General features: G+C 36.1%; 5 protein-coding genes and 3 non-coding genes across 10 annotated transcripts; 2 read left to right on the top strand and 6 right to left on the bottom strand.

The window, feature by feature from the left end:
* Positions 1-580: 580 nt before the first annotated feature.
* On the bottom strand, positions 581-2,523 carry triap1 (TP53 regulated inhibitor of apoptosis 1). The gene is made up of 2 exons (XM_028465129.1): positions 2,295-2,523; positions 581-950 (listed from the first exon to the last, which is right to left on the bottom strand). Exons 1-2 carry the CDS (start codon positions 2,379-2,381, stop codon positions 813-815), a joined length of 225 nt encoding a protein of 74 aa, XP_028320930.1. The 5' UTR covers positions 2,382-2,523; the 3' UTR covers positions 581-812.
* Positions 2,524-10,106: 7,583 nt separating this feature from the next.
* LOC114474546 (uncharacterized) lies at positions 10,107-30,747 on the top strand. The gene is made up of 10 exons (XM_028464938.1): positions 10,107-10,155; positions 13,114-13,182; positions 15,332-15,429; positions 15,756-15,960; positions 23,643-23,675; positions 23,781-23,896; positions 24,270-24,381; positions 25,830-26,031; positions 26,097-26,414; positions 29,594-30,747. The coding sequence occupies exons 1-10, from the start codon at positions 10,107-10,109 to the stop codon at positions 29,718-29,720; spliced, it is 1,329 nt and encodes a 442-aa protein (XP_028320739.1). The 3' UTR covers positions 29,721-30,747.
* Positions 30,748-38,351: 7,604 nt separating this feature from the next.
* On the bottom strand, positions 38,352-61,648 carry LOC114474848 (uncharacterized). Of its 3 annotated transcripts, none has more exons than XM_028465409.1 (11): positions 61,557-61,648; positions 60,210-60,369; positions 56,106-56,191; positions 55,652-55,752; positions 54,752-54,959; positions 54,041-54,073; positions 52,621-52,736; positions 43,443-43,554; positions 42,579-42,780; positions 40,663-40,974; positions 38,352-39,122 (listed from the first exon to the last, which is right to left on the bottom strand). In XM_028465409.1, exons 2-11 carry the CDS (start codon positions 60,317-60,319, stop codon positions 38,984-38,986), a joined length of 1,419 nt encoding a protein of 472 aa, XP_028321210.1. In that variant the 5' UTR covers positions 60,320-60,369; positions 61,557-61,648; the 3' UTR covers positions 38,352-38,983. The 3 variants fall into 3 exon arrangements, with proteins under 3 accessions (XP_028321210.1, XP_028321211.1, XP_028321212.1); XM_028465410.1 differs by having other exon boundaries at positions 60,323-60,369; positions 61,557-61,611; XM_028465411.1 differs by lacking the exon at positions 60,210-60,369 and having other exon boundaries at positions 61,557-61,632.
* A 23,857-nt stretch (positions 61,649-85,505) lies between these two features.
* Positions 85,506-89,881, top strand: kctd14 (potassium channel tetramerization domain containing 14). The gene is made up of 4 exons (XM_028464727.1): positions 85,506-85,628; positions 86,837-87,061; positions 87,309-87,443; positions 88,764-89,881. The coding sequence occupies exons 1-4, from the start codon at positions 85,578-85,580 to the stop codon at positions 89,073-89,075; spliced, it is 723 nt and encodes a 240-aa protein (XP_028320528.1). The 5' UTR covers positions 85,506-85,577; the 3' UTR covers positions 89,076-89,881.
* An 844-nt stretch (positions 89,882-90,725) lies between these two features.
* rps3 (ribosomal protein S3) lies at positions 90,726-100,052 on the bottom strand. The gene is made up of 7 exons (XM_028464725.1): positions 99,954-100,052; positions 98,386-98,516; positions 98,214-98,307; positions 95,738-95,832; positions 93,912-94,099; positions 92,862-93,065; positions 90,726-90,793 (listed from the first exon to the last, which is right to left on the bottom strand). The coding sequence occupies exons 1-6, from the start codon at positions 99,981-99,983 to the stop codon at positions 92,866-92,868; spliced, it is 738 nt and encodes a 245-aa protein (XP_028320526.1). The 5' UTR covers positions 99,984-100,052; the 3' UTR covers positions 90,726-90,793; positions 92,862-92,865.
* LOC114475101 (small nucleolar RNA SNORD15) lies at positions 90,868-91,012 on the bottom strand. The gene has a single exon (XR_003675432.1). It is a non-coding gene; the product is annotated as a small nucleolar RNA SNORD15 (small nucleolar RNA).
* On the bottom strand, positions 94,214-94,358 carry LOC114475099 (small nucleolar RNA SNORD15). The gene has a single exon (XR_003675430.1). It is a non-coding gene; the product is annotated as a small nucleolar RNA SNORD15 (small nucleolar RNA).
* Positions 95,924-96,072, bottom strand: LOC114475100 (small nucleolar RNA SNORD15). The gene has a single exon (XR_003675431.1). It is a non-coding gene; the product is annotated as a small nucleolar RNA SNORD15 (small nucleolar RNA).
* Positions 100,053-108,751: the final 8,699 nt, after the last annotated feature.

The raw sequence follows: 108,751 nt of genomic DNA, 5'->3' as shown, positions 1-108,751 counted from the left end.
TGTTCTGTCGTGGAACATCAGTTTCCGTACAGACTGTGTGTGTGTGTGTTTGCCTCTGTATGGAGGACATTAACACTTTCTGTAAGTTTCAAACTTTCATTTCTATCATTCAAATACTCACCAACCGTTTTAGTCAAACTCGTATTTTTATTAAAATAAATTTAAATGTGTGGCAAAATGTATTTTTTTTCACTTAAAGAAAATGTATTTTAACAATGTTTAACGTTTACATTTGTGAGCAGAAGTTTTATATTAATTTACTTGTATTCTTAATTTCTAAGTTAAAAGATTTCTTTTTCATAAATCAGTTCTTTTTTTTTTATCTTTTTCTGTTTTATTTTGAATATATTGTATGAATATTTATGTATACAAAACTCAGATATTTCTTTTTGAATTATATATATATTTAAAATAAATAAGTGGGCTCCTTAATTTCCATTCTTTTACAACATGTTCTAATTTTATAAAACTAAATATTTTTAGTTTTAAAAAAATTAAAATCAAAATAAACTATTACATTTAAATGGCACTTATTTAACATTTTTTTTTTTTTTTAATCATTACAACAAGCCACCCCGCATTTTATTTTTTATATTTTATTGTGTAATATTCCCTGAAAATAGAAGTAGTTTTTATTCCATAAATAAATTAACCCAAACTTTAATCCTTTTTATTAATGATTAGAAAACTTGAGGAAAACCAAACGTTAACATTGATCGTATAGAGATCAAAGTGTATATGCCACAGAAAGAGGCGTGTCCAGTCATGCAGGAAGTCTGTGCCTCTCTTTCAGAATAAGAGCATGCCGTGTGTCAGCTGGGTCGTTCTTTGTTGGGCTCCATGAGAGTCGACTCCGTCCACAGGATATCTTTGTCTCTGATGGCTTTCTGTACGCAAGCGCTGGTACGACTTAAAGCTGTCAGTGGCAACGGGTCCTCACTGCGGTCACCCTGAGACACACACACACACACACACACACAGCTTTAAACTAAATATAGACACCAATAAGTTTTTAAAAAACAAATGCATTACAATTAATTTGTCCCCATTTTGTTTTTTTAAGCAGTTTTTTTTTTTTTCTTGTTTGTGACGTTTCGTGTGTTTGTCTTTTTACACGTTGGGTAAATGTGTGTTGAATGCTGACAATCACTTCCTAAGGCAGCGGTTTTCAACCTTGGGGTCGCAGGACACTGGGAAGGCGTCGCCAGACGCCGTCAAGAAACCTTTTTTTTTTTTAACAATTTCAGCCCATTTTTGCTAATTTTATTTATTTTTTTACCTTTTTCTGTAACTACACCAAACTTGCCATATTTTAATCTATTTTAAAAAAACTTAGAGCGTTTATTGGAGATTTTAGATGCAGTTTGATAAAATCCGATAATCGTTCCTGGCTAATATCGGATCAATATCAGATCGGGACACCTCTAATATTTCATGCTCATTATGCCAGTTTAAACTAATTGTTCCAATATTGACACTTTAAACATTTTTACCATTTTCTGTCTGTTTTTTTCACTCTAATTTGTAACTTTTAACTAATTTTTGTGGTTTTTAAAATCCCATTTCACCACCTTTTACACCATTTTTGGTCACTTTTAACTCATTTTATTTGTGATTAAAACCAGGATTTCCATCTTTAAGATGACTATAATAATAATAATTAACGCTTGTAAATAATAACACTTCCTTTTTTCTTATACAGTTTAAGTTACACATCATCCTATTGCATTATTTCAGCAATACTAGATTATTGTGTGTGTGAAATCACATTTTACAAGATAATAAAATACACATTTATTAAATATTTTAAAAGAAATCTCAACTCTAAGAAATTATGTGGTGCTGAATGTAAAACATGTCACTGTTTTCATAGCCAAAATATTTTGAACATTTAGCTAATTTTCCTGTCATTTGAGACAAAATTCATGTAACACAGCATGTTATATATCACTGTTAATGTGTACACATGACAAATCTAATTGTTAAATGTAAATCTAAATGTCATATCTTAAAATTTGGTTTTACACCTGGCGACCGATTTAGGTTTATCATTTAACATGTACATTTAGATTAACATTTTAATTAATTAGATTTTACATTTAGATTCAGATTTATTTTGTGTACACATTTAAGAATATATAGAAAATACTGTTTACATAAATTTCTGTCAAAGAAAAATAAGTTAAATGTTCAAAATGTCAGCTATGAAACAGTGAGTTTTTACATTTGTTACTACATAAAAACATCTTATTTGTAAGTGATTTAAATGTAAGAATCGGATCTTTTCCACCGACCTTTAGGAAATGCTCCGCGAACCAGCGGTTGAAGCACTGGTCGTACTCCCGCTTCAGCTCCGTGCACGTTTCCCCCACACTGTTCATGTCCCACCGGCACAAGAAGGATTAAGACACGGAGAAGGAGAGAGAGAAGAACCGGAGGAAAAACACCGAGATATCACAAGAAACGGAGCCAAAAACACGAAGAAGTCTCCTGCTCTGAAGCACTTCCGGAAGCGATGAGCGTGATTGGCTGTTTCGGGAACGTAAGAGGAAACGTCACTAAACGTCATCACGTCACACCAAAGATGGTGTATTTAGTGATGGCTTACTCATTCAGTCTGTCAGGGACAAGAAATAAATACAAATATTAAAAGTACATAAATAAAACTTAGACAAATCAAACTAAATAATGTTAATAAATTAAATTTTACAATAATAATATAGAATTATTTATTATTTTCTTCTTTCAAGGATTCAGGTGCTTTGTTCACATTCCAACAAAAGAATGACTGGGATGTGCAGAAAAATAAATGTTACTGAACTAAAAAAATATAAAAGTTATAATCATATAACGTAACTCATGTGAAATACGAATTACTTCATTGTATCTTTACTTTTAAAACTAGTCATTGAAATGATTATCAGCTATTATTTCTCTTTACTGACCTCTAGTGGATGTTTAGGCAAAGTGACAATTACTTCTTTATTTGTTTTTTTTTTTTTTAGGGAAAGTTTTGGGATTAAATATACAAAGATTATGAAGATCAAATGAAAAAAATAATATTTTATTTGTTAGTAGATCTTAAAACCTATTTAATAACACATGTATTTTAATATAAAGTAAACTTTTGGCTTCACACTTATTTTCTTGTTGCTCTATTTTCATCTGCATGATTAATGAGGGTCTTTTATTCCTATTTTTCCAACCTTCCTATGTTCTTTTATATTTATGATGAGGTATATTTGTCATTAGAGCTGGACTGGGACAAGAAAAAGAATATATATATACAAATAAATAGCAGAAAAACACACATGACCAAAAAAAGTGACCTAAAAAATACAACAGTAAAAAATGACAAAAAAAAAAAAAAAAAAAAAAAACAAAAAAAAAACAAAAAAAAAAAAAAACAATAACAAAATGACAACCAAAAATGTACAATTTTTTTAGAAAAATACACAAATATCTGAAAAATTCACATTCCTAGAAAAAAAAGAAGGCAAATAAAAAATACACAAAATGGCAGATTATTATACAAATAACAGTGCAAATACACAAACTTACGTCAGAGACACACTATACAACAAAATAAAACAAAAATGAACACTATATATGTAAATGGCAGAAAAAACATGCATTACCACAACACAAATACTCCAAAACTACACACATACACAACAGAAACACACACAATGAGACAAATGTATATTAAAAAAAATCTGATGCTCTGATTGGTCTATGAATGTTTTTTAATCATGTGATCCAGGGATCAGACTATAACATTGCTGTGATAAAAGCTGTCGTCTGTGTTCTGGGACATGAACCTAAAGTCTCTCATTTCAACAGAAACGTTATAAACTCAAACATTGTCAAGAATCGTCTCACGATCACAACTTTTCTACAGTTAAAAAGTTTGTGGAACCTCAAGTTTTATTAGCAAATATTAGTTTAAACGTCGTCTCTAATTGACATGTCTCCACCTCTGAACACTAACATTGCTACTCTGACCTCCTCCTCAAACTGTTTGTGGTTCTCGTCTCTAGATAATCCTCTGTTCTTCTGTAGGCCGAGGTGGAAGCAATGGTCAACATATGAGATTAAAGTCCAAATGTTGAAACCACCAATGGGACAGAGCTGCCACGCAAGGCACTAGTCGACCCTGGGAACAACACTATGAAACATAGACAGGGATCGAACCCCCAACCCCCAATTAAAGTCAAAATGTTGAGATTAAAGTTGAAAATACAAGAATAAAGTCAAAATTTTGCAAATAAAGTTGAAATATAATGTCAAGATTAAAGTTGAAATTTTACAAATAAATTTGAAATATAATGTTGAGATGAAGGTGGAGAAGAAAAATCGAAATGTTGAGAATAAAGTGGAAACGTCTAGATTAAAGTCAAAATTCGGCCCTCTTCAGCTTCCGTAGATTTGACTTTATTAGCAAACATTCGACTTTTATCACAATATCGTATTTTTAAACTTTGATTTTTCTCTCGTCTTTTCGACTTTTTTCTCTATTTGCCAGAGATGAATATCTTGAAGATTAGACTTTATGATGCTCATATCTTCTATATGTATAGCTCTATATTCTGTTCTACACTCTCTTGAACCAAGACTGAACACACTCACCTTTGCTCCTCGTGCATTTGCACTAACCTGCAACAGGTGTGTCTGTGTTTGCAGAGCAGCGTGTGTGTGTGTGGTGTGTGAAAGAAAAACTACAAATGAAAGAAAATAATCATAATAATAATAATAAAATCAGATTAAATTATGGAGGAAGTTTCACAAATTTGACAGAAAAAAAAACCAAACACACACGTGCACGCGCACTCTGTCACATAAACTGAGGGAAGTACAGTCAAACCTTTGCTGAAAAAACGACTTAAATAAACATCAGTTTACATTTTACAGCCTGGGATTAAATAATTTATACTGGGAACATGTTGGACACTTTCATGGTTCATGAAGGTGGAATAACATCAAAATAAAGTCAAATATAGTAATTGTGCAGTTTTTGGTTTATTTTAGGCATTTTGTTCTTTTAAGATTGAAACATTCCACGATTAATACCTTCTTATACTCTTAACAGTAAATATAAGTTATTAAAATATACACAATCAAGTTAATGTTATACTGTTTGAATCCTTTTTAATCAACTTATTTTAGGTTTTTTATAGCTGTAAACTCATTTCACACATTATTATATTATTATAACAGATTATTTTACTCTGAAAGTATTTACTGCCTCAGTCATATATATATATATATATATATATATATATATATATATATCTATATATATATATATATATATATATATATATATATATATTATGTATTTCTCTTTTACTGTTCTCTTCTTCTTCCTCTTACTCTCCGAGCCGTGCACGCGCCAACAACCGCCCCACGCAGGTGAGCGTGTCCGTAATTCCTGTGGATTCTGAAGCTCGATGTTTTTTTCTCACAGAGAAAGGTAAGAACGTTTATTCATCTTTTCATTTCTTCAGTTTGTGTTTCTTTAGATCTGACACATTATTTAGTTTATGATGACGTTTATGGAATGTATGAATATAAACAATAATGGAGAAAACCACTTTTAAATCTGTTTAAATCAAAGCGTTAAATTTACTCTTTTCCACAAAATGAATCTTTGAACAAATGAATCAAATCAAAGCTGAAATTATCTCAGAAATTTCATTTTTCTTTAGAGAAAGAAACAATCCAGTTACTTTTAATATTCACTAAAGTTCATTTTTACGAGTTTTTAATGTCCTAAAAAAACGTGTTGAAAAACATTTAAATGTTAAAATAAACACATTTATTATATTTTACATTAATCACACCCGTGTGGTAATTTTGGTCGGTTTTGTTTTATTAAAATTAAGAAACATTATTAGTAATGAGTGGAAAAAAGGGTAAATAAATAATAAAAGAATGATTAATGACAACAGCGACTAATCTGCTTTTATATAATGTGATTGTGTTACTATTTATGCAAACATTTTGTGTGTGTATAATTAAATTGAGAATAACGACCAATCAGATTATTAACACGTAATTTTGTGTATTTTTGTTGTCATTTTGCTTTTTTGGAGACATTTATGTCAAGCTTTGGTGTTGTTTTGTATATTTTTCCATTTTTTTTTAAAAAAAAATCTATATTACTTGTATTCTTATGTTGTTTTTGCAATTTTTACATAGTTGCTGTTTTGTGTATTTTCTTTCTGTGGCCCCGCCCACAATACCTGAGGCAAATCTAAATCCTACAAATGGACATGATTTATATTTAGATCTTTATCACCACTGAAACAGTCTCAAAGCGCTTTACATATCAGCTCATTCACCAGTGGGACAGGACTGACATACAAGGCACTAGTCGACCACTGGGAGCAACTTAGGGTTCAGTGTCTTGCCCAAGGACACTTCGACACATAGTCAGCTACTGGGATCGAATCCCCAACCTCTCGATCAGAAGACGACCCACTACCACCTGAGCCACGGTCGCCACAAATATTCTAACATCTGCCATAATTATAAATAAATCACTTAATACCAAAATGTATGCCATAATGTTATTTATTATATTATTGATCTATCAACCAATAGGAGAACAGTTCAGCCCAACATTTCACTGTGCGTGTTGTAGTGAGTGCATAAATAAAAAAATAAATAACGAAAAATCACAATGAATGAAATAAATACATAATTAAATAAAATAAATACATGATTAATACATAGTATTTATTTTATGCTGCTTCCAGGACTTTTTAAAATTCCATTAAAGATCATATCAAATACTACAGGTTATTTTCTTTAAAGGTTTTTGTAGAGCAGCCAGGATAGGAATCAGTTTTTAAACTATAGAGTCTGGTACAAACATCTGTTTTTATAACTTAATGTATTTGTTGAAATGAGAAGAAAAAAAAAAATGTAATTATGATCCAAGTCGTAGACGAGTAGAGGAGCTAAAGTCTGTGTTTACTAGGGTTGGGGTCAATTATCAATACATCATTTTATTTATCAATTACTAATAATTATTAAATTCAACTTTATTTATATCGCGCAACTTACAACAATAGTCATCTTGAAGCGATATGAAAATCTAAAATTCATAAGAAGAGAGAAAAAAACCCAAAAAATCTAATTGTAATTGAAATTATTTTTATTTTATTGCTGTATGAAGTTCAAATAATTGACTTTGTAATTGTCACTGAAATTCTATAAAAACTGTCAATTACAATTTAAACGTAAACGTGTAGAACCATGTTACAGTTGTTACACATATTTAATAATCATTACATTATGATTTATATCAGGTTTACCACTCCGTTTTTACTATCAGTAAATTGATCCGGATCTCATCTGAAATTTAATGGAAGCTTTTGTGGTCTAAGGCCGTGGTTCCCAAACTGGGGTACAAACTTTTTTTTTTCATCCATCATATTATTTTATGGCACAACTCTTTAAAATATACCAATAGGTGAAGTTCAAATTGTAAAAAGAGCAAAAAATCTGACATTAATGAATAAAATGTTGGACGAGACACAGGAAAGAGTTTAGACGAGTCTTCACACACAAATAAATAATGTATAACATTAAGTGGTACATGAGATAAGAAATAAAGGTAAATGAGGCAGAAGTAATAATAATAATAATCATAATTAAAAGAAACAATGTTAATAGTGAGAACTCTTTACAGCATTTCTATCCAAAGAATGTTTGTTTATTGTGTGTTTGACATTTTTATGATTGTGGAACTATTCCTGTGATGGACACGTTTCTTTATTTTCCCTTAAATCTAGTTTGTTTGCTTTATTTGTGCTTAGCGTGGGGGAGGGGCTTCCCAGTGTGTTTCAGTCTTTGAATAAGAAGTGATTGATTATTGATCAGAACATTGTTCACAACTTGTTGAGCGTGTGTTCGCTTGTTGTAAAGGTGTGATGTTTCTTTAGATCACACATAGGCAACTGGGAGCCTGGGGGCCACATTCGGCCCTCGGTCTAATTTTATGCAGCCCCCAAAGTAAATGTACAAAATAAAAGAAAAATACACAAAAAAAGAGCAAGAATACATAAAAAAAAACACTGCAAATACTCCAAAAACACACAAAACGACTACAAAAATGAACAAAACAACAACAGTAATACACAAGATAAATACCAAAAATTATTCAGAAAAATATACAAAATGACAACAAAAGGACACCAAAAGACAAGAAAAACACAAAAAATAACAACAAAGCAAAACAACAACACAAATACACAAAATTACTCCAAAAAATAAAATTACTCACAAATACACAAGATAAAAGTTAACTACTTCTGCTTTAGATTGATAAGAAACATCTGGTACGACTTTCATAATCAAACCCTGAGTGAGAAACGGAGCAAAGAACCAATCAAACTGCTCCCTATGGCTAACATGTAGGCTAATAATGCTAATTATTGTTACAAATCTGGCCTGAAATGGTTTTAATGTCCTTATTAGTATCTATATTGTTATTTTTTTTAAAAAATGGGACTGCTTTACAGTTTTAGAGCCTGTGTTCCTTCATCTTGAAATCAAATGATTGATGATGTCACAAGGCCTGATGTCATTCATCATGATTTTTAGATCATTTTAGCAACTTTTTACATCATATTGTCAACTTTTTACATATTGTCAACTTTTTACATCATTTTAGCAACTTTTTACATCATTTAGCAACTTTTTACATAATTTTAGCAGCTTTTTAGATCATTTAGCAATTTTTTAGATCAAATTAGGAGCTTTTTACATCAATTTAGTAGCTTTTTAGATCATTTAGCAGTTATTTTACATCATTTTGGCAGCTTTTTACATCATATTAGCAACTTTTTAGATCATTTAGCAACTTTTTACATCATTTTAGCAGCTTTTTACATTAATTTAGAAGTTTTTACATCAATTAGCAGCTTTTTACATCATTTAGTAGCTTTTTAGATCATTTTAGCAGATTTTTACATCAATTTTACAGCTTTTTACACCATTTAGCAGCTTTTTGGATTATTTTGTAGCTTTTTCAGTCAAAATAACAATTTGTGCTGTTTTTGGTTGCTCTAAAAAAAAAACTGTAAAAGTTAAAGATGTCGATGTAAACCCCTTTTGTTTAACGAAAGAGGATAAAAACAATTAATACCCAAAAAAAATCTGTAACCACGGGAGGCAACCATTCCAACTTTGAAGTTTGGTAGTAGACAATGAAGCAGAGAAGAAGAGCTCTCCTAAGGGACCTTTACTCTCTCAAAAACAAACAAAACAACAATAAACACACAAAAATACAAAGATTGACAGAGTGACAAGACCACAACACAAAATGACTCCAAAAACACACAAGCGCAGGGAAGAAGAGCTCTCCTGAGGGGCCTTTACTTTCCCTTAAACAGTGCGCTGACACGCTCTGGTGGCTAAAGTTAACATCAGCCATTAGAGTGCCATCCGTCATCAAAAAGTTGTTCTGAGGTTTCCGTGGATACAGCTGATGGTAACGGAGTGGAAAGGAAAAGTAAAAGTGCTGAAAATGATCAATCGAATCTGTGCTACAAAACAAACTCGCGTACGGAAGCGGATTAATGCCAAAATTGATGGTGAAAATAATTTTGGCCAAATGAAGATTCAAGTTGAAGTTTCGAAAATAAACTCAAAATATAATATTGTGATTGATCATGACGTAGTATTGTCAGTTCATTTTCAAAATTCCAACTTTAAAATTTAAACAGTTTAGCAGCTCTTCTATTAAAATAGAATAAAAACACAGAGAAGATATTTAAGTCATAGAATGTGATTAGTGTTAATCCATGAATTTCCATTTTATTAACCTGAAATTCACATAAAATAAATGTGATTAAAGGCCCTCATGCTTTTGTATGTTTTCCAGTTTACACAAGTTCTAATTACACATAATAAACATATTAGTCCCTGCAGGGATTGTTGAGCGTTTAAATCACTGTGTGTGTGTGTGTGTGTTACTCTTGAATGAGTGTTTGCTCTCACAGTGTCTTTTGTTCCTGGTGCAGTTCACACAGTAAATATGATGGCCGTCAGTGGGCGGAGTCTAAACTGGCGGCACTCTGCTGAGGAGGCCGAAAATGGTTGATGTACGTCAGCTGCGCCATGGTCCTCTCTCTGATGCTGATCGTACAGATGCACAGGTCAGTCAGTACATCCATCCATCCATCCATCCATCCATTCATCCATCCATCCATCCATCCATCCATCCATTCATCCATCCATCCATCCATCCATCCATCCATCCATTCATCCATCCATCCATCCATCCATCCATTCATCCATCCATAAACACAAAACACACTTACAGATTATTTATCCATCATGAGTTTGGTTTAAAACAGAAATGTGATTTTTCTGATGGGAAGGGCCAAATTATCACATTCATGTCATGGTTTAGAATGAGGACCAATCAGAAAACAACAAAGGATTTGAGTGTTTTTTGTTGTTTTTTTGTATGTTTTTCTCAATTTTGATGGTTTTGTGCATATTTGTTGTATACATTTATGTCATTTTTCTGTTTTTTGTGTGTTTTTGTTGTCATTTTGCATAGTTTTGTCATTCTGTATAGTTTTGTTGTTTGGTTTTTATATATGTATATATTTATCCTTTATCTGTTATATTTAGCATTATTATTGTTTCTGGTTTGTTTTTTTTGTTCTTTTTGTTTTCTGTTCTTTGCACCAACTGCCAAGTTAAATTCCTTGTACTGTTTTTAAACTGTACTTGGTGAATAACCATTCTGATTCTGGTGTGTTTTTTGTCACAGTTATGTATATTTTCATTAATTCATTTGTAGTCATGTTGAGTGTTTTTGTCCTTTTGCATATTTTTCTGTAATTTTGTACGTTTTTTGGAGTCATTTGGTGTTTTTTTGTTTCTTTTGCCATTTTGTGTATTTTGGAGTAATCTTGCTCATTAACTTTGGGGCCACGCTAAATTAGGCTGAGGGCCGTATGTGGCTCCTGGACCGGCAGTCGTCTATGTCTGGTTTAAAAGCTCTCGGCTCGTTGCTGCGATCTGTCACATTAGACAGAGATAAGGTGTCCCATCTTATCTTTATGAGCTGAGTAGAAACCTTCCAGTTTGGATCAATGGTCAAACACAGCTGGTTTGGACCACAAAGCTGGATAAATACATCCTTATATCTCTGTTGGCTTCACTTAAAGAGGAACTCAACACCCATGGGGTATGCTGACCTGTCACTAGAGAGAATTAAAAAAAATACCTTTATTATGGGCGGAGCTCCTGGAGCAGATGACCAACGTCGTAGTGCAGACACAAAAACAACTCCAACAAAACACAAAGCAAGAAAAACAACAGCAAACACACAAATGTATAATGATTGACAGTAAAAAGCCACAAGACGACACAAAATGACTCCAAAAGGACAATAAAAATGTACAAAATGAAATACACACGTACTCAGTGAACAGTAGAGGTTGTTAAAGATGTAATCTTTAATCTTTACAGTCAACTTGTTTTAAACAGGACCGTTTGACGGCTTAGATTTCTGCAAATGTTGGTCATTTAGGGCCTATGCTACAAATCTAGACTGCATTCATCTCTGTTAGCTGGCTTTAACTAACCAAACATTCCTTTTCAGATATATGGTGGACTCTGAACATTGATCAAAACACGCTGATTTAAACCATGTGATTTCACCCTTGCACGTATGTGCTCACATGAAAGGGGTGGAGATTGCAGTGTCTGACCAATCAATGGAGAGATCAGCAGAGCCTCTTCACAGGAGGAACAGTTTATGATCTTAAATATAATAAATATAAATTCATGATGACAGGGAAGAGCAACAGTAGTGCAGGAGGCGGAGCTTTTATACTTCTATAATTCATAATTCAGACCAAAAACATCACTGGTGCTGCAGTAGAAGCAGAACGTTATTAATGCAGGAATTGATGAGTGTTAATGTTTATATTTGTGAGATCATAAACGGAGAATAAATGGACATTCTGATAAGTTTCTCTTTTCTTTAGAACGTGTTACTGTGGCTGTGATCCTATGTTCATACAGATCTACATCATAAGGTTAAATATATTTATATTTTATATTATCTACAGGACTGAGGCTCTCAGCATTACCTCAGATTACATGAATGAATGAATGAATTTATAGGTGTGAAGCGCCCGATGCACACAGGTGTTATCAAGCTGACTTGTTTTATTTGATCAGTTCATCAGATATAGACATTATTTTTCTTATATGAAGTCATCGGTAATTAAATGAATGTATCTTTCTCCTGTCAGCGTCTTTTTTTATCGTCTATGGTCAGCGTCGCATTTGATCTACACAGTGACGTGATCACATCACCTTTCATTGGACAGCTTGTTTTCTAAGAGATCTGATTGGTCAGGAGGCGGGACTTTATTACTAGCTAACATTTAAACTAGAGAAAAACTTGGTCAGGACCAGGTTAGCTGTGAAAGACTAGTTGCCATAGTGATTCAGCTTCAGCTGGTTTTGTAGTCCTACACACACGGATTAAATCCTGGAAGTTAGCACGATAAGAGGCCATCTAGATTCGTAGCTTACCCCCTTTAGGTTTTAGTAGCTTTTTAGTGTAGTTTTGTTGTCAGTTTTGTGTTGTTTTGGGGTTATTTTATGCGTTTATGGAGTTGTTTGTGTATTGTCTTGTTATTTTTGTCAGTTATTTTTGTGTGTTTACACACAGCATAGACAGAGAGCTGCATAGGGGAGTAGTAGTGGTCTAGTTGTTAAGGATGCTGGGCTTGTAATTGGAGGGTTGCCAGGTACAAATCTCACCCAGTCCATGGCAGTGAGATGTTGAGCAAGTCCCTGTGTCTGCCCACTGCTCCTCAGGGATGGTCAAATGCAGAGAATACATTTGTGTATGTGTACAAACTACATGCCAATAAACAAAAGGCGAAAGCCTCAATTTAATCTTTAATCTTAATACGGGCCCCCAGGCCACCAGTTTGGGTCAGCCACTGATTGGCTAACAGAGCAACGTGCTAACGCTGAGTTGAATAGACTTTGATCTGTTTTGTTTGTTTCCAACAAAAAAAAACATAATAATAATAATGAAAGTCTTTCTTTTTAAATCTGCAGACCTGACAGATATTTTTCTCTTTGCCGTGGTACTACGGAGGAAACCAGGATTGTACCACAGACAAACTGGTGAGTTTATGGTTACTGGGAGCTGCTAACTGGTAATAAGGGGAGCTTTATTTATTGTGTGTGACGGTAGTTAAACTTAACACCTTTGTAAAGTTGGACAGTTGCACTACTCCAATCTAAAAACTCCTACCCACAATTCCGTGGTTATAAAGTCTAGTATTCAAAACAAACAAATATAAAGTGGTTTGTTGTTCATCATATTAACACTTTAACAGTTTTACTGAAGTGAAACCAACACAGGATCGACAACAGCAGCCTGACGCTAGCACCCGTTACCACAGCAACCAGCTACGCTAACAGAAGTCGGTCTGTAGTTACAATGGTCACACTTTGAACCATGATGTGTGTCGTATGCAATGGGTTGTGATTGATTGTTTAACTAAAAGAAAAAAAACAATAAATACACACTGGGTAAGATAAGACACGACCGTTTTAATTGTCGTTGCACAATCAAAGAAATCAAAAATTGCCGTTTTTGGACATGCTAACCCAACCTGAAAACGCAGCTTCTACAGTGTCTGTTTTTCCTGTTGTTTAATTTTTTTTTTTACATTCCCGTCGTATTTCCTCTGTAGTCAAAAAAAAAAAAAAAAAGGAAACAACGCCATCCACTGTAGAGATGTAACAGGAGGAAAACATTGGTTTCTAATGGATTACCACAGCAACTGGCAATGCTAATGCGAGTCGCTCACCAGTTACAATGGTAGGGCGACCATATTTTGATTTCCACAACGAGGACATTTGGGCCGACCTCCTCATACTCAAAGTACTCCACGTTTTTTTAAATCTATCTTGTAACGACAAAACACAATATCATAAAAACAATGGTAACCATAAACCACAACACCAGCTGGGATCTCAAAGTGTGTCCCAGCACCGCAGGAAATGTTGTGGACCGCGTGTTTCCAACCACAGATAGAGCTGTAACTGTTACTGCAGCTAGTTAGCAGAGGCTAAGCTAGTTAGCTGAGGCTAAGCTAGTTAGCAGAGGTTAAGCTTGTTAGCTGCTGGTCTGACTGTCCCTCACTTTGCCGCCATGATGAATTCATGTTGGGTGTGGGATACATATGTATGTGTTGTTACGGCCCAGCCTAGGAGAACTGGACCGTAAGATGAAGGTGTTGCCACCTTTCCTGGTCTCAAGCAGACACATCAACAAAACTAAGTTTACAATTATTTATTCCCAATTTTCTATAACACAAAAGAGAATTAACTAAAGGAGTGAGCTGTGGGCCAAAATAAACACAATCAAAATACGTCCGCTCAAAAGTCTCTCACACTCGTCCCACACTCCTGACTGTTGTCTGCTCCAATGGTTGAGACCAGTGAAGCGTGACACGGTGCGCCTCTCTCTGCCCCGCCGCGCCGTCAGGCAGCGTTATCTCCTCCCCTTTGACTGGTCGGCCTGTGGAGGTTTGACCAATCAGGAAGAGACCCGTCACTCCATCCCCTCCTCCGCAGGTGGAATGAATCCCGGATGATAGGCTGACAAGACACACCCACCAAAGCACACACACACAGCATAGACAGACACACTCACATATACGACCTCAGTCGTAACAGTGTATATACGTATATATGCATATGTGTGTATCCATAAAATGAAGAGTCCGTCCTTAAGACTGCTCTACTGTAAAGTGTCTTGAGATACCATTGGTTATGATTTGGTGCTATACAAATAAAGATTGATTGATTGATTGACTTTGATTTATCGCCTTCAAATGTTCCTGTGAGGATTCAGACTTTAGTTTACCATTCACCATTATCCCAGTGTTAGTGTAACCATAGTTTGACTTTGAAAAAAGAGGACAGTTGGGTCGACCTCGGCTAACTCAAAGTACTCAATGTACCCTGTAACGGCAAAATACAATATAGTATATAAATAAGTTATTGTTAATGTCAATAAGGTTTAAAATGTATTTATCTCTCTATAATAAAGACTCAAAAAAATTACTCAAAACCAATTCTAATTTTTATACATTTTACCAATCTGTCATTGAAGAATCTAATGTATACCTTCTTAAAATCTCTTAATCATTGAAACCATGAGAAACCGGGTAAATCCGGGCGTATTGTCACCCTACACAGTGTCTTGTCTTGCCAAAGGACTCGTTGGTAGCCTAACAGGTGATAGTTTTCTCTTCTGAAGTTGATCAGGACCAGAAGTCGTCGTCTGTGGTGTCGGTGAACGGGTCGAAGACACTGCTGATATCTGCGTATTTGGAGCATCGCACTCATCAACAAGAGGTCAGCTCCACCAACGTTTGTCTGGTGCACGTGAGACAAGACACAACTTTACAATGACAATGCATAACACGGTGGTTGGCGCAGCCTGCTTCGAGGAACTGAGGTCTGCAGTAAAAACTAAACATATAGCAGCTGCTCAGGAGCTCATCTAAGACAGGACAATAAAGAAGAAGACAGGAGAAGATAAGACATGACAAGACAAGACATTATAATATGGTTCTCCCAGTTTGGGTGTCACTACCACCACAGGGACCACGTGGTTGTAGGAACTCTATATATATAAATATAAATCCTCACACTTTTTCTCGTCCTATGGCGGTGAGCAGGTCCGTGTCATCGCTGTGGCTCTGCGGAGTGAGAGAGTTTCCTATCGCTGCCTCTTCTGCTGCCAGCAGTCCATGCACCAGTCTGACGGCTACCAGGAAATACACAGTGATCACTTTGGATTCGCCTACGGAACAGCCGACATCATGTGTTCTGTTCCTTCTGCCTGCGTCGCACCCACACACATCGCTGTGAGCGCTACAGGAGGTAGGACAATACTGAAGATAGGTAGGCACTGTAGATAGGTCAGAGAATATCTAGGTAGGTAGGTGGGTCAATAGGTGGTAGCTAGTTAAAAGGATAAATAGGTAGGTATGATGACATGTAGGTGGGTACTGTTGTAGGGGTTTTGTTGAATGAGATGGAGTCCAGCTTTAGGGTTGCTAGTCAGGTGTCGACAGAGGGTTTATTATCTCAAAAGGTTTTGGGGAACAGACCGGTCTAGGATCTCAGAGGTTAATCAGCTTTCAGTGTGTGTGTCTCAGTGAATCTGCTGCTGTTCAGTACTCTCAGTGTTATGCATATTGCTGATAGCGGTAGTCAAAACAGAGCGGAGCCTCCTCAGGCAGAGACCTTGGTGTGTGCTATCAGTGCACTATGGTATCCAGCCTCAGGCTGACCAGGAGAGAGTTATATCAGTTCTGGATAGGTAGGCTGGTAGGTGGGTCAATAGGTGGGTAAGTAGGAAGGTCAGTAGTTCACTTTTTCTTTAAATTATTTCAGATTTCATATGTGAGTCCACGTCCAGTACACTTCAACTTCACTTTTTCTTGTGAGGTTGAGCTGTGTGACCAGTCATTCCACATGCACAACATTTTTCCTCTTTTGAAGCCACACTGTTTATTTTACCTTTGCAGCAATGACAACCTTAATGCCCTGCCCTTTGTTCTACCAGTCCTCCCTGTCTTACAAAACACCACTTCTGCCTTTACCTGAAAACCCTGCACATGATTACTGGCAGTCTCCATTACTCAGGCTAAAGAAAGGCCACCTTCAAATGTAAGATTCACCTCTGATAATAGTCTTCTCCAGATGCCGTCATCCTTTATTCCACATACGAGCCTGTGTCATTACGTTTGTGAAAGTAGCTGTTTCCATTACAGTTTTTCAGAAAATAAAGCAATATTTCTAAAGTTTGACAAAATATAATTTATCTTTGAAGATGTTTCCATTGAAGGTTGTTTCAGAGCCTGGTAACTATGGACGCTCCAAACCTCCTTAGAACACTCTGCATTCCTTTGTTGTTTCACGTCTACTGTGGCACCAATCATTTTTAATCTATTGCTAAGAAATGTCTGTCCACATGTACTGCGCCATGTTTTCTCAGAGAGAAGTGGTCATGTGGCCAGGTACATCACGTTCTGTGACCTGTAATTGTGCAAAAAATGTTTCCATTGAGCTTTAACCATACATTTCAATATGGAAATGTCTGAAAAAACCTCCTCATGAAAGAATACAAACTTTTCGAAATTCCAGTGTTCCCATTATTTTGCGCATTTCAAGGGTGACGGAAACACAGCTAGTGTCTCTCCATAATCACAATCTTGTGCCAGTTTCCCTAAGTCAGCCTTAGATTCTGAAGATCTTCTCATACTTGAATCAAATTTAAATCTCTGGATGATTTCATTTGGTTTGGGCTTAAAGTGGTTCTTCAATAAAGTTACTAACTGTGCAAAAGTCTGGTTTTTAATACCAAGGAGGTTTGTGCTCCCACACTATCTTCTTCAGTGATATCATGCTCCATTATTCCACTGTAGTCCTCCTAAACTTGCACTTTGTTTTTGTCCTTACGGATTAAGATAAAAACAAATGAAACAATAATGTTGCTTTTGACTACAACTTGGTGTTGAGATACTCTTCAGGTTCAGTCCAGTTTTTAACTTACAAATCCCAGTAAAGGTCAGTTCTGAGGTGACACCCTGCACACAATCTGTTTAAACTCCTCCCCTCCGGCAGACGCTACAGATGTACGCCAAAACTACCCGCCATAAAAACAGTTTCTTCCCCCAGGCTGTCATTCTGATCAACTCTAAACAGTCATAGAGTGTCAGACCTGTTTCTGTTACTGTGAAATAACCTGGAACTAAACATAACAACCCTGGAACAACCTGTCACTGCCAAATATTCATGGACATAATTTTTTCATTTAAATGTTCACCTGCACTACTCATCAATGCACTACTGCACTATTATCTTATTATTATTAATATTGTATTTTTATTTTATTTCATTATTATTATTATTATTATTATTATTATTATTATTATTATTATTATTATTATTATTATTACTATTATTATTATCTTGTTATTTTATTTAGTTTGCACATATTAGTCTAACTACTCTTATATTTATGTTTATACTTCTTTTTTTATTTATTTTTATTTATTTTATTTATTTTTCTTTATTCTAGTTGATTGTTATTATTTAATGTTACACTACCTGAGAGAGCACAGGTCACCAAAAGAAATTCCTCGTGTGTATTCATACACCTTGGCCAACAAAGTTGATTCTGATTCTGATTCTGATTCTGATTCTGATTCTGATTCTGATTCTGACTGAGCAGGCTTTGTAGTAGTGATGTTTTTGATTGAGAGCCGCTTTGTTTCTCTCTCTCTCTTTTTTTCTCTTCAAGCCACATTTAACATTGAGGGGTCATTTGATCTTTATACCTACAGTAAAAAGCCCACAGAAGGGTCATTTGACCTGAAGGTTTTTACCTAACACCTTCTCCTAAGCTGAGTGTGTGACATGAGAAATATACATATATATTTAATGTTTGCTTTTATTATAGTTTAGGAAAATAGTACAAAAGACAAGTAATAAAACAAAAATGTACAATTTAAAAAAAGGACGTATCATTAGGGTGTGTGTGTGTGTGTGTGTGTCATTTCAGCACTCACTCCCTCACTCAGCATTGGTCAGAACATACCTGGCACTGCCATGGTATGTTCTTTCTACATTTGCCACATGTGTATTTGTAGCAGTCAACACATTGTACAGAGGCTTAATTTTTCTTGCATCGATGGTTGACCTGACACTTATCCCTTTTCCCAGGACCAGGTGTGGGAGGTTATTTCTGAAGAAGTTGCTCCTTACATGCCTTCTTTGCACCCACATGAGAGTTAGCCAACTCTGTTACAAGCTCCAACAGGAAGTCTATCCGTCTCTCCTGCCTCCCGGTGCATGTTTGATAAAGTACATATGCATTCAGTGCTGCCATGTCAATCATGTTGTAGAACACTGCGACTGGCCATCGTCATGTTCCTGTGCGCACACTGTACTCCCACACCATCTGGTCCATCACATCTACGCCACACTTTGTGGTGTTGTATTGGGTGATGGTGTTTGGCTTCCTTTTGGTGGTGTCCTCAGTCTCAACCATGCTGTGCATGCTGCTGAGAACGTAGACTGTCTTCTTCCGTTTGGGCGCATACACTGTCAGCGTGGCACCAGTGGTTGAAAACACCTAATAAATAAGATAAATTGTTATTTTCACAGCACACACAATGACACAGGTGTTGATGAAAAAAAGACCTGCAACATACCTGAGTGGTGAATTCAATGCAGTCCGTTTGTCTAGTTGACAGAGGAATTTCCCTGCAAATCTTGTTAACTGTGCCAAGGATGGTGGTTTTTAGACTAAGCAGTGGTTGTGCAAGTGACAGCGATGTGAAGAAATTGTCGGTGGTGACAGTTCGGCCCTTGTTCATGAATGGTTCCATCAGCCTCATCACTACATTCTCTGACAGTCTCTCCCCACTAGGACGACTGGGGTCCTCGCCAAGATATGGGAGGATATTGCAGATGTACTTGGATTTCAAGTCGCAAGCCACCCAAAATTTGATCCTAAACATGTCAGGTTTTGTTGCAATGTACTGCAGGAAACAGCAGCGAGTCTTTGACGGGAAAAGCTGTTCATCAATGTGTCGACCAGGGTTGTAGGATGTGATGCAGTTGGTGACAAACAATCCCCACACATCGGAAATTGCAGCAAACTTATCGGTCTCCGCTCGCTCACTGCGCGTGATCATGTCTTCAAAGCGTAGGTGTCGCATGATGATGTCTTGGAAGCGGCTTCGGGACATAGTTGCAATGATCTGTGGGTTTCCCAGGTTTGCTGACCAGCTGAAATGAATTCTCATTTGAGGTCAAGCTATAAGCTATTTCTATAAATATGCAAATTCTGACCATTTCACACCTGACCCTACATGACAATGTGAGAAATGGTCAATCGAGTCCTCTGCTTGTTATACATGAACGATCCTCTCAAAACTCCCCTGTTTGTACGCCTCTTTTTGTGCCACAGTCAGACAATTGAGCAAATTGATCAAACAAGTGAAATCTGCATTACAGTTGATGATAATCATATCCAATGTGAGAAGCAATATTATAGCTAGAGCTCCTCTACTTCCTACTCTTGTATTTCTCTATTTACTTTTATTGTTGATAGTTTTTATTTTATTTACTTTTTTTAACAAAGTGTTTTTGAAATGTGCTTATAGATAAAATGTATTGTTATTATTGATAGTAAAGTGAGATTTTTGAGTGTGAAAAGCACAGTATGAGTTCTCACTTTGAAAAGGTAAATTTACAAGGTACACCATTCTCTAACCAGGTCCATGATTATTTTTATTAAGATATTATTTTACAAATTTGAAGGAAGTGCAGAAGACGGACAGGCCGATAAGTGAAACAGCACTGTTTAGCTGATTGATTTTTTAGCTTGTGTGCAGCATTAGCTTTAGCAGCTAACTCATCATTTCTACTTTGGAGACCTAATGCAGAAGTACTGAACCAGAGGGAGAGTGTGAAAAGGCTTGTAAGGTGTAAAAAATTCCTCTCCCCCTCCCCTGCTGAGTCCTCCAGCATTGCTTCATTTACAAATGAAAGGATGCTGATTGTCGGTGTCAGGTTGAGCTGAGGGTCTTTTGACCCATTGCCTTAGAGGGTGTCCTGAAAATCCGGGGACTTATAGTGTTAAATGTTCAATGTGTGTGTGTCGTGTCTGTCATAGCTGAGCAGAGGGGGGAGGGGCTATGGTTTCACATTAGTTTCAAAATCCACACGCGTGAAAACAACAACCGCGCGCATAAAACCAGTAGTTTAGTGAGCGGGTTATACCTCCATTTTTTTGGGGTTTGAATTTTTTTGCCTTACTATAGCCTTATCTCCGTTTTTTGCAGTTCGAAATTTTTTAACCTTTTTTATGCCATACTATAGGCTTACCTCCATTCTTTGGAGTTTGAAATTTCTTCGCCCTTTTTTACGCCTTACTGAAATTTTTTTTGCCATTTTTTATGCCTTACTATACGCCTTACCTCCATTCATCTTGGACCATGAGGTGTCCGTGAGTAATCAAAGTGCACCACCGTATGGGCCCCAATGAAAACTACAGGCAAAAAAAATATTTATTTTTTCTCACTTGTTTCCACATTCTGTCAAAGGTCAACACTACAAGAAGTGCAATCATTATGAGACAGCAACGCATTTTTTGTTAATGTAATAAAATAAATTAATTTATTTTATTGCTTAATTGTGACCATCACCAGCCCTCCCCAAGGAAGGGTAAGAAACATGTTATTATTAAGAAGCATATAAAAAGGGAGAGCAGTGTTACACCTAGGTGGAGGGGGAGGGGGAGGGTGAGGGGAGCAGGAAGGAGAGACTCGAGGCAGGAAATAGAAAAGGGGGGAAGAATAGATTATTTTACAGTGAGAGTGAAATGTGAAATTGTAGTAGAACATATTGTGCTTATTATGTTGTGTAATCAAGCCAGTCTGGTGACAAGTGTGAAGCTTAGCTATAATGGTGGTGGCTGTGGACAGGGGAATGAGTGAGTGGTAGTACCTAAAGCAGGTATTTGGGATCAACATGTCTAAAGTTAAGCCCAGTGCCAGTTTTATCCCACATCCCAAGGCGTGCCAGTGCATCGCAGACCAGTGTATGTGCAAAAACCGCTACTGCCAACCCAGGAGCCGCCCCGGGCCCGCAGATGCTGCCACGCCAGCAGAAAGAGTGGGGGCCAAGGAGCGCCAGGCCACCCTCCCAAGGCCGAGCAGCCCCCAGATGCCCCCAAGATCCCAGGGCGAGAAGCAACCACCGCCCCCCACACACACATCCGAGAAAGCTCCAAAGAGCCGAGCACCCAGCGCATCCCGCCCCTTTTTTTTGCCTTACTATAGCCTAATCTCCATTTTTTGCCGTTCCAAAATTTTTAGCATTCTTTTATGTGTTCCCTCCATTTTTTTTGGTGTTTGAAAGTTTTCACATTGTTTTATGCCTTACTGTAGCCTTATCTCCGTTTTTTGGCGTTTGAAATAATTTCGCCCTTTTCTATGCCTTACTATAGCGTTATCTTCAATTTTTGGCATTTGCTGTCACAACTGGTTGATCAGCTAGTTTAGGTATAGAATTCAAAGAATCTACAGAAAAAGTCAGCAAACAAGGCAGAGGGAGACAAACCTGTTGGGGCGGTGGGGGTCTGCACTGCACAATCACTGTGAGCAAAATGCTGCTGAAAAGTGCACAACATGAGTCCTACAAACCAAACATGCCATCAGGAAAATAACTAGACCAATGGTTGAACTATGAATAAAACATCAATATGCACATGGAACAAGTCAGGAGTAATTAAAGCAGAACTAAGTAACTTTTTCACCTTAATAAATCCTTCTCGTAGTCCCTCTCGTAATACAAGTGTTCATGGGGTGATCGGGGGGTCTTTCATCCCCCGTTGTCTCTGGCCAGAAAACCGCACTTGCAACTTTCATTTAGCGATTGGTAAGTGATTAGAGTTAGTATTCGAGAGTGCTCTGTATATTTTTGAGAGTTGTTTTTTTTTTTTAATATATATGGCCAGTTCTGGAGGTTGTAAGGTAATTAGATCTACTGGAGTTTTTTTCCTTGATTGTCTTTGTTACTTGTAAGTACTGTAAAATGACTTTTATTTATATTGAATGTTTGGGTTAGATTGTTATATGTCCTGAGCTTATCATTTTCGAAGAGGTCTTGGAGATGAGTGATTCCACTTTCTTCCCATGTCTTCAGATAGAGCGGCGTTTTTCTGTTTCTAAAGTCAGGGTTGTGCCAGATTGGAGACAACATGCTAGTTTTAAATTGAACATTCGTAATGTCCAGAGCTTTCCACCACGCAGTCAGGGTGGAGGCAATCAGTGGGTTTTTAAAGCAGTTATGACGTTTGAGGGTCGCAGGGATAAAAGGGAGATCAGAGAGTTTAATAAACTGTTCTATTTCTAGCCAGGTGTTGTAGTATTCTTTTGGTTTTAGCCATTCTGTTAAACATAATATTTGGTTTACTAAGTAGTAATGCATGAAATTAGGGGCTTCTAAACCACCCTCGCTTTAATTTTTTTTAAGGGTTTTTATTCCTGGCAGTGACGTGCAGTCAGGGTAGGCAAGGTAGGCAGTGCCTACCTAAGGGTAAATTGATATTTTAATTATAATATAATTATAAATTATTTCTTTTTCAATTTCCGATAGACTACATTACCTATAAATTTGACAGTGTCAGTTTCAGAGGCCAAATGACTAAACATCGCTATTTCCTGGTACGGCAGAGATGCTGCACTGTCCGCTGTAAGGCAGGAGGAGGAGCCAGGAGGAGGCCACACTCTCTCCCAAAGGCACATTGCTGCTCTGCCTCTGTTCCCATAGCGTGTGTTTATGTTTGCGCATGCGCAGTCAGTTCCCCAAGATTATAACCATTTACGTCCAAAGGCAGCTCTCTACGCTGCCTTTGGACGTAACCGTGCTATGCTAAATGCTCCAGTCTGTGATCATTTTATAGTTGCAGTAGTTTCTTTGATTGATCAGTCAGTGAATCCGATTGTGACAACAAATCAATTTTTGTCACTTTTTCTTTGCAGAGCTCCCACAGACTGCAGATGGAGTTTGTTCAGGTAAGATTGATGAGCTATCCACACACAGCTCTCTGAATGTTTGGCTTTACGTAGACAAACACTGGTGGTGAGTTTAAGTTGACCATGAAGCTCTCTGCCTCTCAGAGAAACTCAAGCACTGGTTTGTGGAGGTGAAGAACCAAGAGAGGACGAGTCAAGCATTTCGCTACAACTTCACAGTGTGTCTGTCCACCATGTTTGACTTCACCAACGTGCTGCAGGTACATCAAAGCACATTCCTACACTGTAGCAAAACATTCATCCACTGAAACATCTCTGTGAAATCATCATTTGTACAGTAGCAGCATTTTATTAAAACTGAACACATTCAACACCTTCAGCTTCACTCATTGAAATAGAAAATCAGATGAAACTAAGAGCGAAGAGAGGGTAAGTGTGTAGTAATGTATAATAAGAGTTAGTTAGGTTATGTTCAAGGTGCTGTTAGTGATTATGTATGTACGGTTAATTAAGTTCAGGTACTTCTGTTTTGCTAACATACTAACATGCTATCATGCTTGCTTCAGTTCTTGAGATGATTAATCAATGATCAGCTTTTATATATTGATGAGATTCTTCCTTCTTTCGTTGCAGTTGGTTCAAAGTTTGGAAATGATGAAGTTACTCGGCGTGAATAGAGTCGCCGTCTACCAGACCAGCTGCAACACGGACACACAACGAGTGCTGGATTACTACACAGAGACAGGTGATCTAGTGTTCGTCCAATCAGCTTTCAGCTACTGTCCTTATTCAGCTGACTAAAATGACCAATTCTGACTACAAACAAAGGCTGGACGACTAAATCTGAGACTAAATGGCGTGAAATTTTAGTTCAGAACTAATGTACATAAAGTTAGAAATAATCATTAATCATTTTGTCTTATCAGTGACTAAATTAGGGGTGGGGCATGATGTTAAACAGGCCAATGAGAAGTAATCAGTGTGTGGGATTCATCTAGCAAAGTGGATGCTCTCACAAAATGTGCTCCAATGGTTTTGAATTACAATGAATGAGCCTGACGACGTACCTGATGGTCAGAGGAACACTGGGAGCTTAAGAGCCACATGTGGCTCGAGAGCCGCAGCTTTTAGCTGGAGGTTGGGATGTAACAATTCACTCAACTCCCGATACGATTCGCGATACGATTCTCTCATGATTTATTTTACAAAATAGGACTGTAGACAAATGATGACTGAAAAATACTGCACTATTTTCCTTTTATTTTTCATTATCAAAATAATCCCTTGAAAAACTATTCAAAACAATGCAATTGAACTAACAATAAATCTTGAATTAAATAAATAAAGGAATAATACAAATGAAGAAGTCTATTAATTTAAATTCTGATTCTATAGTAAACAATGCAAAACTGCATAATAGTTATTTTTCTATTTTAAAAGTGCAACTGAAAATGTGATTTGTGCCTTAACAATTGGACTTAAAAAAAAAAAAAAAAACAGTCATTGAACGTCAGATATTTGTTTGGACCAGCAGAGGGCGCTGGTAACCCAGTGGTCAGCTGGCATGCAGATTCTTGCAGTGAAGAAGAGAGGCTATGCTAGCAGACAGAGCTAATCAAAAAACGTGACTTTTACAGATATTCACGTAATATTACAATATATATAGTGCCCTCTGCTGTTTAAAAAAAGTACTGTGGTTCAATTTTCAAAGTATCAATGTCAACTGTGATACCTATGAATTGATTTTTAACTGTCTTACAATTAATCATTACATCCCGGTGATATATAATTACAGAACTCTCTGGTCAGTTCTTGGCAGACTGCCCTAAGCAGGCCAGATACCATTGTACACTGATAGGCTCTGCTCTGTTTTGACTACCGCTATCAGTAACATACATAAGATAAGATAATCCTTTATTCATCTTGCAAATGGAGAAATTTACATAATACTGAGAGCACTGAACAGCAGACAGCTCCACTGAGGCACACAACCTCAGGATTTCAGACCGCTCTGTTCCCCCAAACCCTTTGACATAATAAACCCTGTATCCACATCTGACAAGCAGCCCTAAAGCTGGACTCCGTCTCTATCATCAAAACCACCACAACAGGAGGGCTTGATGGAAAATACCACACAGATATTTTTTTGTTGTTGGTGAATGACTGATGGTTTCTCTGATTCTTTGTCCTCAGGTCTGGTGGAGGTGATTCACTGGTCACTGCCCAGATTTGTAAATGTGTCTCGCAGCTGGTTGCCCCAACATGGTCCAGGCGACCTGCACTACTTTGGTCAGCTTGCTGCGCTCAATGACTGCCTGTACCGATACATGTACCAGTCCACATACCTGGCAATGCAGGACATAGACGAGCTGATACTCCCTCAGTCCGTGGACAGGTGAGGAGGCCTCGCCCACACATGAACCTCACAGCATCAGGTGATCACTGTGTGTGTGTTTCCAGCTGGGTGGAGCTGCTGCCTACTCTAGAGAGGAAACACGGTGCCATCCACTGCTACAAGTTTAAATGTTACGTTTTTCCCACCGTGGCCTTGAATCCTCCGTCATCGTCTGGATCCCCACAAAGCCTGTGGACGAACACATCTGGTGTGAACATCTTGGAGCATCTCCACCATGAACCTCCCAATTCAGAGACCAAGTCCAACTACAAAATCATCCTGGACCCTCGAGCAGTGTTTTCCGTGACTGTCCACGGCACGCTGAAGCCCTGGGACCAATGTCACTGGGTGGATAAGAATGTTGCACGGATCTACCACACCAGGTAGGACAGATGTTTCAAACACTTTAGTTCAGGGAACAAACATGGAGCAGTTCGATCTGAAGTGGGACAAAGATTCTTGGCGGGAAAACGAGGATTAATCCCACCCAGCAAAATAAAGTTGAAAAGACATTTTTGCCTTACGTTTAAACGTCAATATCTGGGTGAAAGGTGAAAAGCCGTCTTTTTTCATATTGAGTGCATGGACTACTATGCACTCAATATGAATTTAGTTAGATAATTAATTAATTAAATAAAAGGGTTATATCTTACCTTTCCAAAATGTAACACGTAAGTGTGGGATCCTTTATAGTCAACTTGTACCAAGATCAGATATTATGGAATATATATGGTATTTTTGGTTCATTTTTGTGGGCTGTTAAGTTTGATGTTGTTACAATACAGTTTCTTCTTATTTTTTGGCTAATTTGGTCCAAATTAGCCCAAATAAAAGGGTTAAAATTGTTGCGCTACTTACCACAAATGAGGAGTCCTATTTCCAATTACTTTTTGTGGGCCACACTTAGACCAAATGTTCCAAATCTGGACAGAGTGGGACATTTCCAATAACTACATTTCTATGGCTATAATTGGGCTAAAATTGGACCAAGTTGGACAGTCCAATGGCCGCTAAATGTCAACAACTAAATAAGAGCTAAAGTTGGACTACGTTGGATGGTCCAATAATAACTGAATTTCAACTACTATATTGACGCTAAATTTGGATCTATTTTGACGGTCCAAACCCCCCCACCCCAATTTCCACAACTACATTTGGGTCAAACCGAGGCTAAGACAGACCGACCAGGTTTAGCCCAAAAAATAACATCGAAATGACATTGGGTGTTTAGTGGGACGTGTCCAGGTTTGTGCTAGTTTTTGATGAATGAGACGGAGTCCAGCTTTAGGGTTGCTGGTCAGATGCTGGCACAGGGTTTGAGATTCTAACCAGCCTTCAGTGTGTGTGAATCTGCTGCTGTTCAGTGCTCTCGGTGTTATATGTGTTGCTGATAGCGGTGCTCAAAACAGAGCAGAGCCTATCAGTTTACAATTGTATCTGGCCTGCTTAGGACAGTCTGACCAGAACTGACCAGGAGAGAGTTCTGTAATTACATATCACTAGTTTTTGTGTGTTTGGAGGAACTGAGATATCTATCTAATGTTATTTTCTCCTGTGGGACACGTTGGATGCTCTAAAGGACCGGATTCGATCCCCGGGCCTTGACTTTAACACGTGAGGAAGGGAGACATTTTTTTTTTAAAGCAGACTTACAGAGTTGATCCTGGTCAGATGTTAAACAACAGAACCCTTTACACTAATAAATCAATCCACTTTTTACGGTTTCTCACATTCTGATGTTTTGTTTTGTTTTAATTATTATTTTTTTCTTATTTAATGTTTCTGTTTTTATCTCTTTCACGGCCATAGAACTCTATCCTTTTGATGGTTTCTTGTTGACTTTAATGGTGGTATTTTTCAGCTGGTGTGTTTTCCCTATCTACAGTGCCTCGCGAAAGCATTCGCCCCCCTTGAACTTTTTGACCTTTTGCCACATTACAGCCTTCAAACATAAAGATATAAAACTGTAATTTTTTGTGGGACACAATCATGAAGTGAAAGGAAATTTATTGGATATTGCAAACATTTTTAACAAATAAAAAATCGAAACTTGGGCGTGCAAAATGATTGAGCCCCTTTACTTTCAGTGCAGCAAACTCTCTCCAAAAGTTCAGTGAGGACCTCTGAATGATCCAATGTTGACCTAAATGACTAATGATGATAAATAGAATCCACCTGTGTGTAGTCAAGTCTCCGTATAAAAGCACCTGCTCTGTGATGGTCTCAGAGGTCAGTTTAAAGCACAGAGAGCATCATGAAGACCAAGGAACACACCAGGCAGGTCCGAGATACTGTTGTGGAGAAGTTTAAAGTCGGATTTGGATACAAAAAGATTTCCCAAGCTTTAAACATCCCAAGGAGCACTGTGCAAGCGATAATATTGAAATGGAAGGAGTATCAGACCACTGCAAATCTACAAAGACCCGGCCGTCCCTCTAAACTTTCAGCTCATACAAGGAGAAACTGATCAGAGATGCTGCCAAGAGGCCCATGATCACTCTGGATGAACTGCAGAAATGTACAGCTGAGGTGGGAGACTCTGTCCACAGGACAACATTCAGTTGTATACTGCACAACTCTGGCCTTTATGGAAGAGTGGCAAGAAGAAAGTCATTTCTTAAAGATATCCATTAAAAGTGTCGTTTAAAGTTTGCCACAAGCCACCTGGGAGACACACCAAACATGTGGAAGAAGGTGCTCTGGTCGGACGAAACCAAAATCGAACTTTTTGGCAACAATGCAAAACGTTATGTTTGGCGTAAACGCAACACAGCTCATCACCCTGAACACACCATCCCCACTGTCAAACATGGTGGTGGCAGCATCATGGTTTGGGCTGCTTTTCTTCAGCAGGGACAGGGAAGATGGTTAAAATTGATGGGAAGATGGATGGAGGCAAATACAGGACCATTCTGGAAGAAAACCTGATGGAGTCTGAAAAAGACCTGAGATTGGGACGGAGATTTGTCTTCCAACAAGACAATGATCCAAAACATAAAGCTACATCTACAATGGAGTGGTTCACAAATAAACATATCCAGGTGTTAGAATGGCCAAGTCAAAGTCCAGACCTGAATCCAATCCAGAATCTGTGGAAACAACTGAAAACTTCTGTTCACAAACACTGTCCATCCAACGTCACTGAGCTACAGCTGTTTTGTAAGAAGGAATGGGCAAATATTACAGTCTCTCAATGTGCAAAACTGATAGAGACAAACCCCAAACGACTTACAGCAGTTATCACAGCAAAAGGTGGCGCTACAAAGTATTAACTTAAGGGGGCTGAATAATTTTGTACGCCCAATTTTTCAGTTTTTTATTTGTTAAAAATGTTTGAAATATCCAATAAATTTCGTTTCACTTCATGATTGTGTCCCACTTGTTGTTGATTCTTCACAAAAAATTACAGTTTTATATCTTCATGTTTAAAGCCTGAAATGTGGCAAAAGGTCAAAGTTCAAGGGGGCCGAATGCTTTCGCAAGGCACTGTATAATGTATGTCTATCATTCCATGTGTGGGAGGCAGGATGATGACTCCAATGCGGCTTCTCTTTCTTTACAGAGCTCCAAAACAAACCAACTTGACGAAAGAGCAGCTGGTTTATGACGACAGGCTGCTGAGCTACAGTGCTCGCCTCACACCGGCTGTCACTGCTGTCCTAAGACGGTCCAATCAGAAACACTGCTAAACCAAAGCCTGCCTTTAATCCTGTGTTTTTTTAACACTACACATTCGGGTGTACCTCATCAAACTGTATTTTTATCCTCAGTCGCTCCAAAGATGGATTGTATCAGATCCAAATGATGCACTTATTTTTTTTAGTTGTTTGTGCCTGCATTGTAATGGTCCTCCCTGTCACCAGATGGCAGAACAGGCTAAAACTATAGCATGAATGATTTATTTGTGGTTTTATGTCAATGAAAAATCAAATATCCACAGTACATATTCAGAATGTTTTTAATGTTTGATTACAAAGTAAATGAGTAAAAACCAATGGATTTCCACAAAGACTGATGGGGAACTACTAATGAAAATAACAGACATCAGGAAGTTCTTTCATTCAGGATGCACTTGATTTAGGGCTAATAATAATTGCGATTATTTAATTACAGAAAAATAACAAAAAAATTAGGCAGTTAATCATTTTTTTTTGTTATTTTAGTTTTAGTTTCTCATTTCACGAATTCCCGATATACCCAATATACTGACACACGGACCACAACACCTGAAACAGGAGAACCAAAGGAGAAGTCATTGCTGTGCTTCATGGATGAGACGCGTCTACATCCAGTCAGCCTATTTTTCCTCAGTTCGTGTACTATTTAAAAGGTTGAAACCCTGCTATTTAAAAATAATTAGAAATCTATGTTTTGAGTGAATTCTGATTTATTTAGTTTATTTCATTTTCTGTTTGTTTTTTTTTTTATTGTCAATGCTGTGTATTGTGACTGTTTATGTTCATAATTCAACCAGTGAATGGGAGGTTGTGGGGGACCTTATTGTGTAGAGAAGGGTGTGTTTCTGGTGGGCAGTATTTTGGGTGTTGCACATGCTGGACTCGTCCTTGTTAGTGACAGAGAAAAGAGCAGTGTTAAATAACGAATAAAGATTGGAGTTCTGTGCTTCACCTCCAACTCCCGTTCTTTGGCTCTACAGTATTGTGTTTTTAAACAATTAAAAACACCACAAAACAATCACATATTTACATGTCTATTAAAATATTTAACAAATATAGTATGGTTGGTTTACATTCAAATATCAATTCCCAGCAGCTCTGTCGTAAGGATTGCAAGTGAAGGAAGTTATGATGCACTGAATATATACAATATTACAAGAAAAGCCACATTCGGCCTTTGGTGGAGAGTTAAAAGCAAGGCCGAATAGTAGCGTGTGACGCAATGATGCAATCAAACAACGTATAACGCATACAGGCACATCCGCGTTAACGGAATCGCGGACGATTTTGAGAAAGTTTAAGTATTTGAAAAATAATAATACAAATAAATTAAAAATACAATTTTTATCCTTTTTTTATTTCCGTTTTAATTTTTTTTTTTTTTTTTTTTTTTTACAATTACTAGACATTATAGGCGACCCCATTTTTCATTCCAGGTGACCCCACATGGGATCCTGACCCTGAAGTTGAAAAAAAAAACTGCAATAACATAATGACTCCATATCAATTGCTTGTACAGTATTTTATAAATCTGTTCTACAATATTTTAGTTATTTAATGAATATTGTGTTTGTGACATTTTTGCTATAATTTAGGGGCGGCTGATAATTATTTAATTTTTTTGGGGGGTGAGGGAGGTATAACTAACACACACACAAAGCAAACGTGTACAAAGGTTAATAAAAGGTAAAGATAGAATAATTAGAATCATAGGGACCATCTCACCACCTACTTAAGACTTGGTGGCAGCAAAATTTAGTCTTCAGAATATTTTTTATTTTCAATTATTTTAATTTCTAATTAATATTTGACATGCAAAAGGAATGTTCCAGCATTTAAATGCACAATAGTGTACATAGTTTATTTCAAACTAAAATAATATATTGCCTAAAAAAAGATGTGTTTCAAAGTTCACCTTCTCTCCCTTTCCTTTCTTTATCTCTTTGCATTTATAGCCTGGTTTTTGAGGAAAAACATGGTTCTGTGTATCTGTGTATCTCCTGCTCCATTATTATTATTATTATTATTATTATTATTATTATTATTATTATTATATTTTATTTTTATTTTTATTTTTATTATATTGTTTTGTTATTTTTATTTTTATTTTTATTATTATTATCTTGTTATTTTATTTAGTTCTGCACATATTAGTGTTCTTCTCTGAGTATGTTACCATGGCAACATTGTCCGTGAACTAAACCTGGTCACTGACAGGTTTTATCAAAGAAACCCTGGGTTTCTACCTGGCTCCGCCCACCTGAACACTTTAATAAACCTTAACACTTTTCTCTGAAACACATTAGTGACATCACACACCACAGATGTGTTCACATCATTACTAATGTGTTGCTTTACGGTTTTGTTTTTTTTGGGGTTTTTTTGTGCAAACGGTAGTTTTCTTTCTAACATTGTAGATGTAGATCATTAAGTGAAACACACTGAGAGGTTGATCTACATTAAAACATCTACTGACGTCTGTAGTAAAGTTCACTGAATACAAACCTGTAGATAATATAAAGGAGGAGATGATCATTTAAATAAATCCACTTTTAAGGCTCGATTGTTGTTTTATATTGTTATACAGTTAAATCTGTAGATCATGTGTCTTTGAAGTTATGATGGCGCAGTGAATTGTGACCCTGCACTTTTAAGTAATGAGTTGTGAGTTCGAGTCCCGCTTCAGTTTTTTTTATGACATTTTTTAGGACGTTGAGATGACTTTGGCGACAATATTACATTAAAAAATCAATATAAATGATGCGATATCAAGCGACATTTACTGTGTTTATATCCAGTGTAACAGGAGGACTCTCTATGCAGACATCCTATGCTGCTGTCACGTCACTGAAGCAATAAAGTGATGAAGTGACCAAAAAATGTGACTAAGTACAGGTGATTTAAGCCACTATAGTCACTGAAGACTGAACACACCTTTAGAACAGGATCATATTCAAACAACGGCTTATTTCACCATCAGGGAGAATAAATCACTCTCTTCTGTTTGGTTGCCATGGCAGCTTGATTAAATCTCTGATCCATTGATGATGGCTTTTTGTCGCGCGTGCACGTCAGTAACCCAAGGTTTACATACTCAGGGTTTATTAACCCACTTCATACCAGCTGTAATGAATCAGATACACAGAGTTTACCATGGAGGGTATGTTGACCCAGAGTTTATGGATAGACTCAGAGTTTGTTAACCCTCCTTTATGGAACACCCCTCAGGTTACATCCACAGCTCAGCAGCAGCACATGTGGGTCGTACCATTTGCCCTGTTTAAAGGGGGTGGTAATAAGGCCTGATGCAGCAGGAATCATTGTTTTAGTGCAAAACTGTGATTAACAACCAGCTTATCAGCCACATTTTATGTAGGCTACTTAAGGGTTCAAGTTAATGATTAATATATGATTATGGTCCAGAGAAACATCAAATGCAGTTTTTATTTCATCAAGGGACATGAAACTCATGTTGCTGGCTGCCCCCCACACCGTGCGGGTCTGGTGCTATGGTATCCTAGGGGTAGCTTCAGCGCCTCCTAGCCCCTGCCTGGCTCTGCCCATGCTGCAGACAGAAGTCACTGAGGGAGGAGCCTACTTAAGGCATGGGCGTGACCTACTCAGCCCCTCCCTCTTCCTGGTAGGAGAAGACCACATGGACATAAAAGTTTGGAGAAGTGAGATATACCCACTTTACACCATGTTCTTTCTCTGTTTAGATACTTTACTGGTTATTAAACTTCCTGAAATCTTAGGAAACATGATAAATAGGTTAAAAAGTCACTACTGTTATTAACTTTATATTTAAGTGCCCATTGGAAATGTATATTCATATAGTGGGGGCTTAAGTAAAACTGTCAATTATGGCCAAATGAGTATGTGTTTGAAGGTTGGATGTACATAGAGGTGTAAATACTAGTTTTTTAAAGTAGTAAAATGGCATGTGCAATTTCCCTGGTTTAATTCTATGGGACATGTGCATGATAAAATGATAAAGTTTGCACCAATGCGGCGGTTTTGGTAGAATCTATAAAAAGATATATATATATATCCTACAAATAAAACTAATTACCAAAGGAGACAAGAGAATGCTCATCCACAATTTTTTGCGGCGACAACATTTAAAGGGACACGCACACCCGAGTGCTCACGGAAACTCACGATAAGTAACGAAGATCATCTAAGCTACCAATGCAATAACATGCCTTGAACAACTTTAAATAAATAATCTAAAACCCATATATTATTAGATGTAAGACATATTATTAGATTATAACTGACATAAACACACACTCTGTGGTTGAAGAAAAAGGGATCAGAGACATTTTTATCCACATTATGTTTTATTCAACTTAATTTCACCAGGGAGATGTTTGTTCCACACACACACACACACACACACACACACACACGAAGACCTTCCTTGATTTATTAGAAAAATATGCCTCAAATATTTACAAAATCGGGATGGTTACTCTGAAATCCCGTTAGCTACACTGCTAACTGTCAGCCACTAGTTTAACAGGAAAAATCCCATAGAAATGTGTGATGTGATGTTTTTCTTCTAGTGCACAATAATCCACGCTCCAACAGATGGTTGACAGAGATTCAGATTTAGAAAACTTCATTTGTCCCTGAGGGGCAATTCAGTTTCAGTTACATCCAAGAAACATGAAAGACAATAACATTTCACATGGGGGACACATACGGGAGTACTGGGGAGCAGGGGATGGATCTTTAGGGTGGGTAGTTCACAGGTCAGCCACAGTATGGCGCTGCCCTTACGGTGCGCCTCCTACTGCCATCCTCTGGGAGAGAGGATGGGTTGTCCATATATCTTCATATCTTTAAAAGAAAAACACGCTGACAAGCGGTATTTAGATCATTACCCTGTTTCACCAGTAGGTGTCAGTAACTAACAAAATAAGGTAGATACATTGGGGGAAAAAAACGTTTTCACCAGAAATAGAAAGAAATAAAGATGTATACCAGGAATGTCAAACTCATATTAGTTCAGGGGCCAAATGTGGAGCAGTTCGATCTCAAGTGGGCCACAGAGTTTATGCAGTAAAACAATTAATAATTTCAACAAAATTGTGCCATAGTTTGCACTTCTATGTATACATTAAATACAAAATATGTAAGAAATCGACAATATCCAAGCAATTAGTGACAGATATCAGTTTCAACAGGGTCTTTCACTTTAAAATTCCTAGATTTGTGACCAATTTCTATTTAATTAAGGGACATTTTGGAAAAATTAAGAGTTCCTTAAAAAAAATCGGACACTAAAAATGACAGCCATTGTGTTACATATAAGCATTGACAAAATTCTGAGAGCTGCAAATATTGTTGAGTTGCATTTACACAACGATTTATGTCATTTTTCTACTTTATCCTGCGGCCCAAATTGAATGCTCTAAAGCAGTGGTCCCCAACCTTTTTATCACCGCGGACCGGTCAACGCTTGGCAAATTTTACCGCGGCCCGGGGGGGGGGTTGGTGCGGCGCGTTAGTGCACCGCCCCTTTGAGAGTTACGTGAGTACGTTTTACATGCCTGCACAAATACAGATACACCACAAAAACTAATATAAAGTGCATAGAAATTTTTACTCACCATAATGCCAAATCAATGGGAGCCCTGCGCTTGTTTTTCTGCACAGAGACGGTCCCATCTGGGAGTGATGGGAGACAATGACACCCGAAGTGTGTTGCTTATATCTAGTCTACTCCGTTGTTTTGTTTTGGTTGCTGTCACTGCAGAAAACCCCGCTTCACACAGATAGGATGTCGGAAATGGCAACAGGGTTTTCAGTGTGGTGGTGGCGATATCAGGGTATTCTGCCATGACTTTAATCCAGAACACCGGCAGAGTTGTTGTCTCGAACATAATTTTAAAGCCGCCGTCATTTGCGATCTCCAGCAGTTGATCATCTTCTTGCACAGATATGCTAGATTCACCTGGTTTGTTGACAAATGGGTTGCGGATCCATTCCTTGCCACTTCGTGGGTCCTTTGTGGTTGGGAAGTAGTGCTCGAACTCCTTTAAAAGCAAAGACAGGTGATCGTGCACCAGCTGGGAGAATGAAGGCTCAGGCTCAGTCTCACCCAAAATCCCCGATAATGTTTGAAACATGTCCAATACGCCTCTGTTCACTTGCCGTCCCCACAAATCCAATTTGGCTTTAAATGCAGCTACTTTATCTGCCAACTTGAAGACAGTTGTCATTTTTCCTTGAAGTGACAGATTGAGTTCATTGAGCAGGTTGAATATATCGCACAGGTAAGCCAGTTTTGCGACCCATTCCTCGTCACTGAAATGTGCTGCTAGCGGTGACTTCTTTTCTGAGAGAAATCTTTGCAGCGGCTCTCGTAATTCAAAAACTCTGGCCAGCGATTTCCCTCTGGATAACCATCTATTTCTGTGTATAAGAGAAGGCATCTGTACTCTGCGTCCATCTCCTCACAAAGCTGCTCAAACAGGCGCGAGTTAAGGGCATGTGCTTTGACATGGTTAATAACTTTAACGACGTCAGTCAATACGCTGTTCAATTCCGGTGGCATTTTTCGGCTTGCCAGCATTTCCCTGTGAATGATACAATGCGTAGATTCACACTCAGGTGCAACCTCCTTAATCCGAGCAGTTAAACCAGACAGCTGTCCGGTCATGGCAGCAGCTCCGTCTGTGCATATGCCGATACAAAAGGACCATTTCATTTTTCCTGATATATAACCATCCAGCGACTTGAACAGTTCTGCGGCTGTGGTGTTGGTTGGCAACGATAGTGCACATAACATGTCCTCATGCACATCCTCCTGATAAAGATATCGCACATAAACAAGTAGTATTGCCTTGTTGTCAACATCTGTAGATTCATCAACCTGGAGGGCGTACCACGGTGATGTATTAATCCTCTCCAACAACTGTGTCTCAATGTCTTCGGCTATTTCCTCAATGCGCCGAGTCACGATACTAGCCGACAGAGGCACCTGTGCTATCTTTTTAACAGCGGCCTCCCCTAGAAGTTCACGGCAAATGTCTTTAGTGGAGGGCAAGATCAATTCTTCACCAATAGTGAATGGCTTTTTAGCCTTAGCAATACGGTTAGCCACTAAGTATGACGCTCTAAGTGCATTCGCATTTACTGATGTGGTGGCCCTCAGTAATTTCTTCTGTCCTTCGTGTTCCTGTTTTTTTCTTTCAAAATACTCCAGGGGCTTGTCTTTTAATCCAGGGTGCCTGGTCTCCAAGTGGCGAAGCAGTTTTGAAGGCTTCATTGCCTCATTAGCAAGCCGGTCGCCGCATATTATGCAGAGCGGGCTTGGAATATGGGAATCACCTGCCGCGATAAACCCATATTTTAAGTAGGTCTCCTGGTATTTTCTGGTAAAAGTTTTCTTTTTCTTTGAACTCGTAGGCTCTTCTTCTGTCTCTTCACTAGGCTTTTTCCCTTTTGCAAAAAAAATATCCAAAGACGTCTGTTTCTTACTCATTTTGCTAGCTTGTGGGTTAAAATTTGGCGCACAAGTGACCGGGATGCAAACGAGCGAATCCGGTCATTTTTCAAAATAAAAGTTTTTTCAAAATAAAAGATCGTTCATACTCTGATAATAAATAAAACGGAAATTATTAATTATTTCTTGTGCGGCCCGGTACCAATTGATCCACGGACCGGTACCGGTCCGCGGCCCGGGGGTTGGGGACCACTGCTCTAAAGGGCCAGATTTGGCCCCCAGTCCTTGAGTTTGACACATGTGGTGTATACAGAACCCATCTTTCTGTGACAGCTACATCAAAGAAAATAATAAATAAAATAACAATGAAATAAATATTTAAAATGTTAATGTTCTTCATAAGGAGAACAGGGATTAATCAGCAGTGAGAAAACTTGGCCAATGAACCCATTCAAACCATTCCCACATCAAACTGTGCCAGTGCTCACAGGGGTAACAGCTGTGCAGTATCTCAGAGATCATCTTCTGTGCTTTTAAAGCCATTCAAGGTTTTTGGTTCAGTCATTCATTTATATGGGGAGGTGATCTTGAAATACTAAAACTCAGCCACAGTCCAAGTCTCAGACGGCTTCCTTTCTTTGATCAAACCATAGACGTCATATATCTAGACCAGGGTTGGGGTCAATTATAATTGAAAATGTGTATTTGATAATTAATTACAGTTATTATGTAATTGTAACTGTAATTAAAAATATCTGTTGCTGTTGTAATCCTAATTGAATTGTAATTGAGTTCAGATAATTTACTTTGTAAATGTAATGGAAATTCTATAAAAACTGTTGACTACAATTTATTTAAAGGTGCACTCCCCAACTTTCAGATCCCTCTCTCCCCCTCCCTCCCCTCTGCTCTCTTGCCCTGCCTCCAAACTTTCCAAAGTCCCTCCCTCAGAGGAGCTAACAAGCTAACGTTAGCCAGACATCAACATCACAGTAATATAACATGCTCTGTTAAAAGCATATTACTGCAGCGCTTCTCTCTCTCTGTGCACACACCTCAGCAGCAGCAGCAACAACAACACAGTGTCACTTACAGCAGCCACACGGAGGATGCTGCGCACACACAAACAACACATGCACCGCAGAGTTCTAGTGTAACAATTACAAATCAAACATAATGTAAATCAAGCAGCAGTAAATACCTTTCAAGCAGAAAAGTCACCAATTCTATCTTCTACTCCTCCAGACCATACAACCCTTACATAGACAGCCTCACCACCCGTGGTATTCACTGAATTTACACATTGCCAAACACTTAGATTTTTTCTTCATATAGATATATGACATAGAATGTTTGGATTTTGTGGAAATGCCATTTTTGCAACGTAAGTGGGTATTAACTGATTTAAGTAGGACAGGCTGAATAGCTCACTGGTTTGGTTTAAAAACAATTGTTTTACATAATGATGTAAGTTTGAAATATTTTTCTTATTTCGAATTTTGAATGTTACATTATTTTCAGCTTCGTCTACCTTCGTCAGCAGGACAATGTGATAGAGTCTGCTAAATAATTGTGTTTTATAATTTCACTAAAGAAATTACACGATCTCTGCAATTAGAAATAGAAAAAGTGTGATGGGAAAAATTTTGGTATAAACCGGTTATAGACTAGGAGATCCAATATGTTGCATAATTAATATTGATTTCCTTTTGAGCCCCATGTGCACCAGCAGGGGGCTCAGGTTTCCACTTCCTGCTGCGATTCTGTTCCATGTGTGTGTGAAGGTGTGGTCATTAGATTCGTCTGGGTTTTTTTTTTTTTAGCGTGCGTCGTCTTTGGGTAGAAGTCCACTTTCCCTCAAAGCCGTGCTGACAGCCGGGACGAAGCGGGCGCTGTAGCTTAGCAGTCGGCCATCGTAGATCAGCTTATCTGGCGTCAGCTTTGGCTGTTTGGGAGCTCTGTGTGAGGGAAAAAGCAAAAGGCCACTAATAAGGATGTGACACGCCGTGTAAAGCAGATTCAGTATTGGACCCTGAACTAAAATGTTCCAGGAAGCTCAGTCTTGACTCCCCTGTAGGTGACCACCTTTGATTAGGTTGTTTAGTGTTACAAAGGCCAAAAAAACCTCTAGAATGAAAACAACCTTAAAAATCTTATAAAACAACTTGGACTTCATTCAGTTAAGGACCAAAGTTTAATCTTCTATTTTAAGTAGAATTTTAGAGACAAATGTTTTTTGTAAATTATAGCCTCTTTTATCCCAGAACAGCATTTTAGATCACTTCAATCCAGTTTGAGAGCAAAACCACAGTACAGAGACAGCTCTGCTGAAAGTCGTAAATGATGTGGTAGTTCTTTTTCTCTTAGACGTTATCGCAGCTTTAGACACAATTGACATTGAGAGTTTAATCAATCGACTTGAGAAATGGGCTGGACTCTCTGTGACCTTGTGCTAACGTGGTTTCGCTCTATTCTTTTTCACAAAAACTTCTATGTGCATCGCAGCATCATGACTTCACCCATGGCATCCCACAATGAAGTGTTCTTGGTCCCATTTAATTCTCCCTTTACATATTAACATCAACTTATATTTATATCTTTATAATACCTAGTGTAACAGTCACTTTTGAATGTATAACGCTGCAAGGTGGCGCCTCTTTTATTTTGGTATGGTTATTTGGTCACTCTTCTTCATTTACTTCCTCTCTTTTTACTTTAATGTCGTGGACATCGGCCGCGTGTACTCAGACCGATGTGCAATGTGATTGTTATGAGTGGTGAAGCTCCCATATTTCTAATATAGAATAAACAAGACTGTGTGGAAATCAAGAAGTCTTGCTCATTTTACTATCCAGCAGCACACGTCCACGGCAAGATACAACATCACCACACGTTACACTAGTTATATCTCTCTGTCTCCCCTGATGACGACCTTCTTTTTTTCTATTACTGCATGAGTCTACGACGTTAATGTAAGGATGAGCAAGAACTAAAAATGAAATGTTTGGATCAGGGGTTCTCAACCTTGGGGTTGCAAGACTTTGGGAGGGGGTCGCCAGATGCCTTCAAGAAACTAAGAATATTTTTTGAACAATTTGAGCCAATTTTTGATTATTTGAAACCCTTTTCCTTCTTATGGAACTGCAACAGAGGCTGTTTGGAGCAGATCAGAAGTTGTTCTTTCAACGCAAACACAGACAAACCAAGGAGATCAAATTATCACCTGTCCTCCACCCATTCAGACCCAGTACATCACTAAACTTGTGTGATAGCAGCCTGAAAAGACTGGGGGATTTGAGGGGCTGGGTTAACAGAGATGATACCTGATTGGATGAAGCGTCAACCCTCCATCATATTTAAAGCAGGTGAATTTATTCCCACAAATATATTTTGAAGACTTCTGCCAGCGAAAAGATCGACTGGTCGATGAACAACGAGAAAACTAGCCTGAACTAAAAGGTTTTTCAACATTTTGGTGGAAATTCGATCTTTGTCTACCTGGTGTGGTACAAGCGAGCGATTTTCCTGTCAATCCAGGTGCAGAGTCCTGCTGGGTTCAGTACGCCGTGCACAGTGGGCGTGGTCACGGCTCTAGGGTTAATGATGATCTTGAAGTTGGAGTAATGAGTCTCAGCGATGATCGGTTCATGGCGTAGGTGACGCAGGATGTTCACGCCAGTAACGTTGGTCCAGTGAGTGCCGTTAACCGGAGGAGGCAGAGCTACGTTGATGGGGAACACGTTGTTCTCAAACATGAAGCAATGGTTTGCGCCGTAATTCCTCTCCAGCAGCGGCAACAACTCCAACCAGCTGAAGACACATGGATATAAGAGTTAATGTCCAGAGTTTCACTGTGTGTTTGACCCAGTCAAGTGTCAGCGACCCTCACGAACGAGTCAAGACTTCTGGATAACTGAGGAGTTTTGTAGTTTTGATTCTGAATATTTCCTTCTATCCACTTTTCCTTAACCCCGTGACGTCATCCACTGGGTTAAGGAAAGTTGTGAGGAAACTAGGAGGAGTTAGGGAAAGGCCATCACGTTGTTTTGACAATCAGACGCACTTCCACTAGAAGACGTAATAATAATAATGTTCGTGACGTCTGGCGTGGTGAAAAAACTACAAATTTCCTAAAATGGACTAAAAGCTCATTTCTAAGACTTTCAGCTGTGCCTCTAACCGCTGATATAATCTCAAATATCAGGTATGAATGTAAATAAAAGGAAAAGAAACTACCAGGCTATGAGGAACAAAAGTGAAACTAAAGGAACGTCACACTCACTGACAGTGACGTGCAGTCAGGGTAGGCAGTGCCTACCCAAGGGTGAATTGATATTTGATTATTTGTTTTAATTATTAATTATTGTTATTATTATTAAGAATTTATTAAGGTGAAAAAGTTACTTAGTTCTGCTTTAAAAGGCAGATCGCTACGCTTCCTTTGGACGTAACAGCATGGCCGCTGTACGTTCTCTAGCTCAAAGAGGAATAACATTACAGGCAGAATGACATCACGAGAGACGATAAAGAAACTTCCTTTTGAGGAAAAATGACAGCTTTTAAAAGATGGAGACCAACACCTGAGCTACCAGACCTTCAGCAAAGGGAAGGTCAGAACATGTTTCGTACTTTTCACAGTGAATGGAACAAAAGTAAGGATTGGCTTTGTGGATGCTCCTCACTGAGGCTGTTCTGAGTTGTCATTTTCTCCATGTTTCTGTGTTTCCAACACAAACAACGAATGTGCTGCCGTGTCATGGGATATGTCTTGAAGGGAGAGTATGGAGGCTGTATTAAATAATTGTTTAAGTTTCTTTAATGGTGTTTTACAATCTTTATTTTGTAGATTAACACTTTCCAGCCAAAACATATGAAATTGTCATTGGTGTTGACATTGGTGTCTTGATTTGCTACGCCCTGCCTACCCAACCCTTTAGTGCTCATGGCATGTCACTGCTCACATGTACAACCACACAAAGCATTCCTAGGTGAATGAATTATGTTGAATAAAACATAATGTGGATAAAAATGTCTCTGATCCTTTTTTCTTGAACTACAGAGTGTCTGTTTTATGTCATGGTGAGTTTCCGTGAACCCTCTGCTGAGCGTGTCCTTTTAAATGTTGTGGCCGCCACCACTTAAACACTTCCAGGGTTAGGGTAAAGTGGATAGGAAAGGAGATAGGAGTTTGGAGAGAATATTCAGATTCACCCATGGAGAAAGCCAAGAGCAGTTCTGTCAGTGCGACCTCCAGTGGACAGGTTAGGAATCACAGCTACTTAGAACAGTTGCACATTTAGAGGATTTACTACAGATTTCAGTGCCCCCTGCTTTTAATACATTTTTAATATTTGTAAACCTTTGTAATTTCTTTAAATCAGGATAAAGAAAACCAGTAAAAGAGGCGGGGCTACCTGTCGACCGACTGTGGCAGGATGAGCTCGTCCAAGTCGTGCATAGCGATCCACTTGGACTTGTACATGTATCTGTAGAGGCAGTCATTGAGTGCCGGGATCTGACCAAAGTAGTGAATGTCCCCGGGGCCGTGTAATGGCAACCAACCCCGTGACACGTTCAGGAATTTAGACAGAGTCCAAGGAATCACCTCCACCAATCCTGAAACAGCATCGAGGAGTCAGTGAGTGGTGCTACAAGATAAATGTGCAGTACGATAAAAACGTATGTTAAAACGATAATGTGCATGTGCGTCCAAAATGTACATTGAAAATATGTGTTGATGAAAAAATACTATTATGACAAAAATTGTGTTATGAGAAGATCACGTGTAGCGACAGCTTGCTTAAGCAAAAATGCCGTTACCTAAAAAATGTGTTTACGTAAAAAAAAAGTTGCATTATTATTACGAAAATGTGATTTCTGAAAAACAAATTGTTAGGAGAAGATTGTGTGTAGCAACAAAAACATCCATTAAAACCAAATTAGTGCAATGATGCGTTCAAGGAAAAATTCTTCTTTAAGCAAAAATGCCATTATGTGAAAAATATGCAATTTGAGAAATGTGTTTGATGACATAAATGTGCATTTACGTAAAAAAAACAAGAAAAATAGTCTTTATAACAGAATAGTGTGATATGATAAACACAATCTACATTTAAACAAAAATGTGCATTAAGCTTCAATTCCATCAAGAGAAAAATGTGTATTTTGAGAAGTGTGTCCCAAATGGTCCACGGACCAGTACTGGTCCGCCTCCTGGAGAAAACCTTACACCGACACTGTAAAAACTTACACACGTGTAAACAATGATCATCCTTTACCTTTGTGTGTGTAGTAGTCCAGCACCAGCTGCATGTCAGCACTGCAGCTGCTTTTATAGATTACCACCCTGTTCACTCCCAACAACTGCAACATCTCCATAGTCTGCACAAACTGCAACACATACACATACACATACACCGTTTATACCACTATACACATTGATCAATTGATAATTAATTACAATTATGGCGTAATTATAAGTGTAATTGTAATTTAAAAAATCTCTTGCTGATGTAATCATCGCAATTAAATTAACACAAAACTGTGGAACTGTTACAGTTTTATATGTACCGTTCTACACATATGTAGGTACAATTACAATTGATATCTTTAATTAATAATTAAAATATGTTCCATATCAAGCTTTCCCACATTTTACAATTTGAAAAATATACACAATAAAGGCTCGGATGCCCACACCAAAAATATTAAAACCTATATTTTCATTGATTAGGAAGACTAACAAGGTAATCAATAAATAGGAAATAGCCCGTTAGCATTAGAGATGCTAACAGAAAGCTAACACAAGAGGATGGTTAACTTTTATTAGGTTATTTATTTCAGGCTCAGTAATTGCGATTAATTGTAATTGAACTTTAGTAATTGAGAACGTAATTGTAATTGACTTTCTGAGGATTAAACATTATTGTAATTGTAATTGGAAAAAAAAATGCTCACTGTTATTGTAATTGAATTGTAATTGAACATGGGTAATTTGAAAATGTAATTGTAACTGAAAAATGTAATTGACCCCAACCCTGATACACACACTACATTACCACTAAAACAATCATGTGATTAACGTTAACACCATTTTTTTTATTTGACACAAAAATGTGTCGCAACCACGGTTGATTTTGTCGACTGAAAATGTTTGTCATTGTTTTTGTTGACTTGGTTTTTTAAGTAACAATAACTGATGACTATGACTAAATTAAAAGAAAAATACTATATCAAATATATTCATGTTTTTGTCGACTAATAAAAATGAAGCTATAATTACGGCACATATGACGACATCCAATCAGATCTCATGTGATCATGTGGTTTTATTGATCATCTGTGTTTATAAACATTATTATCATCCAATATCAGGCTGATCAATGTACTGTAGATTAAATATTTAAAAATCTTATGCTTTATATTTTAGTTGACTAAAACCTCAATGTCAATTAGTTGAGTTTTTCTCAAATGGGGGTACATGTACCCCTAGTGGTACACAATGGCACTACAGGGGGTACTTGAAGAGCAAAAATGGAAAATTAACAAATGAAAGCATTAAAAAATGGGGTTTTATAATGTTTATTTTTAGTTGAAAATGACAATCATACTAAATAAAACACACAAGAGAGAAAAATATACTGAATAATAAAAACAACAGACAAACAACAGACAAACAACAACAAAATACCCAAAATTACACCCAAAATGATGATAGAAATCATCTTGATTAGAACATGAACTAAAAATACGAAGGTCAGCGTTGGTTCTACATCAGGAGGGAAATGACAGGAAATGATACAAACTAGAGAAATAAATCTATTCAGGAGGCACTAAATACTTTTTCATTCACTTATTAACTAAATGATATTATTTTAAATGTGTGTTATCACTTATTCATTCCATCATTATGATCTATAGTTGTTTTTTCCACAGAATTCTGAGTAAAATGTTGTAGTCGGATAAAGTGGGTACTTGGATTCAAAAGTGAGAAACAGGAGGACGAGAGCCAAAAAAGACTATTAAAAAAAACTCTTCCTCACCCACAGAGGGTGGTCTTTTTCCTTCAGGCTCAGGTCCTCTACCAGAGACGTGGGAGCTTGAGGGTTCTGCGCAGTATCTTTGCTGTTCCTAGCACTGCACTTTTCTGGACCGAGATGTCTGATGTATTTCCTGAGATCTGCTGGAGCCACTCCTCCAGTTTGGGGGATCAGTGACACCCTCCAGGCCTTCTCCAGCTCCTCTCTGAGCCCCTGCTTTTCCTGTCAGCATCTTGCACCCAGCAGTTATGTGCTGGATTGTCTCAGGGACCTCTTTGCACAGTCTACACCTGGGGTGGTAGATCTGAGCCTCTATTGCTCTGGTGCTCAAGGCCTGCTCCTGTGCAGCCATGATGAGTGTCTCTGTGCTGTCCTTCAGTCCAGCTCTGTCTAGCCTAGTGTTGTGTTGAAGATCACACTATCCGAGACCAAGACTTCCCGAGACCAGAATGCACCAAGACAAGACCAAGACTTTCGGGAGCTGAGACCGAGTCAAGACCAAGACCATAAACATCATTTTTTTCAATTTAAAAAGATCTATAAATAAATAAAATTATGACAAGGTTCAACAGTTAAATAACATCTCTCTTTAATTTTAGTTTATTTTAAATAGGGACTGTGCTGGAGGACGTGCTGACGTGGTGACGTATCGATCATTTCCTGTTTACGCTCTACAGCTGCTTGCAGCGCTCTACTACTGTGTTCTGCTAACTCTAATCAAACTTGTTGTCATTGATATTTTAGCCTTGAAAACACTTGTTTTAATTTTTTACCGTACAGTTAAACGTACGAAGGTTAAGTAAAAAGCAATCTCGCCTCTTATAGGCAGTACAATCTCCTTTAAACTTCCTTTTGTCCTTAGCTTAGCTTAGCTTAAATTTAGCACCTATGGCTTCTCTCTCCTCCCCTCCGCTCTCCTGCCCGGTGTGTCAGATGTTTAGTTACTCCTCGTCCTCCTTTAGGGACAATGGTAGTTGCATAAAGTGTAGCGTACTGTTAGATATGGAGGCGAGGATCAACAATCTGGAGAAGCGGTTCCGCACCCCTGATACCAAAACCGAAGCTAGCAAGCAGGACCTAGCCGGTGCGGACCGTGCTAGCTCTAGCTTAGCCTCCCCCCCGGCCAGCAATGAGTGGGTTACTGTCCGTGGTAAGCATAGTCGAAGGTCAAAAAGCCGCTCGGGACACCACCATGTTCACGTCTCAAACAGGTTCTCCCCCCTCTGTGAGGACAACACACTCACCGGGGAACAAACTCTGATAATTGGCGACTCCATAGTGAGAAACGTGAAGCTAGCGAAGTCAGCGGGCATCGTGAGGTGCATCCCAGGGGCCAGAGCGGGCGACATAGAATCAAATCTAAAGTTGCTGGCAAAGAGTAATCGTAAGTTTGATAGGATAGTCCTCCATGTCGGCACTAATGACTCCCGACGTCGCCAGTTGGAAGCAACCAAAGTGAACATTGAATCAGTTTGTGCTTATGCTAAAACAATGTCGGACTCCGTAATTTTCTCTGGTCCCTTACCAAATCTGACCAGTGATGACATGTATAGCCGCATGTCATCATTTAACCGCTGGCTATCGAGGTGGTGTCCAGAAAACGAGGTGGGCTTCATTGATAATTGGAGATCCTTCTGGGGAAAACCGAACCTGATAGGAAGAGATGGAATCCATCCTACTTTGGAGGGAGCATCTCTACTATCAGAAAACATGGCACATTTATGACATCTCATGAATGAGACCATGTTACAGAGGGGGAGTCCTCCACGCCCCTCTGCGCTTGCCTTAGGACAGTTTCCCTCCCATTGCTATCATGATAGCTGTGTTCATCGCCATGACAACTGTTGTGATGGTGATGAATATTATTTTATAGAGACGGTGTCTGTCCCCCGACCCATATTTCACAATGATTTTAGCATAAAATCAAATAAAAGAGCTATCAATTATAAAAATCTGAAAAAAATTAAAATCTCAAATCTAGAAACACCAAAACATAAAACCATTAGATGTGCTCTATTAAATATTAGATCACTGAGATCCAAATCTCTACTAGTAAATGACCTTATCTCAGAAAATAACTTTGATTTATTCTGTTTAACTGAAACATGGCTGTATCAAGATGAATATGTTAGTTTAAATGAAGCCACTCCTCCCAGTCATTTAAATACTCATATGCCACGAGACATAGGCCGTGGAGGTGGTGTAGCAGCTATTTATCATTCCTCTCTCCTAATCTATCCTAAACCAAAGGCCAGTTACACTTCCTTTGAAAGCCTGGTTCTAAATTTATCTCATACCAAATCAAAAACCTGCCAGCCAGTCTTATTTGTGATAATTTACCGTCCTCCAGGCCCTTATTCTGAATTTCTATCAGAATTCTCTGAGTTTATATCAAACTTAGTCCTCAGTTCTGATAAAATACTGATAGTAGGAGATTTTAATATCCATGTGGACAAAGATAGTGATAGCCTGAGCTCAGCCTTTATGTCCCTAATAGACTCAGTTGGCTTTTTTCAAACTATTAATGAAGCTACTCATCGTTTAAATCATACTCTTGATCTTGTTCTAACATATGGCCTTGATATTAATGAACTAAAAGTCTACCCTGAAAATCCTCTGCTATCAGATCACTTTTTAATATCTTTTAACATTATCCTAGAGGATCTCGCACTGTGCAATAAAATAGTTAGGAGTAGAAATCTGTCCAATAGTGCTGTGGCTAAATTTAAAGAGGCCATTCCTGCTGCCTTAAACTCAGTGCACCATCCAATAAATAACTATGATATTAATTATAACCCCTCTCAACTGGATCTGCTTGTCGATAGCTCTGCTAGTCTACTAAAATCCACCTTGGACTCAATTGCCCCATTGAGGGAAAAAACTATTAAACGTCAGAGGAAAGCTCCGTGGTTTAGCTCTGAAACTCACACACTCAAACAAACAACCCGTAAATTAGAGAGAATGTGGCGCTCCAATAAAACAGAGGAGTCACGAATATTCTGGCAAGAAAGCCATAGTAAATACATGACAGCCTTACGACATAGTCGATCTACATACTACTCCTCACTAATTGAAGAAAATAAAAATAATCCGAGGTACCTTTTCAGCACTGTAGCCAGGCTAACACAAAGTCAGAGCTCTATTGAGCCCATGATTCCTCTAGCCCTCAGCTGTGAGGACTTTATGACATTTTTTAACGATAAAATTCACAAGATTAGAGATAAAATTAGCCACTCCCTACCTTCACCTGGGCCTGCTGTACCATTAAATGTAAATAGGCCTAACCTAAACTGTTTCACACATATAGGACTTCAGGAACTTAACTCTATTATTTCATCCTCCAAACCATCGACCTGCCTTTCAGATCCGATCCCAACTAAGCTGTTTAAAGAAGTTGTTCCCCTGGTCTGCCCATCTTTGTTGGAGACAATAAATATATCCCTATCAATAGGCTACGTGCCACAGTCCTTTAAAGTAGCTGTAATCAAACCCCTTCTCAAAAAACCTACTCTTGATTCCAGCACTTTAGCAAACTACAGGCCTATATCTAATCTTCCTTTTATTTCAAAGATTCTTGAGAAAGTTGTGGCGGCTCAGCTCTGTGAATTTCTTCAAAACCACAGCCTGTTCGAGGACTTCCAGTCAGGCTTTAGAGCTCAACACAGCACAGAGACTGCTTTAGTTAAAGTAACTAATGATCTACTCTGGGCTTCAGATGAAGGACGACTCTCAGTGCTGGTTTTATTAGATCTTAGTGCAGCTTTTGACACTATAGATCACTATATTCTACTAGAGAGATTAGAGAAATTACTTGGAATCACAGGGACTGCCCTAAACTGGTTTAAGTCCTACCTATCTGATAGGTACCAGTTTGTACACGTGAATAATAGGTCTTCTGTGTACACTAAAGTAAGCTACGGGGTTCCTCAGGGCTCTGTGCTAGGTCCAATCCTCTTCTGTATCTATATGATCCCCCTTGGTAATGTTATGAGAAAATACTCTGTTAACTTCCACTGCTATGCTGATGATACCCAACTGTATGTATCAATGAAGCCAGGTGAGACAAATCAGCTATCTAAACTTGAGGCCTGTCTAAAGGACATTAGGGCCTGGATGGACCAAAATTTTCTTCTTCTCAACTCAGACAAGACTGAGGTCATTGTACTGGGCCCACGACACCTTAGAGAAACCTATGCTAGCCTAACTGCCCTAGATGGCATTACTCTGGCACAAAGCACAACTGTTAGAAACCTTGGGGTTCTATTTGATCAGGACTTATCCTTCAACTCTCACATAAAACAAACTTCAAGAACTGCCTTCTTTCATCTCCGTAACATTGCTAAAATCAGATCTATCCTGTCTCAGGGCGACGCCGAAAAGCTAGTCCATGCTTTTGTTACCTCTAGACTGGATTATTGTAATTCTCTTTTAGCAGGCTGCCCGAGCAAGTCGCTTAAGACACTTCAGCTGGTTCAAAATGCTGCAGCACGTGTACTGACTAAAACTAGGAGAAGAGATCACATTACTCCTGTATTAGCCTCTCTGCATTGGCTTCCCATAAAATATAGAATAGAATTCAAGATTCTTCTTCTCACTTATAAAGCCCTAAATGGACAGGCACCAGTCTATCTCAAGGAGCTTGTAGTGCCATACAATCCCCCCAGAACACTACGCTCTCAAAATGCTGGACTACTCGTTGTTCCATTCATCTCTAAAAGTAGTATAGGAGGAAGAGCTTTCAGTTATCAGGCCCCACTTCTCTGGAACCATCTACCAACCACGGTTCGGGGGGCAGACACCCTCTCTACCTTTAAGGTTAGGCTCAAAACATTCCTCTTTGGTAAAGCTTTTAGTTAGGAACCAGCTCATAGCTCATAATTAAGATGCAATAGGCATAGACTGCCGGGGGGGGGGTCTGGCATGCTCGGTTGGAGAGAGGTTGAAGAGGGCGTTAAGAGAGAGGTCATTTAGGTTAGAGAGGGACCGGAGAGGGTCCCATTCCTCTTTCAAACACTCCCTCTATGTCTGCTTCTTCCCTTGTGTGTTTGCTCCTGTTCTCCTTCTGGCTTTTGTCTTGCAGGTCCGTGGGATCCTCAGTGTGGAGTTACAGAGACTCAGCGGCTCTGTCTCCACCCTTTCCTCTGCACACACCCAACACAGCATAACGTGGATGGCTGTTCATCATAGGAATGGGATCCACACAAGGTTCCTGCTGCTTAACAGAAGGTTTTCCTTGCCGCCATGATGAATTCATGTTGGGTGTGGGATACATATGTATGTGTATATACGTATATATGCATATGTGTGTATCCATAAAATGAAGAGTCCGTCCTTAAGACTGCTCTACTGTAAAGTGCCTTGAGATACCATTGGTTATGATTTGGCGCTATACAAATAAAAGATTGATTGAAATACATTTGACAGACAAAAAAGGTGCCTGCAAAAAATTTACTAAAATATTAAATCTACTACTGCTACTGATAAATTCACAATTATTCTACATATTTGAAAACAAGATTTTTATGTCTGCTGAATGTACAGCAAGTGTTTAAAAGCATTTCTGCCAAGAAACAATGATTCTTGATTCTGATTCTTTGAGTTGTTCAGGTTTAACAGGTCACAGATTTCACAAGATCATTTTTTAGTTTGAAAAAGCCTTTACACAGGTTATTTTTATTAATTCACTTAGTTAATATAGTTTAATTTAGTTACTGTAATATAACTAGGATATTCAATTAACAAAGGTTTCCAACTGTAACTGTAAAAGTGAAACTTTCTGAAATAACACTACAAACAAGTTGTCATCAGTGTAAAAAACATAGATCTACAGGTAGATGTGAAACTAAATAAAACAAACTCAAACCCTGGAACAGTCATGTGACAAATCAATCAATAGTTATTGTTGAGAATTATTATTATTCTGGATACAGTGGAAACAGAAACTATAAAAAAATAATTATATTGTGAACCTGTTTATATTGTAGGGAACATATTATATACATAAATGTAACTGGAGTCTAAAGTCACAAAAAAAAAACACCACTTTAAAAAAATAATAGACTAATATAAGACCTCTTTACAGTTATTTGTGTCATTCTGCGCTCGTGCAACTTGTGGCAATGACGCGCTGGTGACGACATAAACCAAGATGGCGGCGGCCTGGACTACAGCCAAAACTATGTAATAAAAGCCTTAAAAGACATGGATATAATGAAAAGAGTGGATGGACAGAGACATAAACATGCAGACTTTCACACAGACACACACAGACTTATTAAACACACACACATTTATTAAACACACACATTTATTAAACACACACAGACCTCAATAAACACGGTAAACGGAACAGCCTGCACCGGTCGACAGGCACTAGGACCCAGAGGCGGAGTAAGTGCGTTCCCTGTCCTGCATTCACAGACTGTAATATCATCAGTTTATCATTTTACCAGTTATTAGAGCTACTGTCTTTACCAGAGAGATAATATTTATTACTGGTGATTGTTTTCAGGAGTTTTACTGGGATTTTTTTACCGCTCCGTGGTCCAAACTGAGACTGTAGCCAGACACACACACACACACACGATTGTGTCACACACGTCACTCAGTCACATTAAGGAAGGTTGTGGTCATTATACAGGGTGGATTAAAGAATGAATAAGAGATTGTTTTATCTCGTTCTTCTCCGTGTTATTATCGCATTATAAAAAAGTTGAAAAATAACAGGAATTAGTGCTGGTCTCTAACAGTCCGGGCAGCCTGAGTCCGAGACAAGACCGAGACCTTTAAAATTTGGTCTCGAGTGCAAGACCGGTCTCGACTACCACAACACTAGTCTAGCCATTGGTAGGATTTCTTGATATCCGCCACTTCAGTTATGTTTCGGTGGTACATCCCATGTAGGGGCTTGTCCTCCCATGACAGAACCTCCAGCACCTCATCTTCTGCTCCCCATTGTCTGAGACATTGTCTGAGTCACCTCATCGAGGTTGCCATTTGCTTGTGGGATTCCGAGGTACTTGTAACTGTCCTCAATGTCTGCTATTGTTCCTTCTGGGGGTGAGACCCCTTCTGTGTGGACTACCTTCCCTCTCTTAGTCACCATCCGACCACACTTCTCTAGTCCGAATGACATCCCAATGTGTATATATATATATATACATATATACAGTATATGTGTGTATACTAGACTATAACTGAAATAACAAAAATAGCATTTAAGTCAAGACTATGACTACAACTAAAATACAAATTAATCACTGCTTCCAACAAGAATGTGCGTTATGTCAAAAATATTACTTCAGATTAAAAAATGTGTGTTAGGACATTTGCACAGTTAATGATAAAAAACCATATGTGCATGTATCTGTGTATATACTGTATATTTACAGTAATTCTTTGTGTCAATGTGAATTACTTGCAGCACGTTGGTGAAGTCAAACATGGTGGAGACGCAGACGACGAAGTTGTTTGGAAACGAGCTCAAAAGTTCCTGCTGGTTTTTCACCTCCAGGAAACCTCGCTCCCCTTCATCTGAAGAAAAGACGTTCGGTAATTCATATTTTATTCAATTGTTGGGGCATTTTTAGCTTTTAATGTGTCTTCAACAAACTCTCATCACATTTTAAAAAGTTCATTTAATCATCAGAAATCAATTGAAGCACCACATTTTATTACTTTTATCAGGATAGTTGAATTTTTAGAAAATCACTGGAACAAGTTTCCTCAAACCCCAGGAGTTCTTTGGAATTTCACAATAAAAGAAATTAGTGTGTGATACTCTAGGATATATGGGTGCCACTTCCTGCTTGACAATCACTGTTTTCTAATTCTGACCTTTCACAATAAAAGACCCATATCAAGGCCAAACCCCAGATGTAACCTGCTGTTCACTTCTTTGGTGTGAATAAATATAATTTTAATGTAAAGAGAAAAAAAGGGAAAGAAGAATCAATAGTAGCACTGCAAAGAATAAGGTTAATATTATATGTGTGATCCACAAAGTAAACGCACTAAGTGACACAAAAATGAACATAAAAATGTAGAAATATACACAAAAGGACCATTAAAAAGAACTAGAAACCTATAAAACATCAAAATAAATACACAAAATGAGTAGATAACAAAAAATACCAGATAAATTTACAAAATGATAGAATATACATATCAAATGTTAATGCCTCTGATTGGTCATTATTTTAAATGCTGACATGAATGTTGATCATGTGACCCTCCGATCAAATATTAAAATAAAATATTACGCCCTAAATTACATGAAATAAACATAAAATCATAGAAATGTACACAAAATGACCACACAAAAAAAACTAAAAACCTATAAAACACCAACAGAAATATACAAAAAACTGAGAAGTGACAAAAAATACCATAGAAATGTAATAAATGATAGAAAAATACATGTAAAAATATAAAATGACCACAGGAATACACAAAAATAACCACAAGATGAATAAAAATACACAAACAAATTACGGAAAAGACTTTAGACAATGACAACACAAATATACAAAAATGACTACAAAGCACACAAATATTTTGTTGCGTCCTGTGTTAATGTCTTTGATTAGTCATTATTTTAAAAGCTGACATTAATGTTGGTCATGTGACCCTCAGATCTGATATAAGATCACATTTTTTGGGGCCTCCACTGTGATAAAAGTCTCTGTTCTGGAGAAACTAAAATCTGTTTTCACAATAAAAGTCAAAACATCTTTTCAGCCTCTCACAGATGGATTATATGAAATATGTATTTTTATGTCTGTTTAAAGCTCCTATGGGGCCGTGTTAGCGTGTGACTTATGTGTAGTTTGTCTCACCTGAACAGTGCTCATGTCCAGCCTGTTTGATCCCTGTAATGAAAGCAGTCATAGTTACATTGTTTACTCTTATTTTGTAAATTAAAACTGTCTACAAACAAGAGTACAGTGTACATTTAAGGACATCCTCAGGTTTAACAGTGAGGTATCAGGTGTCATTTATTACACCAAACGAACTCATGACTCAGCGAAACTTCCGTCAGATGAAACGGACTCAAAATGAATCATCGGACTAAATAAAACTTTCATAGGCCGTAAAACACGACACAACGTTGTATCTTAAAGAAACCATAAATACACATGATGATCAATATGTGCTGCTTCAGAAGTTGAAATCTGTTATTTTAAGTGTTATTTATTTATTGTTAAAGGTTAAGATATATCAATGCTATATATTTATTAATCAAACAATACGTTGATATATCTTAAAGGGGACATATTATGAAAAATCCACTTTTGCAGTTTTTGGATGACATATGAGGTAACCTAAGTGTCCACCTGCACACAAAATATGAAATAAATTCAGTCATTTGTTTATGGTCTGTGTAAGCTTTACAATACAGATAAAATTGCTCAGTTTCAAATTTTACACATTTGTGACGTCACAAATGAAATTGAAAAAGAAAATGCCCTCCCCTCCGCTGGTAACTCCACCCATTGACTCCACCCCCAACCAGATGAAAACTTTAGTGAAAGTCTGCGTGGACATACCCTCAGACACAGACATCACAGCTACCCGTGTGGCACTCTGACAGTCTGAGGGGAGGGGACACATGATGTCGGCCGTCCCGTATTTAAATTCAAAATTATTTGATTGAAGTTCGAGCGATGCTTCAGAGACGTGAAGTTTGCTCTGACAGCAGAGCAGGCACACGTAGGAGGAACGTTCACTGTGTAACGCCACGGCCACCACATGGATCTGCACACACACACACACACACACACACACACACACACACACACACACACACACATCAATAAACACAAACTAACATTTACTGTAAGTGGCGAAGCAACATGATGGAATGCTATGGAGCTCTGCGCTCTCTGAGAGCTTCTACTTTTGTTTTATTTATTTTAGTTTAGTTTTTCAGAAGTAAATTTTGTTTGTTTCAAATTGTTTTAATTTGTTTGTTTGTGTTTGCATGCTTTATTTGTTTGTTTGCTTTAAGTGTTTGTTTTGTTAGTTTATTGGTTTGCTTTTTAAAAGTAACATTTTTTGTTTTAAATTGTTGTCATTTGTTTGTTTTGCTTTATGTGTTTGTTTTTGTAAGTTTATTAATTTGCTTTTTCAAAACTTAATTTTTTTGTTTATGTTTGCTTTGTTTGGTAAGTTTTTTGTTTGCTTTTTGTCGTGTTAGTTTTATTTGTTCAATTGTTTATTCATTCATAGAGCACTTTGATATCGTATAATGAATAAAATTAAAGATCATAAGACAGAGAAATAAAACAATTAAAAACAATATATATAAATAGATAATACAATTATAGAAATAAATCAATAAATAAGCTGAATCCTCAGAGGAAGCAGTGTCAAGTGTAAATTCTGCCTATTTTAGATTATTCTTGAATTATTTCTACATGCTCGGGTGTATTTCTGCGTTCACTGACTTGTTTCTTTTTTAAGCGGTGCTCCATGAAGGCGGAGATCAGCAGCGTCTTCGTCCCGTTCACCACCATAATGGAAACTTTTTCAGTGTCGACATTCATTCCTATGTTTTATTTTGAAGAGATCAAAAGAAGCCAAGATGAATCCCAAAGCTCTGACAGTTTAATAACATTTTATGTTTCACTGATAAAAAAAAAAAAAACTCATTCTACAAGTGTTTTTTTTATTTAGTAGAAATGTGTGGAGTAATTTGACACTTTGGTTCATGTTACACGTTATTTTTATTCTTTCAAAATCAAGCTTTTCTTTGTTTTCGTATGAGGGAAAAAAGAGTTACTTTACAACACATTGGTGATGCTTTTATACAGAAAACATGTTTAAACGACTCCATCACTGATCATTATAAGGAATGAAAAATAAATGATTTTTCACGTCAGAAACCAAAGGGACTCTCACCTGTGCTCTCTATGTCATTTTGCTCAGCTGACGCTGCAGACGGAGTTTGATAAAAATGAATCCCCGACTGGAAGTTCCTGTCAGACCTGCAGATGGAAGAACTCACAATATCAGAATCAGAAAAAACTTTATTTGAAAGGCAAAAGGCAACATTTAGAAAAAATCTCTATAAAAGCGAGGAATCTCTGTGTGTGCGTGCGTGTGTGCAGTGTGTGGGCGTGCGTGCGAGTGCACCAACCTGTATGATTGAATTACTCCCATCTTGTTACATGCATGAATATTACATATATATAATCATTTATTGTTTATGATTTAAATTACCCACACTAACACTCACCATTACTGAACAATTTCTCATTCTAACAAAATCATCACTGTGCTAACAGCCCTCACACTCTATCTACATTACCAATTTTGCTCTTTAAAACAAACATTTTAAGTTTTGAATAATTCATTTTAACATAGTAAGGGTTTGTGTTTAACACCAGTGCAACAGCATAACCATGATGGATAACAAATTCACACAAAACACATAATATTTGACCAGACATAGCCTTTAATTATCCTCAAACCTGAAATCTAACCAAATTTAGCCTTCAAATCACTTTCACATATCATGCTGTTGCATTACTGTTGTGAGATGTTTGTTCGTATGAGGCTACCATAGCAGGTATGTGTGTGACGTAATGGCAACATGGCGGTGTGTTAGCAGTTAGCAGCGTGTTCGGGGTGGTACTTTATAAAAACCGGAGTTACAAGGAACCCGTGTCTGGCTCGTCTCATGACATGGTGTCAGAAGTAACGACTTCACGAGAAGTTTGGTCCCCCAGAGCCGTTCCATTTTGCCCGCCCGTCTGAGTGGTCGGTGTGGAAGCAAAGGTTTTCCCATTTTCGAGTGGCGTCGGAGCTGTATAAAGAGAGCGGCGAGGTCCAGGTGAATTCACACCTTTATTCTATGGGGAGAGATGCGGAGCCTATCTACGGGTCTTTTGTGTTTCCTGTTGCCACGGAGGCTGTTCCACACTCCGAATTTGACTTTAAAGTGGTGGTAGAAAAGTTTGATGAACATTTTATACCCAAACGGAATGTCATCCATGACCGTGCCTGCTTTCACAAGCAGATCCAACAGGCTGGAGAAGCCGTGGAGGCGTTTGTGCGGAGCCTGTATGAGCTAGCGCAGCACTGTGAGTTTGGTAACAGCAAGGATGAACAGATTCGGGACCGTATTGTGATTGGAATACTGGATAAAGACGTGTCACAGAGACTGCAGCTTGAGGCCGATTTAACGCTGGAGAGGGTGATCCAGCTGTCACGTCAGAGCGAGCAGGTCAAGCAGCAGAGCGCGGAAAGAGTGGAAACTGTTGTGAATGAGGTGAGACACAAACAGTATGGCAACACGAGACAGAGCTATGATGAACCACAACTAACACAGGGACAGAAACACAGTGATGCTAAACTAAACTGCCAACGATGCAATAGGATGCATGCTAAAAAGGAGAGCTGTCCTGCCCGCAATAAAAGATACAGGAAGTGCAACAAGATGGGACATTTTGAAGTTGTATGTAAAACCAAAATGCTAAAAGAAGTCAGAACTGAGGCTGCAGTAGATTCTGAGGATGATTCACTTTTCATCTGAGGGCTTTTCCTTGAAGCTGTAACTGAGTCAAAGGTAAATGTCATTGAAGAACCAGACTCAGACATTGATTGTGACGTTACGCTAACAGTGAATGGTCAGCCATTTGATTTTAAAATTGACAGTGGGGCAGACACAACTGTACTGACAGAAAAGACATTCTGTGGGTTACGACAGAGACCCAGACTCATCAATTCCAAGTCGACAGTATATAGCCCTGGAGGGAAAGTTCCATGCGTGGGAAAATTCCTGGCAACTACTGTGTATAAGGGGCAAAAATACCGGCACTAGATTACTGTCATTAAAGGACAATATATGAGTAATCTACTGGGCAGGTCTGTGGCAAAGCGAATGGGACTGGTTGTAAGGGTCAATGAGATCACAGGCCTGGAGGGGGTCGTCATTGTGATGGACGACATCCTCGTCTATAGGTCGGATGAGGAGGAACACGACCGTCGCCTGGAAGTGGTGCTACGCACAATTAAAGCTTCAGGTCTAAAACTTAACAGAGCAAAGTGTCACTTCAGACAGACTGAACAACAGTTCTTCGGGCACATGATCGGGGTGATCGGGGTGAAACCTGATGTTAGCAAGGTGGACACTATCACCAAACTACAGAGCCCTACAAATGTGGAGCAGCTTTGCCAGGTTCTAGGACTGATAAACTATGTGGGAAAATTCCTTCCTGGCCTATCCACTATATTACACCCAATCACGAGCCTGCTGAGAAAATAGACATGGTTTTGGGGTGAGGCTCAGGAGCAGGTATTCAGCAATGCAAAAGCAGCGTTGACGCAGCACCAGCACTATGTTACTATGACGCAGGCCCACCAACCGTGGTCAGCGCGGACGCCAACAGCTATGGCCTGGGCGCTGCCCTTCTTCAGGATCATGAAGGAGAGCTGTGGGTCGTCGCCAATAGAATGAGAACAGATACTTTTCCTGAATCAGTGTTCAACCTTAAGTCATTGATCACTTTGACAAGAGCAGTTTCTGTGCTGTGATGAGAACCAAAACCTGACTGAAACTCATCAAATATTTTGTTGAATGTTAAGAATTGACTCAGTTGGTTGAAGACCACCTTCTCAATGATCTTGGCTATGAATGGAAGGTTCTGATTGATCTTGATTTTTTTTTTGCTATAGTGACACCTTAACATTGGTTTCCTTCTAATAAACTGCAAAAACAACACTGAGACCAGACTTTTGATGGCAAAATGATTATTATTTTGCTATCTGGGTCAGAGTTGTATGGTATGCTTACTGTATTTTGGCGTTCCTCCAAGTCTTTCCCCCAGTCAGTCCCCACATACGCAACTTCCTCCTCATCCCGGACATGCCAAGTCTCACCGCTTGCCCCGGTTTGTTGATTGTTTTCACTCTCAATAGTCGACTTAGTTCCACACATGCTCCGGTCGAGTATGAGCTGCTGTGAGCTTCACAATCTTCCCTCATAGAGCCATTTTCTGCCTCGTTCCTGGCTTTTCCCTCCCCAGCAATGGTGAAAATCTTGGCTAATCTCTCATCCAACCTACATGGCACCATTTAGTCACTACATCATAGTACAAGGCTGATATTCATGAGAGAACTCCGTCACAATGTCTCCTAGCCCCGTTGGAAAACACAATTGACGTATTTTTATGTCAATGGCAGTGAGTGAGTTAACAGAGGTTAAATGCAACACAACACAACACAAAACAACCTCACAGGACCAACATTAAACATCATAAATATAACAATACACACACAAAACCACAATTAAATACACAAAACTACAGAAAAAAATGACAAGAAAAACACAGAAAACCACAAGAAAAATACGCAAAAGAAAAGAAAAATGCACAAAAAGAAAGTCAAAACACACAAAAACTGCAAGAAAAATACAAAAAGGATAATAAAAAAAACACACAAAACAAGAAAAACACATTAAATTACATATTATGTTTTTTTAATTTGTTCCGAGAGATAAAATTGTTTTAGTCAGTCCAATGTGATGCATAGGAAGAAAGAACACAAAAAACCTCACAAGGCCGACATTAAACATCTGAAGGATAACAATACACTCACAAAACCACAAGAAAATGACACAAAACGACAGAAAAAAAAAAATTACTGGTCATGATCTAAAGTGGGCTGGTCTGAGGCATGCACTCATTTTCATGTGGTAAGAGCAATAAATTCTTTCTTGTGCCTGTTGGATCCTGTTTCACTTGAGCTTTTTAAAATCCTGTTACAGTATCTTCTCATATTAAAAAGCCTGCATTGTAAATATCTCTCTTAATTCAGGCATCTTCCCTTCAGCTTTTAAGACGTTGACCGGAGGGCTCCAGTTTGTTTTGACACTGCTTGGTTCAGAAGATATGACGTTCTTTCTGTGATTAAGTGAGCAGAAACTGCGGCATTACCATACCCGCTTTTTTACACAAAGTAAGGAAGTGGGTGTGGCTTATCACCAGGCTAGTTGAAACCCACCTGAAGCTCCAGCGCAGCAGCATGAGCGACAAAACAGTGACACAGAGACTGAAGGGCATCAGCAACTTCAGCTTCTTGTGGAACAAGTGACGGTGTTTATTGCATCCCATCACCGTTTTCAGTTCAACCAGTTGATCCTCCTCGATTGAAAGCTAGACACCTGAAAAACGGGTGCGTGAGAAAAAATGTTGAACATCACGGGAAGTTACTAGTGAAAATGTTTCGGTAACACTTTACTTGAAGTTTTATAGATAAGGCTGTCATTACGCTGTCTGTCTGAGGGCACCGCAAATGGCTGCTCCGTGTGTTCTTTTACTACCAAGTCAAATTCCTTGTAATGTTCTAAACTGTACCTGGCCAATAAAGCTGATTCTGATTCATTATCATGAATAAGGTCTATCGAAGGCCTTCATTAAGCGTCGTTCGTTACCCTAACCCCTAACCCCTAACCTTAACCCTAACTCCACTAGATCTCTCCGCCTAACTCATAAAATGCCAACATAGCTCCAAAGATGTCATAATTTAGCAAATGACACTTAATGACAGCCTTCATGACATATTCATGCTAATGACAGATAATGACAGCATAATGTAAGCCTTGTGTATTAAACTTCAAATGAAGTGTGACCAATGTTTCTTCATTAAACGCCATCATCAGTAAAAACCGAGAGCGCAAAGTCTTTTCTTTTCCCCATGTCTGCGTTTGATGTTATAAGTTGACACGACTTTGGATGTTTTTTTTTTTCTTTTTCTTGCAAGAAGTAAGTTAATCTTTGAGGTTTCTGCACAAGTTTGCTCAGGAAATGACAGAAAGAAGAGGTTGTGAAAACCGCACTGTCACTGGCACAGAGAGACTCAATGTCAAAAATCATACCAAAAAAAAAAAAAAAAAAAAAATCATACCAAATATGCTCATAAGTTAGGGTTAATAAACTCTCACCTTTAATAAATTAGATGTTTTTAAATCAACTTCTAAACTTTAACATAACCTCTTTCTTTCATTTGATTTGACATTGCCCTAATTTGATTCAGTTTTTCCAAAAACTCACAATTTTTTAATGAACGTCACAGTTTCTTTCACTTAATCCTGTGATAAATCCCACAAAACAAATTTGAATGATTTCTGATGGAATAATCATGATTACCTACATGTTGCAAATAATAGAAACTGGAGATTATCACCTTTTAACAAAATGAAACTTTAACTTTTTGCAAACAAATGTATCTGTACTCTGAGAAATTCAAACCCACGCAGTGATGAAGCCGTTCTAAAGTGACCATTGTCTGCTTAAATGATGAAATTGTTGCAGAAAGTAAAGTGAGTGAAAGCTTTCTTTTAGCACTCACCTGTCTTCAGAACACGGCTGCTAAACCCAAACACGACACTGTTTAAAGGTTAAAGATACAGAGCTCAATCTGAGCTGCAGCAGCAGGAAGATAAGGAAGAGGAAGAGGAAGAGGAAGAGGGGGAGGATGAAAAAATTTCATAAATTCACAGGCGTGTCATCTCAACCCAGAGGCTAGAAAAAGAGAAGCTGAGTAATGTGAAAAGTGTGGTTGTTCCTTAATTTTTTGCCCAAATTTCATTGAAACTAATACCAGCTGTAACTCAAAGTAGAGCGCGCACGTGTGTCATCTGCATGCACGTCAACATCTGGAGGCTAAACTTGGGCAACTTAAAGGTCAACCTTACCTTCCTAAGTCAAGTAAGGTGGAGTAAAAAGAGCGAACGGTCGAGTAACGAGATAAACAGACTCAATATCTAACAGTCGAGTAATGAGATAAACAGACTCAATATCTAACAGTCGAGTAATGAGATAAACAGACTTAATATTTAACGGAGAAGTAACGAGATAAACTGACTCCTTTTCCCTATTTTGACTTTCCTTGTGTAACGTACCCATCATTACCATTTACCTAACTCATGAATGCTGTTTGTTTCATTGTTTGTTTTCAATTGACAGAAGAAATATTTCACCTAAGCCTTTCAAACCAGAGGTGCGTTCAGGGTCAACTCAAAGCGACTGCATGATTGACTCCTCTCAAACTGACAGGTTTACCCCCCTTTGTCTGACTACAACATTTTACTTAGAAAACTATTTAAAAGCAACTATAGAGCACATTGATGGAATGAATGAGTGATAACACATTTTAAAGACTTTTATTTTGTAAAGCAACAGTATTTAGTGCTGTGGTTCACAACCTTTTTTTGGATCGTGACCCCATTTTGATATCAAGAATTTCTGGCCACCTGAGAGACATTTTCTTTTACTAGAATTTTTTTAATCATATTTGAGCTCAGATTTTATTTTATTTATTTGTTTATAGAATTTTAGCTGTTTAAGATTCCTGATGGGAATTTAACCTGATAAAGGGAGGGTAAAACATAACTACGTATGTGTAAGATATAGAACTATAACAGGATTCCCCAGGTTTGCATTTAATTAAATTGTAAAAGAATTTTTTTGTTGAATTTCAATGCCAATTGCAATTACAGTCAATTATCTGAACTCAATTACAATTCAGTTATAATTACAACAGCAACAGATTGTTGTTCCAATTACAATTACGTGATTGTAATTAATTAACAACTATGCAATTACAAATATACTTGATCCCAACCATGCCGCCATTCATTGTTTGTTTTGGACTGTCCACAAACTGTATCTGTATCATAATGTCTGCAATAAACGATTAATTTAGTGGTTATTAAAAAAAAATGCTCAAGTAAAGAATAATGCTGACATCAAAGTCATACCATCTCACTCTCACACAGTGATTATGCTCTGTATGTTTCTAGAAAATAAAATGAGCAGAACATACTATATATGAAAAAAAAAAAATTGCCATCAAACTTTAAGATGTACCTTTTTCCTGTTTCTTTTTTCTTACAGCTTTTCAGGTTAGCCACTCCTTTCTTTGGTGGAAGAAAAGCCAACCAGGGTTAATCTTTAAACTGTCTGAGTGACCGTTCCTACATTTCTAATCAATGCACCATCTCTGCTCCTCTGTTTTTTTAGAGGGCGTGTCCCAACCTTTGGATGCTGGGACTTTATTATCCTTTACGACAAATAATTACAGAAAAATGACGCACTAAAACAATAACGCAGTTTAAAAAAAATCTCATTAGCCCCACCGGACCCCCCAACGGGGGAAGCTCAAGCCTCTGTGACTCTCACAGGTCTAAATGTTGTAAAAAATGAATGAAATAACACATTCTATACCTTTTTGTTGAAAAGTTGAAAACTCTGCAAACTCAGCCTTTTTCAGTCCTATACTTCACAAAATAAACACAGAGCTTATACATGAAACAGGTCTAGCTGAATCCACTGATTTACAGATCGGGTATGTTACGTACCAAAACAACGCCACAAAATCAGAAAATTCACAGCGGAAAAAGTCAGTAATGATGACAAATTGTGACTTAAATTGTTTCTTATCAAAAGTTGCTCTAATGTGCCTAAAACTCTATGTTTTGATCAATCCAAATTGTGTCGTCTGATAGATACCGCCATTACAGATACCCAGACATGTCTCAGTTTAGAAACTCATCTGATGAGCGCATAGCGCTCGTGTGTAAAATGGCCAGTCCCTCCTTTATCTAGCTCTGATTAGCCAGGAATAAAGCCACTCCCATAGTGTTTGATATCATCAATTTCTACAGGTTCTGAAGTTTATAACGCTGTGTCAAGCATTCTGATTGGTCAACGCATAACACCTGCGCGTAACAGCTTCAAAGAGTGGAATGAAAACTAGCATTACACTTGGTACAGCAGAAACCTGAATAAAAATAGATGTTTATTTCAAGACAAACTACAACACCTAGTGGTCAAACATAAGACTAATAATGATAATTGCATGTAGCAGCTAGCACCTCAATGCTAACATGTAGCAACTAGCACCTCAATACTAACATATAGCAGCGAGCACCTCAATGCAATTTTTGTACTGCTAAGTCATTTAAGTTAATATTTCATGGTTATTTAATATTATTCCCATAATCCTTAACTTCTTTTAAATTGCGGGTCACAGACTCCACTTCCTCCTCCGTCTCCATCACTGTGCCATGCTATCGTTAGCGTCTCAAAAACGGGAGCTCTCTGAATAGATCATTTGAAAACATCAGCCACTGGTGAGTCTTTTACAGACAAGTTTCCCATTGTTTAAATCATATAACCATATAACCTATAACCCGTTCAATACTCCATCTGGAAAACTGCAGATTCTCGGTGGTGCCGTGTATGGAAGTTGAGCTCTGACCGAAGCTAAAACATGATTTTTGTTTAAAAAAAAAAAAAAAACATCCAAATTGTAGATAATACTTTAATTTATTTATTCACTCAGTTTGGAGCTTTACATTTTGTTTTGCTTAGTTTTGTTACTTTTCTGATTGGCGCTGCAATGGCTATGGAGTTTGGTTATCAGCGTCATTTCATGGGAACACACACACACACACACACACACACACGCACACACACACACACACACACACACACACACACGCCCTCACCACACATAAGGTATTTATAATAAAAATATGCTAAATGAGTAAAATAAAACACAAAATGACAACAGAAATGCACAAAAATATACAAAAGGCTCCAAAAACACACAAAATGACTCCAAATAACAAACATTACAGAAAAATACACCAAACAGCAAAAATAGGAAAATGCCTCAAAATACACAAAACTAAATATTTATACAAAAAATACACAAAACGACAATAGGAATTCACAGAAAAATACACCAAACAAAAAAAATTATAAAAATGAGTAAAAACAACAAACACAATTATCATGTTCATGTTCCATAGAATTAAACCAGATAAATCACACACACTATTTTACTTTACAGCCACAAATAAACCCTTTTATAACACTACAGAGTACAGAGTATGTACACCTCTTTATACATTCAACCTTTAAACACATACTCGTTTGGACATAATTGACAACTCTACTTAAGCTCCTCCCACTATATGAATACATACTTCCGACAGGCACTGAACTAGTCTTAATTAAATTTAAGTTAGTGCTTTGTGAACAATGCAATCATAGTATTCTTTATTCATATTACACATTGTTAGCACTCAGTGATAAACACTATTTTGATGTTTAAGCTCATTTATTGTTTTCATTGATTCAATCATATAACAAAATACATTTAAACTGAAAAAATTTGCTTCTCGTGTCAAATATTATCAGATGATTAATTTAGGTTACTTAATTACAAAGTATCTAATTAATTAGATTTTATTTTGAAATCTATCAATTCCCACGACTAGTTATTTCTTCTAATCGTTTTTTTTAATTTATTATTATTTTTCTTTAATTGCTTTGTTTTCTTTTTAGCACAAGATAGAAAAATGTGAGCATGTCTGAGGATTGTTGATTGCTGAGTAAAGTTGTCAAACGTCTAAAATCCACACACACACACACACCACACACTCAAATAACAAGGATAGAAAACAAAGACTTTAATGGACTATACTCAAAAAAAATTACAATCCTTCTTAAACATAAATCAACATTTAGAAATGACAAAACATTATTATTATTATTATTATTATTATTATTATTATTATTATTATTATTATTATTATTATTATTATAAATACCTATAGAAATTACCTGCACAGCCCAAACTGGAGAAAAGTTAGCTCATCATCCATTATTAATACACATTTAACCCTGATAAATGTGACAGTTTCACAATAAATACTATTTCTGTGAGGACCTTTTCTGTTTTTTGACGTGAATATTTTGTCATTTTCCTGAGGAGCAGCAGCAGTACATTTTTCAAACAGGAAGTGTCTATTGTGAGTGGAGGTGGTTGGTTTGCGTCACAAACAGTAGTTATTGACCTCAGGAGAGTCGTTTGTTGTTCTGCGTCCACTCAGAACGGAAACTCCTCATGTTGGTGGAACAAGAGGCGCTGATATTTATCCACTAATCGCTGTCTGTCAATGTACCACTTATTATTTACACACACGTCTATAGTGTGTATTCATTAAATAGAGATCAAATATATAACATTAACCATTTCACTCTTTTCTCCAGAGGTGAAAGTAATTGATTACAAGAACTCCTGTTACTGTAATTGAGTCACTTTTATTGGTACTTGTACTTTTTGCAGTATATTTCTAAATCAGTCATTTTACTTCAGTACGTTTTAAAAGAAGTAAAATTCTTTGTTACATTTCTACACCCAGCCATTACTTCTTTTGTTTTAAATGGACATTGTGAAACTACAAAAAATGAAACAACCAGACAACAATCAAATGCATCACATCATAGCCGACCAATCAGATTAAACGTAATGCACCGCACAAAACAGCATTGAATGAAGGTTATTTTCATAAATGTATCTATACTTAGAGCCTGGGAATTATATTTATTGTTTTCTTTTAGTTAAAAAATAATTGTACATTTTGACAAACCTTTTATTTCATACAGATGCCTTTGTGGAAAATAGATTAAGTTCCAATTATACAATATTCGGTCTCTTCCTTTTTTAAGTTTCTACATGAAACGTGGATAGTAAAAGTAACTTTTACTTTGAGTATTATTCAATTGAGCTACTTTTTACTTGTACTTGAGTATTTTATGTATGACTTACTTGTATTTCTACAGGCACTGCTGGAGGACGAGGTGCACGGGAGACCAGAGTCGGCGCCAGGCAGTATTAAATGGGGGGCATTAAGAAAACTTTGCGGGGCACAAAAACGCTCCACTCCGAGTTGTGTCTATATATTGGGCTCCATGTAGTTCCATCTACGTTTGTTCACCTCAGTGCTTGGATCCATAATTTCCGTTTCTGGCCTTTTTCTGTCGGTGTTTTGTAAAATGATATCTTTCAGCCAGGTGTGGTAATGACAATCTAATACTCCGCAGAATTTGGGCTTTATACGATAAAAATCAGCTAGACTGCAAAATCTCCATCGTGATATACGTGGTAAATAGCGGTTGTCAGGCATATGTTTACCACTCTTAAAATGGTGACGCGCGTTGCTACTGTAAGTCAAGTGCTGACGTCATGCGTAAAGGTGTATAGTCTGATCCTAACAACAGCTCTAGGGTACGTTTAATAGCACAAATGTAGTAGACTCACGTCTGCCTGCGGGATTTATTTTACTCTCTAACGGAATCTATTTCAGATGTAGCAAAATACAGTTACTTAAGTAAATGTAAAATTACAGATTTTAAAAAGTACTCAAAAAAGCAACTCTATTACAGTAACAATAGTAAATGTAATTCGTTACTTTCCACCCCTGTATATATATTTATAAATATATACACAGTAGATCACATGTGTCAAACTCAAGGCCCGGGGGCCGAATGTGGCCTTTTAAAGTTCCAAATCTGTCCCACAGAAGAAACTTCTGGTTAACACTGCAGTATGTAGATTTTTTTGTCATCATTTGGTCAAAAATCCATAATCATCTTTGAGCATATTGTAATCCAAAGTGTTCTGAGTGGACAGTGAATCTCTTCTCCTTCTCCTGGCCCTATAAATGTGGTTTAAAAAATACAAGAGCGTGATGCAGGATGTCAGCCAATCACAGATCTTTTTACAAACACATGTGCTCCATGTTTATATATATATAGATAGACTTTTTTGTTCCTCCTCTCATTCAGCAGATCTCAGCCCAGTATAGACAGTTTCCTCAGACTGGGAGGAACTAGGACTAACCCGGACTGGTGATAATAAAACCTGGAAACATTTCGGAGACATAACAAAGACAGATCAAACACGTCCCCATACTGCTGCACAGGCTGCAAAATCACCAAGTGTATCATTGTACCAGTTGTTAGAGCTACTATCGTAGACAGGGAGCACATATTTATTCCTGGTTATTGTTTTACAGAGTTTTACTAGGTTTTTCTTTACCAGCCTTGGCCTCTTTTTCCACCTCCTCTGATTTACTTTCAAACTCCATTGCTAGGCCACTAATGAACTAATGCCTACATGTTGTGGGGGGTGAGACTATTCAACACAGACCCAAACATTACGTTTTGATCAACATGACATAAGCAAGTGATAATGTAGGAAACACCAGAGAATTGCAGACTATCATTTGCATGGATGTAGCAAAGCTACAGAAGCACTCGTGTTTTTGTGCTGTTTCAAGCAGCCTTTTTTCTTTTCAAAATCATATTGAAGTTGTTACATGGATTTGTTGGAGCCAAACATTCTTCCTCACAGAGCCACTGTACTACAAAGCCTGATATCAGCATGTTCACTTAACCCAGGTGATTTCAGCCTGGATACGTGCACGATTACAAAAAAATGGGTGGAGATTGCAGCGTCAGACCAATCACAAACACAGAGGAACTGGGCAGAGAAACTTATGTCACAAATAAGGAATACATCTTTACTTAGCCTTACCTCCATTTTTTTCACCCTTTTTTATGCATACTTCCATTTTTGCAGTTCAAAATATTTTTGCCTAATTTATGCCTTATTATAGCCTTACCTCCAATTTTTGGCATTACAAAATTTTCGCCCTTTTTATGCCTTACTATAACCTTTCCTCCATTTTTTGCATTAGAAATTTTTTCGCCCTTTTTTATGCCTTACCTCCATTTTTTTGGCCATTAAATTTTTTTTTCTTTTTTATGCTTTACTATTGCCTTACTTCCATTTGTTTACCTTTAAAAAAATTTCACCCCATTTTTTTATGCCTTACTATAGCCTTACCTCCATTTTTTTGCATTTGAAATTTTTTCGCCCTTTTTTATGCCTTACCTCCAATTTTTTGGCTTTTGAAATTTTTTCGCTATTTTTTCGCCATTTTTATGCCTTACCTTTATTTTTTGTGTTTAAAAATCTTTTGCCTTTTTTTATGCTTTACCTCTAATTTTTTGGCATTTGACATTTTTTCGCAATTTCTATAATTCACTTTAGCCTTACCTTAATTTTTTGGCCTTTAAAATTTTTTCACCCCATTTTTTATGCCTTACTATAGCCTTACTTCCATTTCTTGGCGTTTGAAGTTTTTTCGCCATTTTTCATGCCTTACTATAGCCTGACCTTCGTTTTTTGGCCATAAAATTTTTTTGCCCTTTTTTATGCCTTACTATAGCCTTAACTACATTTTTTGGCCTTTAAATTTTTTTCACCTATTTTCATGCTTTACTATAGCCTTACTTCCATTTTTTTGCATTTGAAATTTTTTCGCCATTTTTTGCCTTACCTCCATTTTTTGGCGTTTAATTTTTTTCCCCTTTTTTTTTTATGCCTAACTATAGCCTTACTTCCATTTTTTGCATTTGAAATTTTTTCACCATTTTTTATGCCTTACTATAGCCTTACCTTCGTTTTTTGGCGTTTGAAATGTTTTTGCCCTTTTTCATGCCTTACTATAGCCTTAATTCCAATTTTTGGCGTTTAAAATTTTTTCGCCCTTTTTTATGCCTTACCTCCGATTTTTTGCATTTGAAATTTTTTTGCCATTTTTCATGCCTTACTATATAGCCTTATCTCCATTTTTTTGCATTTACAACTTTTTCATAATTTTTTATGCCTACTATAGCCTTACCTTCGTTTTTTGGCCATTAATTTTTTTTGCCTTTTTTATGCCTTAATATAGCCATAACTTCATTTTTTTGGAGATTAAAATTTTTTCGCCCTTTTTCATGCCTTACTTTAGCCTTACTTTCGTTTTTTGGTCATAAATTTTTTTCCCCATTTTTTATGCCTTACCTCCAATTTTTTGGCTTTTGAATTTTTTTCGCAATTTTTTTCGCCATTTTTATGCCCTACTATAGCCTTATCTCCATTTTTTGGCGTTTGAATTTTTTTCGCCCTTTTTTATGCCATACTATAGCCTGACCTCCATTTTTTTGCATTTGAAATTTTTTCATCATTTTTAATGCCATACTATAGCCTTACCTTTGTTTTTTGTGTTCAAAATTCTTTTGCCTTTTTTAATGCCTTTCTATAGCCTTACCTTCATTTCTTGGCCATAAAATTTTTTCGCCATTTTTTATGCCTTACTACAGTCTTATCTTCGTTTTTTGGCCATAAATTTTTTTTGCCTATTTTCATGCTTTACTATAGCCTTACTTCAGTTTTTTTGCATTTTGAAATTTTTTCACCATTTTTTATGTCTTACTATAGCCTTACCTTCGTTTTTTGGCCATAAATTTTTTTTGCCCTTTCTTATGCCTTACCTCCAATTTTTTTGGCTTTTGAAATTTTTTCGCAATTTTTTCGCCATTTTTATGCCTTACTATAGCCTTAAATTCGTTTTTGGCCATAAAATTTTTTTGCCTGTTTTTATGCAATATAGCCATAACTTCATTTTTTTGGAGATTAAAATTTTATCGCCCTTTTTCATGCCTTACTTTAGCCTTACTTTTGTTTTTTGTCCATAAAATATTTTCGCCATTTTTTATGCCTTACTATAGCCTTACCTCTAATTTTTTGGCATTTCAAAATTTTTCCCCTTTTTTTTTTATGCCTAACTATAGCCTTACTTCCATTTTTTGCATTTGAAATTTTTTCACCATTTTTTATGCCTTACTATAGCCTTACCTCCATATTTTGGCGTTTGAAATGTTTTTGCCCTTTTTCATGCCTTACTATAGCCTTAATTCCAATTTTTGGCGTTTAAAATTTTTTCGCCCTTTTTTATGCCTTACCTCCGATTTTTTGCATTTGAAATTTTTTTTGCCATTTTTCATGCCTTTCTATAGCCTTACCTCCATTTTTTTGCATTTGAAATTTTTTCATCAATTTTAATGCGTTACTATAGCCTTACCTTTATTTTTTGCCTTTTTTTATGACTTTCTATAGCCTTACCGCCATTTTTTTGCACTTGAAATTTTTTCGCCCTTTTTTATGCCTTACCTCCAATTGTTTGGCTTTTGAAATTTTTTCGCAAATTTTTTCGCCTTACTATAGCCTTTCCTTCGTTTTTTGGCCATTAAATTTTTTCGCCATTTTTTATGCCTTACTATAGCCTTACCTCCATTTTTTGGCCTTTAAAATTTTTTTTTGCTTTACTATAGCCATAACATCACTTTTTTGGCGTTTAAAATTTTTTCGCCCTTTTCCATACTATAGCCTTATCTCCATTTTTTTGCATTTACAACTTTTTCATAATTTTTTATGCCTACTATAGCCTTACCTTCGTTTTTTGGCCATAACATTTTTTTGCCCTTTTTTATGCCTTACCTCCAATTTTTTGGCTTTTGAAATTTTTTCGCCATTTTTTATGCCTTACTATAGCCTTACCTTCGTTTTTTGGCCATGAAATTTTTTTGGCATTTTTATGCCTTACTATAGCCTTACCTCCATATTTTGGTGTTTGAAATGTTTTTGCCCTTTTTAATGCCTTACTATAGCCTTAATTCCAATTTTTGGCGTTCAAAATTTTTTGGCCCTTTTTTATGCCTTACTGTAGCCTTACCTTCGTTTTTTGGCCATAAATTTTTTTGCGTTTTTTATGCCTTATTATAGCCATAACTTCATTTTTTTGGAGATTAAAATTTTTTCGCCCTTTTTTATGCCTTACTATAGCCTTACCTCCATTTTTTGGCCTTTAAAATTTTTTTTTGCTTTACTATAGCCATAACATCACTTTTTTGGCGTTTAAAAATTTTTCGCCCTTTTTCATGCCATACTATAGCCTTACCTCCATTTTTTTGCATTTACAACTTTTTCATAATTTTTTATGCCTTACTATAGCCTTACCTTCGTTTTTTGGCCATTAAATTTTTTTGGCATTTTTTATGCCTTACTATAGCCTTACCTCCATATTTTGGCGTTTGAAATGTTTTTGCCCTTTTTCATGCCTTACTGTTGCCTTAATTCCAATTTTTGGTGTTCAAAATTTTTTCGCCCTTTTTTATGCCTTATCTCCGATTTTTTGCATTTGAAATTTTTTTGCCATTTTTCATGCCTTACTATAGCCTTATCTCCATTTTTTTGCATATACAACTTTTTCATAATTTTTTATGCCTACTATAGCCTTTCCTTCGTTTTTTGGCCATAAAATTTTTTTGCCCTTTTTATGCCTTACCTCCACTTTTTGGCCTTTGAATTTTTTCGCCATTTTTTATGCCTTACTATAGCCTTACCTTCGTTTTTTGGCCATAAATTTTTTTTGCCTTTTTTATGCCTTATTATAGCCATAACTTCATTTTTTTGGAGATTAAAATTTTTTCGCCCTTTTTCATGCCTTATTTTAGCCTTACTTTCGGTTTTTGGTCATAAAATTTTTTCGCAATTTTTCTTCGTCATTTTTATGCCCTACTATAGCCTTATCTCCATTTTTTGGCGTTTGAATTTTTTTCGCCCTTTTTATGCCATACTTTAGCCTGACCTCCATTTTTTTGCATTTGAAATTTTTTCATCATTTTTAATGCCTTACTATAGCCTTACCTTTGTTTTTTGTGTTCAAAATTATTTTGCCTTTTTTAATGCCTTTCTATAGCCTTACCTTCGTTTCTTGGCCATAAAATTTTTTCGCCATTTTTTATGCCTTACTATAGCCTTACCTCCATATTTTGGAGTTTGAAATTTTTTCGCCATTTTTTATGCTTTTCTATAGCCTTACCTTTGTTTTTTGGCCATAAATTTTTTTTGCCTTACTATAGCCTTACCTTTATTTTTTGCCTTTTTTTATGACTTTCTATAGCCTTACCGCCATTTTTTTTGCACTTGAAATTTTTTCGCCCTTTTTTATGCCTTACCTCCAATTGGTTGGCTTTTGAAAATTTTTCGCAAATTTTTTCGCCTTACTATAGCCTTACCTCCATTTTTTGGCGTTTGAAATTTTTTCGCCATTTTTTATGCTTTTCTATAGCCTTACCTTTGTTTTTTGGCCATAAATTTTTTTTGCCTTACTATAGCCTTACCTTTATTTTTTGCCTTTTTTTATGACTTTCTATAGCCTTACCGCCATTTTTTTTGCACTTGAAATTTTTTCGCCCTTTTTTATGCCTTACCTCCAATTGGTTGGCTTTTGAAAATTTTTCGCAAATTTTTTCGCCTTACTATAGCCTTATCTCCATTTTTTGGCGTTTGAATTTTTTTCGCCCTTTTTATGCCATACTTTAGCCTGACCTCCATTTTTTTGCATTTGAAATTTTTTCATCATTTTTAATGCCTTACTATAGCCTTACCTTTGTTTTTTGTGTTCAAAATTATTTTGCCTTTTTTAATGCCTTTCTATAGCCTTACCTTCGTTTCTTGGCCATAAAATTTTTTCGCCATTTTTTATGCCTTACTATAGCCTTACCTCCATATTTTGGAGTTTGAAATTTTTTCGCCATTTTTTATGCTTTTCTATAGCCTTACCTTTGTTTTTTGGCCATAAATTTTTTTTGCCTTACTATAGCCTTACCTTTATTTTTTGCCTTTTTTTATGACTTTCTATAGCCTTACCGCCATTTTTTTTGCACTTGAAATTTTTTCGCCCTTTTTTATGCCTTACCTCCAATTGGTTGGCTTTTGAAAATTTTTCGCAAATTTTTTTGCCTTACTATAGCCTTACCTCCATTTTTTGGCTTTTAAATTTATTTTTTTTGCTTTACTATAGCCATAACATCACTTTTTTGGCGTTTAAAAATTTTTCGCCCTTTTTCATGCCATAATATAGCCTTATCTCCATTTTTTTGCATTTACAACTTTTTCATAATTTTTTATGCCTACTATAGCCTTACCTTCGTTTTTTGGCCATTACATTTTTTTGCCCTTTTTTATGCCTTACTATAGCCTTACCTTTATTTTTTGTGTTAAAAATTCTTTTGCCTTTTTTTATGACTTTCTATAGCCTTACCGCCATTTTTTTGCTTTTGAAATTTTTTCGCAATTTTTTTGCCTTACTATAGCCTTGCCTCCATATTTTGGCGTTTGAAATGTTTTTGCCCTTTTTCATGCCTTACTATAGCCTTAATTCCAATTTTTGGCGTTTAAAATTTTTTCGCCCTTTTTTATGCCTTACCTCCAATTTTTTGCATTTGAAATTTTTTTGCCATTTTTCATGCCTTACTATATAGCCTTATCTCCATTTTTTTGCATTTACAACTTTTTCATAATTTTTTATGCCTACTATAGCCTTACCTTCGTTTTTTGGCCATAAAATTTTTTTGCCCTTTTTTATGCCTTACCTCCACTTTTTGGCCTTTGAATTTTTTCGCCATTTTTTATGCCTTAATAAAGCCATAACTTCATTTTTTTGGAGATTAAAATTTTTTCGCCCTTTTTCATGCCTTACTTTAGCCTTACTTTCGTTTTTTGGTCATAAAATTTTTTCCCCATTTTTTATGCCTTACTATAGCCTTACCTTTGTTTTTTGTGTTCAAAATTCTCTTGCCTTTTTTAATGCCTTTCTATAGCTTTACCTTCATTTCTTGACCATGAAATTTTTTCGCCATTTTTTATGCCTTACTATAGCCTTACCTCCATATTTTGGAGTTTGAAATTTTTTCGCCCTTTTTTATGCTTTACTGTAGCCTTACCTCCACTTTTTGGCCTTTGAATTTTTTCGCTATTTTTTATGCCTTTCTATAGCCTTACCTCCATTTTTTTGCATTTGAAATTTTTTCATCAATTTTAATGCTTTACTATAGCCTTACCTTTATTTTTTGCCTTTTTTTATGACTTTCTATAGCCTTACCGCCATTTTTTTGCACTTGAAATTTTTTCGCCCTTTTTAATGCCTTACCTCCAATTGTTTGGCTTTTGAAATTTTTTCGCAAATTTTTTCGCCTTACTATAGCCTTTCCTTCGTTTTTTGGCCATTAAATTTTTTCGCCATTTTTTATGCCTTACTATAGCCTTACCTCCATTTTTTGGCCTTTAAAATTTTTTTTTGCTTTACTATAGCCATAACATCACTTTTTTGGCATTTAAAATTTTTTCGCCCTTTTCCATACTATAGCCTTATCTCCATTTTTTTGCATTTACAACTTTTTCATAATTTTTTATGCCTACTATAGCCTTACCTTCGTTTTTTGGCCATAAAATTTTTTTGCCCTTTTTTATGCCTTACCTCCAATTTTTTGGCTTTTGAAATTTTTTCGCCATTTTTTATGCCTTACTATAGCCTTACCTTCGTTTTTTGGCCATGAAATTTTTTTGGCATTTTTATGCCTTACTATAGCCTTATCTCCATATTTTGGTGTTTGAAATGTTTTTGCCCTTTTTAATGCCTTACTATAGCCTTAATTCCAATTTTTGGCGTTCAAAATTTTTTCGCCATTTTTTATGCCTTTCTATAGCCTTACCTTCGTTTTTTGGCCATAAATTTTTTTTTGCCTTTTTTATGCCTTAATATAGCCATAACTTCATTTTTTTGGAGATTAAAATTTTTTCGCCCTTTTTTATGCCTTACTATAGCCTTACCTCCATTTTTTGTCCTTTAAAATTTTTTTTTGCTTTACTATAGCCATAACATCACTTTTTTGGCGTTTAAAAATTTTTCGCCCTTTTTCATGCCATACTATAGCCTTACCTCCATTTTTTTGCATTTACAACTTTTTCATAATTTTTTATGCCTTACTATAGCCTTACCTTCGTTTTTTGGCCATTAAATTATTTTGGCATTTTTTATGCCTTACTATAGCCTTACCTCCATATTTTGGCGTTTGAAATGTTTTTGCCCTTTTTCATGCCTTACTATTGCCTTAATTCCAATTTTTGGTGTTCAAAATTTTTTCGCCCTTTTTTATGCCTTATCTCCGATTTTTTGCATTTGAAATTTTTTTGCCATTTTTCATGCCTTACTATAGCCTTATCTCCATTTTTTTGCATATACAACTTTTTCATAATTTTTTATGCCTACTATAGCATTACCTTCGTTTTTTGGCCATAAAATTTTTTTGCCCTTTTTATGCCTTACCTCCACTTTTTGGCCTTTGAATTTTTTCGCCATTTTTTATGCCTTACTGTAGCCTTACCTTCGTTTTTTGGCCATAAATTTTTTTTGCCTTTTTTATGCCTTATTATAGCCATAACTTCATTTTTTTGGAGATTAAAATTTTTTCGCCCTTTTTCATGCCTTACTATAGCCTTACCTTTGTTTTTTGTGTTCAAAATTCTTTTGCCTTTTTTAATGCCTTTCTATAGCCTTACCTTCGTTTCTTGGCCATAAAATTTTTTCGCCATTTTTTATGCCTTACTATAGCCTTACTTCCATATTTTGGAGTTTGAAATTTTTTCGCCATTTTTTATGCTTTTCTATAGCCTTACCTCCATTTTTTTGCATTTGAAATTTTTTCATCAATTTTGATGCCTTACTATAGCCTTACCTTTGTTTTTTGGCCATAAATTTTTTTTGCCATTTTTTTTTGCCTTACTATAGCCTTACCTTTATTTTTTGCCTTTTTTTATGACTTTCTATAGCCTTACCGCCATTTTTTTGCACTTGAAATTTTTTCGCCCTTTTTTATGCCTTACCTCCAATTGGTTGGCTTTTGAAAATTTTTCGCAAATTTTTTCGCCTTACTATAGCCTTACCTCCATTTTTTGGCTTTTAAATTTTTTTTTTTGCTTTACTATAGCCATAACATCACTTTTTTGGCGTTTAAAAATTTTTCGCCCTTTTTCATGCCCTTTTTCATGCCTTATCTCCATTTTTTTGCATTTACAACTTTTTCATAATTTTTTATGCCTACTATAGCCTTACCTTCGTTTTTTGGCCATTAAATTTTTTTGCCCTTTTTTATGCCTTACCTTTATTTTTTGTGTTAAAAATTCTTTTGCCTTTTTTTATGACTTTCTATAGCCTTACCGCCATTTTTTTGCTTTTGAAATTTTTTCGCAATTTTTTTGCCTTACTATAGCCTTGCCTCCATATTTTGGCGTTTGAAATGTTTTTGCCCTTTTTCATGCCTTACTATAGCCTTAATTCCAATTTTTGGCGTTTGAAATTTTTTCACCCTTTTTTATGCCTTACTATAGCCTTACCTTTGTTTTTTGCATCTGAAAAATTTTCAATATTTTTTTTGCCTTACTATAGCCTTACCTCCATTTTTTGGCTTTTAAATTTATTTTTTTGCTTTACTATAGCCATAACATCACTTTTTTGGCGTTTAAAATTTTTTCGCCCTTTTTCATGCCATACTATAGCCTTATCTCCATTTTTTTGCATTTACAACTTTTTCATAATTTTTTATGCCTACTATAGCCTTACCTTCGTTTTTTGGCCATAAAATTTTTTTGCCCTTTTTTATGCCTTACTATAGCCTTACCTCCATATTTTGGTGTTTGAAATGTTTTTGCCCTTTTTAATGCCTTAATATAGCCATAACTTCATTTTTTTGGAGATTAAAATTTTTTCGCCCTTTTTCATGCCTTACTTTAGCCTTACTTTCGTTTTTTGGTCATAAAATTTTTTCCCCATTTTTAATGCCTTACTATAGCCTTACCTTTGTTTTTTGTGTTCAAAATTCTTTTGCCTTTTTTAATGCCTTTCTATAGCCTTACCTTCGTTTCTTGGCCATAAAATTTTTTCGCCATTTTTTATGCCTTACTATAGCCTTACCTCCATATTTTGGAGTTTGAAATTTTTTCGCCATTTTTTATGCTTTTCTATAGCCTTACCTCCATTTTTTTGCATTTGAAATTTTTTCATCAATTTTGATGCCTTACTATAGCCTTACCTTTGTTTTTTGGCCATAAATTTTTTTTGCCATTTTTTTTGCCTTACTATAGCCTTACCTTTATTTTTTGCCTTTTTTTATGACTTTCTATAGCCTTACCGCCATTTTTTTTGCACTTGAAATTTTTTCGCCCTTTTTTATGCCTTACCTCCAATTGGTTGGCTTTTGAAAATTTTTCGCAAATTTTTTCGCCTTACTATAGCCTTACCTCCATTTTTTGGCGTTTGAAATTTTTTCACCCTTTTTTATGCCTTACTATAGCCTTACCTTTGTTTTTTGCATCTGAAAAATTTTCAATATTTTTTTTGCCTTACTATAGCCTTACCTCCATTTTTTGGCTTTTAAATTTATTTTTTTTGCTTTACTATAGCCATAACATCACTTTTTTGGCGTTTAAAAATTTTTCGCCCTTTTTCATGCCATAATATAGCCTTATCTCCATTTTTTTGCATTTACAACTTTTTCATAATTTTTTATGCCTACTATAGCCTTACCTTCGTTTTTTGGCCATTACATTTTTTTGCCCTTTTTTATGCCTTACTATAGCCTTACCTTTATTTTTTGTGTTAAAAATTCTTTTGCCTTTTTTTATGACTTTCTATAGCCTTACCGCCATTTTTTTGCTTTTGAAATTTTTTCGCAATTTTTTTGCCTTACTATAGCCTTGCCTCCATATTTTGGCGTTTGAAATGTTTTTGCCCTTTTTCATGCCTTACTATAGCCTTAATTCCAATTTTTGGCGTTTAAAATTTTTTCGCCCTTTTTTATGCCTTACCTCCAATTTTTTGCATTTGAAATTTTTTTGCCATTTTTCATGCCTTACTATATAGCCTTATCTCCATTTTTTTGCATTTACAACTTTTTCATAATTTTTTATGCCTACTATAGCCTTACCTTCGTTTTTTGGCCATAAAATTTTTTTGCCCTTTTTTATGCCTTACCTCCACCTTTTGGCCTTTGAATTTTTTCGCCATTTTTTATGCCTTAATATAGCCATAACTTCATTTTTTTGGAGATTAAAATTTTTTCGCCCTTTTTCATGCCTTACTTTAGCCTTACTTTCGTTTTTTGGTCATAAAATTTTTTCCCCATTTTTTATGCCTTACTATAGCCTTACCTTTGTTTTTTGTGTTCAAAATTCTCTTGCCTTTTTTAATGCCTTTCTATAGCCTTACCTTCATTTCTTGACCATGAAATTTTTTCGCCATTTTTTATGCCTTACTATAGCCTTACCTCCATATTTTGGAGTTTGAAATTTTTTCGCCCTTTTTTATGCTTTACTGTAGCCTTACCTCCACTTTTTGGCCTTTGAATTTTTTCGCTATTTTTTATGCCTTTCTATAGCCTTACCTCCATTTTTTTGCATTTGAAATTTTTTCATCAATTTTAATGCGTTACTATAGCCTTACCTTTATTTTTTGCCTTTTTTTATGACTTTCTATAGCCTTACCGCCATTTTTTTGCACTTGAAATTTTTTCGCCCTTTTTTATGCCTTACCTCCAATTGTTTGGCTTTTGAAATTTTTTCGCAAATTTTTTCGCCTTACTATAGCCTTTCCTTCGTTTTTTGGCCATTAAATTTTTTCGCCATTTTTTATGCCTTACTATAGCCTTACCTCCATTTTTTGGCCTTTAAAATTTTTTTTTGCTTTACTATAGCCATAACATCACTTTTTTGGCGTTTAAAATTTTTTCGCCCTTTTCCATACTATAGCCTTATCTCCATTTTTTTGCATTTACAACTTTTTCATAATTTTTTATGCCTACTATAGCCTTACCTTCGTTTTTTGGCCATAACATTTTTTTGCCCTTTTTTATGCCTTACCTCCAATTTTTTGGCTTTTGAAATTTTTTCGCCATTTTTTATGCCTTACTATAGCCTTACCTTCGTTTTTTGGCCATGAAATTTTTTTGGCATTTTTATGCCTTACTATAGCCTTACCTCCATATTTTGGTGTTTGAAATGTTTTTGCCCTTTTTAATGCCTTACTATAGCCTTAATTCCAATTTTTGGCGTTCAAAATTTTTTCGCCATTTTTTATGCCTTACTATAGCCTTACCTTCGTTTTTTGGCCATAAATTTTTTTTTGCCTTTTTTATGCCTTAATATAGCCATAACTTCATTTTTTTGGAGATTAAAATTTTTTCGCCCTTTTTTATGCCTTACTATAGCCTTACCTCCATTTTTTGGCCTTTAAAATTTTTTTTTGCTTTACTATAGCCATAACATCACTTTTTTGGCGTTTAAAAATTTTTCGCCCTTTTTCATGCCATACTATAGCCTTACCTCCATTTTTTTGCATTTACAACTTTTTCATAATTTTTTATGCCTTACTATAGCCTTACCTTCGTTTTTTGGCCATTAAATTATTTTGGCATTTTTTATGCCTTACTATAGCCTTACCTCCATATTTTGGCGTTTGAAATGTTTTTGCCCTTTTTCATGCCTTACTATTGCCTTAATTCCAATTTTTGGTGTTCAAAATTTTTTCGCCCTTTTTTATGCCTTATTTCCGATTTTTTGCATTTGAAATTTTTTTGCCATTTTTCATGCCTTACTATAGCCTTATCTCCATTTTTTTGCATATACAACTTTTTCATAATTTTTTATGCCTACTATAGCATTACCTTCGTTTTTTGGCCATAAAATTTTTTTGCCCTTTTTATGCCTTACCTCCACTTTTTGGCCTTTGAATTTTTTCGCCATTTTTTATGCCTTACTGTAGCCTTACCTTCGTTTTTTGGCCATAAATTTTTTTTGCCTTTTTTATGCCTTATTATAGCCATAACTTCATTTTTTTGGAGATTAAAATTTTTTCGCCCTTTTTCATGCCTTACTATAGCCTTACCTTTGTTTTTTGTGTTCAAAATTCTTTTGCCTTTTTTAATGCCTTTCTATAGCCTTACCTTCGTTTCTTGGCCATAAAATTTTTTCGCCATTTTTTATGCTTTTCTATAGCCTTACCTCCATTTTTTTGCATTTGAAATTTTTTCATCAATTTTGATGCCTTACTATAGCCTTACCTTTGTTTTTTGGCCATAAATTTTTTTTGCCATTTTTTTTGCCTTACTATAGCCTTACCTTTATTTTTTGCCTTTTTTTATGACTTTCTATAGCCTTACCGCCATTTTTTTGCACTTGAAATTTTTTCGCCCTTTTTTATGCCTTACCTCCAATTGGTTGGCTTTTGAAAATTTTTCGCAAATTTTTTCGCCTTACTATAGCCTTACCTCCATTTTTTGGCTTTTAAATTTTTTTTTTTGCTTTACTATAGCCATAACATCACTTTTTTGGCGTTTAAAATTTTTTCGCCCTTTTTCATGCCTTATCTCCATTTTTTTGCATTTACAACTTTTTCATAATTTTTTATGCCTACTATAGCCTTACCTTCGTTTTTTGGCCATTAAATTTTTTTGCCCTTTTTTAATGCCTTACCTTTATTTTTTGTGTTAAAAATTCTTTTGCCTTTTTTTATGACTTTCTATAGCCTTACCGCCATTTTTTTGCTTTTGAAATTTTTTCGCAATTTTTTTGCCTTACTATAGCCTTGCCTCCATATTTTGGCGTTTGAAATGTTTTTGCCCTTTTTCATGCCTTACTATAGCCTTAATTCCAATTTTTGGCGTTTGAAATTTTTTCACCCTTTTTTATGCCTTACTATAGCCTTACCTTTGTTTTTTGCATCTGAAAAATTTTCAATATTTTTTTTGCCTTACTATAGCCTTACCTCCATTTTTTGGCTTTTAAATTTATTTTTTTGCTTTACTATAGCCATAACATCACTTTTTTGGCGTTTAAAATTTTTTCGCCCTTTTTCATGCCATACTATAGCCTTATCTCCATTTTTTTGCATTTACAACTTTTTCATAATTTTTTATGCCTACTATAGCCTTACCTTCGTTTTTTGGCCATAAAATTTTTTTGCCCTTTTTTATGCCTTAATATAGCCTTACCTCCATATTTTGGTGTTTGAAATGTTTTTGCCCTTTTTAATGCCTTACTATAGCCTTAATTCCAATTTTTGGAGTTTAAAATTTTTTCGCCCTTTTTTTATGCCTTACCTCCAATTTTTTGGCTTTTGAAATTTTTTCGCAATTTTTTCGCCATTTTTATGCCTTACTATAGCCTTACCTCCGATTTTTTGCATTTGAAATTTTTTCATCATTTTTCATGCCTTATTGTAGCCTTACCTTCGTTTTTTGGCCATAAATTTTTTTTGCCTTTTTTATGCCTTAATATAGCCATAACTTCATTTTTTTGGAGATTAAAATTTTTTCGCCCTTTTTCATGCCTTACTTTCGTTTTTTGGTCATAAAATTTTTTCGCCATTTTTTATGCCTTATAGCCTTACCTCTATTTTTTGGCATTTAAAAATTTTTCGTCCTTTTTTTATGCCTTACCTCCAATTTTTTGGCTTTTGAAATTTTTTCGCAATTTTTTTCGCCATTTTTATGCCATACTATAGCCTTACCTTTGTTTTTTGTGTTCAAATTTCTTTTGCCTTTTTTAATGGCTTTCTATAGCCTTACCTTCGTTTCTTGGCCATAAAATTTTTTCGCCATTTTTTATGCCTTACTATAGCCTTACCTCCACTTTTTGGCCTTTGAATTTTTTCGCTATTTTTTATGCCTTTCTATAGCCTTACCTCCATTTTTTTGCATTTGAAATTTTTTCATCAATTTTAATGCCTCTCTATAGCCTTACCTTTGTTTTTTGGCCATAAATTTTTTTTTGCCATTTTTTATGCCTTACTATAGCCTTACCTTTATGTTTTGTGTTTAAAATTCTTTTGCCTTTTTTTATGACTTTCTATAGCCTTACTGCCATTTTTTTGCATTTGAAATTTTTTCACCCTTTTTTCTGCCTTACTATAGCCTTTCCTTCGTTTTTTGGCCATTACATTTTTTCGCCATTTTTATGCCTTATTATAGCCTTACCTTTGTTTTTTGCATTTGAAAATTTTTCAATATTTTTTTTGCCTTACTATAGCCTTACCTCCATGGAGGTAAAATTTTTTTTTGCTTTACTATAGCCAATAACATCACTTTTTTGGCGTTTAAAATTTTTTCGCCCTTTTTCATGCCTTCCTATAGCCTTACCTCCAATTTTTTGGCGTTTCAAAATTTTTCTCCATTTTTTTTTTTGCCTTACTGTAGCCTTACTGTTATTTTTTGTGTTTTAAATTCTTTTGCCCTTTTTTATGCCTTTCTATAGCTTTACCTCTAATTTTTTGGCTTTTGAATTTCTTTTGCCCTTTTTTATGCCTTACCTCCAATCTTTTGGCTTTCGAAATTTTTTTGCACTTTTTTCGCCATTTTTCTGCCTTACCTTCAATTTTTTGGTTTTTGAAATTTTTTCTCCATTTTTATGCCTTACATCGCCTTACCTCCATTTTTTTGCGTTTGAATTTTTTTCGCCCTTGTTTATGCCTTACTATAGCCTTATCACCGTTTTTTGCAATCCGGAATTTTTTTGCCTTTTTTATGCGTTACTATTGCCTTAACACCAATATTTTGTCATTTTTAAATATTTCACCTTTTTTTTGCCTAACCATAGCTTAATCTCTGTTTTTTGCCATTACAACATTTTTAACCTTCTTTTACGCCTTCCCTCCATTTTTTTGGCGTTTGAAAGTTTTCATGTTATTTTATGCCGTACAATTGCTTTACCTCTGTTTTTTGGTGTTTGAATTCATTCGTACTTATTTTTTTTTACCTAACTTCAACCTTATCTCAATTTTTTGGCATTTAAAAATGTTTCACATTTTTTATGCCACCTTTTATTTAACACACTTAAATTGAGGTAAAATGTTACATTTCTTTTATCTACACATACTAGTTAACAATCAATAAAATGTTTTTTCAGATCAACTTTTCCCACTAACTGTCAGATCTCCCAATGATCATTTTAATATATAAAAATAAATAAATAAATGTGAAAAAAAGAGGTTTAAACTGACAGAAAAAAGGCTCAGACACCCAAACCAAGAACATCAAAACCAATATTTTTATTGATAAGGATGCCTAGCTCAATACATCACAACTGATCAACAACAAAGAAAAACAAAACTGAATTTTTTAATTCCCATCGCTTCTTCTTCATCATCAACACACAACATTGACGATCAAAACTAAAGAGAAAATAAAAACTATAACACTGTAATAAGTCAGAAGTCACTCAAAGGACACATTTTCAGTCATTTGGGAAATCTTCACAGCATGTTTGGATTGCATATATGTAACTTTATTTTTTATACATATTTTACCTCGTGAAAAAAAATTGTGAAACCATGCCTCCGCTTTTTAAAAAAATCTACATTTATGAATCGAACATTTTAGCCAAAATTAAAATTGAGACAAAAAATCTTCAAGTTTACGCTTATCCAAGAGATAGAAAATCAACAGTCTTTCAATGAATATCACTAAAAGAACATTTTATTTTTGTATTTATGTTTAAACGTATTTCATTGTGGTCCATCACTTCAAAAACTTCAGAGAATTTTTTCTCTTCCTTTCAAAATAAATGATATATTGAAATTTATTTCACACCTGATATTTTTAAAACTATATGGGCAAAATATTGGTGTTTTTGGTGTTTGCAATGCGGCCAATTGTAATGTTGCCTTTGCTAAAATAAACAGCAACTTTTAGCAAAAAAACACATTTAACAAAATGTGTAATGTGTCTTTTTCTTATGTTACTTTTGACCAGATTTACAGCAATATTTGTAAAATTTGTGATATTTTTGTTCTCGTATAAGTATAATGTTAATGGGAAATCTAAATGTTACATTTAATATGGAATCAGAACATTATCATAATGAATGAACTCTTGCAGGGTTTTTCACGAATGCACATGCTTTGTTTCACAGTTGTGTTTCAGATTCACAAATGCACACACATTGGTTCGCAAATATATATTTTATGCAAACTTGTAATATAAAATCTGAAATGCACACGCTCTACTTCACAAATATTATTTTGAGGCACACTTTTTTCTCCACACTTTTAAACCAATAGCAGAGCTACTGATATGTGTGCACATGCGCAGTGTTCAAACAAGAGTGTGGAGAAAATTTAAGAAGCCATATGATTGGCTGAAAGCAAACACACCTGATTGGCTGATGAATCTGTCAATCACTTTTATCAGCCAATGGTGACGTTCATTGACCCGTGACGTCAGAACAGTCTCAAAATTCACTGCAGAGATTTCTCTCACAAATACACAGAGGTTTCAGAGCACATTCAGCATTTTGCATCATCTGTGGATTTATATTACAAGTTTGCATAAAATGTATATTTGCGAAACAGATCGTGTGCATTTGTGAATCTGAATCACAACTGTGAAACAAAGCATGCGCGTTCGTGAAAAACCCTGCAAGAGTTCATTCATAATGACACTGTTCTGATTCCATACATTTAAATCTGAATGTTAAATCTAAATCTAAAAGGTGAATTTGCATATTAGCTAAATATTTAGTTTCACCCGTGACATTTAGATTTAACATTTAGATTTAGATTTGGATTTAATATTCAACATTGACATTGTAATTTTACAAGGAAAAATCTGGTCAAAAGTAACGTACAAAAATAAAATAAAGTAAATAAAATAAAGTAAATAGAATAAATAAATAAAGAGGAACAATGAACTGGAGGAATTCCTTCACCAGTTAGGTCCGGGTTAAGCCCCGCCCCCTCTCCTCACCTGCTGAGTTTGTGAATGAAAAACGTGGAACTTTTAGTGAAACGGGATGAGTTTACCGGAGAGAAAACACAGCAAACAACCTGCGGGAGGAATCCCGGTGAGTTTAAAAAAAAAACGTTTTCCGGGTCAGACTGTGAACGTGTGCACGTGAAGGCGTGAACGGAACAAGCAAAAGCTTCATGTTTTACACTCTAACGCTAAAAAAAGCTCCACGTTTTTATGAGTTTGAATGTTCTGTGGCACACTTTCAGCTTCAGATAGATATAAAACACAGAATTTGTGCGTTTTTTTCCTAGAGAAACAGCGCAGGTGCCTAGAGGTGTTCCAGTTCAACTGGTGACCGTTTTAACTGGTGACCAGCGTCATTTGAGACGTTTTGTAAACGCTGCTCACTGTGTATGTTTGTGACTGAATTAAAGCAGATTCTCTGCTAAAATAAATGATTAAGAAAAGAGTAAAACACTTTTATGAACACAGTTTGTTAGAGATGAAAAACTTTCTAACTAATTCTGTGTCGATGAATTAAAAATAAAGGATCTATTCTATAGATTCTACCAGTTACACTGTGAAAGATGTGATCAGGTTAAATATGACTAATCAATACACTGTCACCATATGTCATTAATTACAGCAATTAACATGTGGTGTCCATTCAATTTAATTTAGAAAGTGTCTTTTATGAACGGTTATGGACACAACCTCCTATTGATATAGTTACCAAAGTACACGTACATAGTGTTTTAGGGTTAGGATTAGGTTAAAGGTTAGGATTAGGTTAAAGATTAGGATTAAGATTAGGTTAAAGGTTAGGATTAGGTTAAAGGTTAGGATTAAGATTAGGTTAAGGGTTAGGATTAGGTTATAACCCAATATCGCAACAATTTTTAGGGTTAGGGTAAAGGTTTAGTCTTAGTCACGTGACCTAAACTGGCCAAATAGGGGCGCTGCGTACGGATTGAATGTCGGTATATTGATACGCAACCATACGGATAGCCACTGCCTATAATTTAACTTAATAGTTTATACATATTTAATCAGATTGATTGATTGATAGCTGACCAAAGGCTTTAATTAAATATGATACAGTAATCATTGATATATGGACATTGGATATTCCTACACAGGAGTTTTTTTAAATTAATTGGGGTCGTAATAAAAAGTTGCATTTCTTTGTTTATTTTGCATTCACTAAATTAAAATAAAGCATTTTGGAAAAAAAAAATTGTATGTTTTTTAATATATTTCCATTTAAAGTTGTTTATTGAACATTTAGATCAGTTTTGTTTTGATCTTTTCCTCCCTCAGGGTTCGTCTGTGGTGCAGATCAACGTTGGAGGTCATCTGTTCTACACCACCTACTCCACCCTCAGGAAACATCCAGAGTCTAAACTAGCAGAGCTGCTCAGTGGAAGCGGGCGGATGTTCTCAGATAGACAGGGAAACGTGTTCATAGACAGAGACGCGTCGCATTTTGGAGCCGTTCTGGAGTTCCTGAGATCAGAGGAACTTCCCACAGAGAACATCCCACAGGTCGGAACGTTTCACCAGCTTTAAAGATGAAAGAATAATAAGGAATATGAAACGGCCGCAGAACAATCATGATCATGTTTGTACATTTAGAAACAGATCTATTATTTATATATATATATATTTATATAAAGAAGGCAGGAACAGAGCTATTGTTTATATATGTTTAAAAAAAAAAAAAGATATATCTGTAAAAGACTGAACGTGTGTGTGTGTGCGCGTGCGTGTACGTGTGTGTGTTTCTCTACAGGTTTATAAAGAAGCCCTTCACTACAACATCAAAGCTCTGATCAAAGCGTTGGAGGAAACTCCTCAGATGTTTGGGGAAATGGTCGGAAGACAACATTTCATCTCTAAGGTTCCAAACTACAGAGAAAACATCGAGGTCAGCAATTTATCAATAATCGATCGATGTTTAGATCAATACAGGGAACGGAAAATAAGGAAAACAATCGTTAGGATTCAGGTTCTGATGGTCAAAATTGTGTTTCTATCAATAGTTCCCAAACTGAGGGGCGGGCTGTGTAACATAAAAGATACATTTATATCCTTTTAAAACTTTTATATTGTTCTAAAATACATGATTGCACATTTTCTGTACATTTTTAAGAGTTCTAAAGAAAAGTCACTATTTCTATCCTGTTTGTTGCCATGGTGTGGGGGAGGGGTATATATACATATACATACTAGAGATGGGCAACAGTGGTTTTTCACTGATCTGTGCTATTGTTGGAAACATTAAAAACAAATATGGATTAGTTTTCCTTATTTGGCACAGAAGTTGTTTTTGTGGAACACATATACATACAGTGTGTGTGTGTATAGTATCAGTTAGAATCGTAAATTGAAAATCACGTGGTATGTGTGTGTGTGTGTGTATATATATTAGATGTGGTTTAGGTTTTTAAACCTAAGGCGATGTTTTACTTCCTACTATTGATCACATAATTGTAGTAATTAAAGCTTTACTTTGTGTTCATTAACTGGTCACTCGCTCTTTAAAATGTGTTGCCTGAACATGTTATTATTGAAACCTGACTTGTTGCCATAGTTAAATATGATTGATCACATCGATTTGACTCAATTAAAGAAAAAAAAAACAACTAACTAATTACTTTGTAATTAATTTCTCATTTAATCTATATTAATGGCCAAACAATATTTGACGAGAGAAGTTTTCAATGTTGAACTTAAATGAATTTTTCTATATGACTGAATCAATGAAAAACAATAAATCAGCTTAAACAATAAAATTGTTCATTTTAAATATTGCTTTCTATAGATATATTGCCACTTTTAAACATTTCTCATTTTCTATCTCTATAAAAGTAAGAGTATATAAACTACATATTAAAGGTGGCACAACATATATTATATTTATATACTGTATATATATTAAAACACAAGATCAAGATGTATAATCAGGATTACGAGCAGCTTCGTGGGGGTAGTTGTCAGTTATAAAAAAAACAAAGCACATGGTTTCCTAAACACCAGATTGTGCTTAATTATTTCTTTATATTCCTTTTGAGATATAAATTTAAAAAATGCTAATTTTTTCTGTTTAACAATATTGTACCACAAGCTCGTTATTGTACCGTAAAGTCAGCATCCCACTCTTTAATATATATACTGTGTATATATATATATATATATATATATACACCTCTCTGACCTGATGTACTGAGGGTCGTTTCCTCCTCAGGTTCTGATCCGTATCGGTCGGGCTGAGGCGGTGGGCGTGCGTCGCTCTACCATCCTGGTGTGTGTGCTGCAGACAGACGAGGACCTGGAGGCGTACGAGACGGCCCTACAGGGTCTGCAGACCCACAGAGGGTCCGTGGTGACGTTTGGGCCCTGGAAGACGGAGCTGTGTGTGAAGGACCTGCTGGACTGTGTGAGGACGGACATCCAGAAACAAGGCTACACAGTAAACATCGAACCTCACGTGGTGGAGAAGAGCTTCCTGCAGAAGAGCTACGACTTCTTCTATAAACTCACCTTCACCTGGTGGTGAAACATGTCTTTGATCTCAGTGGAGAACCACATTATTTTAACCTAATTATACGCTTTGTTTCCCATTATGATCAGGTATTAAGGTTGTTGATATTTTTCAGTGAATTTCAGAATAAAGGTATTTTCAATTGTAAATCAGGAAATCTGACCCAGGTTTAAAGAAATACTTCCTTTGGTTCTCAGGAGGATTTTCAGCTTTGTTTCCTTTTTAGAAAAACCCACAACATTAAACATAAGCCCCTCATAGTCAGTTTGACAGTTTCCAACACAAACCCTCAGCTATGCTATTTCCTTAACCTAGGGCAGACACTGGGGGCCCAGGGGCCACATTTGGCCCTTGGTCTAATTTTGTGCAGCTCCCAAAACAAATTTGCAAAAATTGTATTTCAAAAAGTTGGAATTCCAACATAACGACACAATTACTCCCAAAACACCCAGACAGCAAAACGCATAAAGAACACAAGAAAATTCAAAAAAATGACATACAACCATGTAAACAAATAACTATGAAAACTCAAAACTACAACACTTTACAGAATAGCTCCAAAGACAAAACATCAACATGACAAATTACAACACAAAAATAATAAACGTAAACACAACCCCCCCCCCATTAACGTTCAGATCAATTATTAATCTCATGCAGACAAATGTTGATAATGTGGCCCTCTGAGTCGATACAATCACATTTTGTGGCCCCCGCTGTCAGTCGTCCATCCCTGACCTTGGGTGACCATATTTTTATTTCCAAAAAAAAAAAAAACACTTGTGCCAACCTCGGCAAACTGGGAAAGTACTCGTTTCTCACCTTGAAACAGCAAAAATACACTTCTAAATAAATAGGTTATTGTCAATAAGGTTTAAAAATGTATTTGTATCTTTCAACAAACCTAAAAAATGTGAAATCAGTGGTGAATCAAAGCAATCACCTTTATTATACATTATAACAATCTATCCTTGAAAAACCTTAAAATATTCATTAAATATACATTTAAATTTAATCTGTCTCCTGGACTTATAACTGTCAAAACAAAGCAGCATCGTTAATGATTCTGTCACATGTGAATAAAGTTATTTTAATCAACATATTGTCATCACATAAAGCAATTAGCAGTTACAGCTGTTTAAATTAACGTGTTCCACTTAAATGTGTTCAGGCTCCCTGAGAAACCCCGACAATTTCAATAATTTTGTCAAATATTAGGACATGACATATGATCACCTTATTTAACTGATCCAGATACAACTACAGATTAATTAATCCTGAATGCTTCAATCCTAGAGATAATGAGCTGTAACTTTAAATGTGTTTGAAATGCTAACTATTTTTATCATGTGTATTACACACATATATATAATGTTATATATTATATATAGTGTGTGTGTGTGTGTGTGTGGTCCCTGGGCAGGAAGTTATAAAGTCAGATGAGAATTAGCTTTCTAGCTAACTCTGGTTCAACAGTTTTGTTTTGCATGGCTGTCATAAACTAATAAATATAACTGGTGTTTCTTTGACAGAAATTCTACAATAAAATAACTATATAATTTGTGGATACATAAACATTTAAAATCCTGTTTGATCATTCAGCTACAGATGTTCGTTCTCTCTGCAGCTCACTGATGTATGGTTTACATACCAACAACACAGGCGTGGATTTTACGTGTTTTATTGGTTTTTATACACAAAAGTCACAGGATTTCTCCTCCACGTTGGGAAACCTGAAAAAAAAAAAACAAAACAGATTTACTCTCCTCATCACGTCTCTAATCAATGATTACACTTTAATCTAAATGCTTCTCAGACAAATGCCTCGATGTCTTCAACCAAAAGCTTTTCTCTGATTGGACGAACCGGAGCAGACGCACAGAACGCGAGTCTGAACCAGCGACCAATCAGAGGGGAGGCTTTTCCGACTCGTCATCGTGTCATCACAGAAGGGAGAAAGTAGACAAATGATATATCACACATTCCTAATTATCACTAGTGTGGAATTATTCACTCATGACAGTAAACTAGACCATCCTAAGTCAATCTACAGCAGTAATTCTTCTCTAAACCAGTAGAAAATGCTGTGAACACCTGATTATTCATGAAAAAAAAAATACCACCATATACCGTGAAAACGTTAGAATTTTGAAAAATACCGTGATATACATTTTTGGTCATATCGCCCAGCTCTAGCGAGACGTGTGTGTGAAAAGGTATGAGTGTGTTCTTTAAGCCAACATTAGTATCAGGAAGTAATCAAAGTTTTACTTTTCCAACACTTCTGTTTAATAACATGTTCTTATTGACAGCTGAACAGTAATTCTGATTTACTTCCAAAATATTTGTGAGCTTTAAACTAAAAAAATGTAACTTTGGGTTTGTTTTTAGTGTGATTTACTTCCTTTGATTTTTCACTGAAGATATTTAACTCATTAGTATTTAATCTAATAACTAATTATGCAGAGGACGTTTTAAGATATTCATTAATTACACAATATTTTTAAAGAATGTTTTGACCTCGTAGATTATTTTGAACTAGGGATGTAACGATTCACTCAACTCCTGATACGATTCGATTCACGATACGATTCTCTCACGATTTATTTTACAAAATGGGACTGTAGACAAATTTTTTTTTTGGGAAAAATACTAGAAAATACTGTATTTTCCTTTTATTTTTCATTGTCAAAAGAATTCCTTGATAAACAATTCAAAACAATGCAATTTAACTAAAAATAAATCTTGAATGAAATAAATAAAGGAATAATACAAATGAAAATGAAGCCTATTAATTTAAATTCTGTTCTATAATAAACAATGCAAAACTGCATAATAGTTCTTTTTCTTTTAAAAGTGCAACTGAAAATGTATTTTGTGCCTTAACAATTGGACTTTAAAAAAAAAAAAAACCGTGATTACACTGATTTACGTCATATTTGTTTGGACCAGCAGAGGGCGCTGGTAACAGTGGTCGGTTGGCATGCAGATATCTTTCAGTGAAGAAGAGAAGCTATGCTAGCAGACAGAGCTAATAGAAAAACGTGACTTTTACAGATATTCAAGTAATATTACAGATATTCTTTCGGTGCTAAAGGGGTAAGGAATCATTTATTAACATATTTAAGAGTAGAAGGCAGCCAGAAAGAAAGTATTAGCAGACTCTGCCCGCCGCCTACACTTGTGGATAGCGTTAAAAAAAGTACTGCGATTCAATTTTCAGAAAATCGATATCAACCGTGATATTTATGAATCGATTTTTAACTGCCTTACGATTAATCGTTACATCCCTATTTTGAGCCATTTGACCGAGTCAATGGCCACAGTTACATGTTTTTTAAATTCAGAATTAGTTATTACAAATTAAATCATTCGCATTTACATGGAACTATTTCTGAATTGAGGTTTTTTTTTTTAACGCGGAAAACAGGTTTATTCAGCTTTGTTCAGAACGACTGGAATTAACTTAAAGCGGAATTAAACGTTTCTAATATCAAGTAATTATTTCATCCGGAATAAAAATTGGAATAAACCTTCCACCTAATTTGGATTTAAGCTTAATTTATAATTACATTTGCATTAAAAATTAAGTGTTTAAGTTTTATTCTGAATTAAAGCACCCATGTAAACGTGGCCAATGAGGAAACCAGTGGTTAACATCTATAAACCATCACATCAGATAAAGATGATTAACTAACTTAAGAAACATAACTGTTTAATCTTTATGGGATTCCTAACTTTTTCAGAATAACTTTAATAAACTTCTCAGTTTTAACACAGATGAATGAATGAATGTCTCACCCTTCTATGCGGTGGGCACGGGCGCCCCCTGGGGCATGACGGGCACCTCGGGCTTAGCCCCCTTCTGCTCAGACATGGGCGTGGTGGGCAACGGCTCGTCCTTGGGCTCCACGATGCTGACGTGGTCGGGTAGAGGCTTCTTGGGGCCGATCTTACCGGTGGGGTCCCAGGGCAACATGATCTTCACCTTTATGCCCAGCACACCTACACACAGAGGGGGAGGAGCTTACAGCAGGGACTTGTTTTCTGTAGTGTCTGGTTCGTGAATGTGGTTCTTTTGTTTGTATGAAATGAATTAACGTGTGTATTGTGTGATATTATGAACTGTTTGTTTTTGTGTATGTTTACTGTCTTATTTTGTATATAAACCCATGTGATCCCGGCTCCATTTGGGACAACAGATGGAAATTAGCCACTAGCGACAATCTGGCACGTTTACATTCATGTATATTTTATTCATGCATGTCCATTAACAATCAAATAAATACAATAACATTTTAAGAATCACTTCTTTATCACATTTATCTTTATTTTACGTCTACAACTTAAATCTACCTTTGAAATGTAACTTTACATTACTCTTATTTTGACACATTTGTTTTTTTTGGGTTGTGTTTGAAACTTTGTTTTGTTTGTTGCAAATGTATTAACATTTTATTTAATTTGTCTTGTTAGTTTTATAATGTTTTCTCTTTATTTTGTTTGTTGTGTTTTTATTTATTAAATTGTTTGTAAGTTCATTATTTATTTTGTTTCCTCACAGGAGTTGAAAACCAATATTTACTGAAAAAATTGAAACATATCTTTAAAAACTAAATTTCAAAGAATGAATGTCAAAAAACTTAGATTAAGGCCCTATAACATGAACAAGATGAGCCAATAATTCATCATTTTATGTTGAAACTCTTGTAAAACAGATGATTTTAATTTGAAGGCTTTTGATAAATTAAACTTAAATAAATAAATGCTTCATAGCTACATTAAATTTTTAGATTGAGAGCTCTAACTAACATAATGCTTTGTTCTAAGTCCATTCCTTATGGTTCTCACCCTGCCTCAGCAGCACATGGCGGACCGCCGTGTCCACGTAGTAGTTGACGGGGTCTCCGCTGTGGATCATCAGACCGTCCACAAACTTCATAGACTTTGCCCTCTGACCTCGCAGTTTACCAGACACGACCACCTCGCAGCCTTTAGCGCCGCTCTCCATGATGAACCTCAGCACGCCATAGCACGCCCTGAAAGGAGGAAACACCCGTTAAATGAACAGGAAGTGACGCTGTGCAGACCTGATTTTGTACACTGTATTATTTCATCATGACAGGTGGGGCACGACAAACATTAATCTAAATGCTTCTCAGACAAATGCCTCGATGTCTTCAACCAAAAGCTTCTCTTTGATTGGACGACCCAGAGCAGACCCACAGAACGCGAGTCTGAACCAGCGACCTATCAGAGGGGAAGCTTTTCCGACTCGTCATCGTGTCATCACAGAAGGGAGAAAGTAGAAATTCACCTGGTTTAGTTGGTTTACATCAGTCAGGGATGTTGGCGTGTGAACAGTTACATTTTAGGCATGGGCCGATAATCAATAAATCAATTAACCAGACGATAAATAAAATTAACTGAAGTTTGCCGGTCTCGGTATATTGCCATATTCGTGCATATTTGGCGGCGCGCCTGTGGTCTGCAGAGGCTAATGTTAGCAATGGTAAATAAACAGGAGATACAGTAACAGTCAGTTCTAATAATTTATCAGTGAACCTGCAGCGTAAATACGTATACCACCGCCAGGCAATCTTAGATTTAGATAAATCAGTAGCTTCGGATTGCTGGCATTGTTTACAAAGGTTCTAACTGGATTGGAAGTGTTACCTGCTGAGGAATGCACAACTATATACCTCTGTGCCTCAATATTTAATATTTATTGCAAGTGCAATTTTGTTTTTTGAGAGACTTGATAAACCATTTCATTTATTGCTTTGGTTGTGTGTGGTTTTACATTTGAGGCGTTTTTTTTCTAAACAGAGACTGGGTCTATTATATTGTTTTTGTTTTTATTTTAATTGTTTGTTTTATTTGAAATATTTAAAAGTTCTTGACATTCAAATTACAATGGTAAAAAATACTAATGAGAAATACAAGTTGAAAGGGTGTACTTTCATCATTGTGATATCGTTACGTTTGTGGTTAATTTGGTCTAAAAAATGTCGACAATATTGTTTATCAGCAATAATTTGTGGGACAATATATCGTCCAGCCAAATCTGATATTGGCCCAGGCCTATTTCAATTTGATGTTAATCTCCTCAAAGTCCTAGTCTGAATTAAGCTGCTGGAGGTGAAACTACTAGAAACGGGTAAAAACCCTGATGAAAATGGAACTGGGGTCCAATAAGCACAACTTCATGCAGGGTTCCCACACTTTTTCCCCACAATGATTTTCAACATTTTCTGAACCTTTTCTTGGATTTCCTGACCGTAGGGATCCTGTTCATTTATAACTCAGATTCTGACAGGGAATTAGTAACAATGTGAGAAATTAGTGAAAAAAAAAGTTGTCTGCTCAGGCTAACATTTAGAGCTCATTTACCCACGTCTATGCGTGGCAACGACAACGTCTGTGAAAACAGGAGCACAAATACCAAAGGCCCACAGCTTCCTCCAGTTCCAGTAGGTTTTTACTGTTTTAAATACAGTGTGCGTTTCACCTCCAGCAGCTCAATTCAAACTACCTCCACCTGAGGAACATTTACAGACTCAGGAGAACCAGATGTATCCACTGACACCAGGAACGCCCCAATCAGAGATAAAAGCTCCTCAAACATTCTACATTATTGTTTAATATTACCAACATGCTATGTTGACGTGTCTCACCTTCTCACAGCCAGTCCTCCCAGCAGCTTGTAACGCAGAGACTCAGCCTGAGCAATAGCACACAGACCACGAGTGGCCACCTTCTCTGCATACAGCTGATGGACAGACGGGGGAGGGGAGGGGGGAGGTTGATTGAACAGGTCAGTGCATGTCACAGCTCAGTAAACTCTGCAGCTCTGCTTCCATCCTTCTCAGACAAATGCCTCTTTGTCTTCAGGTGTAAAGGACTCTCTGCTCTGAGGGACTGAAACACATGCACAGAACGTGCACGAGCTCCAGAACCCTCAGAAGCAGAGCGAGTCCTGCTCCGTCTCGTCATCGTATCATCACCGAAGGAGAAGTTTCAACAACAGGGCCCGGTTTCTCAAAAGGTTTAATCCAGATTAGTTAATCCTTTACTTCATCATGTCATCCATTTTACATTTCAGCCCTTATTCAAAGCAACATCTGATTGGATCAATCTGATCCAGATAAACTTTTCAGCATCACCAAATCTAGATAACTTGAGCTCATCTTTGTTTGATGAAGGGGCTTCAAGCCTTCGTAGACCCTGACCAACCTCCTGCATTCTGTTAGAACCAGAACCAAGGAACGCAATAGTTACTAAAAAACAGTGATGACATTGCTTTATTATTTTGTTTTATCATTGCATGCATCACTAAAAAAAATCTAAAAACAAAACATTTTGATTGTGATTAATAAACAGCAATTAGTGACAAAATTATTTTAAGACATTAAACTTTCTACTGATGATGAAACAAATGTCACTAAGGTTTAGAGACACACAAAGGCATTAATAAACAATAAATAAAAGTTATATTTTCCAATGATTTCTGAATAGTTTTACCTCATTCAGCTTAGTTTTGTATATCTACACTTTTAATAGCGGTGTCCCGATCTAATATTGATATCGGATATTGTTCCGATATCAGCCAGAAAACAAATATCGGATTTTATCGGACTGCATCTAAAACCTCCAATATATATTATGTTAATTCAATTGTAGAATACTGTAAATATGTTGAAGGTTAAGATTTATGTAACCAATAGGTTAATAATAAATAAGTCAGTTTTTCTCATCCCTACTGTTACTCACTATTATTCTCTGAGTAACATCACATGATCAAGCCTTTTCTAAGATTCCACATTACAAAATAAGTCATAAAAGTATGTATGATTCGTGCTGATATTGTGTTGGATCATTATCGGTATCGGAAATTAAAAAGTTGTATCAGGAACCCCTAATTTTAATTGCTTTAATGATTTAACAAACAGGGCACACATCGATACACATCAAAGCAAACTTTAGAGAAGGGCAAATGTGGTAAAAACTTCAGTTTTTCTTCTGAATTTAGACATTTTGTCTAAAATCATTTTTTCTTCATTTTTAGAAATAAACAACATTTTCTCCATTATTTTAACAATTTTGTACTTTTGAATTTCTAAGATTTTCTCAATTTTGACATTTTTTTCAGCAATGTGATAGCGTCGCTGAAAAAACTGCAGTTTATTAAAACAATGACAATTTAAACCACAGTATTCAATTTGAATTGTGAAATAAAACTACCCTGTAATTCTATATCGGTATATTCAATAATTACATTTTCTTATTTATCAACGCCGCCTCCTACATTAAAAATCAGAACAAAACCGGCGGTTGACTGCATTCCTCTGTGTGTTGTAGGTCTATACTGTTATAAACAAATACAATTTACACCTTCTGAATAAAGAGGATATCTATAGTAAGGGTGAAAAAAATAATGATTTTACGATATATTGCGATTTTTGGGTGTTGGTTTTAAAAATTGATTTTTCTTCCAAGAATCAATTTTTTTAATTATTTTTCAGGATATTTAATCACAATTACTCGTGGATGACCACTGTGTGACGGTCCGATAAATCATTAATAGGTGATTGCACAAAGACTAGCAGCAGCTGTGACTGTGACAAAGGCATGCCCAGAATTAAACCTGAACATGTGCAATTTAAATCTAAAGTATGGGCATATTTTAGGGTTCGCTCGATTCCAAGGCGAACAGATTTGGGCAAAAAAAATTGCGATAATAGTCACTGTAGAATCGTAATACTTGTAAAATCAGAACCGCAATTTAAATCAAATCGTGACAAAACGATGTCATCTCAGCTCTAATCTATAGGCTATACTGAATGATCTCAATATAAGATTTGATACACTTTTAAAGTTTGATTACATTTTAGGACTGAAATCCACTTTTCTGATGGATCCGTTGAATCTAGATTTTTAGGATCAATCTGACTAAAAAGTTCTGAAAAACACAAATTAAAGGTCTGAACCAGATCAAAACCAAGATTGGATTACGTGATCTAATCTAGTTCTGTAATCTGTTTTTACTTTTGAAAAATACATTTCCAAGATTTGATCCAAACCGTCATCCAGAATCTGAACTGATTAGTTTTTTAAAACCGAACCCAGGACCCAGTGTTTGACGAGCCTCACCTCCACGCTGCCCTCGGGGAAGCCGAACCGCTTCTGCACCACGGCGGTCAGCTCTCTGATACGTCGGCCCTTTTCTCCCAAAACATTCTGGGTCCTGAAGGCAACACGACGACTTCAGTGTTAGGGAACAAAGTTAAACCTTATAAACTAGTGAATCTAAGTGAAGGCTCACCTCGTGGCCAGGATGATGATCTCAGTCCTGGTTGGGGTCACCCGTACCTCCACACCTGAGTATCCGTCCTCAGCCAGCTCACGAGTCAGGAACTCGTTCAGCTCGGCCTTGAAGATCCCGTCTGAGACGAACTGAGGAGAACAAACAGAACTTAGAGTCAGCTGAGAGAAGGTGTTTTAGGGTGTGTAGGGTTCCTACAGCTTCAGTCGACATCAATACAAAAACACACAAAAAAACAGACAAATAATTAAAATCACCCCAAAACACAACGACAAAAAATAGCCAGAAATCTATGAAACAATTTAAGTACAAAAAATAACAATCTTAGTTGGACAGGCAGTTAACAAGTCCCTCTGCAACCACGTCACCGTTTTGTAGTTGATTTCATTGTTGCAACTTTACAGTAAATTACATAAAAATTAATGTTACCACTTATTTTTGTATAATTTACATTTTTCTCTTCATTTTTACACATTTAACATGGCAAATTCCTCCTTTAAAAATACATATACAAAAAAAACTATTTTAGCGTAATTCCTGGGTTAGGGTTAAAATAAAACTGAAGGAACTATAAGTAGTAGGACACGGTCCCGTGACGGAACTATAGTGGATTGTCTGAGGTTCGGGTTCGAAAAAAACAGCTTTTATTTAATGCCTTTTAAGACTTTAAGGTTGTTTATCTCTACAACTGGTGATCACGTCACAGAACAACTCGCAGTTTATGTTCCGGACGTCTCAAAATTATACACTTCTTATACACACACTTATGACTGAGGGGAACGTTAGAAAGGTTTGATTAAGTGACTATTAATATTAACCAATTGGTAAACATTTTTAAGAGACTATTTAACCACAAAATAACCATTTTAAATTTAATGAATGAATTTAATACTATGTTGCTGGAAAGTACAGATGATGTCAGTTTGGGACATGCTTTAAAAAAAAAAAAAAAAGTTCAGAAAACCCTTGATTTTATTCATGCTTTTTAAAATAAAAACTAAATTTAAAAAAAGAAAAGATCAGGAACACCGTGACTTTCACTTTGATATCTTCATTAAAACTTAATGACCAACATTTAAATACAACATAACAGCAATGCAAATTAATATACGAGCAACACACTAATTTCTTCAACCACTTAGATTGAGATTTTTAATTATATTGCAACTTAAAAAACAAGTAACAAGACAATTAACGTCAAACTAAAATCAGGAAAGCGCTTGATTTGGGTATGCTAGTGAAGCTAATGCTAACCCGATTACAAACACAGACTAAACAAGTACGTGTTTGACTTCACAAACAAATACTCTTAAAAAAAAAAAAAAAAAAAAAAAAAACTTTAAAACATAAACACGTTTTAATCTAACAGCGGCTCCGCTCAGAGCCATGTTAGCTCCGTCAATGAGGAGGACGGAGGGAAGGTGCCGGATAATCCGCGTCAATCGTCTCATATACCGACACCGACAGAGGCCGAGCGACCATCGAGCTACAGACCAAACTTCCGTCTGTCCGAACACGTCCGTATTTTAACATAAATGTGCTGCTTGTGCTGATAAAGGGGCTCTAACCTTCCTCTTCTTGGAGATCTGCACCGCCATCTTCGACAGGCCGTTAACAGGAAAGGACCCGCGAAGGAAGCGGAAGTGGTTTTATAGTCAAAGTATTACTTCCGGCAAGTGAACCTACAGGGGCTTGATGGTATTTGTAGGCAAGGCAAGGCAAATTTATTTGTATAGCGCATTTCATACTCAAGGCAACTCAATGTGCTTTACATGATAAAACATTCAATTGTTTAAAATCAAAAAGAACATTTAAAATCATCAGTAAAATCAATTAAAATCATCAGTAAAATCAATTAAAATCATCAATAAAAATCAATTAAAATCATCAGTAAAATCAATTAAAATCATCAGTAAAATCATTTAAAATCATCAACAAACACATGACATCATCAACATGACTAAAAATCTCTCTCTCAATCATAGAGAAAAAAAGTTCCTTTAACTTTGATTTAAAAATGTTCACATGTGATGCTGACTTCAGCTCTGCTGCAGTTTGTTCCACTTCTTTGCAGCATAACAACTAAACACAGCATCAGCATGGTTACTGTGAGCTCTGGGCTCCACTATCTGACCTGTGTCCATAGATCTCAGAGACCTGCTTTGTAGTTTTCTCTTACGTCTTTATTTATTCATTTATTATTATTATTATTATTATTATTATTATTATTATTATTATTATTATTTTTTTTTATTATTATTATAATAATAATAATAATAATAATAATAATAATAATAATAATAATAATAATAAATATAGACTTGTGCAAGAAGATCAACTGAACCCAGAACTATAATATGTACTGATTCCTTGTTTTGGGGGTATTTTAATACAACATCAATATAAACACCTACAACATAAGCCTTATGAGGCATTTTTCATACATTTTTATGTTTTCTATTTGCAAAAAAATTAATCATGAAATATAATCTAGATTCTTGTATATATCTGTATTATATCTGTATAATAATAATCGTTATAATTGTTGTTATTCTACTGTAATGTGTGCACTTGTATTTAATCCGTATTTAATTGACAGGCTTTTACTTATGTACGTTTTTTTTTTGGTTTTCGCTCTTCTTTGTTTAGTATTTCTTCTTTTCATTTTTAGAATTTCTCGAGCCTCTGAAACAACATAATTTCCCCCTGGGATAAATTAAGTTTTTCTATTTCTGATCAACTTCATTTTGCAGTGATACAGAAACGTAAAAGTGTTTATTATTATTATTATTATTATTATTATTATTATTATTATTATTATTATTGTATTAAAAACTTGAGTATTTTTGTAAATAAATAAAAATAAATAATGTAATGATCAGATTTATATTTATTTCTATAGAATATGTACTGCTAATTTACTCTTTTGACTTTTAACCAATGAACCACATGATGGCGCCACATATCCGTATTTCTAAATGTTATTTTTACACTAGAAAGCGATGATGAAACACAAACTTCACTAAGGTTTAGAGACACACAAAGCCAATAATAAAAATAAATAAAAGTTAGATATTTCACACGATTTCTGAATATTTTACCTCGTTTAGAAGCTTAGTTTTTGTATATCTAGACTTTATTAAATGCTTTAACAAACAGGGCACACACTTTTTGCATTACAGTAAGAAAAAAATATGCATTTAAAAACAAAACTAATTTTTTTTAATTTTCTCATAATAAAAAAAAGTTTCTCCATTATTTTACAAATGTTATACTTTTGAATTTCAACAATTTTCTCAGAATTTTGACATTTTTTCAGCAATGTGAGAGCAGTTATTACTGTAAAACTATACCATAATTTAAACGACAGTATTCAATTTGAAAATAATATTTAGTAATTGCATATTGCGCCATTAAAATCAGAACAAAAGACCTGTGGTTGACTGCACTCCGTGTGTGTGTGTGTGTGTGTGTGTGTGTGCGTGTGTGTGTGTGTGCGTGTGTGTGTGTGTGTGTGTGTGTTAAAAAGTAAAACCCTTTGATGAATGTTTATAAATGTAATATAAATATAAATCCTTTATTTCTTATTCATGAGTAAATTAGCAACCCTGGAGGAAAGGCTTGGGGTTTACGACCACAAAAAAAAATCAGTATTCTGACTTTTTTCTGAAAACATTGACATTTTAGACAGAATTTTGAAAGTTTCGCATTTTTTTTTACTTTCCTCTGCCTTTCTTGTATCATTGTTATCTTATTTTGTGGTGTCAGTGTGACGTATTCATATTTATTGTTTCTTTAACATATAGTCATTATTACCTTATTAAATATTCTTATATTAAAAAGCTCAGAACTGGTCATGTCAACCCTTATTTTCCTTGCCTACTTTCTGAAACAAAAACAAAAAGGTTCAAAACACCAGGATCCTTATTCCTAAAGCTTCTTAGTGAAAAGAGTTGCTCCTAGTGGCCAATTTCTAAGAAAATTTGTAGAATCATAATGTTTTCTTAGAATTTCCCCTAAAAGATTCTAGTAAAGATAAAAGGTATTCCTAAGGAATCTTAAGAGAGCTCCTAAGGAGAGATCTGTTAAGAACAGGGAACAGGACTTTTAAGGTTGGAGAGATGTTCTATAAACACTGGATGACAGTGAATGAATGAAACGCTACAGACTGAATCATGTTTGTGGTTGATCTCATTAGAGATGCACTTACTTCTCCAACCCAACACCTCAATAACACCAGAAATAAAAGTCATCACAACACTGAGGTGTTTGGCTTGACTTGGGTCTGTCACAACCCTCCATCAGGAGAGTCATCAACCATCACGGCCTCATATTGTGACACAATTTGTTTCATTTCTGCTGGATGCCCACTTCACAAGCTCATAAAAGGACATTTATGGATATCGCAGGTGTTGAAATATTAAAAGTGTAAAAATTACCAGCATGGCAATAATGTAAGCAAATAAATATAATTATCACTATTTGAATATTGTTTTTACACCTTTTGTAGGATATTTTTAAAGCATAGCTTACTATTCAGTCAACAAATATTTTCTTTTTTGTGAAATATTATTTACAATTACAGTCTTCATAAGATTAAATTGTATGATTAAATGTATTGATTTGAGAGTCCATCCTTTGCCCATTATCACCAAAACGATATATATTTTTTAATCTAACTTTTAGGATCAACCAATCACAGCTTTTGAAATGATGACTCATCCCTAGCAACGTGGTCAACCACACCTCCTCACATGGTCAACACACAATTCTCAGAACAACAATAAAAGTGTCAGATATTCCAACCCCAGAGTCACTCATTAATCATTAAAGACAGTTTGAAACCAAACCAAATTCTATAAAATGAACAGATATAAAAGGGTTAGACTTTTCTCCTAAATACATCAAAATAAATAAAAAGCACACACCTTAGACCAGGCCTGGGCAATGTATTGAGATTCAAAATATATTGAGATTTAAATTTTGATGATATATAAAATTACAATATTGCCGATAAAGATATATTTTTATTTTAAAACTTACTTTGTATTAAAATACTCATTTTAGGAGTTGCTGCTTTCTCTTCTTCTCAAAACAGCATGAAAATCTCTGTTAGATGGATTATAGACCTTCATCTAAACAAGTCACACTACAGAACTCACTCACATGTGCTGTCCCTTAGAGAAGAAAAAGACTATAGTGGCACATATTGTTAATAAATATGCCTGTGTGGAATTTTTTATCAGCAAATGTAACCTATAATTGTCTAGATTCATAATATATAATAATAATAATAATAATAATAATAATAATAATAATTATTATTATTATTATTATTATTATTAATAATAAATTATAATAAAAAAGAAGAATAAGAATTATACATTTTATTCATAAGTGCTTTTCAAAAACTCAAAGACACTTTACAGTTGTTAAAACAAGTAAAAAAAACATTCTGTCTACACAGGTTTGGTGCTATTTAACTATTTTCTATATATAGATAAGCATTTTGGTCTATATGGCCCACCTTAGACCCCTCATATTGATTACTTCACATATAACATAATTTCTAAAAGAATGGATCAGTCAGTAATCTTGTATGTAATTGGGATTGTTTTAATCTTTAACTCAACTGTTTAATCATTAGATTTGGAATTAAAAACCAAAGTTACATAAACACTTTGAAATGTCTGCATTATTTCTCTAATGTATTTATCTCTTCCTCCTTGATGTCTTACCTCTGACAATCATAACATTTTACAGAACAGGTTTTAGAATAGAACACATGCTGCAGATGAGAGGCCATGCTTCATGTCAAAGAGGAAGAGAATGAGATGATGAGGAAAACTACGATCGGGCCTGGATATGATGGACCCTGCCTGGGTCTCTTGGTTCACAACATGGTCTTTGTGCGTTTAGGGCAGGGGTCTGCAACCTGTGGCTCTGGAGCCTCATGAAGCTCTTTGACTCTTATACAATGGCTCCCTATAGCTTTAAAAAACTATTGAAATAAATAGTTATTTTTTACAAAGGCTATTAATGATTAATGCCAAATAAAATCATGATATAACAATTTAGCCTAAAATAAATCATGTTGTACAATGACTCAGCACATTCCTACTTCACCTCCTACAACATCTACAAACCATCAACTTTCCTCCACCTGTGACTAACCTTAAGTTTTAAATCCCTGGTAAGAAACTAAACCAACAAAAACACTATTTCTGGAAGAAAATACTGATTTAATTGTGTGGGAACAGATTCATTTAACCACCAATGTACAGGTTAAATATGCATGTTTTATGTGTGGCAAGAAATGAGTAATTAGCATGTGTTGATCACATGATCATGTGTTATCATATTCATGTTACTTTTGTAGCCTTTCATATACATTAACTAAAAAAAATATTAGATATTAGACTTTATTAACATTCAGAAAAATTGCTTTTATTATGGAAACACAGCTAGAGAAATTTCCCTGGAAATTTAGAATTTATTCTAAAAATTGTTCTTCAATTGTTTTTTAAATATGTATTTTTCCAGAAATTCTTTAAGAAAGATATGGATCTTCAGAAATTACAGATTTTCTAGGGATTGTTCACATTTTTCGTAGAATTACCACAACAATGTACGTTACGACATAGACGTCCATTAAGCCAATAGTTTAAAGACATGTCTTGACTGATTATCTTCACATTTTCAGCATTTTTTTTGTCACCTATTAGTGTAAATAAACAAGGATTTTGACTCAAATTAGACTTTTATTTAATAGACGACTAAATGTTCAGCAGTTTTTATCTCTAACTTTTTTGTAAAAGAGTTTATGTTTAACGAGGAATTAGAAACATGCTGATCTGCTGGCAGGATATTGTCTCTAATCCTTTTAAGCCTCTTAACTTTAATGTTTTAAGAGACATATTCAATAGGGAATGTGAAACCTTCAAAACACAAAAGACAACCGGAAAAACTGCCTTTACAGAGAGAACATAAGTAAGAATTCTGTGCTATAATTACAACACAAAGGTCACATGCCTTTGATCGGTTGTTGCAGTGACTGTACACGATATGTACAAAATATTCATAATACATAACATTATGCATAATATTAAAAAATATGCAGAAGAAGAAAGAGAGTTTGGTGGCTGAACATCAAAGCATCTGCAGCCAATCAGGAGAGGGATCCATGACATCAAAGGAACTGTCCTTTAATTTAGCGGTTCTCAAACTTTTCAGCCTGCAACCCCCAAAATAAAGGTCCCATAGAGCAGGGACCCCCACTGTAGCTGAAGGTGGTTGAACACAGACATGAACATTGAAGAACAGTCATGTGGAGACAGGACCATCTATAAGGGGGAATAAAGGAGAGATTTTTGGGGTCCATCCATAAAGTCAGTAAAATGATGGTCCATAGTTCTATGAATCTGTGATAAACACATTTATTTATTCATCTGAATAATATCCACTGTTATCCAGGAACGTTTATTATCTTATTTATTATCTTAAAGATGGAAATCCTGGTTTTAATCAGTGACCAAAAATGGTGGAAAAGGTGGTGAAATGGGATTTTTAAAAAAACACAGAATTTGGTTAAAAGCTGCAAATTAGTCAAAGTGTCAATATTGGAACAATTAGTTCAAACTGGCAAATAATGGGCACGACAAATGGTGAATGTGGTTAAATTGCCAAAAATAAGCATGAAATTTTGTGCACATAGGTTAAAAGTGACAATAATGGGTCAACATATGTGACATTATGTGGAAAAGTGGTGGAAATGGTTTATAAGTGCTGAACATGGAAAAACAATGTGCAGAAAAGGCATTGAAATTTGATGAAGTGCCAGAAACGGGAGAAATGTAGCAAAAATGCACAAAAAGGAGCAAAAATATGGCAAGAAAAAAATGATGTAAACAGGTTAAAATATGGCAAGTTTGGTGTAGTAGCAGAAAAACGGTAAAAATAAGCAAAAAATGGGCTCAAATTCAGAAAATATTCTTAGTGTCTTGAAGGCATCTGATGACCCCCTCCTAGTGTCTCGCGACCCCAATGTTGAGTAACTCTTGCTTTATTTTGATGCTGAAGTCAAAGACAACTACAAACCATCAATAGCCAGTCGTAGCCAGCTTGGAAAAATCCTGACCAATCAGAAGCTAGTATTTTTCCTGGAAATTAAAATTCATCAATAACCAATGAACTTACAATAACGCCATGACAGAGCAGGATTGTCTTTGGTATGACTGGGAACCCTGATCAGTAAACCAGATCAGACCGAACCGAACAGGATTGGATCAGATGAGAAAAGAAGGTAAATAGAAGCTGTGTTTCCATTACCTTTGGAAACACGCAAAATCTCAAATAGCGTAATAAAAAGTGTTGATGGAAAGACTCAAATATTGCTAAAAAGTTTTTACGCTTTCAGGATTCGATATTGAAATGTGTCGCAAAAGACCAGACACATCACAGAACGTGACGTACATGGTCACATGACCACTTCTCTCCAAGAAAACATGATGCGGTACGTGTGGACAGAAGAGGAGACCCAGACATTTCTTGTGAATGGGTTTGGTCCAGAATACATCAGTGAGATGTTAGTCAGGTATGAACCCAGCAGGTCTCTCAGATCTATGGACACAGGTCAGATAGTGGAGCCCAGAGCTCACAGTAACCATGGTGATGCTGCTTTTAGTTGTTATGCTGCAAAGAAGTGGAACAAACTGCAGCAGAGCTGAAGTCAGCGTCACATGAACATTTTTAAATCAAAGTTAACGGAACTATTTTTCTCTATGATTGAGAGAGATTTATGGTCATGTTGATGATGTCATGTGTTTGTTGATGATTTTAAATGATTTTACTGATGATTTTAAATGTTTTGTTGCCAACTTTAATGTTCTTATTGATTTTAAGCTGTTGTCTGTTGCACTTTTTGATCATGTAAAGCACATTGAGTTGGCTCGTGTATATACAAATAAATTTGCCTTGCCTATACTTTGTCCACTTTTATAAATATCACTTTTATTTTGCTGAAATATGTAATGGAAACATAGCTAGAAATGAACGCTATTATCGGCCGATATTTGCTACAAAATCTAATATTGGTTGACATCATCAATATTGGTTTTTTTTTCGGTACTAAAAACCAATGTGTGCCGTTATTTGAGATTATGGGGGTTATTTGTGCTGGAATGTATCTGTTTTCATATTTTAATTAAATATTAAATACAGTATGTGGCATCCTTTTTATGTTGCAGCCTTCTCTAATTTACACTCCTCTGTTTGAACAGAAGTCACACCATGAATCACTGACAATGGCTTTAAAAAGGCAGGAAAATGTCATTACAGATCCAGCCCAATATTCAGCTTTACAAACAATGACCTAAACACACAACGACTCGTCAAATTACTGACAGTATGTTCTTAGTGGGCGACTCTCGTGCTGCCAACACCCTTTGTGTGGAAAACCATACAGTTGAAGCCTTTTTCTGATGCCCGTACATAGGTCCTCATCTGTATTTTACATTCGGCTTTCCTCAACAAAGGAACTCAGGGTGTGTGGGTGGAGAACATCTGATAGTTTGATCACCTTGGTTTGAGTTCAGAGAACAACTACTGATCTGCTCCAAACAGCCTCTGGTGCAGTTCCATGAGATAACCAGTTACTGTAACCAGTTACTGTAACCAGTTACTGTAACCAGTTACTGTAACCAGTTACTGGAGTAAAGACTGAGAAACAGAAACCTGAAGAAGAAGTTCTCATCTATGGGTCACAGCCAGTGTTGGGAACATTACTTTAAAAAAGTAATGAGTTATAATTACTCACTACTTGTTCCAAAAAGTAACTGAGTTAGTAACTGAATTACTCTATAATAAAAGTAACTCATTACCAAGGAAAGTAACTATTTGCGTTAGATTACCCCGTTACTGAAACGGCGTTATTTTACCTTCTTCCTTCTCCGTTTGTTCTTTACTAACATTCACCAATGGAGACACAACAAGTTGTCCTGCTTTTTCTGCTTTTAAAGCCCTGTTTTGCAGCATCGCAGATTCTCCAGTTCCTGTTTTTAGATTGTGTTCACAGTGAACCTAATCGCTCTAGACTTTGATTGGAAACGCTCAGAGAACGACAGAAACAATCGCTCTAGACTTCATTTGCGTGTTCACACTGACCAAACGAGGAGATCTGCCAGAGCAGAAGAATCCTGATTCGTTGGTGTGAATGCACCCTGAGACAAGATGACATTTGTAATGTCAACGCCCCCAAACATTAACATAAAGGACACACGCTACACTGTAATCTGCACGACATAAAAACATCTTATGAAATCTATTTTAAACCATAACAGATCAAACTAGATCTGAATGGACACGACTA

Source organism: Gouania willdenowi, chromosome 13, assembly GCF_900634775.1.
Source record: "Gouania willdenowi chromosome 13, fGouWil2.1, whole genome shotgun sequence".
Lineage (NCBI taxonomy): Eukaryota > Metazoa > Chordata > Actinopteri > Blenniiformes > Gobiesocidae > Gouania > Gouania willdenowi.
This window is presented reverse-complemented; position numbering and strand designations above follow the sequence as displayed.

Bases quoted from the DNA above. Each gene is read 5' to 3' on its own strand.
- LOC114474546 (XM_028464938.1), top strand. From the start codon at position 10,107: ATGGTTGATGTACGTCAGCTGCGCCATGGTCCTCTCTCTGATGCTGAT. The intron at 13,183-15,331 runs GTGAGTTTATGG...TCTCTTCTGAAG, and splicing joins ATTGTACCACAGACAAACTG to TTGATCAGGACCAGAAGTCG. The intron at 23,676-23,780 runs GTAAGATTGATG...TCTGCCTCTCAG, and splicing joins TGCAGATGGAGTTTGTTCAG to AGAAACTCAAGCACTGGTTT.
- kctd14 (XM_028464727.1), top strand. From the start codon at position 85,578: ATGAGTTTACCGGAGAGAAAACACAGCAAACAACCTGCGGGAGGAATC. The intron at 87,062-87,308 runs GTCGGAACGTTT...GTTTCTCTACAG, and splicing joins CCACAGAGAACATCCCACAG to GTTTATAAAGAAGCCCTTCA. The intron at 87,444-88,763 runs GTCAGCAATTTA...TTTCCTCCTCAG, and splicing joins ACTACAGAGAAAACATCGAG to GTTCTGATCCGTATCGGTCG.
- rps3 (XM_028464725.1), bottom strand. From the start codon at position 99,983: ATGGCGGTGCAGATCTCCAAGAAGAGGAAG. The intron at 98,517-99,953 runs GTTAGAGCCCCT...TGTTCTCCTCAG, and splicing joins AGATCTCCAAGAAGAGGAAG to TTCGTCTCAGACGGGATCTT. The intron at 98,308-98,385 runs GTGAGCCTTCAC...TGTTGCCTTCAG, and splicing joins ATCATCATCCTGGCCACGAG to GACCCAGAATGTTTTGGGAG.
- LOC114474848 (XM_028465409.1), bottom strand. From the start codon at position 60,319: ATGGGATGCAATAAACACCGTCACTTGTTCCACAAGAAGCTGAAGTTG. The intron at 56,192-60,209 runs GTGGGTTTCAAC...TTCCATCTGCAG, and splicing joins CTGCTGCGCTGGAGCTTCAG to GTCTGACAGGAACTTCCAGT. The intron at 40,975-42,578 runs GTAGCCCCGCCT...ATGTGTCTTCAG, and splicing joins CTGCCACAGTCGGTCGACAG to CTGGTTGGAGTTGTTGCCGC.
- triap1 (XM_028465129.1), bottom strand. From the start codon at position 2,381: ATGAACAGTGTGGGGGAAACGTGCACGGAGCTGAAGCGGGAGTACGAC. The intron at 951-2,294 runs GTCGGTGGAAAA...TGTGTGTCTCAG, and splicing joins TCGCGGAGCATTTCCTAAAG to GGTGACCGCAGTGAGGACCC.